Raw genomic sequence first — 144,179 nt, 5'->3', positions numbered from 1 at the left:
TCCCCCAGCTTTTTAACTCCACAGTTTCACACACACACACTGTCCCCCAGCTTTCTAATCCTCCAAACAATTTAGAAAATCCTATCTACTTCATGAAGACTTCATTTTCCTTCTTTCACTATTTCCACTGATTATCTCACAACACATCATTGCCCACTTGCTTTCCCATTGTACAACACTGACTTTACCAGGCTCCTCTGTCCATGGGATTTTCCAGGCAATAGTACTAGAGTGGATTGCCATTTTCTTCTCCAGGGGATCTTCCCAACCCGGGTCTCCCGCACTGTAGACAGACGCTTTACCGTCTAAGCCACCAGGGAAGTCCCTTACCAATATTAGAATTTCGTTACTGACCTACTCACTACAGGTTGAAAGTTGACATATTGCAAGTTCATTCTGGTGATCTGTAAATCCACTGTTGGTCCACAATCTCTAGATATGATTATTTGTAAGATACTGAGACTCTGATATACTTTGTCAGGATTAGTGATCTGTGTGCTTGTAACTATCCATATTCTATACTTTGTCAGCGGCTCTTAATGTTTTGCCCGGTATGGTGGAAAGTTTCTTGGAAAGTGTCTCCCCTGCTGCTTTTCTGATCCATAGTCAGATGCTTTACCACTGAGCTCGACCCCCTGCTTTCCTTATCTGAATATAAAAACGGAGTTTTGCTCAGGTCTTGTTTTCTGTACTATTCTGACTTGCAGCAGGAAACAGATTTCAAAGTCCAGCCTACAGGCTCCTTGTGAGAACTATGACGCTAGAGAACAGCCTACATATGTTTCACTTGATAATTCAGAACACAGAGCCGAGGGCAGGCCGTGCTTCCTAGGTTGCTGATGGAGACCGTGTGCCTGTGCGGCCCTCTGACGCAGGCTCGCCTACTCTGTCTCCCCAGCTGCGGGCACCTTTAGCTGCACCATGAGGTTCACTGTCCGGGACTGCGACCCTGACACGGGGTTCCCCGCTGAAGAGGGCTATGACGACGAGTACGTGGTGAGTCTCCCCTGCACAGAGGGACTCACTGAGCCCTTGCTCCACCGAGTGACTTCTGGCCAGAGAGAACATTTTTCTAGGAACATCTGACGTGAACTTATGGGACTGTATTCTTCTCAAACACACTACAGCTGAGGAGGACCTGAGTTAATCTGTCATGGGAGTGCCTCATGCTGAAGAGAATTGGGATTTACCACTCTATGACTGGTTAATGCAAAACTCACCCTTTCTAATGTCTTTGTAATAGGGATAATTCAGAGATGAAAATAATTACATGATCTTCATTGAGATCAGTTTTATTTTAAAGTATTGAGAATTGGGATTTTTTTATGTTTTGTTCGGCGACTTTTAATTTGCTTATAATATAGCCACATCATGGACGGCAAAGGCTTCAAAGAATTCAGGGAAAGTTTTATTATGGAAAAATCTACCTGTTAGAGAATGCAGAGTTCCGAAGGCCACATACAGCCTGAACTCTGTGGTGATATGTGGGAATGTGGCTGCTCTGTACCTACCCCAGTGCTACAGATGCTGATCTAAATACAGGTCTTGCCAAACCACCTGGTTTTTTGCTTTCCTTTGTCAGGGCCTATGCTGTTTGACTTATCCCCTATGCTATCCAGACTACAGAACTTCAAACTTGTCTGAAGTTTTAGTTGAGTTTGGTAGTTTTTCCTAGGTTCCTGCAAAGGATATAATGCAGGATGATAAAACCAAATGAACTAGTCTCTACTTTGTTCTGAACTGAGAGGATGTTCATTTTCTGACCCCTGCTTGTTAACCTACTAGCTAGAAGATCTTGAAGTGACTGTGTCTGACCACATTCAGAAGGTAATGAAGCCTAACTTTGCTGCTGCCTGGGAGGAGGTTGGCGACACCTTTGAGAAAGAGGAGACCTTTGCCCTCAGTTCTACCAAAACTCTTGAAGGTGAGAACAATTTTCCTTAATAGTGTATTGCCTGATAACTGTCTAACACCTAATAGGCACATTTGTTATTCCAGAAGGACTCCCTTTTCTTTAAATACTTCACCAACTGTTTCACTTAAGAGGCCAGAACCCTGTCTTCCTCATCTAACTGAGTCAGCCCACTTCCAGTCCACTCACCTCCCTGCACACACCACCACCAGTCCCCACCTCTATCGCCCGCCCCCCGAAACTAGTGCAGAGGCAAACCCCTGTGCTGACCTTTTCTGATGCTGCTGCGTCCATCCTCGCAACACAGAAGCTGTCAACAACATCATCACATTTCTGGGCATGCAGCCATGTGAGAGGTCAGACAAAGTGCCTGAGAACAAGAATTCCCATTCCCTCTATCTGGCAGGTAAGAACCTTTATCAGATTTCTCCTTTATTTTGTTGCAGAATTTGATAGGAAGGGATGTGCATGGGCATCTCATGCCCTGCTACTGTCCCATTGTTAGCAGAGTTATAGCTTGAAGCCCCATCAAACTGAATAATCTGTTTTAGCTGTTTAATTTGCCTGCTATTCTTAGCTTGTTCTCTTAAGATGCATTTTTGGCCCAAAGCACTTAAATCTCTCCTATAGCTACCAATGCCCCCACCTTAAGTACTCCATATCAGTATTATTGAATACCTTCTATGTACCTGGTATTATGGGAATATAAAAGAGTATTTAGAATCTGTATGTAGGATTCAGTTTCCACCATAGGCACAAAACTCTAGAAAAACTAAACTAATAGAAAGGAAATGCAGGCAAAGCATGAGAAGTTTCATTATTCAGAGCTTGTTTTGAGTTCTTAACATGGTTTCCTCACTTCTTTTCCTCTCAGGTGTATACAGAGGTGGCTATGATTTATTGGTGAGGTCCAGGCTGGCCTTAGCAGATGGGGTGACCATGCAGGTGACTGTCAGAAGCAAAGAGGGAACACCTGTAGATGTTATCTTGGCTTCTGTTGGATAAGGTTTTACTGGGCAAGTTGAAATTGATGTACCCTTCACTGTTGGTGGGCTTTCAGGCTATTGGCATGAATTTCCCAGAATCATACTTTTAAAAATTAATGACTTCAAAAAAGCAAATTAAATATTTGGCCCTGAGCCAGCAGATCAAGCAAACGTCTGTCCTTGTGCATGTCTTTCTGTTGTTGTTCCTTTTTAATACACTTGGTCAGCTTTGGTATGATAGTACAGCTTTTGGTGAGCTTGAAAATCAAATACTATCCTATACCCCAGCTGCTTAACTTCATTGAATTCTTTAATGTGTATCTGAAAGCTCCTGGCAATGTTGGAAAGCTTTTATCCCAGAGGGGTGGTGGGGGAGGGGGAGCCAGAGTCCACTTTTGTCAAAATTCATTTTTATTAATAGAAAATAAACACTTATTCCAGTTGTTATACTTGAAGTTGCTAATAAAAAAAAAATATAAATCACCACTTAATGATCCTGCTTTAACTACTAAGACAATGAAACTGCGGCTTAAAAAAAAAGTATTCAGCACCATTTGCTCACAGGCCTTTCAGACTTTGTTCTTTAAGTTTCTGGAACTTTCCTGTCTGTAAAGTACAGGAACTGCTGAGCTACATGAGGAACCCTCTCTGGGACAACCAATGAGAAGTTAAGCAGTCAGTATACATTCAGCCCAGTGACTTGGACTATACAACGCTCCCCTCCTCTCCACTAGCTCAGGAGGGACATGCTTCTACACACTGAGGTATGAAAAGTCTGACTGTTATTATTAGCTGGAAGGATCATTTCTAACAGCAAAATAACAGTAAATCTCTGGCACAGAGGCTCCTGTCTTTAATGTCCTGTGATTTTAGGAAATTCTGTAAATAGCTTGGATTTAGTTCAATTTACTCAAATGAAATGTTTAAGGTCTGCTAGAGTGTCTGCTGGTTTAGTATCTTTATATAATAAGTGTAGGGAAATCATAGTCTTGAAATATACTTAGAATACTACATTATTTAAACCAAAGTCTAACAAAATGTCTACAACTAGAAGCAGCTAATGAAACTAAATCCAAAGTTATGACAAGGGAAACTCACTCTCACTTGAAGCTGTGTCACTTAGAGAACTCAAAGCCATTCAAGGCAAGGTGAAGGCAGCACCTTTAGATAATTCCAAACTGGGCCAGAAATCAGCATTTCCAAATACTTCAGAAAAGTCCACAGAAATGTTTCAAAGACTTTTATGCAAACAAATATCTATCTTTCTGCATCCGTGAGTGGTAGTACCCATCATAATTTCCTATGTAACACAAAGACAAAGGCAAGTCCATATACTTGATCAGATGTCAAAGGAATGGGAAGGGGACCATCAGGTCACCTTACAGCTTCTGCTGGCTTTTTACTATGTGCTGTTCACCAGTGTGAGTCAGGTGGACTTTAGTGAGAGAATAGTGTCTGGTGGCCAGGACCTCTTTTGGGCATTTCTTCCTAAGTGGATTACACGACAGATAAGGGAACAGGGGAGGGAGTACAGGGGAGCTACTCTTTCCAGCTCAGAAGGAGTTGATGAAGCCCATATATGCATTCAAGAAGCCCATGGGATCCTCTAGCTGTGGATAGTGGCTAATGTGGTCATCCAGAATCGACACTGTGGACCGCGGCAGCGTTTTCCTAGTGGAAGAGAACAGCATGGAGGTGAACTTGAGGCTGGAGGGAGGGGGAGGGGTGTAAGCCAGTGGGCAGCCCTAGTAAATGCCCCTGCGGACATACCACACTGGAAAGAACCAACAAAGAGCTTATTCACCTTCTACTTTGGAATTGTATCTTTAGGCAGATAAACATGCCAATTCCATTTATAATGTATTCATACTAGTTTTAAATATTCCAACAGACCACAATGTGAAAATACAACACATATGCAACACAGGTCAGAGCAGGATGACTTCCAGCTCCTTAGGGAAATGGCCACTCAGCAACTCACTGTCCGAGTAAAGACAAAAGACCTTGCTTACCCTGAGGAGATGAGAGGGTAGTCTGTTTAAAATCAAATGCAAGCTATTTACTACTGGGTTGTTTCTACTAGGCCATGTGAAGGTATGGAACATTTTTATGTGACATTGTCAATCAAGCACTCATATTCCAACACCTTCCGACTAAGTACCTAGAGAGAACAACAACCTGAGAAGGCACTTTTCCACAGCTCATTCTTCCCACAGAGTCTCCTCAGCTGAGGCCAATGAGTTGGCTTTACAATCAAACTTAAAGCAAACATTTAAAATATATCCACTTCCATGCCTTGGTCCACACAATAGCTTCTTCTTACCTGTACACCTTGGAACTGTAGAGTGATACATGTAGACTGATAACCATGATAGTGAAAACAGACTGTAGAAACCAAGAGAACGTATAACTGAGTTTCTTGATGTTTACACTATGTGAGAGTTAGGATTTCCCCAGCTCATCCTCTATTAAGTGTTTCCTAGATGAATAATATGGCCAGTGAGGTCAGAGACAGGCTAGAGCAACAGCCCTCAACAGGCAATCCTGTTCACCACTATCAGGAAAACAAAGACCCCTGAGGGAGACTCACCTGTACAGCTCCAAAAACTCGGGATAGGGGTTCACCGGATCCAATGGCCCATAGATAAAATGAACTAGGAGAGGGGAGAGGAATGAATTATTAACAGCTTTCACACCATAAAATTATCCCTCAAAAAAAATTTTAATAATTTTTTAATAATAGAAAACCTAGCTTCTTTCAATAAGTAGTTTACAAAACATGAGAATAAGCCTAAAAATTAGTCCATTTGAGACCGTTTCACCTATAAACACCCATTCATTTTCTTCATATCTTCTTTGCCCTGGACCAAAAGGTATAAGCCCCACTTCCAACATTTCCATTTTATAATTCCAGGAGACTGTCTTTAAGTCTCTCTTCACTTATAATTGACCCTTGACATTTGAAATCAACCAGTGATATCTTGAGCACTAATTATTGAGAGACCATGCACTGTTTTTAAATCCATAGGAATGAAAAGACAAATGAGCAGAAACCACCTATAAGCCTCTTGATTAGTAATCTAAACAGTCTGTCGTCCCAGCAATTCAGCACTAAATGTGGCAACTACCGACAGTGCACAGCACAGGAAGTGGTCTAATCGCACTTACAAACACCAATGCCTTCTGCGATAGGAACTCAATGTTCTATATACTTCTCTACAACACATGTCCCTGGTTGCCAGATTAAATAAGGGTGGCCAGTTATATCTGAACTTCAAATAATGAATTTTTTTTTAGTATGTCTCAAATACTGCACAGCATATACTTATCCTAAATACATATCTTTTGTTTATCTGAAATTTATTTTCAAATTTAGCTGGGTATCTTGTATCTTGATTTGCTAGGTCTGGCAATTACTTAAGCCCATGGTCCCTCAGTTTTCCGGCCAGGAAATAACACAGAAATACTCACTGGGAATAGATACAGAGGCAAGGGCTCCCACCCAGCGTCTTCTAAACTTCTTCCTCTGATTGATGTACTGCAATAGACTGTAGGACAGACAAGTCGGCAAGAGTAAAACAAGAAACTTCTATTGCTCTATGGACGCAAAGACCTGACAGGAACCACAAGGAACACAATCTATGTTTTCTTAATCCAGAAGCATCTTGCCATTCCTGGGAATGGCCCACTTAACTTACTCATTTCTCTTAGCCTCTAGAGTTCACTACTATGTAGCTATGGCAGTGATCATGCCTACTATCAATGTTAGAATGAATGGTTCTCTGTGTTTATGGAGCAGGGACTGAGATCTAGTAAGGCTGGAAATTACTCTGGATTAAAAGTGACTAAAGTCTGAGTCTAAAGTTCTGATTTTGGCTCCACCACCTACTAGCTCTGTGACTCAAAAGTTGTTAGTAACCTTTCACCTCAGTTCTCATCTTTAAGAGGACTCAACTACATAATCTGTAAATTGACATCTACTTCTAAAATTCTCAGTGTAAAAGTTCATGAGCACAAAACTTCATCTCCTGCATTATCTACAGATAAAATGGAGGAGGAGCCCTTTCCCTACAGTGTAAGATGTCAGAACTCAAACTCATGTGCTCTAATAACTGTGCCTGGCAATTGTTTTTGTGAACTTAAAACATCACCTTGTAGAAATATTTACTTTCTTGAAAATACAAGTGAATTTTAAAAGAGGCCTTTGTTTTCCAATTTTTTTTATATTAAGATGAATCTTCAAGGATCCCAGGTGAGTTTGAGCTGAGGAGGAGGAATTACTCCTTCGACTGCATAGTTCCCAGGAGAGCCACCAGTTACAACACTGGAAGCCACACTGACCCAGCTGGCAAAGAGGCTGCATCCCAAGAGTTCCAGACACCCTATCTCAAGGTCCCTCTGTGAAAGCATTTGAACCAGAGGATGGGAATTCTTTGTACAAGACAGAGAATCCTCCCTTCTCAGTCCCTGTTGCTATAGAAAGGATACAAAAAAGTAAGAAATCTGTACTTTGAGAGAGGAATTAGGCACCTTTCAGAATTATGATTATACATTTTGAAGCACTTACTATTGACAAAAGGTCCAAAGACAATTTACCAGGCAATCGGCCAGTTACAAACTGAATTAGCACTGGAATTTGCAGCTGTTTTTCCAGACTTTTTGTACCAAATGGCTTAGACTCAGTGGTTACTAGTCTCAATTTCTTTCTTCTTAGAAGGTACAGAGCAGGACTTCTTGGTTTGCCTCATACATCATAAGCACTCTTCTTGAAGTTATGAAAGCAAAGACCAGAACACAATCCCACATCTTTTCCCTACTTCCCCAAAAAAGTGTCTCTGGAAACCAAAACAAAGGTTATTTCTTACCTGTCAATAACCAAGTTCCCATCATTGTTGCGTATCCCTGCCCACATGTCCCACAGCTCACTCTCAGAAGGTCGGGTGTATGGCCCAAAGACGGGGGTGAGACTGAATAAGTCCAAAAAAGCAGAAAGGTTAAGTGTGAGAAGAGCTCAGTACATCAAGTATGATTGGCACTTCAGGTCACGTATGTCCAACCCTTGACTGGTTTTTATGAATTCCTTCTACTACTTGCCTGGTAAGTGGTCAACACCTTTAAAGTATCAAGCCCTAAGATCTGGCCCAGAGCTTTAACGCAGCGACTTTTCACTACACTGTTCACGGGCTGAAGTAAGTCCGTCTTTAACAATAACTTACCCTCGAGAGAATACGAAGAAGTTCATCAGCCGTGTGAGGATGGGTGACAGCATGCCTCCATCTTTGAGAAGCTATAGGTATAAAAGTAAAATTCAGGATTCCAAGGAAAGAAGACAACTAGCCAGGATATAAAATTTTATACTAGGAACTAAAAAAGGACTTTAAACCCACTGGCTTTCAGTTTCTTGATTTGCTTACCCACATTCTTTTCTCATAGATGACAAACCTACTTATAATTTCCTTTAAGATTACATTCTACACTGATATATTCGATTTGAGGATCCCATAATGTTGAAACATCATGCTAATGTCCTAAGTCTTTAGACAGCTGTATTTCTCCAAAAATAGTTATTGATCTCATTTTCAGAAATAAGGCTTTGTTTATCTAGGGTTACTTCTACTGCTTTGCTTTTCTTTATTAAGGACAAAATTAAATTCATTAACATGTAAGTTCAGGAAGAAATAGATTTTTTAACTACAGCTTGTGGCAGCAGGTATGGGCCCTTATAAAGGTCCCAGCATTACATAGGTCAGTATAAATTTGAAAAACTATTAAAGAGCTGGTCGATGGAGTAACCAACCTTTTGTAGGAGGAGGGGACGGTGAGTCTCAGGAAATATACCTGTAGGAGAAGAGACTTACATTACTCATTTACCAACAATTTTAGGCCAAAGAGAGACTCATCATCAGAGACTAGTCACCCTATTAGTCACCTTAGTGGCTTTTACTGCCAAAAACAGAATTACAAATAAAAACTTAGGACTGTCATTTATTAATTCTCCAGGGAATTGTGTTTACCAGGTCAGATTCTATCCCACTAGGATTACTTTCCCCACTGCAGAGAAAAGGGAAAAATATGCCTCAGTCATCCACACTCGCAATGACTAGACTTGCTCCCCTTAGCGATTCCACCCATTCCTTGGAATGCATAGTGTTGTTACTGTTTCAGGCTGCAAAGGAAACCAGAAATTTTTCAGGAAGTGTAGGTCCTTAAACCTAGTTTTCCCATTTCCATTTTTTTCCCCCAGAGTCTGAGAGAAAGCTATGAGCATGACTGATAAAAAGATTCCTCTCCCATCTGCCCTTAAGGTAGTCTAAGGTATTTGAGGGACACCTGGATATATTCATAGATTTACAAGCCAGGCTCCATGGCAGGCAAAGAACAGGAAACATCTCCAAAAGGTCTAATTAAGGGTTCTCTAACTTGCAACTGAAACTTGGCACTGCTGTGAATTGAGTTTCCGACACAAACCACGACAGTGTTAGAAGCACATGTGGCTGCATCTCCACTGTCTGCAGAACCCACTGCAGTTGTTGCAGAGATGGTGAAGCATCATCTGCACTCCCCACTGCTTCTAATCACAGCTGTTACCAGACCCACCATGAGATCTTGCTGGAATATGCATTAAACACATTTAAAAATCTTACTATACCCTATCTTATGATAACACACCTTTTTATTAACTTACATCAAGATAATCAGTTTCCTTTGTAATCTTATTTTCTATATTAAAAAACATTATTCTGAGAAAGGGTAAGTACATCTCTTCAGACTACAAAAGTGGTCCTGGCATAGGAGAGGTAAAGATCCACTCCTTTCTGTGGGTCTGTTTGCAGTACCATCAGACGACCATTTAGACGTCACTGCCGTTTCCAAACATGGCCCTTCTAGGCTACACCTCACTTCCCACCCTCCTCCATGCAATTACCTCCATTTGACAGACACAGACTCTTGATTGTAAGCCGCCCAGATCGATTCTGCTTGAATCTAGAGAAGGGAGGGAAACACACAGCTAACTGAGCCAGTGAAGACGAACTCCCAAGAGGGAAAAGGGCCAGAAAGAATGTACTTCTACCATCTTAGACGAGTGAGACCTGTAGGAAAGTCATGGCCTCACTAACCTGTAGAGCAGCTCCTGAGCCACGGTGTCCCCGTAGTCGTGAGACAACAGGTTGATCCTGCGGCTCTGGAGCCCCAGATGTCGCAGAAGTGCCTCCACGATGCTGGCCTGCTCAAATATGGAATAGTGATGCGGCCTCTAGGGAGAGGAGAGCCCAGACACACAGGATGAAGTTGAAGGTGCAGGTCTGTCTGCCAGGCCAATCCCTTCATCCTCACCTACCCCCAACCCTCAACGTTGTACCATCTAGATGCTGCTTACCGGTTTGTCACTGAAGCCAAAGCCTAGGAAATCAAGGGCAATCACTCGATGAAACCTCAGGGTCAGACCTTCCCAAATCTACAAGAGAGAAAGGGATGGTTTGGTCCTTCTAATCCTGCTCCTCGTCTCCAACCTACAGGAACAAAGGAGTTTCATCCCTATTTCAGCTTAACAAACAGCCTTTGATAAAGGGAAAGTCTCATGAAACCACCACAGGCCCACAAATGATCCTCTCAGAAAGTGCTTTATTCCTAATAATTAATCTCAATTGAGGGAGGAGCTCGAGCACTTTTTAACTTGGCAATGATCCCACCCAGATTGCCAAAGACTTTTTTTTATTCCTTTACAGTAAATGAGAAACTGTTCTACATTTAATCCTATTTTATTAAGCAACTCAGATACATAAAAGCCTTCTGCTGTTGCACAAAAATCCTTGATTTTGGATTTTAAAGGCATAGTAGGACCTAGAAGTCTGATATTATTACCTTGTACCAATCATAGCTGGATGTTGGAAAGCCATGTAACAGCACAACTATCTCTGGACTTCCAACCACACCCACAGAGTCTGGGAAGGAGAGAGAGCAGTTAGGCCAACTCTATAAGAAAATAACTTTGAAGATGTAAAAAAAAATCTAATCTGGTATAAAGGTCAAGAAACCCTGACCAAATTAATGACATTAAAATAATACATTTCTTTTTAAAATGCAAGCTTATTGCTTTAGGTAAGAACAGGCATTTGATAACTATTTTATTTTATCCAGTATATTTAAAAATTATAAATACAGCCAATATTTTATAAAAACTTTAAGTGGAGCATAGTCTATAAAAATACTGAATCACTAATGTTCTACACTGAAACTAATTGTAAATCAACTATACTTCAATTTTTTTAATGTAAATAGCTCACTTTATATGAAAATACTTGATGGCAGACCACTTACTTTCACCTAGGTTTTTAAAATATTTCCCTATTTCTCCCTTTATTCTGTATTATTGTTATGTAAATTGCTTTTCCATAGTAAAGTTTCACAGTTATTAAAAGTACACTCACAATTTACAAACTACAAGTTCTGTGTACCTATTAGTAATGAACAGCCTCACAAAAATTCCCTAAAATATAGTAACTCTTCTTCAACTCAGTGAGCTCAGTTTATGCTGTTTGCCCAACACTATTATTTCCCGCATTGGAGACTCAGTCGAATATTAAAAGCGTAATACTTGACTACTGCAAAATTCTAACAATTATAAAAAAGGTTAATCAACATAATCATTAACATTTTTTAATGTAGAAACATCTTTTATATTAGCCAAGCATTTAAAGAGTAAGTAGCCTTGCTAATAGTATTAGATTAAAACTGATAGATTCATATACCACCACTGGCATGAGAATTTGATAATGAGGTTTATAAAAATAATTTGTTAGAAGCAATTAAAATTTTTATATACTTTAGACGTCTTAGTCTTGAGAATCCACGCAAATAATTTCATTTACAAGTAGTACTGTTTGAAAAAAAATAAGGAAAAAACACATACATGAAGATTTCCCCTCAACATTGACTATTTAAAGCACTGAAAAACTGGAAACAATCTAGGTGACCAACATAAAGAAAATCATATACTTACTTTTTATCGAATACAGCAAATGAGAGGAGGTCAGGAGCAATAATGAAAAACGGTTTAGGACAAACATTTTTCGTTATTGCTCTTGACCCCCGCCCAAAAGTAATCTTTTCCGATCTCATTTCTCATTTTCTCTACCTATAAAATGAGAAGAACAGCACCTACCTCCAAGTACTGTTGTAAAGATTAAATGAAATAATGAGGGTTGAAAACATAATTCAATGTCTACCATAAGATAATTAGCAGTCGATAAGTAGCAGTCATGACAATAATTATTAGCAAGTTAATTTATACAAAGGTATAATATTTAAATCACATTCAGTTATGCATATAAGAAATAATCTTTATAGAAAAATAAACTCCAGGGTGGGGGAGGAACAGAACCACTGGTAGCTGTGTCTGTGAATGCTGTTTATATTACCTGACACTAGGGGCACTCACAAGAGAAAGCCAGGACTGTCTATCAACACAAATCAGACCACAAAGTAAATGAACAAGTCAGTCTGCACACTAGAATCTCAATTCCACCACCCCCTCTCCCTCCCAGCAGTTTCCTGTGAGCTTCCCTGCTGTCAAGGTAATGAGAGAAATTAGTCCATTCCTCCAAATGAACACTGCACAGAAAAAAAGGGGGGGTTTTGCCTCCATCGTGGAGGGGCAACAGAGACCAATGGACGCAAAATGGGACCCGTGGGACCTTTTACATGCAGTGTTCCAAAGAGCCCTGTTCTTACCTTGGTAGAAGATGCGCAGTCCCTTGTAGGTGAAAAATTTGCCTGACGACTTCCATGAGTGAAGAGCAGGGGAAAGCTGCGGGGGCGGGATGTGCAGATAGGCCGCAAGCAGGGGTACCGCCAACAGCCCCACCTGGACCCACCACTCCCGCATCCTGTAGGAAAATCAGAAACCTGGTGTGAGCAGTCCGGTGACACTGTGCATGATCTGCAGGCCCCAGACCGGTCAAGTGGCGGGGGAATTTCTGCGCCGTGTGGTGACTGCCTTGTCCTCCGCGTCAACCACGGCAGAACACGGACTCTGCCTCCTTACGGCCATTGCCATATTTGGTCGTCGTTCTAATTTTAAGGGAAAATAGATTATTTTCATATGTAACTTTCCCCCTCAACTTCTCCCCACTTTACTCTGCAGCCCCTCCCCTTGTGCTGTAGAGGTTTTTATATAAAGTAAAAGGAAGACAAGTTACTTAAGTAACTACATTGGCTTTTATCAAGGCATTCCCTGGGGGGATAGGGGTATTTCCCTCATATTTACTCTAAAAGCTCTACCACCTACCCACTGGCCCCCCACCAGTAAAATGTTTTACATATATGTATTTTTTAACTCATTAAAAAACGTAGACATCACATATCCTTAAGCAGAGAGCTGCTCTTGATTTTCTAATATTTATCAACCCTCTGACTCCAGTGATACTACTATATAGATTTGTGCTGAGAAACTGCTAGGGGTAAAGAGTGTGAAAATAAGAAGATAGGTGCTTTGTACATTCCAACATAAGCAGCTTTGTCATGACCCTGAATATCTAATCTCTTAAGGCAGTGGAGCAGCAGATTTTATTTCTGCTTTTCTTAGCAGACTCTTAAGGAAGCACCCCTATTTATTTATTAGCATGCCCCTTACTCCCCATCTCCCCCCACACCCAAAAGGAGACAGAGAACCTGAGAACTGATTTTGTTTTGGGGAGGAGGGCAGTGATTTACACACCCAACTTTTTCATGCCCACGACTTTGAAGGTCCAGGTCAGTTTATCCACAACGACAAGTGCTAAACAGGAATTAGAAACAGTCCCCTCAGTTTCTAGCTTATAACTCCTGAGGGTCACCAAGGAAAGAATTATCAGTAGCATGGATATTCTCTTAAAAATAGCCAGAATGGAAATACCTGCTAAAACTAAGAATTACCAAGAATACAGAACTATAAACAAGCGGAATTCATTGTGAAAGCCCTGGTGGAAATGGCTTTGTCTGGACACACACCCTTCTACCATATTACCTGTAATCTGGTCACAATCCCTAACAAACTAATATTTATTTTAGAGCTTTTTTTTTTTTAAATAACTTGTGGTTTTAGGTTCACAGAGAATCTCAGCTCCTTTGCCTATTTTAAGGCATGCCAAGGCAGTCTTTCCACCCCCCCCACCCCAAAGTATATGTCCATAAAATAGTCAGTGACTTGGTTCTATCTTTTAAGACAGAAAGATTAAGAAATGATTAGAAAAAGTACCCTGAACATGATCATTATATCACAATATTCACCCCATCACAGTAGTAGGCTGTATCCCATTATCGCCTTAAAAGGTGAGGTGACAAAAGCTATTATTAGATTAGGTCATCATTTCTCCGTGCTGCCCGTCCTGGACATACATTTTCACCTGCGCATTGCATCCTTCCTGATCTCCCCATACTTCTCATTCGTTTACAGGTTCCAGCAGCCGTGTATCTGCAGTGACTCAGCAGAGAGTCAGGGAGGGGATACTAGAGGAGAGGAGCGGGAGGCAGCTTCCCCCTCCATTCCTGGGGTTGGGGGGGGCGCCAGTGGTAGCCCCAGGAATGAACAGACGCTGTTTCTGGGCACCACCATCCGCCACCTCTTCCTTCTCTTTTACTCTAAGAAAGCAAAGAGGCAACCCCTCACGAAGCCATAAATTTAATTACTTCAGTAAAAATGCCCCTAATAATATTTTAGGATTGTTATAATGAAAGCAATCAAGCAGTCAGTAGGTAAAATGGATTAAATATTTTTTGACTAAAATCTCCATTATTTGATGAACCAAGAATTAACAATATAAATTCAGCAAATGCCAGTAACAAACCTTCCAGAAATTAATGAACATTTATGAGCCTTTATCTTGTAAATAGGAAAAATACACACATTTAATACTACCAAACCTGCCCACTTTACAGCATCGCAGGGAGACTATGAGCTACTCTGTGCATGTGTGTGCGTGCTAAGTCGCTCGATCGTGTCCGACTCTTTGTGACATAGACTGTAGCCCACCAGTCTCCTCTGTTCATGGAATTTTTCAAGCAAGAACACTGGAGGGGGGATCTTTCCTTCTCCAGGGGATCTTCCCAACCCAAGGATGGAACCTGCATCTCTCGCGTCTCCTGCATCAAATGGAGGATTCTTTACCACTGCGCCATTTGGGAAGCCCACTACTTTGTAAACCAGTGCAAATAATTCATGTGTAATATTATGACAGTTTGGTCACATCATTCTCACTTGGCTTCCTGTTACTTAAATCTAAAAAATACTTACGCCTTCATGATAACACACTGCCAGTTCTAGTCACACCTATGCGGTAACTCACGCCTCAGCGACCGCAGGGTCTTCAAACCCTAAATCACGCCAAGGCAAAACCCAGGTCTAGAAACCCTAAATCGCGCCAAGGTGATGCCAAGGTCTAAAAATCATAAGTCGCATCAAAGTGAAACCCAGGTCTAGAAACACTCAATTACACCAAGCGGGTACTGGGGTCTAAAAATCGTCAATTGTGCAGGGGTGACGAGGATCTAAAAATCTTCAATCGCACCATGGCCATGCCGGGGTCTAAAAATTCTCAATCATGTCAGGGTGATACTAAGGTCTAAACATTCTAAATTACATCAGAGTAGTACCAGGGTCTAAAAGTCTTAACCCTGGGGCATACCAGGGTCTAGAAACCCTAAATCGCACAGGGTGACGCCCAAGGTCTAGAAATTTTAAATTGCATCAGAGCGATACCGAGGTCTAGAAATCCTAATTCAGGAAGCTCCAGCATTCTGAACATTCTAGGGCATTCGGGCGAGACATCTCCTCCCAAGCAGGTAGAGCGGGCTCAGAGGACAAGAACGCATGCCCCCCGACCTCCCGAGATTTTCCCCTCCACTGCAGGAGTGGTGGTCCAGTAGCCCCAGCTCTGACCGGTAACGTCCTACCCGCTAGCCCGCACCCCATTTGGGGACAGAGGCTCCAACCCAGGCATACATTGCCACCGCCACCCCACCCCTGGAGCCCGCCACGCACCCACCTGCGGAGACGATCTCGGCGCACCATGGTGGTGTCTTAGCCCATGCCGCCTGCTCGCCAGCCCAGAGCAAAGGGCGCGCAGCAGCGCCCGCAGGCGTGCAGGGCTGGCCGGCGGCGGGGCACAGCCCACAGCCCAGGAGGGCGGCGCGGCCGCGGCAGGCAGCCACCGGGGTGGGCGCTGCGGCAATGCGCGAAGGCGCGGTTGCCGCAGAGGAGGCGCCACCCGCCGGGATGCACCGGGAGGTGCTCGTGGCCGCGGCAGCGCCGAGCGAGTGGGCACCGACTTTTAGAGCCCACCCGCGCCCCGCCCCTGGCCCGCCCACCGCGCCGCAGTGCCCCTCCCGCTGAAGCCACCTCCCCTCCTCTCAGCCCTGCTGCTGGCACTAGGAGGGGGCGCCCCTCCTAGAGCAGCTCCTGCGGGGGGGGGGCACTTTCAGGGGTGTTGACTCCACCAGCACCAAACCACAGGTTCTACAAACAAAAACCCTCCTCCGGCGAATTAACAATGCAGGTAGAGACCACAAATTCCTGAGACCCCCAAAAAAACCTCCCCCAGACCACCCATAAGCGCCCCCCCAAGCCCCAAAGGTGGCCACTCGACCTCAAATGCAGTGAGACCCAGGGCTGTGGGCTGCTGCTTTTGCCTGGCGATCCTCGCGGAGGCAAGGGGGACAGTGAAGCTAATGGCACAAGCGCCCGCGGCAAAGCAGCGGTCCGTGAGCTCCCAGCACCTCTAGGTCCCTAATTGTGGGGATTTAAGCCGAGCTGGGCCTACCTCTGAGCTATTCGGCGGATTCATGGGACGGCCGCTCAGAAGCAAAAGAAAAAGGGATGGGGGGACAGCAAAACTTGCGGAAAACCAAGGCTCTCTTTCGCGCGCGGCCACGGCAGCGGGCTTGTCCTCTGCGGCAGCGCGACGTGGTCCGCACGCCCGAGCCCTGCCGCAGCCCTCCCGCGGCACCCACTCCCAGCACCGACCCGACCCGAGCCAGCAGGGGTGATAGGCACAGGAGATGAGACTGAAGCGCCCTTTATTTGTGTAAGACTGAATCACAATGTGAGGGCCCCAATGGTGCCGAAAAGAGGGGAGGATTCCCCCCCCCCTTCATCCACAATCCTTTAAAAGGCATTTATCAAGTACCTTTGAAGAGAAAAGTGTAGAGAATCAGAGTGTCTGTGTTCGGTTTTCTGGCTGTAAATGGAAATCCTGACAAACGTGCGGGCTGCGGTGCCGGCTCCCTCCAGCGGGGGCGCTGCAGGCCTCCCTTCCACTCGCGCCCACCGCGGCCGCTCCGCTGCCCAGAGTGCGGGCGAGCAGAGTCCCGACATCCTGGGCTCGAAAGGCTTGGCCAGCCAAGACCACCGGGCGCCTCACAGGGTGCCAGGGAGCTGACGGGCGCCAGTCGGACACAGGAGAAACCGCTGTGAACGCTGTCACCAAAAACGTGCGGCGCCGTCCAGGGTACACCTCTACTGATGTCGCCTCAGAGGTTCCTGAAACAGTGCTGAGCACCTCCAGAACGCTAAGAGCTAATGGTGCAAAGGCCAAGGAGAAATGGTCCCGTGCACCCCACTAAAGCGAGATGCTGACCATCTGGTAGGGATGACACCCAAGAACTGACAACGGCTTAAAATTTCCCTTTAATTTCCTGGCAACGTTTTGTGACAGGTTGGTCCCCTCCCTTCAACACACAAGTCCCTCAAAGGCCAGCCCAAGTATTATTCACCTTTTGTATCCCTAAGAGCCCGCCAAGGCACTGGCTACAAAGCAGGCCCCTAATAAATACTGCATGAATAAGTGCAAGAATTTGAGGGCGCACAGGGGAGGAAGTAATTAAGGAGAGGGGGGAAAGGGTTGTTTCGAATGATGAATAGACATTTACCAGAGACAAAGGGCATTCTAACCAGAGGGGACGGCATTCGAGAAGCACCGGAGGTGCAGGACCGCATGACCTTTGGGGAAAATTGCAAACCCTTTGGGCTAAGGCGCTGAGAGGCAAAAAATTAGGCTAGAAGGAGTATTTCATCCTAAGGAGTTTACAATTTGTCCTAAAGAATATGAGGAGCCACCGCTGGATTTAAACCCTTTACGGCTTTAATTGGTTACTTAATGAAATTTCAATTACTCCCCTTAACAAGCAGAGGATTACCTGTTTTAACGAACCGCCACCTTTTAAGGACGGAATTAATTACTGAGCAAAATTTAAATCAGTCCTTTCAACAAAATAAAGACTTTCCTATTTTAACTAAGAGAACAATATAAAACAAATTTGGCATTATAGTTTCTCATAGTTATTGTCAATGGAACCTATGAGTCCTACAAACAATTCCCTACTTTTATCCTCACCACACCAGAAGCACCAGCATCCAAGATGAAGGAAATTTTGTATTTAATGGACTGAGAGATCTCACAAAGGATCTTATTCTGAAAGCCAAGGAACATGTCCACCCACGTGGAACAAGTGGGCAGACAGGAGGGGAGACCGCTGGGGTGGGGGAGGGGTGGGGACAAGGGACGTGCTTAAAGACGAGTGAAATTCTGATGCTCTCCACAAACCCTCCCGGACACAGGGCTAGGATAACCTTCCTTGGAGTAGGTTGCGAAGGACTTCAAATCCCTAACTCGTTTAGGTGAAGGAAGCATTCCTGTTTGGAAGAACCTCCCAGCGCACAGGCAAGGAGTCTGAAAAATGCAGAGGGTATCAGGAGAGATCAGCTTGGCTAAAGCCAGGAGAAAATGCTAGAGAATGCCCCAGGAGCCAAACAGTTAATGAGTTTTCTAACTGTGCTCGACTTACAGAGAGACGCTTCCTCCACCAGGGGAGAATCTGGCCCAAAGTATAAAACATTTTAAGTGCCTGAGAAAACATGTAACCGTACATAAATCCAAAGCTTTGGCTGGCTCTCAGTGCACTCTTTCAGTTCTTCGACACAAATACCACACTTGACCGAGATCACAGATAGCAGCATTCCCTCAACCCATAGCTTATCATACATTCTTGTCACATTCCAATTCTCAGACAGTCTCACATAGTAAGACCTCAGATTTGTGCAAAGATGAGGGTAGAAAGTTTGACATTTATTAGCCTGCTGATGGGCAACAGCAGTGTGAGATCAGCAGGGCTGGCACTGTGGGTTCAATAATATTTTTTGAACCCCAGTTTGAGACCCCAGTTTGTCATTACAATGACAAACACAAGGATATTTATGGAGACAACAGGACAGAACTGGGACTGCCACTTTCAAGAATCATAATTATCAATTCATATAAACTAAAGAAGTTCAAGATGAGGGAAACCCGACTGAACAGCAGCACATAAAGAGACTCATGATTTTAGTTGAAAGTGAGTCTGTGATATGTCTCCAAAAACCCCATAGCAGACTGTAGACTGTAATTAGAGAAGCACCCAGGATAAGCTAATCCTGCTCTATTTGCTAGTTAGACCTCACGGAAAGTGTTTTATTTTGTTCTACAGACCAGATATTATTAACAGACACATAAACAGGAATTTGTTCAGAGAAGATTGACTAAAATGCATTGCAAATTATGTCACTGAAGGTGTAACAGCTGTCATATTTTAAACTCCTACTATAGGATGAATCCTTACTCAATTTATCCCTAATTCTCCTAATAACTTGCTAGATGAGTATTTTCATCCACAGTTTTCAGAGAAAGATACAGCAGCTCAGAGCACTGTTAGTATGTGAAGGACTGTGAACTGAACACAGACGCGTTCTGGCTCCAAAGCTGGCGTTCTTTCCACTACCCCACACTGCCTCCCTGTTTAAAATAACCAGGCATATTTAGTTGGAAGAAAAGAAGCCTTGTGGAGTGAGTGGAAGAAGGAAATGTGTTAGCAGTGCTCAAATATTTGTGGAAGCAGCATTAGATGTTTAGACGTTTTATTCTGTATGGCTCCAATGAGTGCAAATTGTAGAGAAACAGATGTCGATTCAACATAAAGAATTTTCCAATAGTCAGGGTTGTCTAGAGAGACTGGGTATCTCAGCCATGTGGAGACGTGACAAGTTTGCCATCTCTAGGAGCTGGGCAGTCCTGTGGCAGGTATGCAAGTTCTGGAAGAATGCATGAATGACCTTTAAGGTCTTGTCCCATCTGATAGAAACTAAGGCTCAGAGAGGTGCTGGAACTTGGCCAGCGTGACCACCCCTCCCTGAAGGGTCAGATCCACAACAAGATCTTTCATGGGTGTCCCTCAGCCCAGAGCGCTTTGTACAACATGATGCTTCAAGTTGGGGGCAAGACAAATTGAAGAAATTATCCATACAGTCATATCAACCTCCCTCTCAATTCAATTTAACCCATATATCCAAAAAGCCACTGGTGTCTTCCCTTCCTCTTCAGGCTCATTTTTGGGGAGAAGCAAGGGAGCTGAATAACCCATTAACCAGATAAGATCAACTTAAGAGACAGATTACAGTACTACTGAGCACCCCTAAAGTATCTTTACACACCCTGTGCATTACTGACACATCCCATAATCCCACATTCAGTCCTGTTCAGCTGTTCCACACCTGGAATACATCTTGTACACACAGATAAATGAGTTTAAGAATTCGATATGAATCCTATCTTGCATTTTTATAGTTCTTTACACTTTCATGTATATTATCTCATCTGATGCTCATCACAGTCCTCTAAGGAAGACAGTTTGTTGTTGTTTTTTCAGTCAGACAAGCAATTTTCTAGCTGCCCAGGGAAGAAAGGGCTACAGCACAGAACTCGCTTTAAAAAAAAAAAAAAAAAAAAAAACATTCCACATTAGATTATTCCTCCAGCCTGGATGAGTCAAACCAGAAGCAGGTGTTTTGCTTTTCCTCGATTGCTATCAACACCTCACACCTTCAGCTGTCCTCCTCCACCAGTCCCTCCAGTGCCCCCACCCCGGCTACTACCGCAGGGCTTTGTCACGAACCTGCGCACCCCCGCACTCAGCTGCTCCAACTCCGAGCGAGAACCACCCACCCGGCGCTGCGCGGGTGCGCCCCCCGTACCCCCCCCCGACATTCGTCCAGGCCCGTGTGGACATCCCAACCACCCAGGATGTCCCACAGCGGGAAGACGCAGCTTCCCGGCAACTCGAGACCCGATTTCCTGGAGGGGTGGTCAAGCAGGCTGAGCCTCGGACGAGGGTTAGGGGACTTTTGTGTTCCGTTCCGACCCTGAGGTTCTAGGATACGATGACTGAGGAGGACCTCGCCCACGTGGCCCTCACACCTCTTGCGGCCACCCACCAACCCCAGCGTAGTGCGGCACGCCTCAGCCGGTCCTCACGGCCTCCCGGGCCATGAACACTCACAGCTTGGCCCCAGGGTTGGTGTGGTCCACGCACACTACTCACTTACCCGAGTGTGCTCATTCCCACTCATCGGGTGGGCTGGGAGGGTAAAGGTGGAGGGACATTTCTTCCCTGCCCGTCTCCTAGCTGATTTAGTTAAGACTTGGGCTACAAGACTCCATGTTTGGGGGACCACGTTGCGCATGCGCCTCCCGTGGTCACCAGTCCTCGGTCTGACCCCGGTCCCAAGGAAGACCCAGCCAAGCCACCGAATACCCGGCTCTGGGCTAGAGCGTCGCCACCTCCGAGCTCGTGCCCATCGCCCCCGACCCAACCTGTGCTGCTGCCTGTCAGGTGTCAGCGCCACCTATTGAGAAGGGTATGAAATGGCAGGCTGTGCCTCGAACAAGAAGAGGCTGAAGAAACGAGTAAACTTTTACAGGGCCCAATTTGCGTACTTTTATGTGATAAAACTGAAGGCCAAGAAGTGATACTTTGATTGGTTATTAACTATGCCGAGATCTTCGGTGAGCCTTCCATATCTCAGCTATTTCCCTATCTTCATAGTTATCCTAAAGACTCCCAAATCTACGTCTCCAGCCCTTCCCTCTATCCCAATCTCTAGATCCATATATTTGATTGCCTTCTGTTCCTCTTCACGTAAATGAAGAGGCCCACTCACGTCTTATAATCCACAAGGGCTAAGTGAAATTCCTTACCCTTTCTGTATCTCCTTCCCACACTACAAACTGATTCCTCCCCCTTCCCCAGAACCTGTGTTACCTTCTGTATTCTCTATCACTGTTAATGGCATCATTAGCCATTCCAATCTCCTCCAATACCTGTGGCCTGATGGAATGGGGCTAAAAGGCAAGCAGCCTTGGGTACAAATCCAAGCAAGTTCCCTCCTTCCTCCTTCTCTTCAACTTCCCTCCAAAGTATCTTGAATTCATCTTGCTTCCTTCCATTTGCAACAAACAGTTCCCCTTGTTCAGGCTTCATTATCTCTCACCTGGACTACTGCCTCCTAATTGGCTTTCCAGGTCTCCACAATCACACCTTTCTAATCCAATATTCACACACCTGCCAAAAGTGACCTTTCTAAAACGCAACTCAGATCACATCTCCTTTCATCTTGAAACTCTTTACTAACTCCTACTTCCAATGCTAAATTCAAGCTCTGTCACTGGTTGTGGAAAACGCTTCAAAAATCTAGTCTTTCCTTTAGTATCTTCTCTCTTACACCCCTACCTCACCTACCTCCCAAAAGTTCGTAATCTGACCAAATGTTGCTAATTGTAGTTCTTCCCTGTGTAGGAACCACACAAAACAGTGTGGTTTCTATTCTCCATGCCTTTACACATGTTCTGTCCCCTACCAAATACATTATTCCCCACTTTGTCTATCTAAAAAGTTCATTCCTGAAAATTCAGTGTCACAACCTCTTGCAAGGCTTCCCCACAAGCTTTCTATAGATAATATTACTCCCTCAGTGCTATCTCTGTCCCTTGTACAAACATTTATTGATCGCTATGTGCCAAACTCTTATGCTAAACTCTTTATGTACATTATATTATTTAATTCTGATGATAATGCTGTCAAGGGACTATTATTATCCTCATTTTATGAATGAGAAAATTGAGGCTTTGAAAGATGAAGGTGCTTGCCCAAGGTTGCAGAGCTAGTAAGTTGTGGAGCCAGGATTTGAACCCAGATATGTCTGCTCCTGTTTATCTATTCATCAAAAAGTTTTGTAGAATTAAAATGATATTTGAAAAAAAATGATATTTGAAAAATCACAGATCACCTTTTAAAAGTATTAATGCTTACAGAATTTCTTTTTAAAAGGAAAAACACACAGCTGTCCTAATCTAGTAGATGGAAATAAGAGTGTTCTAATTTAAACTGATGCTATAGAAGGCCAAATAAATAGCCTTAATGTCTGGAGAAGGAAATGGCAACCCACTCCATCGTTCTTGCCTTGAGGATCCCAGGAACGGGGGAACCTGGTGGGCTGCTGTTTATGGGGTCGCACAGAGTCGGACACGATTGAAGCAGCTTAGCCGCTCTTGGAGAAGGAAGTGGCAACCCACTCTAGTATTCTTGCCTGGAGAATCCTGTGGACAGAGGAGCCTGGTGGGCTGCTGTCCATTGGGTCGCACAGAGTTGGACACAACTGAAGTGACTTAGCATGAATGCATGCATGCATTGGAGAAGGAAATGGCAACCCACTCCAGTATTCCTGCCTAAAGAATCCCAGGAATGGAGGAGCCTGGTTGGCTGCCTTCTATGGGGTCGCACAGAGTCAGACACGACTGAAGCTACTTAGCAGCAGCAGCAGCAGGATAAATAAGAAAACAATTCTGCTATTGTTCTGTATAATTTATTCTTATTATATGAATGTTGTGATTTTATTTATTTATTTATTTTTGGCTAAGGGACTGCTGATTGTAAACCATTAATAAGTAAACTTTTTTTTTTTTCCAAAACTCCTTCTGGATAAGAGCAGAGAGAGAAAGCTAAATTGAACAAGTCATCATACAATGGTCAAAAACTTAGCAGCGATGAGGATACCAACATACCATGAGGGATGTATGATGTCTCAATAAGTTAATATGTTTGAAGAGAAGAGTTTCTAGCACAGAGGAAGCACCATATTATTGCTATCCCTGTTACTGTCCACGCTATTATTAAGAACTTCAGTAGTTCCCAATTCAGTGGTAAAGACAAATACATAAGCTGATGAGTGAATAATATAACTGTGAACAAAACTCTGTGAGAGTTCCCAGAGGAGGAGGGGCCTGAGGATCAGCCAGGAACTAGGAAGTGGGGGCAGAGAACAAGATGGCTCCCAGCAGGGAGCTAGTTGCTAGAACCAGAGCAACACCACCTAACTTCTGCAGAATCATTTTATCTGTTGGTAGATCTTTTACTACTGAAAGCTCTGTTTCTTAGAACCTCTAAAGTTTAACGTTTCCTGACTCTGGGGTCTTGGCCACCCGGCAAAAGAGCAAGACTTTCACCCAGATAACATGAGAGTATGGAGGAAGGGAGAAGATGAGACTGAAGCATGCCATGGGGTGACCCAGTACTCAGGGAAGTCCCAGCCCCACCCACAAGTCCAGCTGGGATAATCAGAACTCCAGGAGGTCCTGGGAAGGGGAAAGCACCTTCCCATCCCCAGGCTCCAGCCCTTCCCTACCAGAGGAGAAACAGATGGGCACAGACTTAGTGCTGTGTGCAATGAGCAGGAGGAAAGGACTGAGGCCACCATCCAGTTTGGCAGCCACTGCCCAAGAAGGCCCACCTTTTTCCGCCAAACCCATGCCAAGTGTCTAGTACACTAACTCAGTGTTTCCCAAGCCAAATGACATGGAAGGCTGCTTAAAAGTCTACATTCTTTACCACAGACCATTAACTTTATATGTAGGCAAAACATATTTATGTTCCTCCTGTTCTTCAATAAACAGAGTAAAGAAACTTTCTGTGGGTAGTTCACTCTGGACCGGTGAAATGAGAGCAGCTATTCTGATGGGAATAACTAATGAGATACATACAGGAAAAAGGAAGTTAAACATGAAACAGAGGAACACTGTTGGTAGAATTGAATAGATACAACTTTTTTGGAGGGCATTTTGGCAATAGCTATTAAAATCGATCTGGCAATTCCACTTTGCCAAATTTATTCTATGTATATACTCCCTGACATATATCCAAGGATGAACAACGCTGCATTATTTGGAAAAATAATCTTTTTAACTGAAGACAGTCTGAGTAGCCATCTATAAGGTGCTGACTATGAGGCTGAAAAACATAAAGTTTTTCAGTTTGCATGAAAAAGCAAGGTTCAAGGTTCAAAACAGTATATGTATTATAATTCTACTTGCATAAAAACACATGTGTACAATATAACTAAATATCTTAAAATTTGCAATATCAATATATTTATATACATATTAGAAATCCCTGGAAAGATCCAGATTTAGCAAAGTGGCAGCTTAGGGACAAATTTGGTCTACAGGGAGATTTATTTATTGTTTTTTCTTTTGTTTTGTTTTAAATTTGAATGTGAATGCCTGTGGGAAAGGGCTCCCATCCCCATAAAGTCCTCTTTACTTTCTAGTCTTATACCCTTCAGTTTTCCCCAGCTGTTACTTGACCTGGCCCCTAAATGCAAGTGAGGATAGATGCAGGCCCTTGTGGGGGTGGCTGGAGGCATGCTTTTAGTATTTACTTTCCACTTCTGTTCTATAAGCAAACATGACATTTATGACTTAACTGAGGGTGGAGTGGAGACTGACGTGTTTTCATGTCAGAGAAAAGAAAGACTAGAGGAAAATAAGGATCCTGAAAGATGAGACACTGATATGGAAGCTATTGCTACAGTCAAGATAAGAAACAAGCAGAGTCTGAACCAGGCAGTAACAGCAAGGATGAATCGTGAAACCCAGATTTGAAACTCCTTTTAAAATCCCTTATCAGCCAGTGCAGTTAAAGGAATGTACAGGCTTCTTTGCTTCCTCCTTCTTTCCTGTCATGAAAAATTGCAGCCTGTGGTTTATCACATGGGCCGTTGGGCACGGCCCTGTTGTGCTCTGCAGGAATCCAGCTCTGTTCTTAGCTCTCCTGGAGAGCCTCATGCTCCTGTACCTGTGAGTTAATTTCTTTCCCTCCACCATGTTGGTACCAATGGGACAGAAAGCAGGAGTCTTTAGCACCAAAGATACAGCAGAAATGAACCTTGGATGTGCCTGTACAGAGTCTACCAGAATGTACTGTCCTGGCCTCTTTCTACCTTGTAGGCTCGTGGCTTCCACAGTTAACATAATATTAGAAACCCTAATAGTCTGAAAATAAGAGTAAAGCTTTACCTTAAAATAAGAACAAGGAAAACTTCCAAATGAAACGTTTCCCTTGTTTTTGGCAGCTGCTAATAGCAGCTGGTATGAGAGTCCTGGATACCATACTTTGCTCTTTGATCTGCTGGAAATTCTTCAGTTGAGTGGAATTATTTGAAAAGGTGTCATTGAATTTAGGCTAGTATTTCATAGACTTTCTCTTCTGTAGTCTGAACAGTGGGGAATGCAGCATGGTGCTAAATTGGGGGGAGATTGGGTCACAAATAAAGTCCAATCCATGAATTACTCTTTTTTTTGCCTGGCTCATTGAAAGAGAGAGGAAACAGAGGTTTTACAACCATAAGAGGGGTTACACTCCATCTATGATTCACGCTACCCCCATTCCCACTGTCTCTGTCCCACAGCATTATGCCTGTCATAGACATTCAGGTACTTCAATGCAAATCCACTGAGTTCACACAAGTATCCCAAATGATCACCAGCTGAAGCATGGATACATAAAATGTGGCATATGCATATAATAGAATATTATTTGGCAACAGAAGGGACTGGAGTACTCATACATGGTATACCATTGATGAACCTTGAAAACATGCTAACTAAAAGTCAGACATGAAAGACCACATATTATATGGTTCTATTTCTACAAAATGTCAAGACTAGGCAAATCTAGAGAGACCTAAAGTGGGTTGGTGGCTGCCTAGGGCTGGGATAGGAAGGGGGGAAGAGAGTCATTGCTAATAGTTACAGGGACTTTGGGGATGGAAGTGGTAAGTATAAAATTAGTAGTAGTAATAGTTATACAATTATATTTTAAATAAGTGAATATGTTATATAAAGTATATCTCAATAAAGTCATTCTTGAAAAATAAAAGGAAGAAAAGATGAGTATAAAATAAAACATTAGTTTAAAAAGCTGAAGTGGCTTATACTATTAAAAAAAGATAAAAAGATTTTGTAACAAGAAACATTCCCATGGATAAAGAAGGATTTCACAGTGAAATGGGAATTAATTTACCCTCCCGCAAAATCCTATATGTGTATACATATGGTAATAGAGCTTCAAAATAAGCAAAAACTGATTATAATTCTATAATTATAATTCTCTGAATTAGAGAAGAAATAGACAAATCCACAGTTATAACTAGGGATTTTTATACTTCTCTCAAAAATTTATAGAGGAAATAGAAAATCAAAATATAAAACACTTGAACAACACTATCAATCAACTAGAACTAATTGCTGCTTAAAGAAAACATACAATGAAAGTAAAACACACAGTATTTTCAACTGAACATGAACTATTCACCAAGATAGATCATACTCAAGATAGATCATATTCTGGACCATATTGGATAGATCTCAATAAATTTAAAAGGACTGAATTCAAATGAACATGTTCTCTAACCACAGTAGAATTAAATGATAAATCAGCAACAGAAAAATATATGGAACTCCTCAAGTATTTGGAAATTAAACAGTAGACTTCTAAATAATAATCCATGGGTCTAAGACAAATCACAAGCAAAACTATTAAACATTTTAACTGAATGGAAATAAAAACACAGTATATCAAAATTTGTGGGATACAGCTAAAGCTTTGCTAAGAAGAAAATTTATAGCAAGGAATACAATAGCCCCTTGGTATCTGAGGGAAGGGATTTGTTCCAGGACCACCACCATACTAAAATTCAAGAATGCTCAAGTCCCTTCTATAACATGGCTGTAGTACAGTTGGCCCTCCTTATCCCTGGGTTCCTCATCCTCTCATTCAACCAACTGGCCATCCTGCAGATAAGGAGGATTGATTGTCTTTAATAAGAACTATTTCAGGTCAAAAACTTAATCTTCTACCTTAAGAAGCTGTAAAAAGTAGAGCAAAATAAACCCAAGTAAATAGAAGGAAGAAATGATAAAGAGCAGAATCAGTGAAACTGAAAATAGAAAAACAATCGAGAAAATTAAAAAAAAATAAAAGCTAATTCTTTGAAAAGATCAAATTAATAAAAACCAGATGAATCAGGGAAAAGAAAAAAATAAGACTTAATGGTGTCAGAAATAAATGAGAAGAGAATAAAGATCCTCAGATATTAAAAGGATGAAAACAGAATATTATGGACAACTTTAGGCCAATAAATTTAACAATTTCAATGAAAGACAAATTCCTTGAAAAATGCAAACTATGAAGATCATTCAAGAAGAAAGAAATGAATACAATATCTCTATATTTACCAACTACATTGGACTCATGGTTAAAAACCTCCCTAAAAAGAAAACTCCAAGCATAGGTGACTTCACTGGTGAATACCACAAAACATTTCAGGAAGGAATAATCCCAATTTTACACAATATTCTAGAAATGGAAGAGGAGAGGACACTTCCCAACTCATTTTATAAGGCCAGCATTATTCTGTTCCAAACCAGACAAAGGCATTACAAGAAGAGAAAACTATAAAACCAATATCCTCATGAACATAGATGCTGAAAACCTTAACAAGTATTTGGCAAATTAAATCCAACAAAATATAAAATGAATGACACATCATGACTAAATGGGATTTATCCAAGAAATGTAAAATTGTTTTAATATTCAAAAATCAATCAGTGTAACTCACCACATTAACAGACTAAAAAAGAAAAACCATCTCAATAGATGCAGAAAGCATTTGACAAAATTCAAATCTAATTTCTAATGAATGCTCAGAAAATTAGGACTAGAAGGACATTTCCTCAACCTAATTAAGGGCATCTATGAAAAACCTATGGCTAACATTATCCTTACTGCCTTCCCTCCTCATATAGGGAAGAATGCAAGGATTTCTACTCACCATATTTCTGTTCAGCATTGTCCTGGAGGCCCTAGACGGTGGAATAATGCAAGAAAAAGAAATAAAATGATACACATTGAAAAAGAATAAGTAAAACCACATCTATTTATATACAACATGATTGTATGTGTTGAAAATCCTAAAGAATCTACAAAAAGCTATTAGAACCAAAAAGTGAGTTTAGTAAGATTTTAGAATACAAAGTTAATATATAATATCAATTGTATGTCTATTTACTAGCAATGCAAATTTAAAAACTGAATTTTAATATAATACCATTCATAGTAACATCTAAAAATATGAACTACTTGGGGATAGATTAAATAAAACATGACAAGATCTGTACACTGAAAACATTACTAAGAAAAATTAGGGAATATCTAAATAAGTGAAGAGTTGTATAATGTTCACGGATTAAAAGGCTCAGTATTATTAAAATAGCAATTCTCCCCAAATTGAGCTACAGATTTGACACAACCACAGTAAAAAGCCAAGCAGGCTTTTTTTGTTAGGAAATAACAAGCTGATTGTAAAGTTTATGTGGAAATGCAAAAAGCCTAGAATAGCCAAAACCATTTTCAAAATAGAGAACAAAGCTAGGAGATTTATATTACCTTATTTAAAGACTTACTATAAAACTATAATAATCAAGACAAGGTGATATGTGTGTAAATATGGACATGTAGTGCAGCGTGACAGAATAGAGTACAGAAATAGACCCACATATGTATGGTAATTTGATTTTCAACAAAGTTGCCAAAGCAATTCAGTAGTGAAAAGATATTTTCAGAAAATAATACTGAAACAAGTGGCCATCCATATGCAAAACACACATACACACAAGTAAGGAGGTATGAACCTGTTACAAAATTTTATCCCACCCCATTTACAAAATTAAATTCAAAATGAATTATAGCCTACATTAAAAATGTATTCAAACTGGATTACATATCTAAACATTATGAGGGCTATAACCATAATAATTCTAAAGGAAAAACATGAGAGAAAAGTCTTAGTGGGCTTTGGTTAGACAACTAGTTCTTAACTAGGATATAAAAATATAAGACATAACAGGAAAAATGATAAATTGGACTTCATCAAAATTAAAATATTTTTATTCTCAATAGACATTGTGATAAAAATGAAAAGAAAAGTGACACACAAAGTATTCACAATACATATAACTTAAAAAGAACTTGTATCCAACATATATAAGAATCCTGCAACTCAATAAAAAGAAAGAAACTTCACCAAAGAAGACATACAAATGGCAAATAAACACATGAAAAGATGCTTAACATCATTCATCAATCAGTTCAGTCGCTCAGTCATGTCCAACTCTTTGCAACCCCATGAATCACAGCATGCCAGGCCTCCCTGTCCATCACCAACTCCCGGAGTTCACTCAGATTCACGTTCATCGAGTCAGTGATGCCATCCAGACATCTCTTCCTCTGTCGTCCCCTTCTCCTCCTGCCCACAATCCCTCCCAGCATCAGAGTCTTTTCCAATGAGTCGAAGTGGCCAAAGTGCTGGAGTTTCAGCTTTAGCATCATTCCTTCCAAAGAAATCCCAGGGCTGATCTCCTTCAGAATGGACTGGTTGGATCTCCTTGCAGTCCAAGGGGCTCTCAAGAGTCTTCTCCAACACCACAGTTCAAAAGCATCAATTCTTCATCGCTCAGCTTCCTGCACAGTCCAACTCTCCCATCCATACATGACCACTGGAAAAACCATAGCCTTGACTAGACGGACCTTTTTGGCAAAGTAATGTCTCTGCTTTTCAATGTGCTATCTAGGTTGGTCATAACTTTTCTTCCAAGGAGTAAGTGTCTTTTAATTTAATGGCTGCAGTCACCATCTGCAGTGATTTTGGAGCCCAAAAAAATAAAGTCAGCCACTGTTTCCACTGTTTCCCCATCTATTTCCCATGAAGTGATGGGACCAGATGCCATGATCTTAGTTTTCTGAATGTTGAGCTTTAAGCCAACTTTTTCACTCTCCTCTTTCACTTTCATCAAGAGGCTTTTTAGTTCTTCACTTTCTGCCATAAGGGTGGTGTCATCTGCATATCTGAGGTTATTGATATTTCTCCCAGCAATCTTGATTCCAGCTTGTGCTTCTTCCAGCCCAGCGTTTCTCATGATTAGGGAACTGCAAACTAAAATCACAGTAAAACATTACTTCAGACACAGTAAAGTGACTAAAATGAAAAATACTAACAATCCAAGTGTTGACAAGGATGTGGAACAATTGAAACTGTCATATATTGTTGATGAGAATGCAAAATTATATAATCTCTTTGGGAAATGGGCTGTTTCTTATGAAGCTAACAATATACTTACTGTATGGACTCAGTTACTCTGATCCTGAGTATATACTGAGAGAAATGAAAATGTATATTTACATAAAGATTTGTTGAATGTTCAGAGCAATTTTATTTATAAGTCAAATCTAGAAAGAACCCAGATGTCCTTCAACTTAGAAATGGAGACATTATACACCATTAACTCAATTGAATAAAAGGGAATAAATTATTGATACATGCAACAATGTGGGTGTTTCTTAAAGGCATTCTAAGTGAAAGAAGCCAGATGCAAAAGGTTATAAAACTGTGTGATTCTATTTACATAAAATTCCTAAATTTTTGTGGATAGCAGAGATGTTCCATATAACATGATTATGAATGTGGTGAAATGTCTATATATAGTAAACAGTTGACTCTTAAACAACATGGGAGTTAAAGGCATCAACTCACCATGCAGTCAAAAGTCCAGGTATAATTCACAGCCAGCTTTCCACATCCTCAGATTTATCCAACCACATATAATGTACTACCATAATACAGATTTGGTGAAAAAAAATCTGCATATACGTGGATCCATGCGATTCAAACCTATGTTGTTCAAGAGTCAACTGTACACTTAAACTTATTAGATTTTATGTATATAAATTATACTTCAATAAAGTTAACTTTTAAAATGATGTAAAATATTTAGTATAAATTTAACAAAAGTCTGGAAGAATGCATATTAAATTATTAACAATGGAGATGAGATTATAAAAGACTTTCACTTTGCTATTTCACTTTGTTAGGTACTCTATAATGTTTCATCTTTTTCCAAAGAGACTTCTATATTAGTCAGGATTCTTATGATTGTTAGTGACAGAAACCCAACTCAAACTAACTCAAGAAAAAGCAGAATGTATTGATTCACATGCCTGTATTGGTTGAGGGGTAGGTTCAGACATAGCTAGATCTAGGTGGTCCACTGAAGTTTTTGAGAATGAGGCTTTCCTCATCTATTGGTTCTTCCTTCCCCTGCATTGGTTTCATTCTCAGACTGTCTTTCTTTCTGTGATGATGACAAAGCAGCCTAGTACCTTAGCAATCCTGGAGCAAAAGACACACCAGGAAAAGTCCTGAACCAACTCTTAGTGACCTGCCTGGGACACATGACCTTTCCTGATCACTGGCACCGTGACGGCCAGACATGGGTCATAGGACCATGCATGGGGCTGAGCAAAGGGCAGGGTGGTCTCAGCCCCATACTGAAGAGTTGTTCTCAAAAGGAGAAAAAAGAAAAGACGGTCTGATATCAGAATAAAGGCAGTTTATCAGACAAAAAATAGCATATGATTATGATAATGTATGGGTCTCCCTGGTGGTTCAACTGGTAAAGAACCTGCCTGCAATGCAGGAGACCCCAGTTTTACTTCTGGGTTGGGACAATCCCCCAGAGAAGGGATTGGCTACCCACTCCAGTATTCTTGGGCTTCTCTGGTGGCTAAGATGGTAAAGAGTCCACCTGCAATTCAGGAGACCTAGGTTTGATCCCTCTTGGGAAGATCCCCTGAAGAGGGAATGGCAACCCAGTATAGTATTTTTGTCTGGAGAACCCCATGGACAGAGGAGCCTGGAACTCCACGGGGCTGCAAAGAGTTGCACACAACTGAGCAACTAAGCACGTACTATAATGTACTGCTTTTGGAATCAGGATAAAGTTATTTTGTTTTTATCTTTAGAATAACACAGCTCAAGGCAATATCCTCTGGTGCTTTTCTAAGACAGCATAACATAAAGCCCACTGTTACTAAGTGAATGTGTGTGTCCCCCCAAAATTCATATGTTGAAACTCTAATCCCCCATGGGACGATATTAGGAGGTTGGGCCTTTGAGAGGTAGTTGGGTTCAGATGAAGTCATGAGGGTGGAGCCTCTGAGGTGGGCTTAGTATCCTTCTAAGAAGAGGGAGAGACTAGAAGTCTCTGTTTCCTCCATGCGAGGATACAGTGAGGAGCTGGCCATCCTCAAGCCAAGAAGCAGATGCTCACAGGACACCGAATCTTCCGGCGCCTTCATCTTGAACTTTCTTACAGCCTCCAGAACTGGAAGAAATAATCCATGTTGTGTAAGTCATTCAGTCTGTGTTAATTGTTACAGTGACCCAAGCCGACTACACGCCCCACATCGCAGCATTCTGTGATGAATTAGAAGTTAAGGAGGATACCATCCAAGGGGAACCCTGTTCTTGCCCAAATAGAGGGTAAATGGCAGAAAGGAGTAGAGATAAGATTGGGCTTGGAGGGGAATGGCAAAGGTGGCTGACTAAAGATGAAAGAGGGACTTCTAAGTTGAGCTGAAGGTGGCCACGTGATACACAACGTGGACATTCTGGGATGTGGGCTGGCTGAAACGATTGTGGAGTTACTGCCATGTGCTACCTAGACTCAAGCTCCAGGATAAGGATATTGAACTTCTGAAGTGTCAGGCCAATTTAGCTTGATGGTAAATAATTTTAAGTACTTTTATATTTGACTTAAAACTCAACGTTCAGAAAAGTAAGATCATGGCTTCTGGTCCCATCACTTCATGACAAATAGATGGGGAAACAGTGGAAACAGTGACAGACTTTACTTTGGGGGGCTCCAAAATCACTACAGAGGGTGACTGCAGCCATGAAATTAAAAGATGCTTGCTCCTTGGAAGAAAAGTTATGACCAACCTAGACAGCATATTAAAAAACAGAGACATTACTTTGCCAACAAAGGTCTGTCTTGTCAAGGCTATGGTTTTTCCAGTAGTCATGTATGGATTTGAGAGTTGGACTATAAAGAAAGCCGAGTGCCAAACAATTGATGCTTTTGAACTGTGGTGTTGGAGAAGACTCTTGAGAGTCCCCTGGACTGCAAGGAGATCCAACCAGTCCATCCTAAAGGAGATCAGTCCTGAATATTCATTGGAAGAACTGATGTTGGAGCTGAAACTCCAATACTTTGGCCACCTGATGCGAAGAACTGACTCATTGGAAAAGACCCTGATGCTGGGAAAGATTGAAGGCGGAAGGAGAAGGGGATGACAGAGGATGAGATGGTTGGATGGCATCACCGACTCAATGGACAAGAGTTTGAGTAAACTCCGAGCTGACAATGGACAGAGAGGCCTGGTGTGCTGCAGTCCATGGGGTTGCAAAGAGCCGGACACAACTGAGTGACTGAACTGAACTGAACTGATATTAATACAAATAAGAATGTACTATGAAGTAGAATGCAAGAAACACATGTGATTTTAAGATAAAATACAAATTTCTTGCTTGCAATAACCCCTTCAGGCTGCCTCTCATTCTCTCCTTCATGTGAATTTAGTTTCCTCTGCCATGCTTTGGTGGAAAATTTTGAGAGCTGTTTCTTTAAGGCATAAGGGATGTGCCTGGGGTTTTCACAGTGTCCAGACACTTTGCTAGAAGAAATCAGGCAAGGGTTCAGAAAGCTTTGGGATTTTGAGGGCAGGGCTAACATCTGGAGAGGTTGGCAGAACCGATGTTAGTATATGCATGAGGGACTGAGGTTCAGGGCCAGTCACGTAAATCCTAAGAGCAGCTGCATTCCTGGGTAACATCTCATGTGGAAAGTATGGGATCCTGCCCTGGCTTGGGGTCTGGATTAGCATCTCTTTGAGGAGTAGGAATCTAGTGTTCTTGGAGAGGCAGATTCATTTCTAGGGTCAAGCGGAGATCATCTCTAAACAACAAGCTCTAGGCAGCAGCTTTTTGCCTCAGAACTGGTGGTGGGGAGAGATGGAGCCCGGAAGGTTTAGCGTTCACAGATTTAATACGATATGATAGATCTACAAAGGGTCATAAAAATAAAAGGACATTCTAACACCACAGAAGTAAGGACAAAATGGAAATGACTATCGTTTCCCAGAAAAGGACCATTAGCTGGCACCTGGCCTTTTTTCCCCATTTTCATCAAAAGGAAAAGAAAGACTTTATCATAGATCCCATCATTCTGCGGGACTGAGGACACTGCAGTGAAGGACAGGACGGGTCCTTTCTTTTATTCATCCTGGGATGGCATGAAAATTGCCCCCCAGGAGGACCTTATTAAAAGGCAGAGGGATGAGCTAACACTACTGGAGTCATCATTTTGCAATATTTAAACGTATCAAACCTACACTTTATACATCTTAAACACTGTGTAATATTATATGTCAATTATATCTCAGTTAGAAAAAACAGGGAAAAAGACAAGCTCCTGGCAATTAGGACATCTACAACCTGACCACAGGATAGCAAAGGGCACTGCTGCTTCAGTCTCTCCTGGGTGAGGACCCTCTGGAAACCTTAATCAATGTGTCTTGGCCAGGATGGCAAATTTTAGAGAACAAGGAACAAGAGGAGGTGGAGAGAAATGAAAGAATTCAACTAGAAATATAGATTCTTAGACTGAGGTGGATGAAGAAATTAAATAATTATAACCCCAAAGGCCAAACAAAAGAAAAAAACAATCAGCCTGCACCCAGAGCATTTGGTTCAAGAAATTCAATTTGCACATAGAGAGTGGAGGGGCCTTTGCTGAGGGCCGGCAGGGGGGCAGGAGCTGAGGCCTCGTTGGTGAGCAGAGGACCGTTGCCCTGGAGACAGTCTTAGCTTAGAAATAGCAAACAGGAAAATAACAGGGGCTTAAGGGAGAAAGAAGAAAAAAAGGCACTGCTTAGGATGGTTGATGTCTTAGAAACCAGAATATACTGCATGAAATAAATGTTCTTAAAAGGATAAATACAGATTTAACTGCTTTGAGAAATGAAGATAGGAAGAAGGAAACTATTTTAGTTGTTTCTGGGTTAGGATGGGTGGTCAGACACTCAAGACATTTAATAGAAAGGAAAAAAAAAAAAAGGAATGTGTTAGGAGCAGAACCTGAGATACACTTACCTACCTTCTAGGCTCTGTTCCAGAATGTACTATTGAAATACGCTTTCAGAAAGCTATCGATAGAGAAATAATATTAAAAATAAATCCAGGGAGCTTGCCTCTTAGTGCCCATGATAATAACTTGAGATGTCAAATTTAACAGAAGGAAGTCCAGAGATATCTAGCATAAAATCCACAGGTATTAATTAGCAATTTTGAAGGCAAGGCAGTGATTGCAGGGAGATGGCTTAGGCAGCTATGGCTAGGAGAATTGTGGGTTAAAATTTGGTCAAAGTGGTTCTGGACACCCCTCTTCAAGGTGGCTAAGGGTTTTGGTACTGAAATATTAACAACTCCCTTGCTAAGAGGCTAGAGCTAGAGAAGGGGCTTTCTGAAGTGCAAAGAACCAGCAAGATGGGCCAAAGGGCTTGGAGTAAGGAACAACTGACAGAACCAAGGATGTGCATGAAAGGCAGATGGGAAGACAGACCAGTAGCCATAACAAAGGAAAGAGGAATAGGGACAGGAGGGTAATATACTGCCTTGGGCAATTGCTGAGAACGGACTACAGCAGCGGTTTCTCAACATGTGGTCCCCTGACTAGCAACATCAGCTTCATCTAGAATTTGGTAAAATGCAAATACTTAGTCCCCCTGAATCAGCAGCCCTGAGGATGGGCTCAGCAATTCGTGTTTTAATAAACCCTTGAAGTGAATGATGGACACTACAGTTTGAGAACAACACTACTGAAGCATTCCTGGCCTCTGAGATGAAGAATCCAGGGAGTGGGACTCACTTAGACCTCTGGGTTGGCCTAATGTGTGAATAGCTGATGAGACTCACTGGAGGGGAGCCACAAGAAGCCATGTGTGGGTTTGACACTGGGATAGGACTGATTTGGGGAGAAGTTTAAAGCAAAACTACCCAGCTCATAGAAAAGAGGAAGACAGGACTAACCTAAGTCATAGAACTTTGGGAAGAATCAGAATTCACTGATAATTTCTCCTATCAGAGAACTAGCTCTGGAAAACTACAGGCCTGTAATAGAATTAGTGAACCCAATAACAGAAAACAAACAAACAAAGGTGACCCTATGATCTGAATATTCATGACTGCCAGATTAGAAGGCCCCCACAGGAAATGGAAAAAGTACATTTTCGGCTTGGGGAGCTCAGGTAGTAAAGCAACAAGAAGCTTTAGACATCAGGAACCAAAAACATGCAGACATAACTGGATGGGGTCAGGGCACTAATGGAGAAGACTGTAAATGACTGTAATTTTCAGAGCTGTGAAGCCATAAATTGCACTGGGAGAACTGCCTGCTATTAGTGTAGCACTCTCTGCTCTCAAGATGAAGCAGCTGGAAGCTATGAAATTGGTTAAAATGATTCCCGGAAACAGAAAGAAAATGGAATATGAAGGAAAAGAGGTCTTCTGCCACCCTCTCAAAAGAGAAAGGGCCCAAAGCCCTGGATGTAGCGGCCTGGACCATCTTCAGAGGTGAAACTGTCTTCAGTTACTGCATTCGAAGGATGCAGTTAGGTTAAGGCTAAATGCTCAAGAGCACTGGAAAGTAAACAGATGGCAACACTTGCTACATTTAAACTTTTGGTTTTATAGAGAGGCAATAGAAGGGCCTCAGCCTATAGGGCCAGGGACCATACAGAGGATGTATAGAGGGAACAAAAATTGTTGCTTTGGAAATGGTCTTAGCTTTGAAAATGACGAGAGCAAACTAGGGATATAAGAGGGGCTTAAGAGAAAGAGTGAAAAGAACCAGTACTCTTCCGAGTTCTAACCCTATAAACTTCTGATGCAGCAAAAGGAAGTAAAAGCTAAGATACAGGGTCAAAATAAGGGAGAACCAAGGTGTTAGGAAGCCCAAGACTGAGCACTAGGCAGAGCCAGAGATGGATAACCACCAGAGACCAAAGGTTTCCTCAGCATTCTCTTTTTTTTTTTTAGGGGTGAGTTTTTAACAGTTTTATTGAGATATAACTGATGTACAACAAATCACATATATTTAAAACAAAATTCACGAATTTTGATATATCGTTATATGCCCCAAATCATCACTGTAATCCAGTTAGTGGTTATGAATATATCTGTCATCCACCCAAATTTCCTCCTGCTCCTTTGTGGTGCACTTATTTCCTTTCCTCAATTCCTATCCACCAACCCCATCCCCAGGCAATCAGTGATCCAGTATCTGTCACGATGGGTTAGTTAGGCGTCTCTAGAATTTTACATTAAAAAATTCTTCGTATGTACTCCTTTTTGGATGACTTCTTTCCCTCAACATAATGATTTTGAGATCTATCCATGTTGTTGTGTGTATCATAACTTTGTTCCTTTTCATTATTAAATAGTATTCCACAGCTACCTGGAATCACCTATCCATTTATCTAGTCATCTGTAGATGAATATTTTGGTTGTTTCCGTTTTGAGATATTACAAGTTTAGCTGCTATGAACATTCATATACAAAGCTTCGTGTGGACATATTCCTCTTAAGTAAATGTAAATGTTGTATTATTTGATTTGGATTTGATTTGCTAAACATTTATGAAAATTTTTGACTATATTCATGAAAGATCCCTGGAGAAGGAAATGACAATCCACTCCAGTATTCTTGCCTGGAGAATTTCATGGACAGAGGAGCCTGGCAGGTTTCGATCCATGGGGTTGCAAAAGAGTCAGACACGACTGTGTGATTAACACTCGTGAAAGACAGTGATATACAGTTTTCTTATAATGTCTTTGCCAACTCTGGTATCAAGGTAACACTGACCTAATAAGACAAATTGGAAAATGTTTCTTCTTCTCTTTTCTGATAAATCTTGTATAGAATTGGTATTTTTCTCCCTTAATTATTGGTAGAATTCATCAGTGAAGCTATCTAGTCCTAGAGGGATTTTTGTTGCTCAGTTTATTTTGGGGCAAAGGGAGATTTTTAAATCTACAAATTCTATTTTTTAAATAGATATGAGACTATTTCAGGTTACCAATTTCTCCTTGAGAAAGCTTTGGCAGTTTGAATCATTGTCAGATTTCTTGGTATACATTTTTTTCGTGTATCTATTGGCATTTCTTGTTTCTTACACTGATTGATTGATGCTTTAGTCTCTCTGGGTCCTTGGTGCAGGGCACAGGCTCTTCACTGGTGGTGCATGGGCTTGCTAGCTGTGGTCTGTGGGCTTAGTTGCCCCAGGTATGTGCGATCTTAATTCCCTGACCAAAGATCAAATCCCTGCATTGGGAGGCAGATGCTTACCACTGGATCACCAGGGAAGCCCCTGTTCTTACCTTTTTAATGTCTGTTGGAGTTGCAGTGATATCCCTTCCTTTATTCCTGATAGTGGTAATTTTGTTCTTTTCTTTATGACCAGTATGCCTAAATATTTACTTACTGTAAACATGCTCCCAAAGAACCAGCTTTTAACAATCTTGAAGAATGAGCTTTAAAGCAAGTTTCTAGAACCTTGAACCATTAACTTATCCCTTATCACAAGAGCATTCTAGACCCATGTCTAAAGGCACCCATTTAACTCAGATTGTCAAGGAATTATGCTAGAACATAAATTCACCATTCATCTCAGTACAAAGATCCTCAGCACTATCAATAGCACTAGCCTTCCTAATACCAAGAAATTACATTTTTCACTGAGAATCAAAAATCTACAGGTGTTCTTAGACCAGTGATTTTCACTGCATACTGATTTTCTGGGCATGTTGTTGCTCTCTGAATGTCCCCTACGTCCCAGTAAGAACCAAATATTAGCACAAATAACCAAAAGAAAAAGAGAGAGAGAAGATAAAAATTACCAATATTAGGAATAAAAGAAGAGAAACCCCACCAACATTCAAAAGATAAGGCAATGTTAAAAACAACTCTAGGGCATACACACCAAGGAAACCAGAATTGTAAGAGACACATGTATCCCAATGTTCATCACAGCACTGTTTACAATAGCCAGGACATGGAAGCAACCTAGATGCCCACTGACAGACAAATGGATAAGAAAGCTGTGGTACATATGCACAATGGAATATTACTCAGCCATTAAAAAGAATGCATTTGAATCAGTTCTAATGAGGTGGATGAAACTGGAACCTATTATACAGAGTAAAGTAAGCCAGAAAGAAAAACACTAATACAGTATACTAACACATATATACAGAATTTAGAAAGATGGTAACGATGACCCTAAATGCGAGACAGCAAAAGAGACACAGATGTAAAAAGCAGTCTTTTGGACTCTGTGGGAGAAGGCGAGGATGGGATGATTTGAGAGCATAGTGATGAAACGTGTGTATTATCACATGTGAAGCGAATCGCCGGTCCAGGTTCGACACATGAGACAGGTGCTCAGGGCTGGTGCACTGGGATGACCCTGGGGGATGGGATGGGGAGCGCGGTGGGAGGGGGGTCCTGGATGGGGAACACATGTTTTTCTGTGGCTGATTCATGTCGATATATGGCAAAAACCACTACAGTATTGTAAAGTAATTAGCCTCCAATTAAAATAAATAAATTGATTTTAAAAATAAATAAAAACAACTCTATGTCTCAAAATTCAAAATCTTTGATAAAATGAACCAATTCCTTGAAAGACACACATTGCCAAAACTTGCCACAGAAGGAATAGATAAGGATAGTTCTGATAACCCTCTTATCTATTAGAGAAAAAAATAAATTTGTAGTTTAAACAACCCCCACAAATAAACCCTGTAAAAGACATTTTCAATGTGAATTCTGCTAAATATTTTAGGGGGAAATAACACTGACTATGCATACTCTCTTATGGAAAATACAAAAGAAGGAAACACTTCCCAACTTATTTTATGAAACTAGAATTATCCTAAATATAAAAATCAAACAAAGCCTGATTTCAAGAAAACTATAGACTAATAATATCTCTCATGAATTAGACACAAAATGCTAGTAAATTGAACCCACCAATGTATAAAAAGGAAAATACATACAACTAAATGAAGTTCATATTAGGGATGCAAGGCTGAATCAGCACTTAGAAATTATCAATATAAAGGTATCTATAATTATTAATACTGCATTATATACTTAAATTTGGTCTTAAATGTTATCACCACAAATACAATTATAATTATGTGACAGGATAGAGATATTAACCAACCTTATTGTGGTATTAATTTTGTAATATGTAGCTAATCATCAGTGTACATCTTAAATTTACACATGTTATTTGTAAATAACATCTCAATAAAGATGAGAAGAAAATAAATTAATATAATCCACATTAATAGACTAAATCATAAAATAATATGACCATATCATGTGGACATTGTGTACCTCCTGATGAGATGTGATGAAAAAGGCACTTCACCTCTGTGATCTTCCTTCCAAAACCCACAACCCATAACTACCAGAGAGAAAAAAAAATCTCCAAATCATAGAACATTAAAAAAAAGACCTAAGTAGTACTCTTCAAACCTCTCAGTGTCATAAAACACAAGGAAAGACTGAGAAACTATCACAGACCCAAAGAATCTGAGGATACAGGAGTACTAAGTGCGATGTGGCTCCCTAGATAAGATGTTGGAATGGAAAGAGGATATTCATGGGAAAAGTTCCAGAATTTAATTAATAAAGATGTACCGTGTTGGTTTCTTAGCTTTGACAAATGTATAATATTAAAAATAGAAGAAATCATGAGGGACTTATGAGAATTCTCTGTTATCTTTGCAACTATTCTATAAATCTAAATTTGTTCCAAAATATAAAGATTATTTTTAATGAAGGTGACATAGAGCCATTCTCAGACAAACACAAAGCTGAAATAATGTGTCTTCAGCACTACATACTGTAAGAAATGTTAATGAAGTTTTTCAATCTGAAGGAAAATGATTACTTCTTAAAGGAAGAAACCTCAGATCTACACACACACACACACACACACACACAGAGGCATCAGAAGTGGCAAGTATGTGGGTTAAAATAAATACATTTTCTTGTTTGTGTAATTCCTTTAAAGTATATTTGACTGTTTAAACTAGAATATTATTGATGTATTGTGGGGTTTATATATGTAGAAGTAAAATATGACAATGAGAACCAAATATGGGGGCTGTATGTAAAAGGTATGGGCTTTCCAGGTGGCACCAGTGGTAAAGAATCTGCCTCCCAATGCAGGAGACATAAGAGACACAAGTTCGATCCCTGGGTCAGGAAGATCCCCTGAAGGAAGAAATGGCAACTGGCTCTAGTATTCTTACCTGGAAAATCTCATGGGTAGAGGAGCCTGGCAGGCTACAGTTCATAGGGTCACAAAGAGTTGGACATTACTGAGCAGCTGAGCACACGTGGAATATATAGTTGCATGCTTCATATTAAATATGATACTATCTGAAGGTGCAGTGTAACACATTAAAGGTGAATATTATAAGACATAGGACAGTCACAAAAATGAAAAAACAAAGAGTCGTAACCAGTAATGCATTAGAGGAAATAAAATGAAACACTAAAATATATGCAGTTAGGGCAAAAGGCGGCAGAAAAGTAGAGAAAGAAAACAAAAATCAGATGAGAGAAATAGAAAAGTGGTAGCAAGATGGTAGACATAAGCCAGACAATATATGTAACTGAATGTAAATAAATGAAAATAATTATAAGGCAGAGCTTGTCTAAGTAAATAACAAAGCAAGGCCCAACTATATGATGGCTATAAGAATCAGACTTGATATACAAAGAAATAGACTAAAATAAAAAGATGGAGAGATATAATATGCAAACACTAGTTATAAGAAATCTGGATCATCTATATAAATATCAGAGAAAGTAGACATTAGAATAAAGTCCACTTTATAGACTTAGAATGTTGCTAAGAGGTAAGGAAGAACCACACTGGTTTCCTGTTGCTGCATAATAAGTTACCACAAGCCTGGCAGCCTAAAACAATACCCATGTATTAGTTCACATTCTGTGCATTAGAAGACTGGCATAGCCTGACAGGTTTCTCTAGTTAAGACGTGACAAGGCTCAAATTAGCCAGGTTGAGTTTTCATCTGGAAACTCGGAGGGTAAAAAGCTGTTTTCAAGTTAGCTACTGTAGTAGGATTCAATTCCTTGTGGTTGTATAACTGAGTTCCCCATTTCTTTGTTGTCAGCTAGGGATCTCACTCAGTTCCTAGGGGTTACCCTCATTCCTTGTGTGGTTCCCTCCATCTTCAAGCCAGCAAAGAGCACTGAATCCTTCTCAAGCTGCAAATTCCTGACTCCTCTTCTGTGACCAGCTGGAGAAATCTTTCTGCTTTCATGTGATTAGGTCAGGCCTCCCCAGATAATCTCTCCAGTCTCAGGTCAATAGTGCCAATACAATATAACCTAATCCAGGTAGTAAAATGTGGAGCTTAGTCAGGTTACATATACCAGAGAGGGAAGGAAATTTTGTGAGTCATTTTAAACTTTTTCCTGTCTTAGAACATTTCAATAATGATAAAATAATCAAATTATCTAAGTATTATATCTTATGGATTTACAATACAATTTTAAAAACCTAAAATATAACATATTGGAATAATCATAAGCCTATATAGCCCATGAACTTTGGTGAGGTTGCTATTTCCCAAGTTAATTTGACCAGGTAGTACAGAATTTATTTGCTTTGCTTTATTTCTTTGTTTGATTTTTATAGTATTAAGGATAATGCTGTATATGACATTATGTCCTCTCTTGGTTTATATTTTGCTAAATATCAACAGAGTTTATGTAGAAAAGCATGGAAAGATTTCCCAATAGATGAATAAAAACTTACCTACAAGAAAAAAAATAACTAAAATAATCAAGTCATTTAGACTTAGTAAGACTAAATACATCTGCATCTAATAACAGAGCTTTAAGATACATGAGAGAAAAACTAGTGTAACTAAAAATATTATACAAATTCACAGTTGTGGTTGTGGATTTCAGCCTTCCTTTCTCAGTGATTAATAGAATAAAAGGACAGAAAATTAGTTAAGATATAGAAGACTTGAACAACCCTATTAATCAAGTTGACCTAATTGACATTTGTAGAGCACCACTTCTAATGATTTAAGAAAGGCTATTCTTTTCAAGTTCATATGATACAGTCACCATGATAAACTATATGTTGGGCCATAAAATAAATTTCGTCAAATGTAAAAGGATGGAAATTATACAGAGTATATTCTCTGACTGCAAAGGCATTAAGTTAGAATGCAAAAAAACAAAAAACAATCCTATGATAGCAACTCCACCATAACATGGAGACGTTCCAACTTTCTATTTGGATGTCAATATGAAAGGGATCCTTTGGGATGATCAAAGAAATATTAATTACTCACATAGTGTGGAAGTTCCAAAGGGAGTGATGAGAGAGCAATTTCCCAGAGGAGAAGTCCAGAACACAGAAAGAGAGTGGATAGTGAATGTGCAACATTTTATAAAGAGAAATACCTGACAGAGTAAAACTTGAAAGAGGTTCCACCCAGCATGAAGAGAGGGAAAGAGGCAGTAAGAAGTCACATGTACTTGTTGGGCTTGGATGCAGGTGAGCTTATTAGGATGCTACAGGAGGCAACAAACACAGGCATGCAATAAGGCTTAAAGATGTCTAACAATAAATCAAATGTCAATGGGAGTTTAAGTTTCTTTCATATGTTCTTCATAATCCCAAACAGAAGGAAAATAAATGAACATAAATGATTCATGGGTTAAAGATGCAATCACAAGGAAAATGAGGAAATATTTTTAACTGAATGACAATGAAAATACAACATATTAAAATTTCTAGGATGCAGCTAAGGCAGTGCTTATAGGAAAACTTTTATCTTATTAAAAAAAGAAAGATCTGAAATCAATGACCTAAGCTTCCTTTAAGAACTGAATTAGAAGAGCAAAGCAAGCCCATGACCATAAAAGGAAAGAAACAATAAAGATAAAAGCAGAAATTAACAAGTGAGAAAAGAGATAGATAATGGAAAAATTATCAAAGTGAAAAAGTACTTCTTGGAAAGGACCAACAAAACTGAGAAACCTTAGCTAGATGATCCAGGAATAAAGACTACAAGTCACCAGTATCAGGAATGAAAAGATGCTAACACCACAGACCCTAAAGACATTAAAAGGGTAATAAAATAATATTTTAAATAATTTTGACCACCAAGATGAAATGAGGAAAGTTCTCAAATAATACAATTTGTAATACTAATTGATGCCCAAAAAGGCAAGTATCCACAACACATATATCAGATAAAGGACTTGTATCCAGAATATATCTATAGATCCACCACAGCTTATTAATAAGAAGACAAACTACCAATTTTAAAATGAGACGAAATTTGAAGAGATCTTTACAAAATAAGACACATAGGCAATAAGTACATGAAAAGATAAATTTATATCAGTCATCAGGGAAATGAAAACTAAAAGTATAATAATTTACAACTACATGCTCACCAGAATGATTACAGTTTTTAAATGCTACCTTTCTAAGTGTTGGAGAAGTTGTGGAGAAATTGGAACTCATATTGTGAGAAGCTAGAATTGTATAACCATTTTGGAAAACAGTTTGGCAATTCCTTATAAAATTAAACATACACTTACCATATAAGCCAACAAGTCCACTCCTGTTTACTGAAGAGACTTGTACATGAATACTGATAGCAGTTTCATTCATAATAAAGTCTAAAACAACTCAAATGTCAATTAACAGGTGAATTGATACACAAATTTTAGTATATCCACTCAGCAAAAAAGAAGAAACCAAGTGTTAATACCTACAGCAACATGGATAAATCTCAAAAATACATGATAATGATCAAGAACCATGCTATATGGTTTCATTTAAATGAACCATGCTATACAATTCCATTTAAATGAAATTCTAGAAAATGCAAATCTAACCTATAACGGTTATCTGAGGAGGCCTTACAAATAGCTGAGAAAAGAAGAGAAGGGAAAGGCAAAGGAGAAAGAGAAAGATATACCCAACTGAATGCAGAGTTTCAGACAATAGCAAGGATAGATAAGCCCTCTTAAGTGAACAATGCAAAGAAATAGAAGAAAACATGGAATGGGAAAGACTTGAGATCGCTTTAAGAAAACTGGGGATAACAAGGGAACATTTCATGAAAAGATAGGCATAATAAAGGACAAAAATGGCAAGGACCTAACATAAGCAGAAGAGATTAAGAAAAGGTGGCACAAATACACAGAAGAACTGTACAAAACAGCTCTTCATGATCCGGATACAATGATGGTGTGGTCACTCACCTAGAGCCAGACATTCTGGAGTGTGAAGTCAAGTGAGCCTTAGGAAGCACTACTATGAACAAAGCTAGTGGAGGTGATGGAATTCTAGCTTAGTTATTCCAAATCCTAAAAGATAATGCTGTGAAAGTGCTGCACTCAATTTGCCAGCAAATTTGGAAAACTCAGCAACAACCACAGGGCTGGAAAATGTCAATTTTTATTCCAATCCCAAAGAAAGATAATGCCAAATAATGCTCAAATTACCATACAATTGCACTCATTTCACATGCCAGCAAGATTATGCTCAAAATTTTCAGCTAGGCTTCAGCAGTACGTGAACCAAGAACTTTGAGATGTAAAAGTTAGATTTAGAGAAAGCAGAAGAACCAGAGAGCAAATTGCCAACATACACTGGATCATAGAAAAACCAAAGGAATGCCGAAAAAAAAAAAAAATCTGCTTCACTGACTATGCTAAAGCCTTTGACTGTGTGGATCACAACAAACTGTGGAATATTCTTAATGAGATGGAAATACCAGACCACATTACTTGTCTCCTGAGAAACCTGTATGTAGGACAAGAAGCAACAGTTAGACCTGGACATGGAACAATGGACTGGTTCAAAACTGGGAAAGGAGTACATCAAGGCTGTATTTTTTCACCCTGGTTATTTAACTTATGTGCAGAGTACATCATGTGAAATGTGAGGCTAGATGAATCAGAAGCTGGAATCAAGATTGCCAGGAGACATATCAACAACCTCAGATATGCTGATGATACCACTTTAATGGCAGAAAGTGAAGAAAAACTAAAGAGCCTCTTGATGAAGGTGAAAGAGGATAGTGAAAAAGCTGGCTTAAAACTCAACATTCAAAAAACTAAGATCATGGCATCTGGTCACATCACTTCATGGCAAGTAGACAGGGAAAATGTGGAAAGAGAGTGTCAGATTTCATTTTCTTCGGCTCCATAATCAATGTGGATGGTGACCGCAGCCATGAAATTAAAAGACGCTTGCTCCTTGGAAGAACAGCTATGACAAACCTAAACACTGTTTTAAAAAGCACAGACATCACTTTGCCAACAAAGGTCCGTATAGTAAAAGCTATGATTTTTCCAGTATTCACATCTCCAGATGCAAGAGTTGGACCATAAAAACAGCTGAGCAACAAAGAAATGTTGCTTTTGAACTGTGCTGGAGAAGACTCTTGAGAGTCTTGAGAAGACTCTCATGGACAGCAAGGAGATCCAAACACTCAATCCTAAAGGAAATCAACCCTGAATATTTATTGGAAGGGCTGGTGCTGAGCTGAAGCTCCAATACTTTGGCCACCTGTGGCAAAGAACTGGCTCACTGGAAAAGACCCTGATGATGGGAAAGACAGGGCAAGAGGAGAAGGGGGCGACAGAGGATGAGATGGTTGGATGGCATCACCGACTCAATGGACAAGAGTTTGAACAAAATCAAGGAGATAGTGAAGGACAGGGAAGCCTGGTGTGCTGCAGTTTATGGGGTTGCAAAGAGTCAGACACAACTGAACAGCAACCTATAGTGATAGAAAGTAGCTCAGTGGTAGCCTAGGATGAGGGGAAAGTATACTGTCTACACAGGGCATGGAGGAACTTATAGAGAGATAACGGGATTACTTGCAGATGCGGTTACCTGAATCGATAACACTTGTTAAAATTCACTGGATTGTGCCTAAAATTAGTGCATGTAAATTATAACTCAGGGTTGAGTATAAAAAATCTTTCCACAAGAAAACCCTAAGCCCGGATAGTTTCACTGGTTTTTATTAAATATTTAGGAAGAAATCATACCAATCTTACACAAGTGCTTTCAGGAAATAGAGGAGGCAACACTTCTCAGCCATTTTATGGGACCAACAGTACCATGATACTGAAACCGAACCCATTACAAAAAAAAACCCTCCAGGTCAATATTCTCCATGAATAGATAAAATATTAATAAACTGGATGCAATAAGATAATACATCATGACCAACAGGGGAGTTTATCCACCAAACAGAAAATAGGCTTAATATTTGAAGATCAATGGATAGAGTCCAGTATGTTAACTAAAGAAAAGAGAAAAAACAATAAATGTGGTAGACAATTTTGTAGGCACTCAAGAATACCTTTAAAAAGATTCTCTCTCCAGCTGAATCTTGTCTAATATGAGTTAATATTGACTCGACTCCACCTGCCAATTTACCCCACACCTAATCACTGGCTGTTTTTTAAAAGAGCTTTGCATTATCAGTACCCCAGGCCCATACCTGCATTGCATGTGAGGGTCGGAACAGGTTTTCAGATGAAGACCTTTGATGAAGGTCTTCAAAAGATGAAGATGAAGTCAGAAATCACCTTTGCTTTCTGACTACTTTGTTGGAAGATTTCGTCTGTAGAAAGGGTTTGCATTGCTATGGCAATCACACTGGATTCTGGGATTTGTTGTGTTTTATTTTTTTGATGAGAAACATCCAGATACTTGCCCCAGACCAGGAGAATTCCTGTCTGATACTCCTCTCCTCCCAAAATCTTAGATGCTAATGAAACATGAGGCACACCAGAGGCATCCAACAGTCACCACAACCAGACTTTGCATTTAACAGCCACCCTGAAATCAGGAACCTGTTCTCAGTAAACGCCAGGCAACACAACTCAGCTTCTGTTCTTCCAAACCTGATTACTTACCTAAGTCCCTGAAGCTAACGTGAGTCTCTCTCTCTGCACTTTTGAAGAAGCTTCAGCAAACCTCCTGGCACCGAGTCAACCATTATAGCAGAATTTCTTTCACCAGATAACTCAGCACCACAAATTCCAACTCGAGGAGCCCAGAGAGGGCCTATCATGAAGCTTCTCTCACCAGTGATAAATCGGAAATGCCTGCAAGAGCCTGGAGTCAGGCCTAAACTACCTGGCTAGCCAAGGCAGGTGGGAGAAGCATCTAGTGATTGCCTTGTAGCAACTCAAAAGGAATCAACCTTAATCAAGAACTCATCCAAGATGGCGATCCAAGAGACGCCTGAGAAATCTCTGTGCATTTGTTAGAGAGTCAGAACTCAGGACTTTCAATTGTTCATCCCCAGGACAATTCTTTGTACGAGAATGGTTTCCTGTGTGTTCTCTTCTTGCAGCAGTCCCTGAGTAATCTCCAGGCTTAGTCACCTCCTGCTGCTGTCAATAACTAGAGTGGCCATAAAATTTATCATCCAAACTGGGACACTTTTGTGAATGTAAAATGGGGTCTATGAAATATTACAGTATGACCCCAGGTATAAGCTGGGACTATCCCAGGAAAACCAGGGCATATGGTCACTCTAATGACGACTGCTCTGGCCAAGGAGTTCTCTTTCTTAAAACTAACTGAAGAATCATGGTCATCACACCATTTTTTTTTTTTTTTGCTGCCCCCACAAAAATGCAGGTAGGCTTTTCATTTTAAGGGCTTTATTTCTAATCATTAGAAGTAAATTGACAATGATAAGTAAAAAAAAAATCAGAGAAAATTAAAAGAATATTAATTTTCTAATTTATGGTCAGTGAATAGCCAAATACACTGAGATGGCAACTAAAATTTCATAGACTTTAGTTTTAGATTTTCTTTTTCTTTATGTAAATGACAACTTATTCTTGCAGACACATCACATGTGTATTGTCAAAAATAAGAAAATGTTGACAAACCAAAACTACAAAACACCTTTACCTAGAAATTACTGCTACTGAGTGATGTCAGCAAAAACAGTGGGCTAAGAACCTCAAAATTCTCTCTTCTGCAAAAACAATGGAAAACTAGCAAAAATAATCAGAATCAATTTTTTTCAGAACTCTGGAAATTAAAGAGTTACAGTAATCCAAAAAGTATTTATTTTTTAAAAAGCTAAATCTCAGTAAGAACTGAGGTTTATATAATAATTTAATTTGCCCTATTCCAATGCATGTCTTTCCAGCTCCACGGTTGTCTTGGAAACCAACAGTTCACAATTACAGTGAAAACCCACCGCCTGGCAGCTACTAGAGGGGCAGAATGGAGTTGGAGCTCCTTCAAAGCTCACTCATAAAGAATTGTCATAATCTGACCTACCTGGTGGGTCCTGGGAGATCTCACTTGCAAGGTTGGTTTTATTTGACTAACTCAGGGTTTATCTAATGCCAAAAACCTTTCCCCCAAGACAATTATCAAAAACAATTAGAGGTACTCGTTAAACTTCACAACTGCCTCATTCATTGGCTAATGGATGGCGCAAATAACAGACTAACCAAAACACTTAACAGGAAAATTTGACAGTGAAACAATATGTAAAAATATTCCTGGATATCTAGAAGGCCACGTATATATATCAGGCTGTGCTCATACCCAGGGCTGTGCATATATTCAGCAAAGACCTTAAGAACTTATTTTTACTGACCCTGAGTCTCTGCAAGCAGGAAGTGAAGTGAAAGTTGCTCAGTTGTGTCTGAGTCTTTGCAACCCATGGACTGTAGTCCATGGAATTCTCCAGGCCAAAATACTAGAGTGAGTAGCCTTTCTCTTCTCCAGGGGATCTTCCCAATTCTGGGACTGAACCCAGGTCTCCCGCATTGCAAGCGGATTCTTTACCAGCTGAGCCACAAGGGAAGTCCAAGAATACTGAAGTGGGTAGCTTCTCCCTTCTCCAGCGGATCTTCCCGACCAGGGAATTGAACTGGGGTCTCCTGCATTGCAGGCAGATTTTTTACCAACTGAACTATCAGGGAAGCCAGAGCAAGCAGGAAGTGAAGGCAAAGGAAGACTTTTCAACTGCCTAGCTGAGTGTTGAAGAAGTGCCCCAACATACACACTGAACTCTTCTGCAAAGACTGGAAGACTTGTTGATTCCTAGAGATGTCTGCCTATTATTAGCTGCAGCAAGCTAAAAAAGCAGACATTTCCACAGTCATACACAGCAAAGAATATATACTTTACAGAATTTGTTCAGAAAAGTCATTAAGCAAACAATAACAAACAGAAACAGCAATGACAAACCCTGCAGAGGGGAGAGAATTTGATTTAAAGATTATATTCCAGATTGCCAATCTGAATTCCGGTTTGCCATATTATATTATTTTAAATGTCCAATTTTCATTAAAAAATTGAGAGAAGAAAATAAATATGAACATAGGGTCAATGTGCAGGGGGAAAAAGCAATCCATAGAAACTCCCTGAGGAAGCCCAGACGTTGGACTGAAAGGACAAAGACTGGCCTGGTGTGCTGCAATTCATGGGTCGCAAAGAGTCAGACACAAGTGACCGACTGAACTGAACCTCTTTATTGATATTTGAATTGCAGCACACCAGGCTTCCCTGTCCATCACATCTCCTGGAATTCACTCAAACCCACGTCCATCGAGTTGGTGATGCCATCCAGCCATCTTATACTCTGTTGTCCCCTTTACCTCCTGCCCCCAACCCCTCCCAGCATCAGAGTCTTTTCCAATAAGTCAACTCTTCGCATGAGGTGGCCAAAGTATTGGAGTTTCAGTTTTAGCATCATTCCTTCCAAAGAACACCCAGGGCTGATCTCCTTCAGAATGGACTGGTTGGATCTCCTTGCAGTCCAAGGGACTCTCAAGAGTCTTCTCCAACACCACAGTTCAAAAACATTAATTCTTCGGCGCTCAGCTTTCTTCACAGTCCAACTCTCGCATTCATACATGACCACAGGAAAAACTATAGTCTTGACTAGATGGACCTTAGTCGGCAAAGTAATGTCTCTGCTTTTGAATATGCTGTCTAGCTTGGTCATAACTTTTCTTCCAAGGAGTAAGCGTCTTTTAATTTCATGGCTGCAGTCAGCATCTGCAGTGATTTTGGAGCCCAGAAAAATAAAGTCTGACACTGTTTCCACCGTTTCCCCATCTATTTCCCATGAAGTGATGGGACCAGATACCATGATCTTTGTTTAAGCCAACTTTTTCACTCTCCTCTTTCACTGTCATCAAGAGGCTTTTTAGTTACTCTTCACTTTCTGCCATAAGGGTGGTGTCATCTGCATATCTGAGGTTATTGATATTTCTCTCGGCAATCTTGATTCCAGCTTGTGCTTCTTCCAGCCCAGCGTTTCTCATGATGTACTCTGCATATAAGTTAAATAAGCAGGGTGACAATATACAGCCTTGACGTACTCCTTTTCCTATTTGGAACCAGTCTGTTGTTCCATGTCCAGTTATAACTGTTGCTTCCTGACCTGCATACAGGTTTCTCAAGAGGCAGGTCAGGTGGTCTGGTATTCCCATCTCTCTCAGAATTTTCCACAGATTATCATGATCCACACAGTCAAAGGCTTTGGCATAGTCAATAAAGCAGAAGTAGATGTTTTTCTGGTATTCTCTTGCTTTTTCCATGATCCAGCGGATGTTGGCAATTTGATCTCTGGTTCCTCTGCCTTTTCTAGAACCAGCTTAAACATCTGGAAGTTCACAGTTCACATATTGCTGAAGCCTGGCTTGGAGAATTTTGAGCATTACTTTACTAGCATGTGAGATGAGTGCAATTGTGTGGCAGTTTGAGCATTCTTTGGCATTGCCTTTCTTTGGGATTGGAATGAAAACTAACCTTTCCAGTCCTGTGGCCACTGTTGAGTTTTCCAAATTTGCTGGCATATTGAGTGCAGCATTTTGACAGCATCATCTTTCAGGATTTGAAATAGCTCAACTGGAATTCTATCACCTCCACTAGCTTTGTTCATAGTGATGCTTTCTAAGGCCCATTTGACTTCACATTCCAGGATGTGTGGCTCTAGGTGAGGGATCACACCATCATGATTATCTGGGTCATGAAAATCTTTTTTGTACAGGTCTTCTGTGTATTCTTGCCACCTCTTCTTAATATTTTCTGCTTCTGTTAGATCCATACCATTTCTGTCCTTTATCGAGCCCATCTTTGCATGAAATGTTCCCTTGGTATCTTTATCTCAGTAAAGAGGTAGACATATTTTTTTTAAAAAAAGAACCAATTAAAAATTCTGCAGTTGGAAAATACTCCTGTATAACAGAAATGAAAAATTCACTAGAGGGGCTCTAGAACAGATTTGAGCAGGCAAATTTAAGGTTTTCAAACTTGGAAATAGTTCAGTTGAGTTATCCAGTGTGAAGAAGAGAAATAAAAAAGAATGAAGAAAGATGAAAAGATTCTTAGAGACCTCTGGACCACATCAGCAATTCAACAATAGTCAGAAATTTAACCCAGTTTCAATAATGTAAAACAGCAAGACAGATTAACAAGGAAACAGAAGACTTCAACAACACCATAAACCAACTGGATCTAACAGACATCTACAGAATACTCCACTCAATGACGTTAGAATACACATCATTCTCAAATGTACATGGAACATTCTCCAGGATAGACCATATGTTAGACCATAAAATCAGTTCAGTTCACTTCAGTCATTCAGTTGTGTCCAACTCTTTGCGCCCCATGAACCGCAGCACACCAGGCCTCCCTGTCCATCACTAACTCCCACAGTTTACCCAAACTAATGTCCATTGAGTCAGTGATGCCATCTAACCATCTCATCCTCTGTCATCCCCTTCTCCTCCTGCCTTCAATCTTTCCCATAAAATAAGTCTTAATAAATTTAAACAGACAGAAATCACATAAAGTATTTTCCCTGACTAAAACAAACTGAAATTAGAAATCACTAACAGAAGGAAATTTGGGGAATTCACAAATATTTGGAAATTAAACAACACACCCCTAAATAGTCACCAGCTCAAGGAAATGTCACAAGGGAAATTAAAAAATACAGCTGACCCTAGAACAGCACAGGATTAGGGGCACAGATCTTCCGTGGAGTCAAAAATCTGTGTATAACTTTACAGTCAACCCTCCATATCCTAAGTTCTGCACCCATGGTTTCAGCAATCTGTAGATTGTATAGTACTGTAGTATATATTTGTTGAAAAAATCCATATATAAGTAGACCTGTGCAATTCAAACTGCATTGTTAAGGGGTTAGCTGCACTTTGATATAAATAAAAATGAAAACACAGCATACCAAACCTCTTGGGATGCAATGAAAGCAGTCCTCATATGCAAGTGTACAATTTAAATTGTTATATTTAAAAGAATAAAGTTTTCTTGACAACAACCTAACCTCCCATATTGAAAAACTAGTAAAAGAGAGCAGTCTAAACCCAAAGCAAACATAAAGATAGAAATAATAAAGCTTGAAAGTGAAAGTCACTCAGTTTTGTCCTGACTCTTTGCAACCCCATGGCCTGCCAGGCTCCTCTGTCATTGGAATTCTCCAGGCCAGAATACTGGAGTGGGTAGCCATTCCCTTCTCCAGCGGATCTTCCCAGCCCAGGGATTGAGCCCAGGTCTCCTGCATTGCATGTGGATTCTTTACCATCTGAGCCACCTGGGAAGCCCAAGAATACTAGAGTGGGTTGTCTATCTCTTTTGAACCAGGGTCTCCAGGTGGATTCTTTACCAGCTAAGCTACCAGGGAAGCCCCTGGTAGATAATAAAGCTGAGACCTGAAATAAATGAAATAGAGAACAGAAAAATAATAGCAATATTCAATGAAACCAAAAGTTGGTTCTTTGAAAAGATCAACAAAATGGACAAAATATTAGCTAGACTGACCAAGAAAGTATGAGGACACTCAAATTACTAAAATCAAGAATGAAAGACAGACAACACTAGTGCCTCACAGAAATAAAAAATGATTATAAAAATTGTTCTATGAATAATTGTATGCCAAAAAATTAGGCAGCCTAGATAAGATGCACAAATTCCTAGAGAGACACAAACTATCAAACTGACTGAAGAAGAAATAGAAATTTTAAATAAACCTATAACAAGTAAAGAGATTGAATTAATAATCAAAAACTTCCAACAAAGAAAAGCCCAGAACCACATGGTTTTAGCAGTGAATTCTATCAAATATGTAAAGAAGAATTAACATCAGTCCTTTACAAACAGTTGCAAAAAATACAAGACGAAGGCATACTTTCCAACTCATTCTATGAAGCCATTGTTAACCTAATACCAAAACCAGACAAAGATTTTAAGAAAACTAAAGATCAGTATCCCTTAAGATCTTAGACACAAAAGTTCTCAATAAATACCAGAAAATTGAATCTTGCCACATGGAAGAAGGCTTATACACTATGACAGAATATGTTTTGGTTCAATGTATGAAAATCAATGTAACACATTATATTAATAGAATGAAGCACAGTACCATATGATCATATGATCATCTCAATAGATACCAGAACAAGCATCTCACAAATGTCAACACTCTTTCATAATAAAAAACACTAAAAAAAAAAGTATAAATAGAAGAGAACTTTCTCAGTCTGATAAAAGGGCATCTACAATACCCTCTCAGAAGACATAGTCAATGGTGAAAGACTGAAAGCTTTTCTCCCTAAGATCAGGAATAAGACAAGGGTGTCTGCTGTCAACACTTCTAATCCACATGGTACTGGAGGTTCTAGCCAGCACAATTAAAAAAAAAAAAAAACACACAGATTGGGAAGGAAAAGGTAAAAATCTATGTCTATTTCTAGATGATATTATTTTGTATATAGTAAATCCTAAAACACAGACAAATGTTAGCACTAATAAAATTTCAACAAGATTATAGGATACAAGATTTAAAAATCAGTTGTATTTCTATGCACTAGTAATGGACAACTGAAAAATAAAATTAAGGAAACAATTCCATTTATGGTAGCATCAAAAAATACTTAGGACTGAATTTAACAAAAGAAGTGTGAGACTTCCTTACACAACAAAACTCAAAATGGATTAAAAACCTAAATGTAAGGCAGGATGCTATAAAACTCTTAGAGGAACGTTTAGGCAGAACACTCTTTGACATAAACTGCAGCAAGGTCTTTTTTGACACACCTCTTATAGAGTAATGAATATAAAAAAATAAGACCTAATTAAAAGCTTTATCACAGGAAATGAAACCATAAACAAGACAAGAAGACAACTCACAGAATAGGAGAAAATATTTGCAAATGAATCACCTGGCAAGGGACTAATCTCCAAAATATACAAACAGCACATGCATCTCAATTAAAAAAAAAAAAAAAAGCCCAATCAAAAAACAGGCAGAAGACCTAAATAGATATTTCTCCAAAGAAAACATACAGATGGCTAACAAACAAATGAAAAACTGCTCAACATCACTAATTATTCAGTTCAGTTTAGTTCAGTCGCTCAGTCCTGTCTGACTCTTTGCAACCCAAGAACCGCAGCACACCAGGCCTCCCTGTCCATCACCAACTCCTGGAGTTAACCTAAACTCATGTCCATTGAGTTGGTGATGCCATCCAACCATCTCATCCTCTGTCGTCCCCTTTTCCTCCTGCCCTCAATCTTTCCCAGCATCAGGGTCTTTTCCAGTGAGTCAGCTCTTCAAATCAGGTGGCCAAAGTATTGGAGGTTCAGCTTCAACATCAGTCCTTCCAATGAACACCCAGGACTGAGCTCCTTCAGAATGGACTGGGTGGATCTCCTTGCAGTCCAAGGGACTCTTCAAGAGTCTTCTCCAACACCACAGTTCAAAAGCATCAATTCTTCTGTGATCAGCTTTCTTCATAGTCCAACTCTCACATCCATATATGACTACTGGGGAAACCATAACTTTGACTTGACGGACTTCTGTTGACAAAGTAATGTGTCTGCTTTTTAATATGCTGTCTAGCTTGGTCATAACTTTCCTTCCAAGGAGTAAGTGTCTTTTAATTTCATAGCTGCAGTCACCATCTGCAGTGATTTTGGAGCCCAGAAAAATAAAGTCTGACACTGTTTCCACTGTTTCCCCATCTATTTCCCATGAAGTGATGGGACCAGATGCCATGATCTTAGTTTTCTGAATGTTGAGCTTTAAGCCAGCTTTTTCACTCTCCTCTTTCAATTTCATCAAGAGGCTATTTAGTTCTTCACTTTCGCCATAAGGGTGCTGTCATCTGCATATCTGGGGATATTGATATTTCTCCCAGCTATCTTGATTCCATCTTGTGCTTCATCCAGCCCAGCGTTTCTCATGATGTACTCTGCATATAAGTTAAATAAGCAGGGTGATAATATACAGCCTTAACGTACTCCTTTTCCTATTTGGAACCAGTGTGTTGTTCCATGTCCAGTTCTAACTGTTGCTTCTTGACCTGCATACAGGTTTCTCAAGAGGCAGGTCAGGTGGTCTGGTATTCCCATCTCTTTCAGAATTTTCCAGTTTATTGTGATCCACACAGTCAAAGGCTTTGGCATAGTCAATAAAGCAGAAGTAGATGTTTTTCTGGAACTCTCTCACTTTTTTGATGATCTGCAACAAATTGCAGATATTGGCAATTTGATCTCTGGTTCCTCTGCCTTTTCTAAACTCAGCTTGAACATCTGGAAGTTCACAGTTCACATATAGCTGAAGCCTGGCTTGGAGAATTTTTAGTATTACTTTGCTAGCATATGAGATGATTGCAATTGTGTGGTAGTTTGAGCATTCTTTGGCATTGCCTTTCTTTGGGATTGGAATGAAAACTGACCTTTTCCAGTCCTGTGGCCACTGCAGGCACAGGAGCAGCGGCTGCGCAGCACAGGTGTGGCCGAGAGGCACTACCCCATGTCCAAGGTCAGGAGCAGCAGCTGTGCTTTGCTGGAGCAGCCAGGAAGAGATACTCTGATCCAAGGTAAGAGAAACCCCAGTATGATGGTAGGTGCTGAGAGAGGGCATCAGAGGGCAGACAGACTGAAACCACAATCATAGACAACTAGCCAATCTGATCACATGGACCACAGCCTTGTCTAACTCAGTGAAACTAAGCCATGCCATGTGGAGTCACTCAAGACAGAGGGGTCATGGTGGGGAGGTCTGACAAAATGTGGTCCACTGGAGTAGGGAATGGCAAACCACTTCAGTATTCTTGCCTTGAGAACCCCATGAACAGTATAAAAGTGAGTGAAGTCGCTCAGTCGTGTCTGACTCTTTGCGACCTCATGGACACCAGGCTCCTCCGTCCATGGGATTTTCTAGGCAAGAGTACTGGAGTGGGTTGCCTTTTCCTTCTCCAGAGAATTTCCTGACCCAGGGATCGAACCCAGGTACTCCCACATTGTAGACAGACGCTTTACTGTCTGAGCCAAAAATGTTAGGATACTGAAAGAGGAACTCCCCAGGTCGGTAGGTGCCCATTATGCTACTGGAGATCATGGAGAAATAACTCCAGAAAGAATGAAGTGATGGAGCCAAAGCAAAAACAACACCCAGTTGTGTATGTGACTGGTGATAGAAGCAAGGTCTGATGCTGTAAAGAGCAATATTGCATAGGAACCTGGAATGTTAAGTCCATGAATCAAGGCAAATTGGAAGTGGTCAAATAGGAGATGGCAAGAGTGAACGTAGACATTCTAGGAATCAGTGAACTAAGATGGAATGGAATGGGTGAATTTAACTCAGATGACCATTATTTCTTCTACTGTGGGCAGGGATCCCTTAGAAGAAATGGAGTAGCCATCATGGTCAACAAGAGAGTCCGAAATGCAGTATTGGATGCAATCTCAAATACGACAGAATGATCTCTGTTCATTTCCCAGGCAAACCATTCAATATCACAGTAATCCAAGTCTATGTCCCAACCAGTGATGCTGAAGAAGCTGAAGTTGAATGGTTCTATGAAGACCTACAAGACCTTCTATAACTAACACCCAAAAAAGATGTCCTTTTCATTATAGGGGACTGGAATGCAAAAGTAGGAAGTCAAGAAACACCTGGAGTAATGGGCAAATTTGGCCTTGGAGTACAGAATGAAGCAGGACAAAGGCTAATAGTTTTGCCAAGAGAATGCACTGGTCATAGCAAACACCCTCTTCCAACAACACAAGAGATGACTCTACACATAGACATCACCAGATGGTCAATACCAAAATCAGATTGAATATATTCTTTGAAGCCAAAGATGGAGAAACTCTATACAGTCAGCAAAAACAAGACTCAAAGCTGACTGTGGCTCAGATCATGAACTCCTTATTGCCAGATTCAGACTTAAATTGAAGAAAGTATGGAAGATCACTAGACCATTCAGGTATGACCTAAATCAAATCCCTTACGATTTTACACTGGAAGTGACAAATAAATTCAAGGGATTAGATCTGATAGACAGAGTGCCTGAAGAACTATGGACAGAGGTTCATGACATTGTACAGGAGACAAGGATCAAGACCATCCCCAAGAAAAAGAAATGCAAAAAGGCTAAATGGCTGTCTGAGGAGGACTTACAAATAGCTGAGAAAAGAAGAGAAGTGAAAGGCAAAGGAGAAAAGGAAAGATATAACCATTTGAATTCAGAGTTCCAAAGAATAGAAAGAAGAGATAAGAAAGCCTTCCTCCGTGCAAAGAAATGGGAGAAAATAATAGACTGGGAAAGACTAGAGATCTCTTCAAGAAAATTAGAGATACCAAGGGAACATTTCATGCAATGATGGGCACAATAAAGGACAGAAATGGTATAGGCCTAACAGAAGCAGAAGCTATTAAGAAGAGGTGGCAAGAATACACAAAAGAATAGTACAAAAAAGATCTTCATGACCCAGATAACCGTGGTGGTGTGATCACTCACCTAGAGCCAGACATCCTGGAATACGAAGTCAAGTGGGCCTTAGGAAGCATCACTATGAACAAAGCTAGTGGAGGTGATGGAATTCCAGTTGAGCTCTTTCAAATCCTGAAAGATGATGCTGTGAAAGTGCTGCACTCAATATGCCAGCAAATGTTGAAAACTCAGCAGTGGCCACAGGACTGGAAAAGGTCAATTTTCATCCCAATCCCAAAGAAAGGCAATGCCAAAGAATGCTCAAACTGCCACACAATTGCATTCATCTCACACGCTAGTAAAGTAATGCTCAAAATTCTCCAAGCCAGGCAGGGCTTCCCTGGTGGCTCAAAGGTTAAAGCGTCTGCCTCCAATGCAGGAGACCCGGGTTTGATCCCTGGGTTGGGAAGATCCCCTGGAGAAGGAAATGGCAATCCACTCCAGTATTCTTGCCTGGAGAATCCCATGGACAGAGAAGCCTAGTAGGTTACAGTCCACAGGGTCGCAAAGAGTCGGACACGACTGAGCGACTTCAACTCACCTCACCTCACCTCAGGCTTCAACAGTACGTGAACCGTGAACTTCCAAATGTTCAAGCTGGTTTTAGAAAAGGCATAGGAACCAGAGTTCAAATTGCCAACATCCAATGGATCATAAAAAAAAGTGAGAGAGTTCCAAAAAAAATCTACTTCTGCTTTATTGACTATGCCAAAGCCTTTGACTATGTGGATCACAACAAGCTGTGGAAAATTCTTAAAGAGATGGGAATACCAGACCACCTGACCTGCCTTCTGAAAAATCTGTATGCAGGTCAAGAAGCAACAGTTAGAACTGGACATGGAACAACACACTGGTTCCAAATAGGAAAAGGAGTACATCAGGCTGTATATATCATCCTGATTATTTAACTTATATGCAGAGTACATCATGAATAATGCTGGACTGGATGAAGCACAAGCTGGAATCAAGATAGCTGGGAGAAATATCAATATCCCCAGATATGCAGATGACAGCACCCTTATTGCGAAAGTGAAGAACTAAAGAGCCTCTTGATGAAAGCGAAAGAGGAGAGTGAAAAAGTTGGCTTAAAACTCAACATTCAGAAAACTAAGATCATGGCATCTGGTCCCATCACTTCATGGGAAATAGATGGGGAAACAGTGACACACTTTATTTTGGGAGGGGGCTCCAAAATCACTGGAGATGGTGACTGCAGCCATGAAATTAAAAGACACTTACTCCTTGGAAGGAAAGTTATGACCAAGCTAGACAGCATATTAAAAAGCAGAGACATTACTTTGCCAACAACCGTCCGTCTAGTCAAAGCTATGGTTTTTCCAGTAGACATGTATGGATGTGAGAATATAAAAAATGCTGAACACCGAAAAATTGTGGTGTTGGAGAAGACTCTTGAGAGTCCCTTGGACTACAAGGAGACCCAACCAGTCCATCCTAAAGGAGATCAGTCCTGGGTGTTCATTGGAAGGACTGATGTTGAAGCTGAAACTCCAATACTTTGGCCACCTGATGCAAAGAGCTGACTCATTGGAAAAGATCCTGATGCTGGGAAAGATTGAGGGCAGGAGGAGAAGGGGATGACAGAGGATGAGATGGTTGGATGGCATCACCAATTCAATGGAGTCGAGTTTGAGTAAGCTCCTGGAGTTGGTGATGGACAGGGAGGCCTGGCGTGCTGCAGTCCATGGAGCTGCAAAGAGTCATACATGACTAAGCGACTGAACTGAACTGAACTGAACTGAACTGAACTGAATGTTTTAACCAAAATGACATATTACTAGATACACTTTTTTGAAGCCTTTTTTTCCAGTCGTCTTGACCTTTGTGTAAGTTTCATTTAATCTAGTATCCAATACAAATTCCAATTTCCCCATTTACACTAGGACTGAGGCCAGGATGAGAGTGATGACAGTCTAACACCTTTGCTGTACCCATTTTTCACCTTACCACTGGAAATCTCTTTGTAGTGTGTTGCTTTGGTGCTATACAGGTATCAGCTCTTCAACATGATTCACCAGTCTTTTAAAATCAATTGACACACCTTGCCTGAAAGAATATTCTTGTTAGAATTTCCCAACTATTGCTTTCCTTATTGTGTAATTCCTTCCACATTTATTTGCTGGCATTCTTTTGTTATCGCTTTGCCTCATTGGCTAGGGCTATTTGCTTACCCTGAAACACAGTTCCTGCTGAAAAGGAAGGATAAATGCTTGAAAGTGAAAGTGTTAGTTGCTCAGTTATGTCTGACTCTTTGTGACCCCGTGGACTGTACCCCATCAGGCTCCTCTGTCCATGGAATTCCCCTGGCAAGAATACTGGAGTGGGTTGTCATTTCCTCCTCTAGGGGATCTTCCTGACCCAGGGATCGAACCTAAGTCTTCTGCATTACATGCGGATTCTTTACCATTTGAGCCACCAGGGAAGCCCTTAGTTACAAATTTTCCCTTAGAGTTCACCAACCCCATCTTCCTTTCCTCTACTTTCTATACAGCTTCTTTTCAGCCTGAATATGTATTCAAGGTCTCTCTCCAGCCTAGTGTAGATCCGTTTGGCATTTCCTCTCAGCAACTCCATTAATTTAGCCCGTAACTTTTTCTAGAACTCAAAACACCCCACGGAACACCCATTAGTTGTGGCCTTAGGCCTATAGAAATTGTCCAAGCATCCATTTCAACAAGAATAACAACCAGATAGAAGCTGGAATCCATTTGTATCTTCCATGCTAATCGTGCCTGAGCTTTACAGGGTAAGTCCTCGCCAGACTCATAGCAATTCTAACCATGTTCTCGTGAAATTATTTTGCCTAATCTCAGGCCTTTGGAAATGATTATTAAGATAAATAAAACACACTGGCAAGGAATCATGGTATGGAAAGATGAGAACTTATCATCAGCAGAGGCCAAACGTTTGAAGAGGAGAGAAAGTCCTGATGAAAGACCCTGAGCAGCAGCTTAAGTTGTGGTTCCAAAAGCCCTTTTCTTCTACAGGGAAGTTGTAAGTCTGAACAAGAAGGGCTCAAACCTGGAGAAGCAGTGGCCGACTTGTGATACTTTGTCCTCAGCTCATGCCAAGGCAGGATGCAAGCAAAGGGGAACAGGACCTCGCAGGCAGTCTCACAAGAGCTTGGAGAATGAGCACCTCTGCAGCCCCCAGGGTGTATGAACTGACTGATGTATAAACCAGAACACCAATGCAATGCGTTCATATACAAAGAGGACGCTCCTTGCCAAAGAGACCAGATGTTCATGCTGACTGGTCAGCGCATTCTCTCCTGTTGGAAAATCTACATGGAAAGCCAAATTATAATCAAGAGGTTGTTTGTGAGCATGAAATCAGAACAAAGGGAGGGAATTGGACGAGCTCTGTGGCATCCATAGGGATACAGAGTGGACTGCATATTTGTGTCAAATGGTCAAAAAACAACTCTTTCCCTTGACAGGGCTGGAGACATCATGACAAATGTTTGTTCCTTGGCTCCACTTTTCAGCACTCCCTACAGACCCCCCTTCTGCTCACATATCCCTTTTTCAGCTGTTGAGGCCGTTGGTGAGGTTACAGCTTTGCTCCACATCCCATCACGCCTTGATTAAATTTCCAGGACCTGCTGCGTCCTGTTTCTTAGGATGACATTTGCAGACATTTACTCACATTCAGTTTGCGTGGATTTCACTAGTTCAACAATCAAATGCTAATATTATTTACCATTTTGGACAATACTTTACAACTGTGCCCTATGTACGGATATATTAGACAACAGAAAAAAAGGTTAAAAATGACCAGTGTGATAAAGGGGAAATTTTCCTATGGTTTGATCTCCCATGTGCCTTCATGAGCACTGTCAGAGAACTTCATTCCTTTGACAAATATTTACTGTGTGCCTACTATATGCCAGGCACCGTATCAAGCACTGGAAATATAAATAACTATATTCCTGCCTTCAAGGAGCTGATAAGGTAGTGAAGGAGGCAGGCATGGAATCATGCATCACAGCATAGCATGAAGAATTCCATGGAAGCATTTTGAAAAACCACTTCCCAGGGACTTCCTGGTGGTCTAGTGGTTAAGACTCCATGCTTCCAAAGCAGGGTGCCCAGGTTCAATCCCAGGTCAGGGAACTAGATCCTACATGCTGCAACTAAGAGTTCCCATGTTACAACTAAAAAAAAGAAAAATGATCCCACATGCTGCCACAAAGATCCTGCATGTCACAACTAAGACCTGGCACAGCCAAACAAATAAATAAAAATGCACTTCCCAATGTCTGAGATGAGGGTAGAAGTTAGTCAGGGAAGCCTGCCAGGAAGAGATGAATTTTATCCTAAAGGGAGAGTGAAGAGTGAAAATAGGGTTTTCCAAACAGAAAGAATAGCCAGCACAAAGACTCAGGGGCAAGAGGCAACATGGCCCACTTAAAGCCATTCTATATGGTAAGAGATTGGGCTGAAATGGTAGGCAGAGAACAGAATTTCAAAGGTCTTATGTGTCATATAAAGAATAAGATCTGGTCATAAGACTGGAAAATCACTGAAGTCTACTTGGTGTAAAATTAATATAGCCAGTCCAACCTGTTGTTTTGTTTTCATTGTGATAAAGTATATATAACAGAAAGCTTACCATTTTAAACTTTTTAAAGTATATATATTATATATATATATTTAGCATATTTTGTTTATTCATCAGTTGATAGAGACTTGGGTTGTTTCTACCTTTTGGCTAATGTGAATAATGCCAATATGAACATTGGTATACAAGTATCTGTTTAGGTCCCGTTTTCAACTCTTTCAGGTATATGCCTAGGGTGGAATTGCTGAGTCATATGGTAATTCTATGTCTATGTTTTTGAAGAACCATCAACTATTTTTTCATAGACTTCCCCAGTGGCTTGGTGGTAAAGAATCCATCTGCAATGCAGGAGACACAGGAGACGTGGGTTTGATCTCTGGGGTTGGGAAGATTCCCCTGGGGGAGGAAATGGCATCCCATTCCATTATTCTTGCCAGGGAAGATTCCATGGACAGGATTCTGGAGTGTTACAATCTATAGGGTCGCAAAGAGCTGGACACGACTGAACCACTGAATCCACACAAAGTATTTTTACATAGGAGATGCATCATTTTATCTTCCCACTAGCAATGCATAAGCATTCCAATCCACATCCTCACCAACACCTGTTTTCCATTTTTTAAATAATCTTAGCCTGGAAGGCTGCAGTCCATGGAGTCGCTGAGGGTCGGACACGACTGAGCGACTTCACTTTCACTTTTCACTTTCATGCATTGGAGAAGGAAATGGCAACCCACTCCAGTGTTCTTGCCTGGAGAATCCCAGGGACAGGGGAGCCTGGTGGGCTGCCATCTGTGGGGTCGCACAGAGTCGGACACGACTGAAGCGACTTAGCAGCAGCAGCAGCAGCAGCCATCCTACTAGTTATCAAGCGGTACCTTATTTTAGTTTTAATTTACTTTTCTCTAATGACTAATGATGTTGAATATATTTTCATATTCTTACTGGTCATTTGAGTATTTTCTTTGCAGAAATGTTTATTTAAGTCTTTGCCCTCTCTAAATTTTGATTGTTTCTTTCTTTTGTTGTTGCTGGTGTTGATTTTTAAGAGTTCTTCATATATTCCAGATATTAATCTGTTATCAGATTCATAATTCTGATTATGCAATAATTTTTTTCCTGTGAATATTTTCTTCCTTTCTGTAGGTTATCTTTTCATTCTGTCTACAGTGTCCTTTAAAGTATAAATGTTTTAATCTTGATGAAGATCAATTAAGTATTTTTTCTTTTGTTGCCTGAGCTCTTGGCTCAGAAATCATCGCCAAGTCCAATGTTATAAAGATTTCTCCCTATGTTTTCTAACAGTTTTATAGTTTTGGCTCTTGTATTTAAATCTTTGATACATTTTGAGATAATTTTTGTATATGGTATAAGGTTTAACTTTGTTATTTTACGTGCGAATATCCAGTTTTCCCAGCACCATTTAAAAATATTATATTAGAATATAGTTGATTTACAGTGTTGTGTTAACTTTAGGTGTGCAGCAAAGTGATTCAGTTATAAATATACACATATCTATTCTTTTTCAGATTCTTTTCCCATACAGGTTATTACAGAGTATTGAGTAGAGTTCCCTGTGCTACAAAGTAGATCCTTATTGGTTACATATATCTACTACATATATATATTATATATATATATCTTCTTTATATATAGTAATGTGTACGTTAACCCCATCCTCCTAATTTATCCCTCCCCACTACGGCACCGTTTGTTGAACAGACTTTCCTTTCCCTCGTTCAGCTTTCCTTTGATCAGTGTTTACATGGTATAGTTTTTTCTATCCATTTACATTTAACCAGTGAGTAGTTTTATATTTAAGTATATTTCTTGTAGATAACAAATAGATGGTTTTCTTTAGTCAATATAACAGTCTTTACCATTTATTGATAATTGGGGTGTTTATAGCAGGGGTTTGTTTGCAAATGTTTTCGGCAAAGGGCCAGATAGTAAGTATTTTAGGTTTGAAAGTGATCCAGTCTCTGTTGCAAATGCTTGACTCTGCCATTATAGTGAGAAGGAAGCCAGAGGGAATGCATAAATTCATGGGCATGACTGTGTTCCAATGAAACTTATTTTACTAAAACAGGCAGCAGGCTAGGCTTGAGCAGAGGGCCATGTTTACTGACTCCTGGTGTAGAATTATTTATATTTGTTTTAACTATTGGTATGCTTGGATTGGGCTTCCTGGGTGGCTCAGTGGTAAAATAATACATCTGCAATGCAGGAGTCGCAGGCGACACAGGTTCGATCCCTGGATCGGGAAGATCCCCTGGAAAGGAAATGCCAGCATATCCCAGTATTCTTGCCTAGAGAAGCCCATGGACAGAGGAGCATGGTGGGCTTCAGTCCATAGGGTCACAGAGAGTTGGGCATGACTGAAGCAACTTAACATGCATGCACACACACATGCTTGGATTGAAACCTAATATCTTGCTCTTTGTATCCTATTTGTTCCATTTATTATTTATTCTTTTTTTTCTGCCTTCTTCGGAGTAGCAGAATTTTTATTAATCCATTTAATCTCCATTATTGGCTTGTTATTTATGACTTTTTAAGTGCTTGCAATATACATCCTAAACTTATTATAGTCTACCTTGAAATAACATACCACTCCATGTTTAGTTTAAGATCATTACAACAGTACATCTCAATTTCCTCTCCTAACTTTTGTGCCATTGTTATTATATATTTTAATTCTGTATGTTATAATTCCCATAATACCTTGTTACTATTTGTACTTAGTAAATTTTCTTTCAAATAGAATAAATATTTAAAAACATCTTTTATATTTATCCTCATTTTGTCATTTCCATTACTCTTCATTTATGTACATCCAAATTTCCACTAGTATCATACTCTTTCTGCCAAAGAACTTTCTTTAACTTTTTGTGTAATACAGGTTTATTAGCAATAGGTTCGTTCAATTTTTCGTGTCTGAAAAAGTCTTATATTCATTTTCAGCAGATATTTACACTGAGCATAGAATTCTGGGCTGACTTTTTCCTTTCTGTGCTTAAAAATGTCTTCCGTTCTGTACAGTTACTGACAAGGAGTTTGCTGTATTATCTTTCTTCTTCTGTGTATAATTTTCCCCCCTTGGTTGCCTTTGAGATTTTCTTCCAGAAAAGAGAAATCTTTAGTTTTTAGCAAATTGACTGTGAGCATATAGGCATTTTTCAGAGATATCATGGTTTCGATTTCAGACCACCACAATCAACTAGTCATGTGCATTTTTTGGTTTCCCAGTGCATATAAAAGTTATGCTTACACTATACTGTAGACTACTAACTGTACAATAGCATTATGTCTAAAACATATATGTATATATATATATATATATGTACCTTAATTTTAAAATCCTGTATTGCTAAAAAAGGCTAACCATCATCTGAGCTTTTCACAAGTTGTAGTAATATCGAAGATCAATGATCACAGATCATCATAACAAATATAATTTGTTTGAAACAAGTTTGAAATATTGTGAGAATTACCAAAATGTGACACAGAAATATGAAGTAAACAAATGCTGTTGGAAAAATTGAAAATACACTTGTTCAATGTAAGGCTGCCACAAAACTTTAGTTTGTAAAAATTGCAGAATTAGTAAAGCACATACAAAATGACGTATGATTGTATCGGTAGATTTGACTTTGTTTTGGTTTGGTTGGGTTTATGAGGAGAAGGCAATGGCAACCCACTCCAGTACTCTTGCCTGGAAAATCCCATGGACGGAGGAGCCTGGTGGGCTGCAGTCCAGGGGGTCACTAAGAGTCGGGCATGACTGAGCGGCTTCATTTTCACTTTTCACTTTCATGCATTGGAGAAGGAAATGGTAATCCCCTCCAGTGTTCTTGCCTGGAGAATCCCAGGGACGGGGGAGCCTGGTGGGCTGCCATCTATGGGGTCGCACAGAGTCGGACACAACTGAAGCGACTTAGCAGCATGCTACTTGAGTTTCTCTGGGGCTCTTGGATCTGTGGTTTGTTGTATTTCATTAATTTTGGAAAATTCTTGGCCATTATATCTTTAAATATTTCTATTGCCCCATTCTCTACCTTCTCCTTGATATTGTCCCACAGTTTCACAGTTTTTTCTTTTTTTTTGCCATTTTGGCCATTTTTTTGTGGGATTAGTTTCCTGACCGGGGACTGAACCCAGGCCCTGGCAGTGAAAGCATCAAGTCCTAATCACTGGACTGCCAGGGAATTTCCTGTTCTACAGTTTTAAAATTCTCACTTTTGTACCCTCTTCCCCAATTTCTTCTCCTTGTGTTTCATTTTGGATAATTTCTAGTGCACTGTCTTCTAGTTGTCTAGTCTGCTGATGATTCTATTACAAGAATTCTTGATCTTTGCTATTGTATTTTTTATCTCTCACATTTACTTTTTAGAGTTTCCATCTAGCTACAAAATTTCCCATATGTTCACTCATGTTTTCTGCCTTTTCTACCAGATCTTTAATGTATTAGTCATAGACATTCAGAAGTTTCTATCTGATAAGCCCTTATTGCTGAGATCTGGTTCTGTTGATAGCTTTATCTCTTGATGATAAACCTTCCGCTCTTTCTCGCTCTCATTTTTCCCTTTTTCTGTTGTCATAATTTGTTATCAAACGCTGGACATTATGTGCAGAAGCCAACAGAGATGGAGGCAAATAGTGTTTATGCCTGGAAAGAGTCATGTTTCTTCTGTTAGGCAATTATGATGGGGCTTGAGTTGAGCTGGGAAAGATTGAGGGCAGGAGGAGAAGGGGACAACAGAGGATAAGATGGTTGGGTGGCATCACCAACTCAATGGACATGGGTTTGGGTGGACTCCGGGAGTTAGTTATGGACAGGGAGGCCTGGCATGCTGCGGTTCATGGGGTTGCAAAGAGTCAGACACTAATGAGAGACTGAACTAAACTGAGTTGATGTAGGCAGTAGTTGCTGCTGCTGCTGCTAAGTCATGTCAGTGGTGTCCGACTCTTAGCGACCCCATGGACTGCAGTCTACCAGGCTCTTCCGTCCATGGGGTTTTCTAGGCAAGAGTACCGGAGTGGGTCGCCCGTGCCCTCTCCGAGGCAGTAGTTGAGCTGGTTTGGATTTAGTTGTCACTATCATTACCCTTGGTGCAGCAGCAAGTACCATTACCTTGTGCTTAGTGTGGAGTGTGGATTGCTGGAGGATTTTCTCTCACAGTCTTGTCTCCACCTCAGCAACAGGCTGCTTGTTACCAGACCGTGCTGGAAGCAGGTGGTGGTCCCTGATTCTCCTGGTCCAGTCTCAGATAAGGCCTGTGCATCTGTGCCTGGGGAGTGGGGCCTTCTTAATGTTCCTACCCTCCTTCCCCACATCTCCCATGATAGCCAAGCTCTGCCTTGTGTCTTTGGTGGGGTTTGAGTGGGAGAGAGGCACGTGTTTCTCTCCCAGTGGGCGTATACCTCTGTTTTATGTTGGTGTAGGTTCTTGGACCTGAGGTTTCTATGATTTCTCCCACCCTCCCTGCACTGTCCCAGGAACAAACAGCTTCTGCTTCTATACTTCCTCCTGAAGCAACAGATGGCCACTCAGCTCCTGTGAATGAGAAATGATTTCCTGCCATCCCCCATCTGCAGATGGTCTTTGCTTCAACCCCTCTCCTGGTGACTCTGGGGGCAGGAGGGTCTACTGCCCCTCCTCTTGTGGCTTAAAGCTTTTTTGCTTTAATAAAGAAGGGTCAGATGATACAGACCCTGGTGGTGGTTTGTGCCTATTCCCAGCAGCAGCCAGTTACCTCTACAAACCTATACCCCCAAGGGGGCTCCCTCAGATCTCCTGTCCTGCCCCCAGTCTTCCTCAGGAGTACCTATTAACCACCCACAGAGAAGATTTTGCAAGTGAACAGAAACTCTCCTTGTGTCTGGGACTCTGTGCTAGTCAGGGTTCTCCAGAGAAACAAAATCAGTATAAATACATATAGATACAAACGCACATTTATATATTTAAATATAAATAAGATTTATTTTCTCTCTCTCAGATATACACGGAGGCTGTCATAATTATGGAGGCTGGCAAGTCCAAAATCTGTTGGGTAGGCTGCCAGGCAAAAGCCCCAGAGGAGAGCTGATTCTATACCTCAAATCTAAAGGTCATTTGCTGACAAAATTCCCATTTCCTTCAGGGACCTCAGTCTTTTAAGATCTTCAACTGATTGGTTATGGCCCACCCACATATCAAGGGCAATCTGCTTTATTCAAAGCCTATTGATTTAAATTGCTATGTTCGTTAAAAAACAAAACCAAACCTTTTCAGAAACATCCAGAATAGTGTTTGGCCAAATATCTGGGTATCACACCTAGTCAAATTGATGCATAAAATTAACAAACATAGGCTCCCAGTTATTTTAAACTGATCTGCTAGGCTAAACTCAGCCTTTAGGAATTAGTGAAGATTGTAGCTGATATTTTTTTACTCACTTCTACGGCCATCACCTTTTCTCCAGTGGTCTGCTAAACATAAAGCAGTCTGTGTGTCCTTCCTCTCCACAGTAGAACTTGTCACTTCTTGAAATTTGGTTATTTGGCTACCTTGTGATCTCAGCTCTCTGAAGGATTTAAGAAAACATGATTTTGTAGATTATTCATTTTTTTCTTATTGTTAAGATGTGAGTGATGTCCTTTGCTGCTTCCTCCATCCTAAATAGAAGCAGGACTTCCACCAATGTTTGTTTGTTTTTACCTTGGGTATGATCTTGATTATTTAAAAACCAAGAAGCACAGGAATTATATTTACAGAGTCTAGCACAGGGGTTGTAAATTAGTGGCCTGTAGATTTCAAATGAGAATCCAGGTTTCTAGATTATTTTGAGAAATGGGACCATATGACACACTTGAGCCACTTTTACTGGACTTTTATGGGGCACAAGCTCTCCAGCTGACCACTGTGCCCAGAGTGACACAGTTAACTCCCAACACTGACTTCTCCTCTATCACCTTGGGGCAGACCATTCTGAGACCCATGTTGGCTGCTGAGTCCACTTGGAACTGGTTCCAAGGCAAAGCATTGTTCTATGCAAATCCCAGAAGCAAAACATGACATATGACAACTAAATGTCCTAGGTTCACAAGTGGTAAAGAAGGTCTTGGATCTCTCTAGGAGGAAACGCTATAGTGTAGTATATAGTGTAAGAGACTCATGTGGCTCTCAGAAGTGGCTGCAAAACTGTATATGTGGGAATGCCAATCCGATCAGGTAAGGAACTAGCATGCCAATTTTTTTTTTGTTTGTTTTGCCAGTGAGCAGTGTAACCAAAGAAATTCTGGGAGGTAGGTATTACTCCCCTGGAAGGGGCTGCATGGATGCTGGAGGTCTTTGGGCCCAGATAAAGTAATTCAACTGTGTCCTAAGCTGGAGAAGGGCAAGGGTCAGCTCTCCAATCAGCGGTTAATGTGCTCTTTCCTCGGCACATTCCACCACCAGGTAGAACAACATCAAATTGTTACCAGAACTGTAGAGACCTCATCCCGGGGGTGGGGGGTGGGTGTGGGGGCAACCTATGGATCGGTGGTTCACTGCCTCGGGGGCAGTTTCATTTCTGGGGGCTCAGGGAAGGAACCCAGGACTGGACTGGATTGGACATCTGAAAGTGCACATCATTTAGGGAATGAAGGTAAATGAAGCCAAGGAAGGGAGGCAAGGCCCAGATCCCAGAAACATTGTCATGAGACAGGTCTGAGGGGAGGATGCTGGGCTCTGAGCAGGAAACTGGGCTGAGAGCTGGAGATGGAGAGCAAGTTGGCATGAGACTGGAGGAGAGGATGGATTTGGCATAAAGGGGTCCAGAAGGTTTTAGCTCAGAGAGGGCCAGTCTACCTGATACCCAAACACCCATCTAGTTGTTGGGGAGAGGAGGCTGGGTAGAGGGGACTGACCAAGGACAGGAGTACCTAAGACATTAAATAGCCCTAAACCAGCAACACTTACCTACCTGGGGCTCACATCGACTCTGTAGAGACCAGAAGCTTTCTAGAACATATACAGGGTTAAAAAGAAGACATCCAACAAATGGAAGTTCACAAGAGCACTTCTAACTTCATGAAAAATAAGTTAATCAGTGAAAGTAGGAACTTCTAAAGAAAAGAATCAGAACTTCTTCTCTTACAAACAAAGCTTGAACCTCTTAGCAATCATGACTCTGATTGCAAGGATCTTACTCAAGTGCCTAGAGAGTCTTTTACTGCCAAGAACGGGAGAGCTGTAGCTCTTCAGAGAGCAGAATTGCGTAGAATTCAGTTTAGCTCTAAATTGGCCCAGACAAAGACCAGAGACAATTTTCAGGCCGAAGTCAGAATCAAGTTTTTTTGTTTCTTATGGACAGGATGGTTTTTATTAAGATATAAAATTAATTCACAGTCCCTGAAGCATATTTGCAAAATGCACAAAGTGTAAGGAATAAAATAAATAACTGTATCCCATAATCTAGAGATGGTTTACATTTTAAATATTTTTTGCTCAGATTTTTTTGTGTATGTGAATACCTATGTTTTTCTCCACACAAATCAGGAGTCTATTAACTAAAAAATTGTTTCCAGCTCTTTCCATTTACTCTATCAGGAACAGTTAGCTCTCCATTGCCTTCATTATTCTCTGAAACATATTTTTTAATGGTTCCATAATATTACTCATTATGGATATGCCATTATTTATTTTAATCATTTTCAAACTAATGATCAATTAGGTTGTTTCAGTTTTTCATCATTTAAAATAAGATTCCAGTAAACATTTGTGGGTGTAATGTTTGTGCAACTCCCTGATTACTTCCTCAGGAAGAATTCTCCCCATATCAAAATTAGAGGGCTTTTTTGATACCCATTCTTGAATTACTTTTCACTTCTTTGTATTTGCACTCACAATGTATGAGCATGCTTGTCTCACAAATCGTTAGCCAACACTTAGCATTTATTATTAAAAAAAGAGAAAACAAAACTTTTTCTATTTGTTAGTCAAAAAATGGGATCTAATTGTTTTATTTTTTCTTTCCCTACTAGTTGGATATTTCTTCACAGTTTATCAAATGCTTTTCTTCTATGAATTACTATGTTGTGTGATTTACCTACTTTTCATATTGTGGATAAGCACCTTGCTTTAATTTTGAAGCAGTTTTGCTATAGCAGGACCCAAAAGAAATCCTAAAGAGAAACTCATGATGTTAAAAACTTTTGATTTATAGCTTTAAGCTTTCCAAAAATTCCACTGAGGCAAAATGGAAGGAAATATTAATAGGAGGCTCTTCTAGTTTCTCAAGGTGTGGCCCTTGGACCCTGTGCATCAGACTCAGGGGTGGGAGTTGGGGAAGACGCATTTCAATTACAAATTCCTACATTTCTACCCCAGACACAAAGAGTCAGCATCTCTGACAATTGGACCTGAGAAGCCACATTTCTGTAATATCTCTGATTGCTTTATATGCAGCCCAAATTTGACAACCACAATGACTGCTGATGCAAAGAAACCTGATATTCCCATTCCCTCTGCAACAAAGGGGAGCCAACCCTACAGACGAGTCCAAACACTGATAAATGGAAGCTGAGCTTCCAACTTGGACCAGCTACTGGGTCTTGTACTTTCTGTTCTTTTGACTTCTTGACTTCTTGACATCGTACTTTAACTTGATTACTGCATTATCACTATTATCTATTCAGTCTCCGAGGTATAAAAATGATAACCATCCTTGATTCCTTCCTATCTCTTGCACTCCTAACCTCTTCTCATGTCTTTAAATCTCTTTTCCTCTTTCTCACAACCCCTTAGTTTAGTCCCTTATTATCTCCCTCTCTGCTTTCCTTTCTCCTGTTTATTCTACCCATAATCTCTATCACCACACCACCCCCCACTCTGCACCAGGTAAACATCTTTCTAAGTTGTAATGTGTCCAGAAGCCTCTGCTTGCTATGCAAAAGATTCTAAATATCCTCCCACCTCCAATGCAGTCTCTAAACTCTTCCTTATTTTAGTGGAGGGGAGAAAAACTAGTAATTGCAAAGAGTGGAAGGATTGGAGATAACAAGGAAGTTAAAACTCAGGAAGCATGAACGTGCCGGAAGACAGCTGTGGCCAGTTTAAGATCCTGGAGATCAAGCAGCACTGAGTAACAATACGACTCAAGATTTGACCGGAAGGGTGGGTTGCTGAGGAGTCTGAAAGGACAAGGGCATGTCACGCCATGTTGTTGAATGGGTCATCTGCCCAGACCCTGAAACAGCTCAGATGTATGCTATTATTCACAAGCAAAGAGCTAGCGAGTATGAACAGTTCAGGGTAACCTTTCTCCATTCCTGGAAAAACAACTTAAAGCAAAGGACAAAGGGTTACTGTGTTGTTCCCCCCATGTAAAAGGAAATAATAATTTTGATGGATTTGGTGGGACATTTTGGAGCCAAGTCAAACTGTGTGTGTGATTGTTTTGTAAAGGTGCTAGGACTTAATTTTCAGATCTGGAATAAGAACAGGTGGTGGCTGATGGCAGGAGTCACAATGGTTTCCATGACAACGAGACTGGGTCTTAGTCATCCTCCCATCCTCCACAAAACCTTCTGCAGCTTTTCTCATAAGGTGCTTATTAAATATTTGTTAAATGAATGAAGAATCACAGAATGATGTGTGTGCTTTGCAATTAAGGCTGCTGTTCTGTTGCTAGTTAAAAGCTTTTAAAGCAACAATAATGCCTGTATTTCCACATGATATTTTGCACAATTTGCATATTAACTTAACCTGAAAATAAACTACAGACTCTCATCCCTGTGAACAACCATGTCCCATAACTATCCTCTATTGTGGAAGAATTATCCAGATCTTTGGCTAAAAGAGCCTTAAAGAGGGGCGACCCTGCACGGTGTTTGTGCTTCCACCTTAGCTAGAAACACTTGCTTTTTCCACGCTCTCGAGCCCCTCCCCCCTCGAGCTCTCCGCAGCCGCCCACGCGCTGTCTGCAGCTTCCCCTCCCCCCGCGTCCCTCATCCCGCGCGGAGGCTGGAGTCTGCAGGCCCCGCCGAGAGCACAAAGAGCCTCGCCAGCCGGCGTCCCGCGTTGCCCTTGGCAACCATTGAGCAGCGTCTCATTCTCCCTTGACCCTGCAATGAGAGAGTAAACAGGGCATCCATTGGCTGGTAGGGGAAAGCAGGCCAATCGGAGAAGAGGTTGTAGGGAGGCGGCTGAGCGGGGGTTGTGGGGGTAGGAAGCTAGGGTTAGAGGCTACCGGTGAGGCTAGAAACCCGAGCGTGGTCGGTTGGAGCAAATATGTCTGTCCGGAGACACATTGGGAATCCTGAGGTGAGGGCCAGGTCCAGATGGGAGAATCGGAGGGGGAGGGCGCACCGGAAAAGGCTCCACATGGGCGGGGAAGAGTAGCCAGCGACTTCCGCCGTCCGGAAGGCGGGAAGCGGCGGTGTGAGGAGGGGTCTGGAGGGGGAGGGAGGCGGGGCGGGTCGGGGGGGATAAAATGCCTGACCCTTATCCTGCGGCCACAGGCCACCATTCCGCACAGGCTCATTATGTTTGTCGCCAAAAGAAGCGAAATGCATGGAGACACAATCCCTTCCCTCAGAGGGCTTACAGTCTAAGAATGGCCCCTAAAAAAATAAGTAACATCAGGATGAAGCCCGAAAACACTAAAGGAACCAAATCAAAAGAGCCATCATTTCTGATTATGGGGATACAGAAAGAGCAGGAATAAGCAGACTAAGCCAATTGGAAAGGATGCAAAATATGACGTAAATTTTACCCCCTCCTCGATTAAGACCTTTTACTTACTTGGCAGTTTCACAACCAGTTGCCCTCTGCATATGGGGTCATTTCACCGCAACAAATGTTTACTGGATTCCTACTGTGCAGGGGGTGCTAGAAATACAAAGAGAGTCAGACAAGGCCTGTTTATTAAGTCTAGTGAGGAAGACTTATAAACAATTTGAGTTAAATGTGGTTGGAGAATAAGATGTTAGGAGAGCAGAGAAGAAAGCTAGGGCTCACCTGAGGGAATGAGAGAAGGGGTCTGGAGATGATCTGAAGTCTCAAATTACTAGGCAGATGAAGAAACATCCCAGGCAGACAGGACAACCGGAGCTAGAGAGGACAGCTGGAGCCAAGTTAAGTAGATGTGAAACACGCAGGTAGACAGCGCCTCATAGAGAGGCAGGGCCTCTGTGCCTTGCCAGTGTAATAAACTGGAGTTGCAGCTTGTTTCATCTCATGATGGATGTCTATGAGCTTTGTTGAGAAAGCTGTACCTTTGTTGAGAAAGGTTGGATTTCGGCTCTGCAGGGGAGTGCCATGATCCATTGTAATGTCTACCATGGATGTACGGGAGGTAGGTGTGAAGAGTAACACTTTGACCAAGGCCTTTTGATTGCTGGTCAGAATTTGAGAAGCTTTGGGGTTTTAAGCAGCCCAGTGCCCTGATCAGTTGCGCATTTTAGGTGATGGTTGTAACCACATTGCAGACAATGGATTTGAGGGGGCCAGGACTGGGGCTAGGGAGATTGGGGTTAGGTGGTTATTATGATACAGACCTCCAGTAAGGCTGTGGAACTAGGGTCAGAAAGAAATTCTTAGGGGATAAAATAATCATGACTTAATGATTAACTTGAGAAATGAGGGTGTGATGGATGACTTTGAGCTTGGGCTACTCACTGGTGCTGATGCCATTAATGAGATCAGAAATATGGGAGAAAGAGGATGAATAGTCTTACGAGTGTAGGGATAGAGGAGCAGGGATACCCTTTATGGTTGCATATTTGTGCCCTGGATAAAGATGTTCAGCTTACTCTCTTGTTTTCATGGAGCACAACTGCATAAGAAATAAATATTTTAAATTTATGTCTACAACATTAGGCATATCTAAAAATTTTATTTTACCTTCATGTTTATATGCCTGAGAGCTTAGTTAGGTATGGAATTCTTGGTTAGAAATCATCAGTCTATTGGAAACATTGCATTGTGGTCTAATAGCACTCACTTTTTGTTGTGGAGACATTCAAAACCATTCTGTTCCTTTGTATGCCACTTGAGTGTTCCTTTCTGGGAGCTCATAGAATCTTCTCTTTGTCACCAGCGTTATGTTTCACAAAGATATTTCTTGATAGATGTTTGTTCTCACTTTTTGAGGGGAGAGGCACCAGAAACTCATGACTTTCTATTCTGTAAACATTTTAAAAAGTTGTTATTGACTCACATCCTCCATTTTTCTCATCCTCTCTTTCTTGAATTCATTATTCTGATGTTGCTTCTATATGACTGGTTCCCTAATTTTCTTAAATTTTATCTCCTATTTTCTACATCTTTGTTTTTTTGTTGTTGTTGTTCTCTTTGGAAGATGTAACTTTATCCTCCAGTCTTTCTATTGAGTTTTTAATTTCTGCCATCATGTTGTTAATTCTTAAAGAACTCTGATTTGGGCTCTAATGGCCTTTAAAAAAAACCTTTATTTTTAAATAAATTCACAGCAAGTTTCCAAAATAGTACAAAGTGACCCCATGTACCGTTTACCCAGTTTCCCTCAATGATTATACTTTATGTAAATATAGTACAATATGAAAAGCAGAAATTTGACATTTGTACAACATGTATGTAGTTTGGAGCTATCTTATCACATGTGTAGATTTAATCTAATCTAATTTAATATAATCAAGATTTGCATGAGTGTTGATTTACAATCAAGATAGAGAACTATTCCATCGCCACAGATCTCTCCCTCAAGCTACTCGTTGCTAGTCACACCCACTTTCCTCCTCACCATCCTAACCCCTGGCAACCATTAATGTGGCCTCTTATTTCTGTAATTTTGAAAATGTTACATAAATGGAAATCGTATAGTTTGTGACCTTTTAAGACTGGCTTTTTTCACGCAAAATAGTATTATTAAGACACATTCACGTTGTTGCCTGTAGCAATAGTTCATTCGTTTTTATTGCTGATTAGTATTCTGTGGTATGGATGTAAAGCAGTTTGTTTAACCATTAAACTATTGTAGGATATTTTGGTTGCTTTCTGTTTGGGCAACAAACAGAGATATGATCTTTGGGGTACAGTTCTTTGTGTGGATGTTAATTTTCATTTCTCTGGGATAGATGCTCAAGAGTGCAGTTGCTAGGTGGTATGGTAAGCTTATATTTAGGTGTGTTTCTTTTTAAAATATGTGGCTGTGCGAGGTCTTCGTTGCAGCATGTGGAATGCAGGATGTTTTAGTTTCGGCATTCAAACTCCTAGCTGCAGTATGTGGAAACTAGTTCCCTGACCAAGGATCAAACCCTGCATTGGGAGCACGGAGTCTTAGCCACTGAAGCACCAGAAATTCCCGTATATTAAGTTTTTTAAGAAACTGCCAAACCAGTTTTCCAGAGCGGGTGTAACATTTTGCATTCCCAGCCCTAGTGTATGAGAAATCCAGTGTTTTTACATTCTTGGCAACATTGACTATTACAAGCATTTTTTATTTTAGTTGTTTTAATAGGTGTGTAGTGATACCTCCTCATGGTCTTAATTTGCATTTTCCTAACTGATACTGGGGCTTCCCAGATGGCTGAGTGGTAAAGAAGTCACCTGCCAATGCTGGAGAGGCAGGTTTAATCCCTGGGTGGGGAAGGTCCCCTGAAGTAGGAATTGGCAACCCTCTCCAGTATTCTTGCTTGGGAAATCCCATGGACAACGGAGCCCGGCAGGCTGCAGTCCACAGGGTCGGAAAAAGCTGGACACAACTTAGCGTCTAAACAACAACAGTATCTTCACAGAGTTCTGCAGTCATCACCAAAACCAATTTCAGAGCATTTTCATCACCCCCAAAAGAAATTTTGTAACCTCTCGCTATCACTCCTTAATCCTCTCCTGTCTATTTCTGTCTCTGTGGATTTGCCTGTTCTCTACATTTCATGTAAATTGAATTATGCAAAATGTCTTATGTGACTGGCATCTTTCATAATGTTTTAAAAGTTCATGAATGTTGTATTATGCTTTGATATTTCATTCCTTTTTATTACTGAGTAATATTCCTTTGCATGGATCTGCCACATTTTTTTCATGCATTCTTTTATTGATGGACATTTTTGTTGTTTCCATTTTCGGGCTATTATGAATGATGCTACTATGTGTATTCATACAGGCATATTTTGTTTTATTGCATTTAGCAGATACTGCATTTTCAGAAATTGAAGGTTTGTGCAATTCTGTATCAAGCAAATCTTTTGGCATCATTTTCCCAACAGCATTTGCTCACTTCATGTCTCTGTGTCACATTTTGGTAATTATCACAATTATTTCAAATAGTTTATTAATGTTTGTTATGATGATCTGTGATCTTTGAGTTACTACTACAACTTGCTTAAAGCTCAGATGATGGTTAGCATATTTTAGCAAAAAAGTATTTTTTAATTAAGATATATACATTTTTTAAGACATAATTCTTTTGTACACTTAATGTTGTTGTTCAGTTGTGTCCAACTCTTTGCAACCCCATGGACTGTAGCCCTCCAGGCTCCTCTGTCTATGGAATTCTACAGGCAAGATTACTGGAGTGGGTAGCCATTCTCTTTTTCCAGGAGATCTTCCCAACCCAGAGATTGAACCTGGTTTTCCTCCATTGCAGACAGATTCTTTACCATCTGAGCCACCAGGGAAGCCTGAGAGTAGAAGCTTAGTTGAGTTGCTGGAGAAATTAAAGTTAGGGGCTAAATTTCAACATGAGTATACACCAGTCACTTAATATCCCCATTTTCAGTAATGATAGCTTTTCCCATGTCTGGAAACTATCCCACCCCAAGTCCTGAAACCCTTTTCAGGAAATAACTCTATGGATAGCTGCTGTGGTGGGGGAAGGGCAGTCACCCAGTGACACAGAGGGAGCAGGTTTTATAGATCCAGTAGCTTCTCATTCAGATTTCAACCAATTTTGCTTATTTCAGCCCTTTTACTTCTGGAGGTGCCTGGAGCTGTCAATTCCTGGGCCTTTTAAGAATTTTTCTTGGCTTTCCCTTCAATTTTCTTGAGTATATCAAGTAATTTTCACTTGTTGATGGGCTTCCTAGACTTCTGAAAACACATGTTATCGTTTCTCCTATACTCGTTCTCTCTTTTGGGGGCTTTATGTCCTTAAAATAGTATCCTTTTAATGAGGTTTTTACTGAGGTTTTGGAAGGAAGTGCATTTGCTCAATATGCTATCTTCACCCAGTAGGTCATGATCTGTAATTATTTTATTTGCTTGTCTATTTCTGGCACATCTACAAGAAAACATAGGAATCTTGTCTGTACTGTGCCACTGCCTGGCACACAATTGTTCTTTAAATATTTGTTAAATGAGTAAATGAATATATCTCAGCTAGGAGAAGAAGTCAAGGCTACTGCTGCTGCTGCTGCTGCTGCTGCTAAGTCGCTTCAATCGTGTCCGACTCTGTGCAACCCCATTGATGGCAGCCCACTGGGCTCCTCCTTCCCTGGGATTCTCCAGGCAAGAACACTGGAGTGGGTTGCCATTTCCTTCTCCAGTACATGAAAGTGAAAAGTTAAAGTGAAGCCGCTCAGTCGTGCCCGACTCTTAGCCACCCCATGGACTGCAGCCTACCAGGCTCCTCCATCCATGGGATTTTCCAGGCAAGAGTACTGGAATGGGTTGCCATTTCCTTCTCTGAGAAGTCAAGGCTAGAGTTCACTATTTGGGAATTAGAAGCATGTAAATAGAATTAAGGCTAAATGGCCCACAGAGAACTTATAGATTAAGAAAATGGAATCTTAGGGAAGACAGTGTTTAAATGGCTAAGAGAAGGATCCATGAGTCATTGGAGAATCAGGAGAGAGAGCTATTATTGAAGTCAAATGAAAACTGAAGAAGGTGGGACTATATAACACTGTGCAGAAAGGTCATGTAAGTTAGAGGCTGAGAAGTAACTGTTATATTTAGCAGTTAGGGGATCTCTGAGATTGGCTAGCTCTTCCAGGAACCATAGTAGAATGATGTGGACAGTGGCCACATTGCAACGGATGGAAGAGTAAGATGCAGTTACTTAGTGTAGTGGTTCCCCCTGCCCCTGCCACCCACAAGGAACATAGCTAGAGGGACTTCCCTGGCAGGCCAGTGGTTAAGATTCTGCACTTCAACTGAAAGGTTCATTCCTGCATTCTGCACAGGTTCAATCCCTGGCCAGGGAATTAAGATCCCACATGCTGCATGGCACAGCCAAAATAAATAAATAAATAAAACAAGGAGGTTAGCTAGAAAGTAAAAAGGGTGAGATGGCGTTCCAATTATATGTTGGTTTGTCATGAGTTTTCTCAATATTTAGTGGCTTAGAACAACAACAAACTGAAGAAGGTAGGATCATGACCTACTGGGTGAAGACCATTGAACAAATGTACTTCCTTCCAAAACCTCAGTAAAAACCTCATTAAAAGGGTACTATTTTAAGGACATAAAGCCCCCAAAAGAGAGGGAGTGTGTAGGAGATGTGATAAATTGACATTATTATTGGTCAAGTTCTAGAGGTTGACGAGGCTCAACTTGGCAATTACTTGGGCTCTCTCGTGGTTTTGCAGACAGATAGAAACTGGGTCTAAAGTTATCTTGAAGGCTTTTTTCACATCAGATTGCTGATAGAGACCTCAGCTGGTGCTGTCAGCCACGCCACCTACAAATGACCTTTTCCATGTGACTTGGCCTTCCCTGTAGTGTGAGCTGGGTCCCAAGAACAAGTGTCTCAAAAGAACCAGGTTGAAGCTGTATTGTCTTTTATGATCCTGCCTCAGAAGTCCTGTGGTATCACCTCCATCAGTCACATGCCCATTCAGATTCAAGGGGAAAGAGCATAGACCCCCACCCCTCACTGGGAGGAGTGTCAACATCACAGCATAAGTGGGTTGGGAAATCCTGTTGTGGCCATCTTGAAAAATACAGTCTGCCACAGGTGGTAGCTGCTGGCAGAGTAAGGGCTGCTGCACATGTAACGTGGGTCAAGGCTGGTGTTTAAGATCAGCAGAATTGGACCAGATTAAAACTCCCATTAAAAAAAAAAATCTTTAAAAATTGATACCTAGTACCTTCATTTTATTGACTTTCTCTTTATGCAAATAAGATAAGTAGAGAAATTCTGAACAAAATATGTAATGGAATGTTTTTTCAGTCCTTAATTGTAAATATACATTGTCATTTTAACGTGAACAACCTTCTGAATTTCATTTGAAAAGAAGTGGGAAGTCAGAAAAGCTTATTCGTTTTTGAGTGACCTGTGATTCAGACAATCTCCCTCATTTTTTTTAGTGATTTTCCTGCAGAAAAACCCAGAGAATGTTGACATCTCATTCTTCTCCCTTCTTCTTCAGCATCCATGTATTCCCAAATACATGGTCTTACCTTGCATGTAATAGTGATCTGCCAAAATACTCCTTTGATTGTGTGGCTCATATTTCAGTGTTTCTGGTATCTTCCATCATCTTCAGGGCCAGTCCAGACCCTCAGACCTTGCTATTATAAATTCAGGGGTTTCCACCTGGTGCTTCTGTATCCATGTCCAACCTTACAGCATAGGATTCTATATACCTGTGGCTCTTAACCATTTGGTGATAGACCCCTTTGAAAATCTGGTGAAAATCAAGGACCCTTCCCCTAGAAAAACGTACATACACTCGAAGTTTTTGCATACAGATTCATGGGACTCATGGACCTCCTAAGTTCCATCCATGGACCCCATATTCAGAACTGCTGCCTGAATGAGGCTGTGCAAGTAGAGTAAGAGTTCAAGCCAGACTGTCCAGTTTAATTCCAGGTTCTATCACTCTTACCAGCTAACCTCAGAAAGTCACTCCACCTCTTTATTCCCATTTCCTAATATGTAGAATAAGGCTAACACTAGAAACAGTGTCAGACTTTTGGGGGGGGGCTCCAAAATCACTGCAGATGATGATTGCAGCCATGAAATTAAAAGACGCTTACTCCTTGGAAGAAAAGTTATGACCAACCTAGATAGCATATTCAAAAGCAGAGACATTACTTTGCCGACTAAGGTCCGTCTAGTCAAGGCTATGGTTTTTCCTGTGGTCATGTATGGATGTGAGAGTTGGACTGTGAAGAAGGCTGAGTGCCGAAGAATTGATGCTTTTGAACTGTGGTGTTGGAGAAGACTCTTGAGAGTCCCTTGGACTGCAAGGAGATCCAACCAGTCCATTCTGAAGGAGATCAGCCCTGGGATTTCTTTGGAAGGAATGATGCTAAAGCTGAAACTCCAGTACTTTGGCCACCTCATGCGAAGAGTTGACTCATTGGAAAAGACTCTGATGCTGGGAGGGATTGGGGGCAGGAGGAGAAGGGGACGACTGAGGATGAGATGGCTGGATGGTATCACGGACTCAATGGACGTGAGTCTGAGTGAACTCCAGGAGATGGTGATGGACAGGGAGGCCTGGCATGCTGCAATTCATGGGGTCGCAAAGAGTCGGACACGACTGAACGACTGAACTGAACTGAACTGAGTATCTACTTTATTGGCGGTTGTGAGGATTAAAGGAGATAATGGAGAGAAATGCTTAGCTGAGTGCCTGACAACACAGTAAGTTCTCAGGAAATGTTAGCAGCGATTACGTTTATTGTTGTTGGGTCTTCTCTAGCACATAGAACACTTTGCTGTTCTTTCAACATGCTTTTGGGGCTTCCCAGGTGGTGCTAGTGGTAAAGAACCCACCTGCCAGTGCAGGAGACATAAGAGACTTGGGTTCGATCCCTGTGTCGGGAAGATCCCCTGGAGGAGGGCATGGCAACCCACTCCAGTATTCTTGCCTGGAGAATCCCATAGACAGAGGTGCCTGGCGTGCTGCAGTCCATAGCGTTGCAAAGATCGGACATGACTGAAGTGACTTAGCACTCATGCAAACATGCTTTTAAAAGTGTCCTTGCTATTATAATTTCTTCTACTCAGAATACTTTTTCCATCCCTTTTCCCCATCTTGTTATCCACAGAAGTTCAGCCCTTGAAACCCAGCTCCATTGCCGTTTCTCCCACGCAGTCTCCCGTATCACCCCCAGTGGGAGAGCTCTCTCTGTTCCAGGTTCCTCCAGCCCTTGATGTCAGTGCTGCCCACAGGGCACTAGCACTCACACTGCGTGTGGCTCAGGTCTCAGGACCATCTCCATGCATCTGGCAGTACTTATTACTCTCACGCTGGTGCAAGGCCCTGTACCGGGTACAGAGGTAGAGCCTCTGTCCCAAGTGCAGGCAGTGCGGGGTGTAAATGGTACAAAGTGCTATGACAGTCTAGGCCGGGAAGAGATTTCTATCTGGCTGCACTCCCCAGAGGAGGAATCTTCCTGGAAGATGTGCTTGTGCTGGGTCTTGAAAGCTGACTAGAAGTTAAAGAGCACAGATAGGCAGGTAGATGGGGAGGGTATTTTCTTTCAACCCTCCCTAAAGATATAAATCCTCAAAGGGCCTCTGACACTTTGGGTTGCTTTCAAAGAGCCTGTACTAATACCACAAACATGAACTTTCTCAACTTTCTCTCTCCTCCCTCCCGTTGAACCTTCATCATGACCACCTATCTTATTTCATTATTTATTGGCCGCACCACACAGCCTGTGGGATCCTTTTTCCCCCAACCAGGGAGCAAACCCATCCCCCAGCATTGAAAGCATGGAGTCTCAACCACTGGACCACCAGGCAAGTCCCCTTATTTCATTATCTTAAACATATTTCCAAAGCTGCACGTTCCGCCTGGGCTCTGGGCCTCATCTTCTCCTACTCCCTCATTTTCATAACTGCTTGCCTCATTTTCAGCCTTTTATTCAGCCCATTTGCTTATAAACATCCTCGAACTTCTCCTTTCTTCAAACAACAAAAACTATTCTTTAGCAACTCTGAAGGAAAAAAAAAAAAAGGACCCAACTGGCTACTATCCTCCCTTCTCATACACTTAACTTGCTTTTTTGCTTTTCTTGGTGTCAGTTTACCATAATGGCATCCACCAGGGTCATCAACCACTGTTGGTTTGTTCAGTCCAAATTCACTTTTCTGTTTTCTCTTCCTTGACCTGCATTCTTTTTCACTTGCTCATATTTGATCTCCTATTCTCTGACTTGACAGCATCAATCACTGTTGACCATTCCCTTCTTCCTGAAACTCTTCTTTAATTCTCATGACCCACTTTCTTGTGGCCTCTTGCAGGTTTCACCCACAGTGCTTTTCTCCACCTGACCATAAACGGAGACTTTTTCCCTCAGCCTGTACATTCTCCAGTGGTGATTCTGTCATTCCCATGGGTTCCCCTGCTGCCTGCATGTCGACAACCCCCAAATCTTGTTTTTTTCTAGTTCAGAAATCTCTCTTGATCTGTAGACCCCCTAGATAATCCAGCTTACCACTTCCATTGTGGATAACCCACAGATACCTCATTTTTAAAATGCCCTAAACAGAATACATGATGTTTTCAATATATGCTTCCTCCTTAAGTTCTCTTTTTGGGAATGGTATCACTGTCCTTTGGGCTTGCCACGTGGCGCAGTAGAGGAGAATCTGGCTGCCACTGCAGGAGACGCAAGAGGCACAGGTTCAATCCCTGAGTCGGGAAGGTCCTTTCAGTTCAGTTCAGTCGCTCATTTGTGCCCAACTCTTTGCGACCCCATGAACCGCAGCACGCCAGGCCTGCCTGTCCATCACCAACTCCCAGAGTCTACCCAAACCCAGGTCCATCGAGTTGGTGATGCCATCCAACCATCTCATCCTCTGTCGTCTCCTTCTCCTCCTGCCCTCAACCTTTCCCAGCATCAGGGTCTTTTCAAATGAATCAGCTCTTTGCATCAGGTGGCCAAAGTATTGGAGTTTCAGCTTCAACATCAGTCCTTCCGATGAACACCCAGGACTGATCTCCTTTAGGGTGGATTGGTTGGGTCACCTTGCAGTCCAAGACAACCCATTCCGGTATTCTTGCCAGGAAAACTCCATGGACAAAGGGAGCCTGGCAGGCTATCATCCATGGGTCACGAGGAGTCAGACACGACTGAGCAACTGAACAACAACGACAATCACTGCCCTTCCCCTGTTATACTGGTCAGTTTTAAAGATTTTATATCTTAAAGACTTTTTAAAACTGTCTGCCTCTCACCTTTACTGCCACTTTCTTAAGACCACAGATTCTCTGAGCACGACCTCTTACCTGACCTTTGTGCCTTCACTCTTGACTATGATCCTATTAGTTCTCCAGGGTGCTGCCAGAGTGATCTTCCTAAAATGGAAATAGGATCCCATCCCTTCTCCCTAAACCTTCTTCAGTCACTCCCATCATCAACACCAGGGATCCTCAGTTTCAGCACAGTCAACATCTGGAGCCAGCTCATTCTTTCTGGGGGTTGGGAGATTCCTCCTGTCATTATAGGATATTTAACAGCGTCCCTGGCCTCTACTTACTAGACATTGGTAACTCACCCACCACCCAGTCCAGACATTGACAAATATCCCTGTGAGCTGGGGGAGCAAAATGGCCCCTTTTGATCTACAGGATCCACCGTGATCTACAGAATAAACTCTAGGTTTCTCAGCATGAGTACGAGGCCCTTTGTGCTCTGCTCCCGCCTGCTCCTCTAGCCCCACTTAACCCCATACTGCCCACATTCCTGCAGGTCTGACAGTTACCAGGAACCCTGCAGCTGCCACCCACTACTAGTTCAGCTTGACTAACTTCCTCAGCCCTCAGGTTTCAGCTCAGAAGTCACTCCTCAGGAAGTAGTTCCAATCTTAACACACACCCCCTGCTTCCCTCTGCTTGTTCATCGTGCAGCGTGACATCTGCTCGCTTGTCTCACGTCCCAGCATCAGCGAGAGCTAGATGGCAAGGACTGTGTTTTGTTACCTCTGTGTCCTCAGCATGGGGGCTTACTCCTAGTAGGCACCCAGTAAATGTCGACTGAATGAATGGTTGGTGCTCAATAAGCCTTTGTCGAATGAATGAATAGTCCTCCTTGAAACAGCTGCTTCTCTCAGCTCTTTCACTTTCCACCATTCCATCCTGTTTATGTAATTGAAAAAAAGAAGCTAGTTGGTCAGTAGGTCAAGAAACAGTCACCCTGAAAGCAAGGATTTTAAGGAAAAAAAAGTCTAGCAGTTCCATAAACTGTATTCTGCGTATGCTAGAACACAAGAGTTTTACGTTACGGTTGGTACCAGAAAGTCAGGAACAAGGATTTGGACCAAAATGGGAAAATGGGCAAGAAACACTACATTTTTGTCCTGTCGCATATGGATTTCTCATTAGTCTATGTAAGGGAAAACCGGGGGCGGGAAGGGCTCAGCCATTGCAGCTGTCCACACTCTCGCCCCCCATCATTCTGCCGCCACCGCACCTGGTCCCCAGAGACACCCTCATTTCTTAGCTATGTTGGCTGAGGTATGGACAAATCCCCCTGGTTCAGCAGAGAGTAGCCTGGAATCTTTCAAAAGAAGCTTTGCTAGGAAACTAGTGGGAAAAACAAAAGTAAAAACAGGAAACAGTATATAGAAACTATAAAAATACAGAGTGTGAAGGAGAGAAAGAAAGGGAAAGACAGAAAAAAGAAAATTCCTTAGCCTGAGATAACTAAATTCGAGTTTTAGCTTTCCTTGACTTAATTTAACTGGCACATATTTTCCCTGGGTTTTTTTGTTGTTTATTTTGTTTTGCCACAGTATCGTCTCCCTCTGGGGAACTCATTCTATAGTCCCTCTTTTCAGTCTTTGAATATTTTCCGTCTCTCACTTAAGAATCTTCTCTGTCTTCATCTTAGAGTCACTTTTTCTTACCGACAGTGGGGTTGCTGATCAGATGGAGCTTTCCAACCTGTCTCAGGATAAAGAAGCTCAGGGGTTCCACCTCTGAGTACCCACGCCAAGTGTCCATGACAAAGGTTTTATTTGCCTGGGGTGAAATGAAAAACACAGAAATATCAATGAGTTTTTTAATAACACTATAGAGCTGATCTTTTTATTCTAGGATTTTTTCTTTCTTTTTAATATTAAAATAGCAGATGGAAATTGTGAGGTTTTACTTTGTTTTTGTTTATGTCCTTGTCAAAATTAAATGTCAATAATTTTCTGTAGGTATCCCAATTTTAAAAACTTCTTCCTGGTTTTCAAAATCAAAAACTCTGACTAATAGATATTCTGTAAGACATATATATATATCCTATTTTTTTATGCTTTGTGAGTCATTTGAAAAAGTATTTTAATATGTAGATTTGTTTTTCAGTCCTCTCAACAGGGCATGCTGTAATTTAACTGTGTTTTCAAGGGCAAATGATACAGGTTTTAAAATCTAATGTTCTCTTCTAAGAAACTAAATAGTTGCTGTAATATAATCCTCACAATAAAGGACAAAAACTGTATGGACCTAACAGAAGCAGAAGATATTAAGAAAAGGTGGCATGAATACACAGAAGAACTATACAAAAAAGCTCTTAATGATCCAGATAACCACAACAGTGTGATCACTCACCTAGAGCCAGTCATCTTGGAGTGCAAAGTCAAGTGTGCCTTAGGAAGCATCACTACAAACAAAACTAGTGGAGGTGATGGAATTCCAACTGAGCTAAAAGATGATGCTGTGAAAGTGCTTCATTCAATATGCCAGCAAATTTGGAAAAGTCAGCAGTGGCCACAGGACTGGAAAAGGTCAGTTTTCATTCCAATCTCAAAGAAGGGCAATGCCAAAGAATGTTCAAACTATCGCACAGTTGCACTCATCTCACATGCTAGCAAAGCAATGCTCAAAATTCTCCAAGCTAGGCTTTAATAGTACATGAACCGTGAACTTCCAGATGTTCAAGCTGGATTTAGAAAAGGCAGAGGAACCATAGATCAAATTGCCAACATCCACTGGATCACTGAAAAAGCAAGAGAGTACCAGAAAAACATCTACTTCTGCTTCATTGACTATGCTAAAGCCACTGACTATGTGGATCACAACAAACTGGAAAATTCTGAAAGAGATGGGAATACCAGACCACCTGACCTGCCTCCTGTGAAACCTGTATGCAGGTCAAGAAGCAACAGTTAGAACTGGATATGGAACAACATACTGGTTCCAAATTGGGAAAAGAGTACATCAAGGCTATATATTGTCACCCTGCTCGTTTAATTTATATGCAGAGTACATTATGAGAAACATCAGGCTGGATGAAGCACAAGCTGGAATCAAGATTGCTGGGAGAAATGTCAACACCTCACATATGGAGATGACACCACCCATATGGCAGAAGGTGAAGAGGAACTAAAGAGCCTCTTGATGAAAGTAAAAGAGGAGAATGAAAAAGCTGGCTTAAAAGTCAGCATTCAAAAAATGAAGACCATGGCATCCGGTCTCATCCCTTCATGGCAAACAGATGGGGAAACAATGGAAACAGTGGCAGACTTTATTTTCTTGGGCTCCAAAATCAGTGCAGATGGTGATTGCAGCCATGAAATTAAAAGACACTTCCTCCTTGGAAGAAAAGCTATGACCAACCTAGACAGTGTATTAAAAAGCAGAGACATTACTTTGCCAACAAAGGTTCATCCAGTCAAAGCTATGGTTTTTCCAGTAGTCATGTATGGATTTGAAATTTGGACCATAAAGAAAGCCAAGCACTGACGAATTGATATTTTTGAACTGTGGTGTTGTAGAAGACTCTTGAGAGTCCCTTGGACTGCAAGGAGATCAACCAGTCAAACCTAAAGGAAATCAGTCCTAAATATTCATTGAAAGGACTGATGCTGGAGCTGAAGCACCAATACTTTGGCCACCTGATTCAAAGAGCCGACTCATTAGAAAAGACCCTGATGCTGGGGAAGATTGAAGGTAGGAGGAGAAGGGAATGGTAAGAGGACGAGATGGTTGGATGGCATCACCAACTCGATGGACATGAGTTTGAGCAAGCTCCAGAAGATGGTGAAGGATAGGGAAGCCTGATGTGCTGCAGTCCATGGGGTCAGAAAGAATCGGACACAAGTGAGTGACTGAACAGCAAACAACAAAATCCTCATTCTAGATATTTATTTATTGGTTGAATATCAGTAAATGTGCCCTCCATGTGCGAGGTCCTGGGTGAAAACAAATTTGAGGAAGTTATCATTCCTACTCTCAAGGAAATCCTAGACTAGAAAAGAAGGTTAAGGTATAAACAATAGTGCAGGGTTCAGTCCTCTAGGAGCCAGAGAGAAAGTAGCTAATTTCACCCTGGACACCTTTATAGAGGAAGTGAAGTTTTACACATGGACAGCTGACAATTTGCTAAGACTGGAAACCTGAGTGAACCTGGTACATTTGGAGAACATTTGGGCAACTTCAACCCAGGAGCATGTGGGAGAGAACAGAAAATGAAGCTGGAGAGATATTACCCAGTTCTAATCTCAGATTCCACTGCTACCTGTCACTGAACATCTGCTTTTCATACTTGTAGGCCAGAAAAAAAGCCTGAGCAAGAAAGTTGTATTTTGTAATGTCTTTATTCATTAGCCTTCCCTCTCTGAATGGCTTTTGAAAATGCCACTGAAATTTAATATGGGGAAATGCCTTGTACTTGAATTCAGATTTACTACCAAAGCACAGGACAGGGGAGACCTGACAGCTTTTTACTGACCATAAACTTTCCCTGAGCCCGTGATACACCCCAGCTGCCGTGAGAGCAGATGCCATCACGGTGACATCTGTGAAGCTTCAACTCAAGGGGAGTTGCAGGAAAGACCTGCCAAACCGGGTCCTGACCTGGCAACATCTGGGCAGCATGCTCAGGTCTGCGTGCCATTTTTTAGGGGTTGCATAGATAAAATCTAGAGGGCATCCAGAGAAGACAGCCTTCAAATCATCATGTAAAGGGGAAAATTAAAAAGGAGAAAAGAGCTGCCTTTAGTTATTTTAATGGCTTGCTTGAGGCAGGGTGGAATGGTTCATTCTAGGTTGTATCAGTGGACTGGGTGGAAATTAGATCAATTTTGGCTCAGTGTCAGAAATCATTTTCAAGAGCTTTTTTCCTAATTGCGTAGTGCTATGAGATTATTTTGACAAAATATGGAAATGTTTTGACAGAACATGATAACCATCTTCACCTGTGGAGAAGCTATAGTGAGGAGCCCTGTTGGACCTCTAGAGCTCCTGCCATCTTTAAATTCAATTAAATTTTAGAATTTGTTCTAATTGTTAAAGTATATTGTCCCTTTCCCAACATTAACCCAATTATTTGTGAATTTTCTTATTTTTTAGTATCTGACCAGAAGGATACCACAAAACCCAAGGTATCAGCATGTCAAGTCAAGACTAGACACTGGTGAGTAAAGATTAGCAAATTAAAACTTAAAAAAAAAATCTTAATAGCTGATTATTGACAAAAAGCAGTATGTCATGCCTGATACAAATCATAGCTAAAAGTTTCTCACTGTCTTGTCTAAAGTCTTTCTGAGTTCAGGACTTATGAAAGCTATTTTTCAGATTATCTTTAAAAACTCCATTATTGAGCTCACTATAAATTGCAAAACTGATTTTAAAAAATTGTTTAAAAAAATTGTTTAATAAGTTACAGGACTGAGGCTAATAAAAATATCAGGACGTCACCTCTATCTTGGAACACCTTTAAGTATATTAAGCAATTTAAGTATATTGCTTAAAACTGGGAGTAATCGATTATACTTTGTGCATGTTTGTTCAATTCCCTATTTGCAGAGTGTAGCTACATGCAAGGTTCTGGGCTATGGGACATGTAAAGATGAGTGTGAACTGTTGATTATTGCAATCAAAGAGCTTAGATTCAAGTGGAGGCAGACAGACTTGAATGAGTAACTAAAATACCAGACAAAATTAAATTAGTGCTGCAATTCAGGTAAAATGAAATTTAAGAGTGCATTACTGCTTATTTCCATGCTGTTGACATTTTTCAGTGTCAGGATGAAAACCACTCCCCAAGCCCCTGGTGGATTTGCAGTCTTGTGAGATTTTGGTTGTTTGTTTAGTTTTTTTCAACCTCTTAAAGTCTGCTGTGGAAAATCCATCCTATTAAGATGGTTTTGCTAGTAGATTGGAGTGCCACATGCCTTTAGCAATACTGAATTTTCTACCACTAACCTCAAGACAACTAAGAAAATAAACTGAGATGTTGACTGTTTAAATCTCATTCATTTTCTTTCTCTTTCTCCTAGTCTTTCTTCAAAATTATTGTCTTCTGTTATGCATTTTTTCCCCGTATAAAATGGACTTAAATGTTTTAAATGAGCCTGCTTTGCAGATACTTTCTTGGGACCTTTCTTTCAAACATTTTTGTGCTGTTCAGTTATCTGTCCTTGCAAATATCCTGTTTTATGGGCGGAGGTAAAAAATGTTATCTCTGTCTTTGAGGAAAAGGAAATCTTAGTCCAGAGATTACGTGATTTACTTAAAGTTCAATAAAGGAGACAGAACTGAGATTTGTGTGCAAGATAAAGAAGTCAGCTTTGGAGACCTGGCCTGAGTTCCTGTGTACTGTGTCTTCGGCCACGCTGTCCCAGTTATTTCCTCCAGCCTCATTTCTTCTACCACCAATGCCCTCAGCTCCTGCATCTCTACCTTTCTCCCCATAATTGCAACTGTGACCCACCCTTCTGGAAAAAGTTATTCTGAGAGGGAAGTACTTTTTATTAAAAATACCATATTTTCTCTGAGAAGTACAGATAATGTTTTAAAGACTGCTTAATGCTTTCTTTTGGAGCCTTCTTAAAATTAAAATTTGTAAGAGCTAAGATGTTTTTCAGCTATATAGATTTATTTATAACGTCCTTTTTTTTTTCCTCCTGGAAATTGAATTGTGTTTTCTGAGTGAAAACCCATTTCTTTCTCTTCAGTTCCTCAACTCATAACCAAAGTTTGACTCAATTATGATATCTGAAAATAATTCAGTTTTTTGGAAATTGAGATATTTGTATCTTCTTTTTACAATACAAAGTAATTGCCTATATCCTTTTATATTCTGAGATTTTTTAATCTAGTGTTTTTGTTAATTAAACTTGTTAGTGTCTATACATAGTGTTAGTCACTAAATTGTATCCAACTCTTTGTGACCCCATGGACAGTAGCCCACCAGGCTCCTCTGTCCATTCTTGCCTGGAATTCTCCAGCAAGAATAACTAGAGTGGGTTGCCCTTCCCTTCTCCAGGGCATCTTCCCAACCCAGGGGTCGAACCCAGGTCTCTTGCATTGCAGGTAGATTCTTCACTGTCTGGGCTTTTGAGGTCATTGTAGATTCACATGGAATGGTAAGAAATAAAACAGAGATTCCATATACTTTACCTAGTTTCCTATAGTAACATCTTGCAAAACGATACTGCACTACCCCAACCATGATATTGACATTGATAGATAGAGTTTGGATACAGAACTTTTCTTCCATGACCACAAGGATGCTTCATATCCACTTTCCACCCTCACCTGCTCCTTAACCCCTGGCTCCCACCAATCTGTTCTTCACTTCTATAATTTTGTCATTTCACAACTTCTATATAGATGGAATCATACAGTATATAATTTTGACTGGATTTTTTTCCTCAGGAAGTTCTCTGGAGATTTAACCAGGTTGTTGCATGTATTAGTAGTTCATCCCTTTTTATTCCTGAGTGGTGGCTCAAATGGTAAAGAGCCTCCCTGCAGTGCAGGAGACCCAGGTTCTATCCCTGGGTTGGGAAGATCCCCTGGAGAAGGAAATGGCAACCCACTCCAGTATTCTTGCCTGGAAAATCCCATGGATGGAGGAGCCTGGCAGGTTACAGTCTGTGGGGTCGTAGAGAGTTGGACACGACTGAGCGACTTCACTTCTTAGGAATATTCCATAGTATGGATGCACCATGGGCTTCACAGGTGGCAGAGTGGTACAGAATCTGCCTGCCAGTGCAGGAGATGCAAGAGACTCAGGTTCAGTCTCCTGGAGGAGGCAATGGCAACCCTCTCCAGTATTCTTGCCTGGGAAGTTCCATGGACAGAGGAGCCTGGTGGGCTACTATCCATGGGATTGCAGAGAGTCGTGAGTTTAATCATCTTCCTAGTGAAGGACATTTGAATTGTTTCCCCTTTTTGACTGTTACAAGTAAATGTGCTATAAACATTTGAATACAGATTTTTGTGTGAAAATAAGCCTTCATTTCTCTGGGATTAGTGCCCAGAAGTACAGTTACTAGGTTGTTTGGCAGTTGCATTTGTAGTGTTTTAAGAAACTGCCAAACTGTTTTCCAGGGTGACTGGGCCATTTTACACTCCCAGGAGCAGTGTGATCCAGTTTCTCCATATCCTTAGCATTTGGTGGTGTTTTAGCCATTCTGATAGATGTGTAGTAGCATATCATTGCCCTTGTGTTTTGCATTTCTCTAATGACTTATGTTGAATATCTCTTTGTGTGCTTATTTGCCGTCTATATATCTGTATTTCATCTTCACTGAAATGTTTGTCTTTTTTGCCTGTGTTCTAATTGGATTGCTTGCTTTTTTAGTTGTTGAGTTTTGAGTGTTCTTTATATATCCTAGCTACTAGTCCTTTGTTGGATACATGGTTTGCAAATAGTTTCTGCCAGTCTGTAGCCTGTCGTTTTTATCCTCCTACAGGGTCTTTCAAACAGCAAAAGTTTTTAATCTGGGTAAAGTCCAGGATATCAGTATTTCCTTTCATGGATCCTGCTTTTGTTGTCAGGCCTAAGAACGCTTTGCCTATCCTAGATCCCAAAGATTTTCTATCATAACTTTTTCTAAAATTATGTATTTTAGGTTTATATGTAAGTCCCTGATACATTTTGAGGTAATTTCTGTATAAGACGTGCAACTTAGATTGAGATTAACTTTTGCTTGCGGATGTCCAATTACTTTACACCATTTGTTTAAAAGGTTGCATTTCTTCCATTGGATTGTATGTTCACCTTTGTCGAAAACCAGTGGGCATATTTATGTGGATCTATTTCTGGTTTCTGTATTCTGTTCCATTGATTTTTTTTTAAAATTAATTTATTTCTTTTACTTTATTATATTGGTTTTGCCATACAATGACTTGAATCCGCCATGGTGTACATGTGTTCCCCATCCCGAACCCCCCTCCCACTTCCCTCCCCATCCCATCCCTCTGGGTCATCCCAGTGCACCAGCCCCGAGCACCTGTATCACGCATCGAACCTGGACTGGCGATTCGTTTCACATATGATAATTCACATGTTTCAATGCCATTCTCCCAAATCATCCCGCCCTTGCCCTCTCCCACAGAGTCCAAAAGACTGTTAATACATCTGTGTCTCTTTTGCTGTCTCACATACAGGGTTATCGTTACATCTTTCTAGATTCCATATATATGCATTGTATAATGTATTGGTGTTTTTCTTTCTGGCTTACTTCACTCTGTATAATAGGCTCCAGTTTCATCCACCTCACTAGAACTGATTCAAATGTATTCTTTTTAATGGCTGAGTAATAGTCCATTGTGTATATGTACCACAGCTTTCTTATCCATTCATCTGCTGATGGACATCTAGGTTGCTTCCATGTTCCATTGATTTCTGTGTCTATCCCTCTGCCAGTACCACAGTCTTGATTACCATAGCTGTATATAGTAAATTGGATATTGGTTAGATGGATTATCCCCACTTTATTTTTCTTTACAAAATTACTTTAGCTACTCTAATTCCTTTGCCTTTCCATGTAAACTGTAGAATAATCTTATTTATACTTTAAAAATATTGATATACATTTGATAGGAATTTCATTCAACCTGTCTTATCAATTTGGGGAAAATTGACATGTTCCTATGTTGAGTCTTACATTCCATTAATATGCTATTTCTCACCATGTACTTGACTCTTTGTTTCTTTCATCAGCATTGTACAGTTTTCTGCATATAAATCCAATACATGTTTTGTTGGATTTATAGATAAGTATTTCTCTTTTTCTGAGCAATTTTAAATGGTATTGTATTTTTAAATTTCAGTGTCCATGTTTTCATTGCTAGCATATAGAAATACAGCTTAATTTTGTGTATTTAACTTGTATCCAGAGATGTTGCTAAAAGTACTTATTAGGTAAGGGAGGAGTTTTTGGTAGATTCCTTGGGCTTTTCTATATAGACAATCATGTCATCTAAAAAAAGAAAGTTTTATTTCTTCCTTTCCAGTCTACATGTGTTTATTTTCTTTTATTACCTTATTGCACTGAAATGGCAACCCACTCCAGTATTCTTGTCTAGAGAATCCCAGGGATGGGGGAGCCTGGTGGGCTGCCGTCTATGGGGTCGCACAGGGTTGAACACGACTGAAGCGATTTAGCCACACACACACACACACACACACACACACACACACACACGTCAGAACTGGCAGAACTATGTTAAATGAGTGATTGGAGCAAACATCCTTATCTTTACCCCAGACTTAGAGGGAAATCATTGTCTTTCATCATTAAGGATAATGTTAGCTGTATCAGGTTGAAGGAGTTTCCTCCTGTTCCTATTTTTCTAAGAGTTTTAATCCCAAATGACAATTGAATTTTATTGAATACTTTTTTACTACCTCAATTGATATAATCATATGTATTTTTTCTTTATCTTGATAATATAGTGGATTACTTTTATTGATTTTTAAATATTGTACTAGTTTTGCATTCATTGAGTAAACCTCACTTAATCATGGTATAATAATTCTTATTATATATTACTGAATTATATTTATTATTTCATTAAAGATTTTTGTGTCTATATTCATGAGGGACATTGGTTTGTAGTTTTGGTTTGTTTTTTGGACTGTCTTTGTCTGGTTTTAGTATTGTTGTAATACTGGTCTCATAAAATGAGTTGGGAAGTATTCCCTCCTGTTCTGTTCTTCTGGAAGAGATTGTGTATTATTAGTGTCAATTCTTTCTTAAATATTTGGTAGAATTCTCCAATAAAACTGTTGTGCCTGGAGACTTCTTTTTTGAGAGTTTTTAAATTTTGAATTTAATGTTTTAATAGGTAAGGGGATATTCAAATTGTTTGTTTCATAGTAGATGAGTTGTGGGTTTGTGTTTTTTGAGGAATTAGTACATTTCATCCAAGGTTTCAAATTTATGTGCATAGAGTTGTTTGTAGCGTTTCCTTGTTATCCTTCTGATATCTGTAATGTCTGAAGTGAAGCCTCTCTTTCATTACTGACATTGGTAATTTGTGTCTTTTTTTTCTTCACTACAGATTTATCCATTTTATTGATCTTTTCAAAGAACCAGCTTTTGGTTTCATCAATTTTCTCTGTGTTTTCTGTTTTAAATTTTATTGGTTTTTCTCTTTATTATTTCCTTTCTTCTGCTTGCTTTGGGTTTATTTTGCTCTTGTTTCTAGATTCTTGAGGTAAGCATTCAGATTATTGATTAAAGATTTTTTCTCTTTTTAATGCATATAGTTAGTAATACAAATTTCTCTCAGCACTGATTAATAGCTGTGTCTCAAAAATTTTTATATGTTGAATTTTCATTTTCATTCACTTCAGTGTATCTTTTTACCTCTCTTAAGACTTCTTTGATCCATGGATTATTTAGAAGTATGTTATTTAGTTACAAGTATTTGGAGATTTTCCTGTTATCTTTCTGTTAATGACTTCTAGTTTAATACCACTGTGGCTAGAGAATGTACTCTGTATATATTATTATTTTTAATGTATTGAAACAGATACCAAGGGTGTATGTTCCATGGGTACTTGAAAAGAGCCCTAGTTTTGCTTAGTGAATTCTTTTTTTTCATGATATTGTGAGATATCTTCTTTTATCTTTTCCTTTCTAAGTAGAGAGCTTCCTTTAACCATTCTTTAGGATAGGTCTACTGGTAACAAAGTCTCTTAATTTTCCTTAATGAGAATGTCTTGATTTCTTTTCTTTCCTAAAGGGTATCTTCTCTTCTATAGGATTCCAGTTGACAGTTCTTTTCTTCCAGCACTTGAAAAATATTGTGCCACTTTCTTCTGGACACCTGATTTTTGATGAGAAATCTCCTGTTCAAACTGGTTTTCCCATATAGGTCAGGTGTCATTTTTCTGTTGCTGCTTTTGAGATTGCTTTCTTTAGTTTTCAGAAGTTTGACTATGATAACATCTTGCTGTGGATTTCTTTGGAGTAAACGCCAAACAGTATTTCCTTTTATTATAAATCTGAAGTTTATGTTACTTGCCAAATTTGATAGTGTTGAAAGTGTTAGTCTCTCAGTCGTGTCTGACTCTGCAACCCCATGGACTGTAGCCTCTGTCCATGGAATTCTCCAGGCAAGAATACTGCAGTAGATTGCCATTCCCTTCTCCAGATCTTCCTAACCCCGGCATCAAACCTGGGTCTCCCAAATTGCAGGCAGATTCTTTACCGTTTGAGCCACCAGGGACTGAAAACAAATTTGAAAAGGTTTCAGCAGTTATATCTTTGAGTGCATTTTCAGCCCCAGCCTCTTTCTCCTCCTTTTTGGTACTCTGATAGCATCTCATCACAGCCCAACAAAGATGAAAATCAAGATTCCCCATCTGGCCTTTGTGGGCAGGTAAGGGTAAGACATAGCTTTTCTGTGGACTGCAACTGGAATAAGGCAGTTACTATCTGATAGTTTTCTGTCTTGCTGTCCTTTTAGGAATTTTTTCATCTGTTGGTGTTTTTGGATTTCTGGCTTCTTCAGCTCCAAGTTGAGGGTAATGAGACAAAAACCAAACACACACACAGCCAGGTAGCTCAACCATTATGTCACTGCTCAGGTCCCAAAGTCCCTAGCCAATCTGCCTTCCTTGTTCCACATATCAGAGTCTTCTTATGTTTGTTTTATATATAGTGTCCAGTATTTTTTTTAATTTTAAGTATAGTTGATTTATAATGTCATGTTAGTTTCTAGTGTATAGCAATGACTCAGTTTTATACATATATGTATATATACATAAAATATATTTTCTTTTTCAGATTCTTTTCCATTATAGGTTATTATAAGCTATTGAATATAGTTGCCTGTGCTATACAGTAGGACCTTGTTTATCTATTTTATATATAGTAATATGTAGCTTCTAATCCCAAACTCTTAATTTACCCCATCCAGGATTTTCTTTTTCTATTCAGTCTTTTTTTCTAACTGGGTATATTTTCTTAAATTCAGACATAATTTACATACCATAAAATTCAACCTTTACAAATGTACAATTCAGACATTTTTAGAACATTCACAAGGTTGTCAAACCATCAATACTATCTAACTGTAGAATATTTCTCTGTGTGTGTGTGCATGCACGCTCAGTCGTGTCTGACTCTTCACAGCCCCATGGAGCCTGCAACTGTAGGCTGCCAGGCTCCTCTGTTCATGAGATTTTCCAGGCAAGAATACTGGAGTGGGTTTCTGTTTGCTTCTCCAGGAGAATCTTCCCAACTCAGGGATCAAACCCGTATCTGTTGCATCTCCTGCATTTGCAGGTGGATTCTTTACCACTAGTGCCCCCCGGATATTTCTGTCATCCCATAAAGAAACCCCATACCCAAAGCAGTAATTTCCTATGCTTTACTTTTACCAGTTCCTGGTAATCACTAATCTATGTTTTGTATCTATGACTTTGCCTCTTCTGAATATTTCATAAAAATGCAGTCATACAACATATGACCTTTGTGTCCGACTTCTTTCACTTAGCATAATGTTTTCAAGGTTCATCATTGTTCTAGCATGTGTCAATACTTTATTTTAATGCTAAACAATATTCTTTTATATAGCTATTCCTGATGTCTCAGATGGTAAAGAATCCACCTGCTGTGCGGGAGACCTGGGTTTGACCCCTGAGGGGAAGATTCCCTGGAGGAGAGCATGGCAGCCCACTCTAGTATTTTTGCCCAGGGAATCCCCATGGACAGAGGAGCCTGGTGCGCCACAGTCCATGGGATCACAAAGAGTTGGACACAACTGAGCGACTAAGCACAGCACCACAGTTGGTGTATCTTCTCATCATTTGATAGATGTTTGATTTATTTATGTTTTTTGACCATAATGCTGCTAAAACATTAGCATACATGTTTTTGTGTGAACTTGTTTTCAGTTCTCTTGGTTATATACCTAGAAGTTGAATTCTTGGTCAGATGTTAAGTCTGTGGTCAGATGTTAACTTTTGAGGAACTGCCAAACTGTGTTCCAAAGCAGCTGCACTTTGCATTCCCATCAGCAGTGTAGGAGGGCTCTTTTTTTCTCCACATCCTCAACAATACTTGTTGTTGTCCATCGTTTTGATTATAGTCATCTTTGTGGGTGTGAAGTGGTATTTTCATTGTGGTTTTGATTTGCATTTTCCTAATGAGTAATGATGTTGAGCACCTTTTAATGTGCTTATTGGCAATTATACATCTCCTGTGGAGAGATGGCTATTCATATCCTTGGCCTGTTTTCTTTTTTTAGTTGGGTTATTTTTCTTTTTATTGTTGAGTTACAAGAATTCTGTTATATACCCTGGATAGTAGACCCTTATCCGAAGGATAATTTGCAGATATTTCCTCCTATTTTGTGGGTCATCTGGGGATTTTCTTGTACTTAGCTGGAGGAGTAGAGAAAAGTATACCCTACCTCATCTTCCTGGAAGCAGAAGTCTAGTTTTATAATACCTTTGGAAGGGCCAAATTATGCTTCATTGCCAGAAACCCAGTGTATTTTAAAGTCAGTATGGAAGAAATGTAATTCTAGTGTTTGATTTTTTGTTTCAGATTTTAAAAATTATGTTAAAGTCAATTTAAGGGAAAGATTTTCATTTTTTCTGTTCATTTTTTGTGTGTGTGACTTACCTCTCTGTATATTCAGTACAGCAGCCTGTGGGTTATGAGCTAGGATACAGATCTCTTTAGCCCTCTGGCTAGCCGTCAGGGCCTGAGATAGCCCAAACCTCGGTGTTGTGTCCAAATGTTATCACTTATGTGTGTCTGCCATAAGGTGAAAAGTGTGAGGAATCCTGGCTGTGAAAACACCAGACTGACTTTAAAGGTCAAGTAAGAGTAAGGAATTCCTGTCTGAGGTATGATTTTAAGCTCTGCAGTCAGAGCAGTAGAAATAGGCACAGGAACAAATGAGCATTTCTTATTTCTAGGCTAAATAGATGGGTCTTCAATCTTTTCTTACCAAACAGTGAGCAACTCAGAGTTAATCCCGAGAAATCAAGAATTTTGTGGCATCTCCAATCTTCACCCAAATCGCCTTCTACTGAGTTCTTCAAAGCCAGATATCTTCTTCCTGGGTAAAGATAATATTTTATTTCTGTCCTTCTGATGCTACTTCTCTTATAAATTCAAACACCATTGTATAGCCATGGCTAGAAATATCAGAATTATTTTGAACTTCAAATATTTCTTTTGTTCCATAGGTGCCTGAGTGTATCTTCCCAGCTCCCCAGCACTGCCAGACTGTGCCCGGAATGGATTATGCTTCCGATGAAATCCCTGCCGGCACTTTGTTCAGTCACCACCGCAGGGTCCTTGTGTATTCTCAAGCACCCTCTCTGGGTTCCTGCTCTGTAGCCCTGCAGGCTGATTAAGGGACAATTTCCAAACCACAGGGCTCTCCCTTTGTTAGTCTCCTAAACGCTTTCATTTCTGGCATTATTCTCTCATTTCAATCTATATTCAATCTAATTTCAAATTTCTTTAGCTCTCTAAAAGTCCATAGACTATCTCTACTCAGTCTTTTCTAGCTATTTTTAATTTTTTAAAAATTCATCTTACTTTTCTTATCTCCATACAAACTAGTCATTTTCTTTTTTTCTTCTTAGTCTTTACTTTTCCTGAATATCTGCTAATAGCCTTGATCCTAAGCACTGAAACTCATTACAGACTAGGTACTCTTCATCTTTACTTGGTATTTAATTCTGTTTCTTATGCCAAAGGAAGAAATGTATGTGAAAGCCTTTTACAAACCAGAAAGCACTATGCGCTCGTGTAACTTATTGAGATTAACAAAGGACCTCTGTGCCTCTTTTCACGCTTTCTGCTCCTTCCGAGCCAAAAGAACTTCTCCATAGAGGAGGGAAATATTGAAGAAAAATAAAGCAGTGGAATTGTCTCTTAGCAACTGAGTTCCTGCCTTATAAATCTTAACCACTTTAGATTACTGCTGCTCAAAATCACTTGCTTTTCTTACTGGCTCAGTACAAATAAGGTTATTACATTAAAGGAAAACAAAGGAAAAACTCTAATGAATGAGCCCCTCAGTTCGTTGATTGTGCTGTATCTTTGCTTAGCAATATCAATATAGTTGAGTTGTCTCTTTCTCTTGATTCCACTTGTAAAACCTTTTTATATATCTTTTTTTTGCAGCTTAAATTATAAACTAAGTAGAGGCTAAATATCACCGTATACATTTCTATTACCTGAGTCCTGAAACAATATATGTCATTTAAGTAGTGTGTAACATGTATGTACTATATATAAATAAAGTTGTGTATAGCTTAGAGAAAATCAGGCATCCAAAAACTCAAAGCAAATTGGGGTATGATTATTTACATTATAATATGATCCATTATAAGGATTCTCCAGCTAGTAGATCTTCATAGTATTTCTCATTTAGCAAATATTTTTGAGTGCCTCCAACACTAGACAGTGGAAAGGATGAAGATATTCTGTGCGTGTGTTTGTCTGTCTGTGTGTGTGTGTAAATAGTTATTTGGGGCTTTCAGTATAATAAGATAGATAAGACTTACACACAAATAAGGCAGTACAATGATAAATGCCTTGTGAGTGGTAAGCTGAGTGCTGTAGAAGTTCAGAGGAGGGAAAGGTCACTTCCAGCTGGGTGAGCTATTATGATTATGTGGGCAGGGTGACATATTAGAGAGCCAAAGACTCACAGAGAGTTTGTCAAGTTTAGTAATTAAGGCAAGATTGAAGAGGTAGGTAAGATGTTGGCGCCTTCAGTAGTAGAGCAAGGAGTTTAAACTTCAGTCAGTAAGCAGTGGGGAGCCACTAACTTTCTTTTTTAATCAAAGTCTTGTCTAGGAAAATTTATCTGGCAGTAATGTGTAATTTCAATTAAAAAAATTATTCTGTTGATAGTCTTTTAGCCTCCTTACTTTTGTATAAAATAAAAATGTGTTTATAAATAAGTCAATTATAGAATTGATTCATTTGTATTCTTTTTAAAAGGTAGTAAAAAAGCTGTTTTCAGATGAAATTAGATCCAGTAAGGTGAGCTGCTTAGTTAAGATACAAGCAGTACATGAAGTGGGGTAAAAATACTACTTTCATACTTTCTAAAATCATTTTTAGGGATTTCTTTTGTGTTGATTAGTCATTTCTCCAATTGAAGCAATGCAGAAATCTTCCATTTTCTTTTATTTCCCCCCTACAGGAGAGAATGAATAGCCATAATGAAAAAAGCTTCTTATCAATAGCACTCCTAGATTTATTCCTAATTTTGCCAAGTGTTTGTACACCTCTGCAAAAGACTTGCTTCTCTGCCTTCTCCTTTAGTGGAAAAAATAATCAGTAGGAATGAAAACATACCTCACAGGGTCATTGTGAGGCTCTGCTGGTACAAAGATGAAGTGCTGTGTAAATATTCTGAAAATGTTGTTAACTGACTGAGAAATGGATTTTAGACACATTGTTAGTAGAAACTGCTATAGACTGGAAATGCAGTGTTTTAATAATAAAGACTATATGATAAGGTTGGCTATTGTTTCCCATGCATAGCATGCCTCAGGGAATTTGAGAGCATGAAATGGTTCCCACCTGCTACTATGAAGAAAGTAACACTTCCTACATATTTACCTCAGAGTGAAATCATGTTTTTAAAACAGCACAGCTAGAGAATCAGTGTGTCTCTATGAGCCATGTTAGAAACCAGGAGGTTGGGAATACTAATCTTGACTTAGTTACTAACTTGCCCTCTCCGGACAAGTCAGTGGACCTTTTTGTACCTCAATTTTTCGACAATTCTGGAAGGAGACCTGAAGCTTCTCCAGCGAAAAGAAACTAACTGCCACGTCAACAGCCTGGCACTGTAAGGGGCCCAGGAACGTGCAACCAGAAGCTCCTATAAAGTCATTTAAGAATAAGACTGTGGGACAGTGAAGAGCATGCCATTTGCCCTGTCTTCTAACCCAAGTGCAGACTTGCACAGGAGAGGCTGTGAGTCTGGGAAGGAGTCACGGTTTCCACTGTGGAGATCTGGTCAACATCTCAGGTTCATTCCAGCCTGAAGAACCTAGAAAAGATTATATTTGATTCCAGCCTTGGTCTGTAGTCCTTTTTGGATCTCTTCTGAGGTGTTCTCAGTGTCTGTCTTGAGAAGCCTCAGGCCTTCTGAGCAGCCCTACTACTGTCACGTCTCTCTGAGCTTTTGGAAGGATACAGTCTGGGTTCAGGATTACACTGAATCAGTCCTGCTCTTCGGTTCTGATCTGGGGACTGTGTGTTGTCAGATGAAAAAAGAATATTCTAACTCAGTGAAATTTTATTCCATGTTGGTATAGATTTAATAATAACAAATGATGTAAGTTGTTTTTTGAAAATGTGCTTTGGGTTTCAGAGAAATAATTTTCTTTCTCTGCTTGTCACCTACACATGAAGAAAAGTTCAGAACAGTGCTTAAAACCATAAGTTCATACCATTAATCGGAAGCATTTCTTTTACCCAAAGTTTGTGACTGAAACTGACTAGTTGCTCTCAAGGCTTAAAAGTTAGAAGCACAGTTTTAGAAATGAAAAATTATTTTTAATGTTTTCCTTTTTTTTGCTATACATGTGAGGTGCCAGATAGAGCTTGCTGTGCTGAATTGAATCAAATTGAAGTATGCTCGGTAAAAAATAATAGCCCCTGGCTTGAGAACCAGACTTTAGTTCATTCGGAAACCATAAGGATCCTGGCCCAGTTTTAATGCATGAAAACTCTCCAAACCACCTTGGCTAGAACCTAGTGTTATAGAACCAGGCCATAAAACATGAGGGTGGGGGACTCCCCACAGTGCTGAGGATCTGCTGTGATTTCTCAGCAAATCAAAGCCATGGTGAATACTGGTGTACATACTGTGTGGTCTAGTTCAGGCTGCAGTATCAGCATGAATAGTGGAAGACCCAAGTTCAGGGAAGAGAAGGAAACCACAAAGATTCAGCGAAGAGGAAAGGGTTACTTGGCTGGGCGCAGCAGCTCATTTTAGACATTCAGAGGTTGTTGCTTTTTTCTCTTCCTCTGCACACCTTCCCCACAAAAAAAGCTTATGGGGTGAATAAATGGAGGATGAAAGGCTTAACTCGGAAAGAAAAGAAATTACATAAAGTGATCATTTGTAGTGCCTGGGGGGACTTCTTAATATTTATTGGGTGTGCGCCTCAGCTTAACACATTTGACCAAAACATTTCCCTGGATTCCTTATCTTTTAATAATGCCGTATAATCCTAAAGACTGTTTACTATGTCTGATCCATTTGTCTACTGCAGTTCTGTAAAAACAGGATGGGAAGGCTCAGACATCATTTTCTTCCATTAAAAGCATATTTAAAATCCTTCTCTTTTTAGGTAACAGTATGACTAAATACATTGAGAAGCTAGAAGAGATCAAAAAAAGTGAGTAACACTATTTATGGTGTGGGGTAATGGAACCCTATAGTGGCTCTGTAAGTTGGTTATTAACAATCCTAGCCATACTCTTCAGGTAACTCGCATCCAAAGCTATGGGAGTCAGGTGAGCACGGCACATGCATTGAAGGATGTGGGAAACTGTACCATCGAGTCCGCTGCTGAGGTGGTGGTCTTTGGGTCTGAGTTCTGCCCGCCTTAAATCCCATGGGAGATATTAACGTTGGACTATGAAATAATCTCTAGTTAAGCAGTGAGAACCCCAGCTTCTAGTTTCATTGTACTGCAGTCTTTATGATCTGTATTCAAGGTACTCAATCTTTCCTATTTTCTTATTTTCTCTGTACCTGAGATAGGAGTAATAATATCTTATTTCATAGCATTCTTTTTAGTATAAATTCGACAGTATTCATGAAAGACTTAGAGGTGTGAGAAAGAGCTTATTCTTAAAGTGGTGTTATGCATTATAAATTCATTGCAGTCAGCTTCCTTTTAATTAAAAATCATATTTCATGCACATCCTTTTAAAAAACTAATCTTTGGCAAAAATATGCTTCTAGTCACTGAGTGCACTGCGCTTGCACAAAATCATAATTTTTCAATCTGTGTCCAAAACAGATGTAAAATGTACACATCATGGCCAGAATCAGAGAAGCAGGGACATCTGTTTTCTAAGATGGATTTGCTCATAGCTTTAGTAGGAGAACCCAATGCTAGGGCAGTATTGAGCTAATGGTGGCAGAGAGGTGCTCTGACTGGTAGCAGTTCAAGACCTGGCTCTGGTAGAATATACCTTCTGGGAAGAAAATATTACAAATCCAGAATTCACCAGAACTTTTGTTTTTACATAGCAGGACTTTTAATTTAAATGATAATGTTCCTGTTCCTTTTGAATTGCTGCAGTATTGAGAAACCCCAGACAATAGACATGGACTCAGGAGCAGCTCCGTGCTGAATCTCTTTTTTGCTACATTCAGCTATAACAACTGATGCTATAGACATTTGTTTTTCAATGTGTAATGTCACAGTATCCTTTTTTCTTATATATTTTATACTTTATACATTTATGCTGTATATTTAAAATGTTATGTATCTGCAAAATATTCCACTTTACATACATACATATGTGTATATTAAATTTTTAAACTATGAAAAAAATCTTGTTTACTCACCTAAACTTTATTGTTGTCATCCTTAATTCATCCACTGTGAGCAAAATTCAACTGGCCTGCTTCTCTTCTGGTTTGTAGCCTTTTTCACCTCCTAAGCATAGGTAGCCGAGTGTAAACTCATCCATCCACACCAAAATTTGTCCCATATAAAAATTGTCCCATTCCACCCAGCTTGCTGAAACCCTGTTTAAAATATTCCTCATAAAAGCACAATGTGGTTTCTGTGATATATAAACTTTAAATGGAGCTTATCTCCCAAAAGAAATACCTGTGGGTTAAAGTCCTTGAAAATGGTACTTCACCTTTCCTCTTCAGAGGTTGTGGGCTTCCTTTTAGTAAGACAGGAGGTTCCACTCACCTGGTTTCACACACTTTGTGCTGATACTCCAGCTAGAATTACTTCAGGTTCTGGTTTGGGATCTACATCTTGGAAAATATTCCCTTCTCTTTTCCCATCTTCTGTTGTAGGTGTTCTTTTGGGTCAGAAGGAGGAGAATGTTGCCTTGTTCTGTGACACCCTAAACCCAACTCTTTTCTCAGATTACCTTAGATGCCAGGTCTTTCTGTGAAATCACAAACCTTGTCCTGTTACTTCCTTTGATTTGTCTTCCACTGTGAGCCCACTTCCCTTTGCTAATAATGGGTTTTAACAGAACCCTGAAAATGCAGAATTCCTTTGTGATCTGAATATTCTTTCAACTCTGCCTGGGGAAAATAGACACCCTATGTCTATGGACCATTCACAAAGCCCATTCTTGGCTTCTGGCGGTTAGATGACACTGGTTGGCCCCGGTGTGAAGCATCCTGGATAGTTAGGTCTCTGTCTTTCCAGTAACTTGAGAGAGACACACTTAGACTCCAGACTTACCGGAGAAGCAAAACTTGATAACATTTCTGAAACTAGGATTGTTTGTCTCCATTATAGAGTCCGGGAGAGGCTACAGTAGCAGAAGCTCCATTCTTAAAGCTCTGTTCGCCCTTGCAAGGACAGACTGACAGAGCTTTCCAAGTTATCCTTTTTATAAAATTTAAGACTTGCTGTACAACGTCTAGCTCAATCTTTTATCTGAGTAATAATGTCAGAAAGTCCTCATGATGGCTGTCCTTCTAAACCAGAACCAGGTATGTAGACTTCAGGTTCAAATGTGCAGCGCCATTTCTAGTGCTTATGAGAGGATGCTGGAAATGCCGACCATTAGAAAACAGCAGTGCCTGTTTTCTTATTTAAGGTGATTTCTATTTAAAGAGGATTTTAATGTGTGTATTTTGTACATAGAATGTGAAGAACTAGAGTAGCATTTCCAACTATGTTAACTATACCAAAAGAATAGCAATGGATAAATGCCACAGTGCAAACTGCTTTGAAAGCTATTGACTATTTTCTTTGGCTGACTTATTGCCACTTTGATTTACATAAATGACTTTGGGTGGGCACGTTGGTGGCAACTGAGAGAAATACTGTAGTTGAGTTGCACTTTGTAAAGCTTCTGCTCAGCTTATTCGGGTCTGCGTCCTGATGTGTTTTAGAAGCTACTTTGCATCTAGGTTTGTTATCTTCTTGTATCTAGAAGAAACTGTTTTAAGAATTTCCTGGAAGAAAGATCAATTTTTAGCCAAATTGCTATCTTAGGACATTTTAGAACAGAGAAGCTTTAGTTCCTCATCAGAAAGAGTCTTGAGGTACTTAGAGAAGGCATGTTTTTAAGATAGTATCATTTCCCAACTCTGAGCCTCAACGTGTTTGGTAAACCATGCTCACATTATCCTCCAAAGTAGCTGTCTGGTCTGTACTGGTTTTTTGGAAAATTCATGGGAATGATTAGTATAACCAAGTAAATAATATTAAGTACCTTTAATCCTTTCCTTTGCTAGGATTCTTTGTTTATGAGACTAAAGTAATTATCCAGCTAACCTTCAGTAATTCTGAAATAATGAGGTAGTATTTAAGGAGTCAAGGATGTCAATATAAACTAGAAGAAGAGTGAAGAGTAGGGGTGGGCAGGAGTTCAATGCTGGAAACTCTTCAGAATTGGCAAGTCTTCTTCAGAAAAGTTTAGGGAGGCCAGCTTTTAACATGCCTCTATGGGACAAATAATAAAGTGAGATTGGCTGTATTTCTTAAAACTGTTTAATATGTGAAGAATTATTAACACAAACAAATGAAAAAGTTTGAGTTATGTCTCAGAATTGTAAAGATAGCACTGAGTAAATATTGATGTTTTTAGTTGATTTTTCTTTTTTTTTCTAATTTTGGTTTTAAAAAAACCCACAATACAAGATTTACCATTATAAATCTTTCATTATAAATTTTTCAGTGTACAGTTCACTACTGTTAAGTATATTTACTTTGTTGTACAATAGATCTCCAGAACTTTTTCCTATTGCAAAACTGCAATAAGTTGATTTTTATTGAAGTAAAGTTGAAGGAAAATTGATATAAGAGATTATCAGAACCAATCATAAGTTTGTGCCCAGTATTGTACTCCAGGAAAAAAAGGTCGTCCTCCGTTTCTAACATAATTATTTGGAATAATTATTCTCTTTCTAGGACAGAGATAAAATAGTAGGGTATAAATGTCTTACCAGCTCTTGACCTAGGGCACTTCAGCTTCTCTGGGTCTCTGTCCTCATTTGTAAAATTCAGATATTTATCCCCTGCTTGTTCTGAGAAGGATTTAAAGGACTTACAAAAATGTATGCAATACAGTGGGGTCAAAGTAGAGACAGCATAGTAAGGATAACTGTAGACCAATAAAAATAAAGGGAAGAGGTCAAATCGCTGGACCCAAAAAGGTAGCTTAGAGTTTCAGCTGGAGGCTTCTCCTGGCCAGACAAAAATGATACAACACCTGCCACATTTAATTCTGAAGCTATCATGAGGATCAAATGAGGTAATGCAAGGAAATACATGTAAATAACTGGAAAAATATACCATTTTTTGGTACATTTCTTGATGAAGTTTCTTGATGACTAGAAAGAATTAATACCTCCAAGAAAGCAAAATAAACCTGGAAAAATATTTGTCCCATTCTGCTTTGCAGATTATAGATACAAAAAAGATGAGCTTTTCAAGAGACTGAAAGTAACAACTTTTGCCCAGCTGGTAAGTTGAATGATCTTCCATTGGAATAAAGACTATCTAATTTGTGCTACTTTCTATATTTCTAAATTCAACTCTGAGTAATGTTTGCAGAGGGTTTTCTTCTTCTTCTTTATATTTCACCTATGGGAAGGCTAATCGGTATGAAACTTTTTTTCTTTGAAAAGAATTTTATACAGTAAAATATAAATTCTACTTTTTAATCATCAAATTTGTAGTTTAAGTTTTACTTTTCCTTGTCAATTTATCTTAATAATGAGAATTTAGAATTCTGGGTTCTTTATTGCTTGGACATATTTCTCTGTGGAAAGCAGGTAATATCCCATCTATGACTGTACTCTTTTTCCAAGTCTTTCTGCCATGGGCTATTTTGTTACTTTAAGAAAGTCACTTTCTTCTTTCATTTGAAAATTATGGACAAAATGTCTCTCTGACCCCCAAACAAGGGTTCCAGTGATGTGCAATTCAAGGTGGATGTTAGTCTGATGAGCTAAGTTGTGAAAAGTGATTTATTTATTTTTTAATTTGAATTCTATGTACTATTTTTTAAACGTTTATTGGAGTATAGTTGATTTATAATGTTGTGTTAGTTTCAGGTATACAGCACAGTGAATCAGTTATTATATGTATATATACTCTTTTTCAGATTCTTTTCTCATATAAGTTATTATAGAATATTGAGTTCCCTGTGCTAGGTCCTTGTTAATTATCTATTTTATATATAGTAGTATGTGCATATTAATCACACTCTCCTAATTTATCACTTCCTACAACAGAAAAGTACTTTAGAAACTATGTATTGGGTGTACAACATTATAATCAATATAGCCATAATTACATTTATTTCTTCATTGAATAATTTCTAATATAATGCTGTTATGCATTTTTTAAGAAATAGCATGTTATATTGAAACTAGAATATACATGAAGGCAGTTTTAAACTCTTATTTATGTTTCTTGTCCAAAATTATCCTTTTGGTCTTTTAAGTTTATCGTGTAATGTTTTAAACAAGTTTTTTCTTCTGGAATAAAGAAAATGTAATTACTACCATCAGAGTAAGAAGACCTGAGATTTAGTCTTCAACTTGGGACACTGACAGTTTCTTAAAACAGGAGATCTTGGATGTTTGATATTTCCTCGTCTTCTGTTAAAAACAGAATTGCCTCTGTTTAAAGACAAACATACATACATCTACACATTTCATTCTGTTTTCTATCAGGTCATCCAGGTTGCGTCCCTATCTGATCAAACACTGGAAGTGACAGCTGAAGAGATTCAAAGGCTAGAAGGTAATGAGAATTGAGGATTTGGGGAAAATGACAAATTGACCATTTGACTGTGGGATCCTGTGCTATTGTGTTCACAGGGACTTTGATGTATCTGTCTGTAATTAGGTTGTGACTCTGAGAAATGTTATCTGGTGCTTTGCTAATTCTTATTTCTTTAAAAAAAAAAAAAAAAAAGCTGTCTGGTTTACCGGTTGTAACATTTTTAGTCTTAAATGTTTTAAATGTGTTTACTATACTAATTAATTTTTTAAACAAATATTTTTACTGCTCTCTGTATATGTACAGGCCACAGAGTTAGGTGCTATGAGACTACAAAGATGAAAAAGACACAGCTCTGCTTACATGGAGTCATATGAGTTTCTGTCATATGAGTAACCTGTCTTTCTGTTATTATTTTCCTCCCCAATACATGTGTGCACGTGCACACCGTACCTTCAGGGCGTGGAATCTCAACAGGTGCAAGTTAAGGGTGAGACTGTCTCAGGCTGAGGAGCAGCCTGAGCAAAGTCACGGAGAAGAAGTCCAAGCGTGTTTGGGGAATCACATAACCCAGTCTGGCTGGGGTCTGAGTGAGGGTTATGAGATAAGGCTAGCAAGATAGGCACCAGATCTCCTTTCTTAAATACCAAGTTGAAAAGAAAGCCTCTTAGGTGTACTATCATGAAAAGAATCCACAGAGCAAAGGTCTTTATTCATCCTGAAGTCCTCAGCTGTCAATGTGTGGCTGCTTGTTGAAGGGGGATGTGTTTTGTTAAGGTTGATGTAGGCCAGGAATTTGACTTCTGATTTCAAGACAAGTTTCTCAGGAAGTCTGAACACCGGGTTTGTACAACTCAACTGTCATTTCCCTGGGCTTGTTTTTGTTAGGGAGGATAAAGAGAATCTGAAAAAGACAGGAATTTCTCTTTTGACGGATGCCTCTCACACTGCAGAGAAATAAGGGCTCTTTGTAATAGAGATAATTGAGTCTCCTCATTCGAGTACTCCCAGTTTTAACCTGGTTATTATAAAGTACCTGGATTTTGTCCTTTAATTCATTGTCGAGATTGCAACACCAGGACATACGGGCACATGCAATTTTCTCTTCCGAGATAAATTTGCAGAGCAAAATAGGCTCTTGTAAAGTAGGACACCATAATGTGTGAGTAATATTAGTGTTTTTAGTGCTCTATACCGAATAATAACTCACTCAGGAATGCCTGTAGAACAGATTGTATCTGTGTACACATTGGCTGTTTTTGAAGGGATAAAAAAACTCCTTTTATAATATTTATTTTTTCCCTGCTTTAAAATTTATTTCTAGAAAATAAGAAACCTGTTAAAAAATATATAAAGAAGACAATTAAAATAACTAATAAACCCTATTAACATTTTGGTCTATTTTCCCCACCCAAACCCATACTCTTCTATATAGTTTTGTATTATGCTGTTTTCATTGAACATTTTATCATGAAAACTTTGCTAAGTCATTAAATAGATTTCAAAAGCTCAATTTGTAAAGGCTGTGTTGTCGTATAATGTCTAGCCTTTAGATATGCCATGATTTATTTAATTATTCTCCTATTGTTGGCCGTTAATGTTTTTCTGATTTTTCATTTTTATGAGAGAATGTTGTAATGTAAATACATAAATTTTTGTATGGTTCTGACTTATTTCCTGAAGATAAACTGCTGCAGATGGTCAAAGGGTGGAACCATTTTAAGATGCTCAGTGCTGATTCCACATTATCTCCAGAAAGATAATGTATTCCCACCAAACAAATAAGAAGACCCATTTCTCCCCATACCAGCCAGTGCTGAACAGTTCTCACTTTTGTAAATGTTTCCCAGTTTGATGGATGAGAAATGGTATATAACAGTTTTATTTTTAATTTATCTGAAAACGAGACTGGGCTTTGGGCATACAAGTCTGTGTTTGTTGGTCGTAGATATTTCTTCTTTTGAGAACATGTCTTTTCTTGCTTTTTTCTAATAGAATGGTCATCTTTTACTTACTGATTTGTAAAATCTTTAAATGATTATGATCTCTTTATTCATTGGAAACCAATATAGCCTTGAAAATAAATGAGGAAAATCTTTACTTGATGTTATTAAGTTAAAAGAAAAAAGTAAACAACAAACCATAATGTAGAGCAGTATGAATAGCTTCTTTCTGGATATGTAAGAAGGGGAGAAATAAATATATATAAAATATGTAGTTGTTTCATTTTTGGAAGGAGACAAATATTTAAAGGTAGTTCCCTTGGGGGAAGGGGCCTGACGGCCTGCAGTTCTGGAGTGCAAAGAAGGCTTCCTTTCCATGTTAACAGTTTTATCTTGATTGCATTTTTATTTTGTGCATACAATCTTTTTTCTACTAAAGAACTAGTTTTAAAATATTAATGAACTAAGTATATTAACCTTTTCTCACTTACATATGTCATGGATTTTTTTTCCCTAATTTGTGATTTTTAATTTTATTTTTGTTGACTTTTGACATATTTGAGGTTTGCATTTTTTCATGATTAAATCTATTAGCCTGTTGTATTTTCATTTTAGTGCTTTAGAGTCATAAAATCCAAAATAAGAAGAGGTTATCTAAGTTTGCTTTTTTTAAAATAGTTGACAGATTGTCCCAGCACTATTTATTTAATAGTTCTCCCTTTATCTACTGGTTTTTGTACCTTTAATATACATTAGATTTATATATATATAATATATATATATATATTATATATATATCTCCTAGGATTTGTTTCTGTGTTCTTTGTAATTTTCCATTGTTCTACTGCATTGTTTTGATCCTTTACCTTTTCAATATATGTGACTTACTTGAAAAGGCAGGTTCTCCAAATTACATATACATATATCTTTTTTCTTCTCATCTTTAAAATCCTTTTAAGCTTTATTTAAAAAAAAAAAAACAGCCGATTGGAATTTGTTTTAAGGCTGAAAATTAAATAGGAAAGGATTAACATCATTTCACTGTAATCACTAAGTCAGGAATATGCACAATATGTCACTCTCTCTTCATCCAGGTCTTCTTTAATGTCCCTAAGTAAAATTTTTATAAGACCTATAAAGCACTTATCAGTTTTCATAGGCCCTTTACATTCTTTAATAGGTTGATTTTCTAGGAGAGTATATTTTGTAACTAGCTGTTATCATAAATGAGATGTTCTTCATGTTATTTTCTTATTGGTATATAGAAAAAATATTTTGATTGTCAGTGTTTATTTATTTTGTAAATAGCTTATTTTTTAATTAACCTTACAATCTAGATTAATTTTAAAATCTAACATATTTATGAATATTTTCCTCATTTTCATAGGATTCTCTTAAAGTTTCTAGGTATATCATATGCAAATTAAAATTTGATATTCCCTTTAATAACTACACTTCTTATTTCTATTTATTCTCTCATTATACTGGTTAGAACAGCAAATTCTCACACCTTTTGGTACTAGTCTTCCTCTACACTTAATTTTTGACGACCTCAAAAAGTTTTGGTTTCTGTGAATTATATCTATTAATACTTGAGATATTAAAATTTTAAATAGAATTTTAAGAATATTTATTTGCTATTTACCTTAAAAATAATAATACTAAACCCATTGCAAACCTAAATAATTTATTTTTATGCAAAATAGCTGTGTCACCAAAACAAAAATATATATGAAGCATAACATTGTTTCACACTTTTTCTAAGTCTTGTTAATATCTGATTTAACAGAAGACAGCTAATATCTCATACCTTCTGCATTCAGTCTGTTGCAGTATGCTCTTTGGGCTGAAGTAACCTGAAGAAACTCTGGCCTCACCCAGATCTGTAATTGAAAAAAGGAAGAACATTTTAATAGCCCTTTCACATAATATGGATATTTTTTTTGACACTACATCAAAACTTGATAGCTGGTACCTTCTTAAAGGTTGGTTGTAGTGTGGAATCTGAAACCATATCAATGAACTTTTCATACCCTGTTACATTGAACCCATCGGTCTGTTTTGAACTCTGAATGTATTTTTTACTCATACATTATTTATAACATCATTCATTGGTCATTTGGAAAATACTGATGAGGGCTTCCCTGATAGCTCAGTTGGTAAAGAATTCGCCTGCAATGCAGGAGACCCCTGGTCCATTCTTGGGTCAGGAAGATCCCCTGGAGAAGGGATAGTCTACCCACTCCAGTATTCTTGGGCTTCCCTTGTGGCTCAGCTGGTAAAGAATCCACCTGCAATGCAGGAGACCTGGGTTCAATCCCTGGGTTGGGAAGATCCCCTGGTAAGGGAAAGGCTACCCACTCTAGTATTCTAGCCTGGAGAATTCCAAGAGGTCCCAAAGAGTTGGACATGACTGAGCGACTTTCATTTTCACTACTTTCACTGAGTGAAGAGTTATCTTCCAAATGTTGACAAATTTCACTACACAATATCAAAAAGTCACATTTATTAACCTCAACACCCATCTTATCAGAAAAGTCATTAAGATGGTAAAGAAGTCAAGCTCTTGGTGGCAAATAGTTTCCAAAATTCTATTTTTGTGTAAAATTTAATCATTGCAACAAATACCATTGGTTGTTTTCCTTAAAATGAGAAATTCACATAGATCATCTTTTAGAAAATATATGCCAAATGCACGAGCCTAAATGACTATAGTTTTCATGTCAGTTTTTCTTCCACATAAAAGTGGAGTTCAAGGCAAAAGCAGCGCAAATCCCACACGTACTTTAAAACACCAATGGGATGTTGGTATGTAGCAAATTCGTTGTGTGTGGATTCCCCCATTTCATCACACAGAATATTTTAAAGGTGTGTTATTTAAGGAGGACATGTAATAAAAATTATGATTACTACTTTATCAGGGACTTTTTAAAAAATGTTACTGCCATGTTTACCCTCAGTGCAAATATCAGCATGATAAAAAAGACAAATAGATTCATGGGGTCGCAAAGAGTCGGACACGACTGAGCGACTGGACTGAACTGAACTGAACATCGTAGTATTATGAAAATAGTTTTCACCTTTCAGGTCCCCTGAAAAAGGGTCTTTGGGACTCCTGGGGTCCACAGACTACAGTGTGAGAATCTGCATGTTAGAACTTAAGAGAACAATTTAATAATGATCATATGAGTTCCTTTTCTCCACCTACTTTCAGTGGAACTATCTAACAAGTAAATACAAATGCTGAGGTTAAATTTATTTATTTATTCATTTGCAAATTTTAGACAATGATTCTGCAACTTCAGAGCCTGATGCTGAAATCACTGCCAAGACCAACGGGAATGGGAGCCCTGGGGAGCAGTCGCCAAGCCCCGTACAGTTCATAAACAGTGAGGGAGCCGGGGATTTTAGCCGCTCGACTCTTCAGAGGTGCTCTTATCAGATTCATGCTTTCACTGCATTTTACCTTCATTAATCTATGTACCATGTCAGTGACTTAATTACCTTAGAAACAGGTTGGCGTCGTGAAATCCCACATTTTCATCCCAGCCATTTGATGTTCTCTCTATATAAATGCCACCTCCTGAATCTTTTCACAGCATTCTTAGTTAATGCAAGCATATATTGATAGGAGAGCATTAATTTTCACTCCTCAACCCCTTTCTTCTGAGCTTTCATATATGCAAGTTTGCTATTAGGACTCAGTTTTACAACCACTGTCTTTTGACTCAGAGAGTATGATTTCCCCCCCTCTCCTTTTCTGTCTGCTGCAGCTTATAATTACCCTGTCTAGAATCAGAAGAAAAATAGCGTGCCACACATAGTGCTCTGATATTAAATAGGTGCAAAGGCGAGTGAAAGCAGCCTTGATGTCAACTCTCAAATGCACGTGGCAGTTTCACGATGCAGTACTTCCTCACCTATATTCACTGTTGGGTATAAGACGGTACTAATTTTCTGCACATATCCATCCCTTCTACTGGTAAAACAGTTCTACCAGACAAGCTAGTTCTACTGGAGACAGTATTGCTATTGTCAATTGCACTACTATTATTTTCATAACTACTTCTGTTCCGGGAACTCTAAAATTGCATTCAAAACAAGATAGACGAACAAGGCTTCCATGAGGATGTAGTTTCATGTGACATAGTTTTTTTCTTCTTTGGTTCAACAAAATATGCACCATATGGCATATAGTTGTAGCTTTTTATCGGATTTAAAGGCAGAATTTAACTTGCTGTGATGGGAGAGGAACTTTTGCTACAGACTAACCAACCTGTGGTTTGGCATGTGTGTCTTCATATTACCAGAAAAATGATCGTCTTCTTATCCCAATGCAGGTATTTCACTGCTTGCCATTTTGCTCATAACACATGTTTTCTCTGACTCATGTTTATGCCACATTTTACCTGTATTAACCTGGCAAGCAATTTTGGTAATTCTATGACTTCAGAAATGGGTCAGAAACAGACCTTCCTCATTTTAATCGTAGTTTTTCCACCGTCTTATCATATGCCACAAAATCTAAAAGCCTCTTCAACCTCAACGTCGTAACCTATAAAAATTTAAGTGACTACAGATAACTATTAAAGACATTGAGGATAAGACATATTGGATAAGTCACAGTATATGAAATCTATTAAAACACCATTGTTCCTTTATGTTACATATAATATACATAGAAATGTCTTCAGTTTTCCTGTCCTGTCAACCTTATTCTTTCCTTTTGCTCTGCTTTCTTACACTCATCAAAATTCCATTGGATTGACTGTTCGCCCCTTTCTTTCTCTGAATGCTGCCCTTGTTGCTGGAGGCAGCATGTGCCCTACAGTTTCTACCCCCTCTGCCATGCTAATGACCTAACATGAACTCTCTGAAGGTGAGTATGGACAGTGGATCCCTTCCTTGGTGTCCAGGGTGATAGAATAAGAATCCATCCATAGTACCTTGCATTCAGAGACAGAACTGAGACACCATATCCATTTTCCTTTTTCTTTGAAGTGTTTTTTGAAAAGACATTGAGCACTCTTGTCGCCATTCTGAAGAAACGCATTTGACCTTTAAGCCACCCAACCCCTGACTAGTGTCTGCCGACCTACTTTTGCACTTGCAGCGTCATCAGTGGTGTTGGGGAACTGGATCTAGACAAAGGGCTTGTGAAGAAAACAGAGCCCAATACCAAAGACAAACCTTATCCCGACTGCCCTTTCCTGCTGCTGGATGTACGAGATAGAGACTCTTACCAGCAGTGCCACATTGTTGGAGGTAAGAGAGAAAGGCTTTTCAGTGTCTCACTCCCAAGAAAGAGCCCGGTCCTGAGCCCAGGCAGGCTCGACCCACACCCCGTGGTCAGCATAGTGCTAACCAGATGGGTTCTGGGAACCTGTGAGTTGGCTCCACCGCATGTTCTAAGAGAGGCCGGGGAAATTCTCAGAGGGATCAGGGGCCCAGGGCTAAATGTCAGAAACAATGAAGCAGTGCTTCCTGTCGTTTACTGTGTCCTGTTCTCTTCTCTTTCACAGAAGTATTTACGTTTATCACGAGTGAGTCTGAAAATATGTTTAACTCTTAGATGTTAAACCAGCTAGGGATTGGGGCCAAGTTGTACTGAGAACTACAAACTTCCTAACCTTTTTCTTCTCTTTGCAGCTTACAGTTACCCAATTGCAACTCTGTCTAGAACAATGAACCCTTACTCAAATGATATTCTTGAGTATGTATCCTTTGTTGCACTTTAAGGAGTTGGGTGGTATAAGGATTGTAAGAAGCAAATTTACTAATATTAATTAGCTAACTTAGCATATTTTAGAATTTGGATCCTTAGCTATTGCTGAGGCTGCTTTCTAGTCTGTCCTGCAGTTGGACAAGAAACGTTAGATTAACAGTTAGGATCTATTGACAGTTAGTCCTAAGACATTTTTTTCCCCAGAAAGCTTTTTTTTTTCCATTTTCCCCAAGTAAAATATAAGGAGTGAATTTTTTCCTTCTATTTTAATTTTTTTCTTCTTAAAATTTTAATTTGCTTTGCTTATAAAAATTGTACAAATAGAAAATTTAAATACTGAAATATATAAAAAAGAAAATTGAAATCCCCGATAACCACACAACTGAATAACAAACTCTTACGGTATCTTTTGTGTATTTTATTCCAGGTGGTCTTCTATGTAGTCTTTTTAACAAAGTGAAAGTCATACTTATATATATAATTTAGTGTTTAGTTGCTTCCCCCACTTCCTATTACAGTGAATTTCCCCACACTAACACAAGCTCTTTATAAACTCTGTTTTTGATGCAGTAAAATATCTTATCTTTAGATTTACTGTAGTTTACTAAATTATTCCTCTCTGGAGGACTGGACTTTTAGGTGGTTCCCGCTTTTTTACTGTTCTAACTAAGGCTGCAGTGGACACATTGGGCACAAAAGTTTTTATGTTTCCTCATCTATAAACCTTAACTCATGTGACTGTTAGAAAAATGCCCATGGCAAGATCATCATCCTGTATGACGACGACGAGAGGCTGGCCAGCCAGGCGGCCACCACCATGTGCGAGCGGGGATTTGAGAACCTCTTCATGCTTTCCGGAGGTGAGGGGCTATGTTCTGCTTAGGACTTAAAAGGCAAATACTTGGACTCACACTCCTTCAGCTTCACTCCTAGAGCTTCCCCCCTTCCCTCCCCTGCAGAGCTCAGAATTCAGTATTCTGGAAAGAGAAAAAAACATGCTGGCGGAAGGGAGTCAGGATATGTGAAACTTCCCTTAGCTCAATCAGCACATGTTTCTAATTCCTGAAAGAATGATGTTGTTGCTTTATGGCTCTGTAAGAAAGCCTTAGTGCTGAAGACTTGAGCAAAGCAATTTCTGGTGGAATTCTCAGAATCCCACATAACAACGGACATTTTCTGGTATAATTTACTTAATGGTGAAGCAATTAAGAAAGATTTCCCGTCCTTGTGTTGAGGAGACACGTGGGCTCCTTTCCAGGTTTGCCTTGGCCTCACCATGCTAACTGCTTTTTCTGATGATCTTCCATACCTAGGTCTAAAAGTCTTAGCTCAGAAATTCCCAGAAGGACTGATTACAGGTTCCCTGCCAGCATCTTGCCAGCAGGCCCTTCCTCCTGGTTCTGCCCGGAAACGATCCAGTCCCAAAGTGCCGCCCCTACCAGCTGAGAATAAATGGAGATTTACCCCGGAAGACCTAAAGAAGATAGAATATTACCTGGAAGAGGACCAGGGTCCTGCAGACAATCCTAGTAAGATATTTTGACCTTTGGAAATAATGTTTCTGTAGAACTTGAGATTTACAGCTTTGAACATCAACCTCATCATATGGGAAGCTTGATCTCTTATATTCAGATTCTTAAAATATTTGCAGGGGGGCGGGAAATATGCAGGTGCTGTGTGAGGAGAGGGGAAATGAGTGAGTGGAGGTGCTCTCAGGTGATGGCAAGAATTAGGCATTGCACACACAACTGAAAGAGAAGTTTTCAGTCAAATAAAGTGGGCATCTTAGGCGGAGCTGAGAGGCCAACCTAAAGCATTCAGATTCCTTCTTGGAATACAAAGCATTCCATCTTTCCCCTCATTATTACCATTGTTTTTGTTGTTTAGTCGATAAGTCATGTCTGACTCTCTTGCCATCCCCGGGACTGTAGCCTGCCAGGCTCCTCTGTCCATGGGATTTTCCAAGCAAGAATACTGGAGTGGGTTGCCACTCCCTTCTCCAAGAAGGTCTTCCCAACCTAGGGACTGAACCCAGGTCTCCTGCATTGGCCAGTGGAGTCTTTACCACTGAGCCACCAGGGAAGCCCTCGATTCCTTCTTGGAAAACTTTGCTTCCTTCTGCTCCTGCTTCTTACACTTCCAGCCTTTCGTTTGGCCCAGTGCTTTCTCTTTCTCCTCTAGTTGTTCCTGTTCCGTCTCTACTGACGAAAGGCGAGGTTGGTTGGGATAATGGAGAGGAAGGAAAGAAGAACAATCTGGGTTTCCTTTCATCCCTACCCTCTTCCCCACCTTCTAATTGATCTCAAGGCTCAAGAGTAGGTTTTAACCTAAAGTAGATGCTGAATAGAACTTCATTAGCTTAAAAGTGGTTTGTAGCATAAGACTTCATTAGTTTAAAAGTATACTTGGCAGATTGTCTCTGCAATCATTTTTGCAGCTCTGCTCCCTGCTTTCTTGCTTCCTCCAGGCCGGCTGAGCCAAGCTAACGCTTCTGGAAGAGATGCCAAGGTTCCAGGCACCCGCAGCGGTCAGAACCTGCCTGCCGGGGGCCCTGCCAGCCACCAGAATCCCCGCTCACTGGGCAGTGGCCACCTGCAAGGCAAACCCTGGAAGTAAAAGACTTTGTCTGCCTTAGTCAAATAAATGTTTTCTCTCCTTTTGGAGCCCCAAGCAGCCCCCAAGTTGGTCATTTCAGAAACTGCTGCAAAAGACCTCAGCATGTGTGTCAGGCCCTCTTCCTGTCTCCAGCTCCTTTCCCACATCCAACTTGGGAAGGATTTTTACAAAAACCAGAGGCATGACAGGCTCTAGTGTCCTCCCTGTTGTTTACAGAATATTTAAGTCTCTGAAACTGAGTAGCAAAAAACAGTCTTAATTTTTTTTAGGCTTTCATTTTTTAAAAAATAAGGTCGAGTTTGTTTTGGTCTGTATCCTGCATTGTTTTGTAACTACTTCAGGCACATCTGTGTGTCCTTCACAGCCAGTTCTTTTTCACTCAGTGTTCTTGGTTTCACAAAGGTTCTCTAGGTAGGCTTTGCAGCCTGAGAAGCTGCCCCTGGGTGTGCGGATGATTCATAGCCGCCACCAGGGTCCCCATCAGGTGTGGACCCGCTTGGCTGAGGAGCTTTTTGTCCAGCACCCACCCGATGCAGGTTCTGTCTTAAGTTTGGAAGCCGATACCTATAAGCATTACAGTTAAGATTTAGTAGCCGCTCTCACGTGTGTGTAAAGCTCCCCCTCACAAGATGTTCTGGGGCCAGCACAGGTGATGCTGTGCGCTCAGCCACCCTCATGGGAAAGCCCTATCCACTGTACAGGGCTGGGTTGAGAGCCATTCGTTGAAGCCCCCTGGAGTCGCCCCTCATTTGTGGTTGGTTTATTAGTTGTAAATTTCCATTATCCAGCTCAGGCATATCCATATTAGATGGGTAGAAATCATGGCCCCTTGAAAACACTGGCTTTGGTTGGGTCACTACCAGCACACAAGGTGAGGACGACTCCACAGCCCTTTGTCAGAGCTGACAACCCCTTAAATCCTTGCTTAAAAATACAGTATTAGTCTAATTGAGTAATTAGTGCAATTTCCTGCTTACTTTTCATTCTCATGACTGAGCTGTGATTAGGAGGTTGTGATTATAGATTCTTGTTTGGCCAGAATTTTGAATCGGCATTAATTGAATTGCTAGATGACTGACATTCATCCCATTTAATTGGGGGAACAAAAGACTTCAGGTAAGGATGAGGAACTCTGAAATCATCAGGAAAAGGAAAAAGAGGCTTGTTAATTTTTATGGTCTGTGATCTGTAGTTGTGATAAGGGACTGAGGAATAAATTGTGCTCTTTGTCATGGCAACCAGCCTCTGAAAAGCCAGCTGAAAATTGCCTATCCTTAGGTGGTTATTGCTGCTGGGTAAGATTTGTCTTAACAGGACTGTTTTTCTCACCACCAAAAAAAAAGATATCACAGTATTTCCAGCATGGGAAGCTGTATTTGTAGGAGAAATAAAGGTAATAAATATCTTATAGAGACATATGGAAAAATAACTTTCAGATTCAGCCCAGTTCTATTTTAGTGTGTTTATTCTTCTCTACTTGATTTCCAAAGTGCAACATTTTCCGATGCTTTAGAAATCAAACAAACCAGGGACATTGTTCAGATGTCAAGCCGTGCCCAATTTTCCATAAGATTCAAGAATCTTGTATAAAATTCAGCCAACGTACACAAAGCTTTAATGAGGAGCCTGTCATGTTTCCCCATAAATTTATTGCCTGAGAACTAAGTTCAGCCTTTTGCTAATGCCAAAATGCTCTGGCTTTTTATTTTCTTTACAGCATAGATTTTTTTAAATGCAAATTTTTCCACATTCAACTTTCCCCTAGCGTGGACAAGATTTTCAGCCATTTTGGACACATATACATTTTTAAGAAAAAAAATTTTTTTTCCCTGTGACAGAATTCTGTTTATTCCATTTTCAAGTTGACTAGCCAGGAGTCTAGATTTCCCCCACTGGATTCAGTTTTACAAGTAAGTGGTAGCCCCTTTTGCTCCTATTCTGCATTCCCATCACCACACAACACTAGAGTGTTTGAAGTGACTGTGTATGTGTGCACAGCCAGTGTACCCGAACCTATTCGAATTGCTGTGCATTTACTGGAGAGATCTGGCAGGTTGGCTATACTGATGTGTGTTTCTCCATAGTGCTTTGCCTGTTGGTAAGGGTTTTAAATAACTACTCCTCAAAGTCCCGTTCTCATTCTGTACTCTGTGTGTTAAATGTCACCCGCAGACAGTTTTTACATGCTCACAGTATTGCTCTGAATGTTCTACATTACTAGTTTCTTCATTAGATTAACTGACATGTATTATTTAAGTGATCTGTGATACTCTGTGCAATTATGAATGTTGACGATTAAAGTACATAGTTGCTAATTTGTTGTTGCTATTAATATGCTGAAGTCTGCCAACTTCTCTGTCCCTCTCTGTTGAAATGATCTGCGGGGCGTCACATGAGACTGGGGTGATTGGAAAGTGTACTTCTTTTTGCTGTATCTCCCAGGAATGCAGATTTTCTTTGTATAAATGAATCAGGAAATCATTCCAGTTAGGGCAGGAAACCTTAGCTCTCTAGTCAGAAGGTCTGGGTTTCTCTCCATGCCCAGCAGGGACTGATGGCCACCTTAAACACAATACCATGGGACTCTCGTCAGTGTTGCAGAGGCTGGTGAGCTGCTCTTGCCTGGGAACTTAGGACCCCCTAGATGGAAAATGCTTCCTCGAAGTACAACTACTCCCCTCTCTGAACGACAGTGATGGTCAAAGTCTAACTAATACGTTCAGTACTCTAAACGGATGTGTATTTAAGAAAGAAAGGAGGGGAGGAAGGAAGGAAGCATGAAAGCAAGAAGTGGAGAGGGAGGAGAAGGCAACATTACTCATTCGAGAACAAAAAGAACATCGCAGGCAGTCATGTCAGGGTTACTGTACTGAAAGACATAGAATGATTTAAATGGCCTAAAAGTAATTTTATTTTTCGCCTTTAGTAGAAAGTCAGAACTAGCACAATCATATTGGACTAGGGTGTAAGTCAGAATTAAAAGAGAACAAATAGTGTTCATTAGTTGCTGAGGGATTCTTCCTGTGGTGCTATTGAGATTATACAAAAATTCATAAGACTTTAGGCTACTCACCAAGAACACAGAACAAAACAAAACCTTCTTTTCTCTAATTCCCTTGTGGAATATAAGTGAAATCAGAGTCCTGGGCTAGAAAGAAATATGTAGGCAATTTTTCTTGTGTTGGTTTTGGTTTCTGTCATGTTATATATTCTTTGTAGATTCTGTCATTTATGTTCTCTGACTTTTTTAGGGGGGATAATTAATTTCTGTCCACCTAGATTTAAATCCATGACTCCCTTCCTGTTCTATCCTGAAGATAATCATTAAGAACCTTTCTCCAGTTCTAAAATGCTCCCAGTATCTATGATGTGCTTTTATTTTTTCACAGTTCTTTCAAAGTTGTAACTCGCATAATACTCTCCTTTTTCTTTTTTCAAGAAACATCAGAAATGTGTATTTTATATCAGCTTATGTGAGCATGATGATATGCTTATCTTCTATTCAATTATTTTTTTTATTAAAATTAATATGTTTTTCCTATAAAAACAATAAATAGGACACATTGTGCTTCCCAAGTGTTCAAAATACATTTGGGTAGTAGTACTTTCCTAAAATTGCAATAATTATTGAAATTGCCATTGCCATGTCCTTAAATTGGCACGCAGGTCAGTTATAGCATGAAATGTGTAATGGTGGCAATTTGTCAGCACTGGATCCTGACAGAACGGGATTCAGTGCATGATTTTATGTGTTTACAGAACTCTACTGCCTCCTTCCCCCACCACCCCGTCCCCTTACAGTCTCACTCTCTGATGCTGATCCTCTTTGTTCCAAATGCAGACTCAGATTCTCTTCACATGCATAACATCCTGAGGCACCTGGTGAAATGTATGGCAACAGAGGTCACTTCACTACGGACTGATTGCCTACATTTTAAAAAATTATTTATTTTGACTCCTAGAAGGTAAAAATCACCAACTATGTGGCAGTGACCCTTAATAAGGATATGTGAATAAATGACCTAAAGAAATCCATCCAGACTGAAGTCTGGGATGTAAAGCCCACTGTGGCGGCCACTCAGCCCTGGTCTGCCATTCTGGAGACCTGGAAAGTTTGTTATCCCTTGTCCCCTTGGACGTCCTGCTTTCGTAGGCGAGGCATTCATAACTCTGAGAATTTTAGATTACCCTCTGCAGGAGGTGCCCGGGAAGCTGTGAGGACCTTTACTGTTACCCTGGCTGTCTACAGTCTGCCTGTTTCCACGGTTCCCTCAGGCTCAGCAGAGCCTTCAGAATTCATCAGCTGTGGGTTATACACCGTCTCCCCATCTGAGAGCAGGTTTTACTTTCTCTTTTGTTTCAAATTTTAAAGATTTCCAGGTATTAATGCTTGTAAACATTTATGGGGCGCCTACTATGTGTTAGGTAGTATTCTTAGAGTCTTCATTTTATGTTTTGACTCATTTGACCATCCCAACATCCCTACAAGGTAGGCGCCCCCATTTCTAGGTGAAGAGACTGAGGGTCGAGTGGAAATTAAGCAACTCGCTCTTGAGTCACTGAGCTGGAAGGCTGAGAAAACCACTCTGCCCTGGGCTTCCCCCTCTGGGTGGGCCCAGCACGCTCTCCCTGGCCATACCTCTGGTTCACCAACAAAAATATAACGTTCCCTTGGCTGTTGGCCTCCCTTCCTTCCCTGTTACCCGAGATTCCACTGAAAGCCTTCCTCCTCTACCTACACGAAGGGCAATGGGAGTTCAGGGACAGAAGCATCTGCTTCTGGGACCATGAATTACCCCGTCCCACCGTTGTCTGTGTCTGGTGACCTATCTTGAAGACAGGTGCCCCAGGGTTTCTGAGATTTGTTTTGGTTCTCAGCGTGTCCCTAATGAGGTATCACTTAGGGAAGGGGAGTTACAAGCTTTTCAACAGATTGTAGGGGGAAAGTAGGCTGTTTTCCTGATGGTTGAACTCTCCAATAAAACCATATTGATATGATTTGTGTCCGATCCTCTCTTTCCTTTGTGGCTATGTTTCTGATGTAGGCTGAAACATAAATTGTGTGAATTGGCTCATGGTCACAGGCCTAGGCTTCACGGGAGGAAGCAGCAGCAAACCTCTGTGCCTCTGTCCATGTGTGAGCAGAGCTCTCATTCCACTGCACTCCTCTAAAAATGTAGCTGAACACACCACTGTGGTTAAACAGAAGACTTAACTTTCTTCTTTTAGTTTGGCAGTAAACATTTGGCCGCTTTGTCTCTGGGGTTGGTAGATGATGCTCACAGTTTGAGTTGCCAAATGGATCCTGAAAGCTTTGGAGAGAATTCATTACCCTTTGACAGTTTTGTTTTGTTTTTTTCAGATTTGACGGGTGTTCTGTGCTTCTTTCTCAGTGCTCTTCCTTAATCTGGCCAGTTTGACTGTTTTGGTTGGTCATATCAGTTTCCTGTAAGGAGCATCTGGGTCTCAGTGTGTTCACAGAATGATGTTTCTGACCCTAGAGTCCTTAGAGCAAGGATCCATCTGCATCTTCAAATCCACCTAGTCCCACATGTCCTTGCGAAATAATCGCTGAGATGATGAACAGCCCTGCACTGGATGAGGGACTGGTGAGGTCATATCTGGATTGTATTCAGTGACATTTCAATTTTAACTTCAGGCCAAAGCTAGACATACATATCTTAGTGTTAATTCAAAAGACCACCCAAAGGATTCTTTTGGACCACCAATGGCTTCACAGGCCACACTGAGAACCATAGCTAAGGATCGAAGAATGGACTAAATGAGTTCATTTTAAAATAAAGATATTTGAAAAGTCCTGGAGAACAGGCATTAGCCTAATCAATTCCCCAGATTGCTGCAGGAACTGAATGTGAGCACCAAGCGCTCCTGGGATTTGTCATCTGCACTACCTCTGGCCCCAACAAGGAGATGTTGGTACCCTGCCCTTGGTAGGGCACGCACTTCTAGCTCTATCTGGAATATAAACTTTTCCAAAAGTAAGACAATTACCTTGTTCAGGGCGACAGCAGAAGAAAGGAGTTTAGACAAATTATGAAAAAGACTCTGGGCACAAATTAAGATGGTCATTTAGATGTTTGATTTTGATAATAAGTTGATATTAGATAACGTTACCCACAGGTGATCTGGTGTGTTTGTAGTAGCTTCTTTCACTGCAAGAAACTCAGAAAAGTGTAAAGAGGAAAAACCATCAACCAGGGTAACCACAATTATTATCATTGGAGAATATCTACTTCCAGGCATAGTGGGTATATGTTTTTCAAACAAAAATGAGATTCATACTCCATATACTATATTATAGCCTGCTTTTTAAAAAACTTTGTGGAAATACAAATCATATGCCATAAAATTCATCCATTTGAAGGATACAGTTCAGTGGAGTTTAGTAAATTTACAGGGTTGAGCAAGCATTACCACAATCCTATTTTAGAATATTTCCATCGTGTGACCAGCTTCTTTCACTCAGTATATTGTGACCATTTTTCCATATCAATCACAGACTATAACGGCTTCCCAATATTCCATTGTGTAAACATGTAATATCCATATTAATACTGGTATCTATCTAGGTTCTTTTCTATTTTATTTAAATTTTTATTATTGCAATGTTGTACCTGTGATTATTTGAACTTCTCAGATAATTTTTATAAAATGAATTCCTCTAAGTGGACTTACTGAGTCAAAGCAGCAATATGTTGAAATGTTTTATTTATATCACCAAATTCCCCCTGGGAAGGTGATATAAATTTATCCTCCCACCAGCAGTATATGACAGGTCTTATTTCTTCAAACTCTTGATAATACTGAATTATCACTCTTTTTATTCTTTATCTGATGGGGAAAAAAATAATATATTTTTCTTTAATGTACAAAAAAAATTGCCCAGAGAATCAGTATCTTTCATTTATCAACTTTTTGTATTTCTTCTTTGAGGAAGAAATCTTCTATTTTTCTTTTGAAATGTTGTCTTTTTTTTAACTCCTTTTACTTATAAAGGCTCTTTTCTTCTCAGGGTTATTAATAATTTTTCATATATGCTGTATTAGTTTCTAAATTTATTGTTTCTCTTTTAGCATTGTTTAATTTAGAAAATAAAAACTTTTAATCCATAGATTTATAAAAATATGTATCTGCAAAGTATAGAGTTAAATTTTTTTTTAAATTAATTTCCATGTCTCCATTTGAGAAGCATTTATTAAGTGCATGATACGTGTCGTGTACTTGGCCAGTCATTAGAAACCAGTGTTGAGCAAAGCAGCACAGTTCCTGGCCCTGTGGCATTTTCATTCTGGTACTGTGCTTCTTGTTTTGTCAGCTTTCTTAATACTTTTACTTGTTCAGAGCATTACTTTCTAAACTGCAGCTCAGGGAAATTCAAAATAACTTGCAAGCCTACACAATACAGACTATAAAAATGAAAAGTTTTCTAGTAAATGTGGAGAACATTTGTTCAACAAATATTTATTGGGTATCTGTATGTCAAGTACTTCTGAGGGTTTTGCAGACTGAATACCAAACCAAGTGGCCTCTGCTATCAGGGAATACAGTTTATTTTAGATTAAGCAATTCCACCATTGATCCCTAAGTAATCCAGTTTTAATAAGAGGATACACTATCTTGCTAACTTAATATTTTTTTCATTTATCAGTCTGTATTAAGCAGTAAGATCAGTTTTTTTGCTCTTGTCCATTTTTTTTTTTTTTTGCTGAGCCATCACAGTGGGTTTCAGCTTATCTACATAAATTGAAGGGAAATGCTTCCCATAAGATAACCTGAAGGAAGGGTTATAAAATCTTTAGATCATCTTTCTGTAAAGACTGAAACACCATTTCACCTTGCCTCATAAACTTATATATGTGTCAGTTTATGTGCACTATATGTATAGTCAGCCTCATCCTTATTTTTCAGCATGTTTGGTAGCAAAAACATATTAAAATAAAAAATGAATGGTGTATAATATATAAAAATTTTTAATCCCTATTTTGCATGCCTGAAACTAATATATATATATTGTAAATCAACTATACCTCAATTTTAGAATATCAAAGATTATTTTAAAAACTCCAAGATGAAAATTCCCTAATGGGCCCTTAAAAAAAGCATTTGAACTTCAGGCTACTGTATGTGAAAAAGACACAAAATTTTAAGTCACTGGAGTTGGAAGCATTGTGGTACTTTGGCTGATACAGGGAAAGGCTGCCATCCTTACCCCAGCTCCCCTGTTTGGGGAGCTACCGAGCCATCTCCCTACCCCAACTTCCCAGTAACTTCTTAGGACTGACTCCCTACTCAACAGTCACACCTTAAGAGATCTGGAAGAAACGAATATAGATTCTTACTTTGAAAAAAAGTTGAGATATATGCTACATGTTTGTGGTGCTAGCCACTAGAGTGATATCACAGACACTAGAATCACCAAGCCAAAGGAGGGAAGCCAGATTCTAGGAGCTGAGGAGGTGATGTATCAAGAGGAGAGTCTTCCGTTTGAGAAATTTTGCAAATGGTAAGGAGCGGCAGTAGGTGGGAGAGGAGAGGGGGCGCAGACAGTGTACTAGGAGATGCTAGAAAGCATGTGGCCATGAGAAGTAAACTACTTCTGTCTCTAAAGGCAAAGTCTTTGCGATAAACTTCAATTAATAAAAATGCCTGGGATTGGTGTTTGTTCTTCATCTTTAAATGATTCCGTTTAATGCAATTGTTTTCTTCCAATTTAGTTCAGGAGTGGGAGACCATATTTTGCTGTATAGAAAGCTTTGCCTGACTGTGACATCCATCTGGGAAAGCAGTGACCACCAGGATTATTCTATTTCATACTCAGGGTTATTGCTTTTGTAGATGAATGGATCCAACTAGCTAGACTATTGTACAAGCTGAATTCCTTACCACGGCAGGGTGCTGGGCATTTGGTTAGCAGCTGTGGCTGCTGCTAGCTCCTAAGGTATGAACAAATCACCCCACTGACGAGCTGAGCTCAGGGTGGTCTCATTAAAACAGATGCCACTTGGATACAACTTCACAGGACCTTGGAATGCAGGGAAGTTTAAGGGTCATCTAGTCCAACCACCCACACATTTCCACTGAGATCTGCAGGAACTAAATTACTTCTGCCCCAGCTTGAAAAGGCAGACATGCCACATGCACCCCAACACGAGAGTCCATTCTGTTCCATGTACTCAGACTTTATTCGGTTGCCTGGGTGGGGCTGAAGAGGAGGAGGAAGAGAGTGCTGGAGGGCTAGGTCAGTAAGGGTTATTCAACGTGTGCTCCATGATGGTCAGAAGCCCCAGCCATGTCTCCTGGGCCGTGGGGATGATCTGGGAGGCTGGCAGCAGGAAGCCATAGCGCCCCGTGTCCCGGAGTTCAAAGGTGAAGGAGTACTTGATGCCTTGGTTGTAGGACCAGTCAATGCTGCCTCCACTGGCTTGGTCTGCGGCAGGAGCAGAACCGGCAGAACCAGGTCACTCGCTTGAAAATATTTGCGTGGGCCAAGCTAACGGTCCCAAGCCGAGAGCCTCATGCAGTGTCGACTGGAGTCAGCCTCTGCTACCTTCCCGCTCTTGACCAAGCAGCCTGGCTTCCTCCCAAGAAGCTCCCCTGAAAGACTGCAGTCCGAGAGGCCCAGAGAGGCAGACCAGCAATGGTTCTCCTCTCACTAGGGCATGCAAGGAAGCTCCCATGATTTTGAAAGCTGCCTCCGTCTAACAGTGGCTTGGGTCAAGCCCCCACATATTCCAGAGTTGCCCACTTGGGTAAGCAGGATTGCCCCCAGGGTCCTGCTCTGCAGGGGGAAAGTGCAAAGGGCCAGAGTCATAGCAGGAGCCCTCAGCTGTCTTTGACAGACAGCTCTGCAGTAGATAAACAAAGCTCCTGGGGAACTGGGCTGGGGAGGAGGAGGCGGCTCCAGATCAGAACTGAACCCCACAACACTCTGAACAAAGCAAAAACCTTTTCATTCAGCGTTGAAACAGTCTCCAAACAAACTTCAAACAGTCCAAAAGCAAGGCCAGCCAGAGGTGAGATTGCAACCCCACTTGCCCCCCAAAACTGGGCAATCAGGGCAGGAAGTCAGAAGTGTGCCCCTGTGCCCTGCTTCTTCAGGACTCTTCCCTGAAGAGTGAACCCCAAATTTGCTGTATCCCCTCAGGGCCCTACGGAATCTCCTCCACCCCACACCTGTCTCTGCTGCAGCCAGTGAGTCTCTGCTCTTCCTGCTGTTCCCAAAGCACACCAAGCCAGAGCACATGGTAGGGACTTTGTTCTAGAAGATTTCTCTTCCTCAAATAGCCTCTTGGCTCCATCCCTCATTTCCTTCAACACTTGCCCAAATTTTGCTCTCACTGAGGCTCATGCTTCAGTCCCACTTCCACCCCCATTACTTGAGTCCCCTCACCCTGTCCTGGGAGTTCTTTTTCTCCTTAGCATCGATCACTTAACACACCATATCATTTCCTTATTCGTGTTTATTGTCTAGAATAAATGGTCTGTCCCTGACTAGAACAGAAGTCTGCTTATTTTATTCCCAACTGTGTCTCAAGCACACAAAACAAGCCCTAGTGTATCGTAGGTATCCAATAAACATTTGTTGACTTAATTCCATTTGATGCATTGCATGGATAAGTAAGCTGAGAAAAGATAAGATATATTCTATAATAGAAGGGCATTGGAGGAGAAGTATTTTTTAAGTTGAATTTCTTGGGGGATCTACAAGGCCAGCAGAACTCTCTACCTGCTCCATGTATGAAGCTGGATTTAACCCCAAGATAAGGGGACAAGAGTTCTCAGAGGAACTGAAGTGTTTGTCTGAAGGAATCAAGGAAGGCAGAGTTCACATCAGGAAAGGGCCCTCTGCCCACCAAGCCAACAGTCAGCCGGGGCCATTCTCCTTGTCCATGCTCCCCACATTGGGGTACCCCTGGCTACTTCCTCTGGGAGAGACACTCCCCTAGGCAGGAAGTCAACTGAGCTTCCTCCCAGGACCACCCACGAGACCGTGCACACTTACAAATTGTTGTGATGATGCTGCCGTACTTATAGCTGGTCCCATACAGAGAGCTCAGGGCCTCAACAGCAGACTTAGCCACCTGATTCTGGAGAAAACGCCAAGCAGGACGACTTGTCACGGCCAGCAACCCCCGATCCCCCCTAACCTAGGGCCAGGGTATCCTGGGGGCTGGCAGGGTGACCCAGGAGCACATGCCCTGCAGAAGCCCAGCGCCAGCAGACAGCATGGAGCCCACTGGGCCTTGCAGGGTCAGTCTCGGGAACTCAGAAGCCCTAGGATTCTGAGCTTGTGGGCTGTCTGGCTGCTACTTCGCCGCCCTTTGGTCATTCTGCAGATCCAAGTGTGAACTTGTGGTACTAGCTCAAAGTCCAGCCCTGCCCTTTGCTCTGTCGTGTGACAAGAGTGACCGAAGCACTCTGTGCCTCAGCTTCCCAGGCGGAGAGTCTGATCGGCCTTGCTGGTCTTCCCAAGCCATCAGGGGTCCATGGGGAAAAGGGGTGCTAGGCACAGTGTAGGCCCTCATTAAGCAGGTTTAATGGGCCTGCCCAAAGCTGCCTTCGGGATGCGAGGACAAGCAGGCATCAGGTACATACCAGCTCATTCTTGTCAGAGACTGATTGTGTTGTGTAGCCATAGGGATAGAGGAGGAGCTGCGAGTAGCTGTGGATGGAGAGGAAGGCCTTGAAGTTCCCATGGTCTTTCACAAAGTCCACGATGGACTTGACCTCCACTTCGGAATTGGCATACTTGCCGTGATAAGTCTCTGAGCAGGGGTTGCTGCTGGCTCCTGCCTCTGTGGGAGGGGAGAGAGGAGAGCTGGCATTCTTTACACCCAAGTAGTTGGTTTCCAGGGGCTTCTGGTCTTTGCATGAGGTGAGATGTACGAGGCCTCACCCCCACCCCAGATAAGGAAAGGGCAGAGAGGCCTTTTATAACCTGGTGGTCCTGGGCCTCCCTCCCCAGCCAAACTTGGACAGAGCTGACGAACACACCCAGAGAGGTAAGAAGGGTCCTTATGTGAGACTGCTCCCTGCAGTGACCACGGAGGGAAGGGGCTGAAGTTATACTAGAAAACCCCTGGATGAGTTTCAGACCTCATATCCATTGGGAAGGACTTTCCTTTTACTGGCAAGAAACAAGCAGGTCTCAGAGGCCACCTTCCTCACTGAGTACCTTGGAGGAGGGGCCCACATTCCCCACATGCCCCCATGGCAGGGGCAGGAATCGGCTGGGGCAACAGGACAAAGGATGGTAAAAAACCATTCTGGGGGTCCCATCCCTGCTCCCCAAACCACACTGGGCCTTACTCCCAAAGCCGGCATCCCAGTTCCGGTTGGCGTCCACCCCAACACAGAGGGAGCTCGTGACAGATCGCGTCTTGCGCCACAATCGATTCTGAGAGAGGAGAATGGTTAGCCACCCCATAGGGGCCACAGTCAACACAGAGCCTGGATGTGGACACAGTAGGGGATCAGAAACCGTTTTCAACTGGTTTTTAGGGAGGAAGTTTGGCAGAGGAGGCTCTTGGCTGAAGGAAGATGGAGGAGATGATAGATGGCACTTGGCAGAGGGTTCTACTGGTGGAAAGTGAAGAAGGTGTGTGGCACTCCCCCAGCCCCATACATAGCTGATTGGTAGCAAGTTGTCCCATAGAAATAAAATAGAACCAGGAAATAATTTCTGGGGAGTGTGTCTCCGCTGGGGACAGTTCTGTCCCCCACAAGCTGGAGATGTTTGCAGTTGTCTCATCTGGGGGCTTGAGGAGGTCAGAAGGATGTTTACACAGGACAGCTCCCGACACACCAAGAATTATCTGCCCAAACCGTCAAGAATGCCAAGGTCAAGAATCCCTAGTCAAGGAGGAAAGGTCTATTTGTCCTTCCCTCAACTTCTGGGGGTTGAGATTAGGGGAGAGTAGCTTGTGGGGCTCAGAGGACAGAGGCTTGCCCTGCTTCCCCCAAGAACAGGAGAAGGGCTATACCTTGCTGTGGGTGAAGACGAAACCATCAGGGTTGGTGACAATCTCCAAGAATATGTCCATGCTGTCAAGAATGGCGGTGAAAGTCGAGTCCTGGCCATAGTCTTCTGTGAACTGAGGTTGGGGGGAGGGCCGTGTTAGGGAGCAGTGGGGCAGAGCAGGCCAGGCATCTGCTGCGCTGGACCAATGGATGCCTGCCCTTAGCCTCCCTCTGTGGTCACTGCTTCTGGATGGGAGGCAGGGGCCAGGGCTCCTGTGGACTGTGGATACCAATGCTCCACCAGGTGAGAGCACCCTCACCTCCCCAGACTCACCTTCTTTGCAAACCAGACCCCAGTGGCCTGGGTGATCCACTCCCTGGAATGGATGCCTAAGTCGATCCAGATGGCTGGACGGTTGCTTCCCCCAGTGCTGAACTGGATGAGAAGAGCAGGAAATCATTCAGCTGGGGCCCCATCTCATCCCCCGGAAAGGGAGTGCACCCTAGGCTGTCTGGTCTCTGTACCCCAGGTTGAAGCAGGTGGGAGGCAGAGGTGGGTCTGGACCGGGACCCTGCAGAGCCTAGCTTGCTGCCCTCAGCTCAAGGGGAAGGGAAAGTCGCTCTGTCATGTCCAGCTCTTTACAACCCCATGGACTGTAGCTCGCCAGGCTCCTTGGTCCATGGAGTTCTCCAGGCCAGTATACTGGAGTGGGTAAGCCATTTCCTTTTCCAGGGGATCTTCCCAACCCAGGGATCAAACCCAGGTCTCCTGCGTTGCAGGTGGATTCTTTACCGTCTGAGCCACCAAGGAAGCCCAAGAATACTGGAGTGGGTAGCATGGGGCAAACATGACTTGGCCAGACTTCCGGGCCCCACCGTGTTCCCAGGCCCACACATAGTCCTGTCAAAGGTCATGAGCATTTTATCTGGACTACCCAACTCTGGGATACTTTGCACAATGTGACACTTGACTGGGAGCAGGGAGTCACCTAAAAGTTTAAATTGTGTGTACAGGTATGTGGACACCTGTGCCACACACAGAGTCTGTATAACAGTGTGTTTTCTGTCACCCTGGGCCCACCCCGGGAGCCCTGTGCACAGATGCGGGGGTCCATTCTTGCGGAAGTGCCCACGTACATGCACTGGCAGGCACCCATTACCTTCAGCACGTAGATGGGACGGCCTTCATAGCTGCTGCCAATCTGGAGCTTGCTGACAAGCTGTGGGTGCTCGGCCACCAGCAGGTCCATGAAGTCGTAGATCTGAAGGGGCAGAGGAGAGAAGGCTGCCTTCGTGGCTTCCAAAGGGAGCCTGGATGCCTCCCTTAGCAGCTCCCTTAGCGAGCCTGCTGTGAGCCCTGAGTGTGGAGGAGCTGCCACCCAGAGCCTCCAGGCAACGTGGAGACGGGGCAGAATCCACACACTTCCAGGCTGGCCCTGACACCATCTGCCAGTCTGACCAAGAGCTTGGCGCTTGTAGCAGCGCCCTCCCGGGGCCCCGCACCTCGTCCAGGGTGTGGTAGGTGGCGTAGTTAAACGAGTCGGTGCTGCGGGCCCGGCTCTGGGAGGCGAACATCTGCTCCTGCTCCTCGTCTAGCAGCGACTGCACGTCCTCGATCATGATCCTGTATCTGATGCCATGGGCTTCCAGGAAGACTTTAACAGCCTGGAGGCTGGGGAAGGGCACTCGGACGTCGATGGGGAAGCCTGGCTGGGCAGGGCCCCTCCAGAAGTCCAACTGGGGAAGACAAGAGCCACTGTCATTGCGGGCTGGGGAAGGGCACCCATGGGAGGGGGTGCTGGCACCAGAATTTCCCGTATAACTGGGGACAGGACGTGAATATGACAGGAAGAGGATGAGGGGAACCCCTGGGCACTGCACAAAGTCCAGTTTGGTCGGGTGACTGGCCCAGGAAGCAGAGTGGAGGGGCTTGGAGGTAGCAAGGGAGAGACAAGAACCAGAAGTTGGGACAGGGGGAGGGTGGGGGAGGCCCTTTTCTCAGATGCACAAACGCAGCAAGATTCCGGAATTGGGAGGTTTAAGTCACATCCTAACAGGGATCATCAGTCCCATAGCTCATTCCTGGGTAGCTGGGGAGAAAGAGCCCAGGTCCCAGGTGGCCCCAGGTGGGTGGAGGTCTGGGGCAAGCCCGTCTGCTCTCAGAGGTGCCCTGGGGCCTTGGGGCTGCTCCCACGTCCTCTGACCTGCAGGTGCTCCAGGTCCTCCAGCTCCTTCACCGTCTGCACCTCGGCCTCATCGGCGGCAGAGATTCGGAGCACCTGGTGCCTGGGCAGAGCAGGAGGGGAGGCTGAGGGCCTGAGCAGCTCCTGCTGGCCATGCACACTCCCCAGGTGGGCGCAGGGGGCGCTGGGCCAAGAAGGGGAAGCACAGGGATCCCAGCAATGGGAGCCCTGGGCTCCCTGGAACCTTCTAGACACTGCTGCCATCACCGCCCCAGCTTAGACTCTCTCTCTCCAAAGACCGCCAGGCTTCCTCCTGCCTCCGCTTTTGAAAATTCCTCTTTAGGGTTCAGATTCTCCAGGGCTCACGAGGCTGTCCTGAGAGACTGGACCCTTTCTCAGTCCTGGTCCCCGGTCAGCCTGCCTTCTGGGATGTGCTAATTTGCTGCCCTCTGGCCATCTTCCCATGTATCTCCCCCAGGTGCTGGCTGGCGGATGAGTGCTCCCCCATCTCTCCTTCGAGCACCCCCTCCTCTCCATGCTCCTACCCCACAAAGTCCTCTTTGCCGAGGGCAGCCCCCAGCAGCACACTCAAAATCAGCAGCCCCTGCATGCTGCAGTCAGTTGGGAAGGTCAGCAGATGCGGAGAAGGTCCTGGGGCCTTTTAAACTCTCCCAGGACAGAGGTCTCCTGGCTGAGCCCAAGAGTAGTCCTTCTGCTCGCACCTGGGCCCTCTCCCACGGGCAGTGGGGAAGGGAGTTCCAGGCTCTGACACTGGCCCACCCTCCATGATAAAGTGGCAGGGAACAGGGCAGCTGGAGAGATAAGCCAGGCCTCAACCTCTGGCCATGAGGGCCCAGCCTGGGCCTGAGGGTCAGCTAGGGCTTGAGGCCTCCCAACTGGAAGCCTGCTTGCCCGCAGCCCTCCAGTCCTATTACTGACCCGGCAATGGAGAAGAAGCCGGGACCCTGTAGCCTGGCTGCACCAGCTGGGACCTTGTGTGGGGTGTCCCCTTCTCCCATGTTCCTGGACGCCAGCTCTTTTGTTCCCACGAGAGAGCAAGCTGGGAGCCAGACTTGCTGGCTCCTCAACCACCCTGGTTTTGTCTAAGGTCGCCTGACCTGTAAGGGCACATCCCTGGGAAGGAAACTTCCCAGCCCCACTCCCACCAGTCTAGGCGGTCTTGTGGGAATCAGGCCACAGCACGGGAACAGAAGTTCCCCTCCCTCGCTGCTGCTCTAGGGCTTTGGGAATCAAGGGTTGCCCTCGGTGGGAGCTGTAATCAGATGTCCTCTGAGCAAAAAGTGTGATGGTGGGAACCAGGGCCAGACCCCTATGGGGACTGCACAGTGTACAGGATGCTGACCTCACTGAAGAGACATCTAACACAAATCCACCCTAATCCACAGGGGTCAAGCGGTTCCCTCGCGGCATCTGGGGGCCCTGCTCTGCGTCAGGGCCTCAGGCTCGGGCACTGATGAAACAGCCAAGGCGGCCCCTTCTGGTTTCCATCTGTTCCTTCTGCCTCTCCAGCCCACCCCCTCCCTACCTGGCCAAACTTCCTAGGCCAAGGCAGAGTGACCCATTGTGTTTATCGACAACTTTCCCGAACATAGCTCTGGGAAGGTGATAAAACGCTGAATTCATCCTCAACAGATGTTGAGCCTCCATGAAGACTGTTCCTTTCTATACTCTGGCACCCTTGCCTGCCCTCCACACCCCAGGGAAATCTTACCTCCTTCCTGAAGCTTCCTCTGGCTTTTCTCCCACCTCTCCGTCCCACCTCTGAATGAACGCTCATCTCTTTGCTCATTCATCCTTCTGGGCCTGATCCTCCGTTCCATCCTGACATGATGCCCGAGACAGATGGGCCCCTGATCTCGTGGAACTTGGTCTGATGGGGCCCACAGAAGTAACCAACTTGGTTGTGTTCTCTCAAGTTTTCCTAGATGCTGTCAGTCACCGAGACAGAATTAAACATGCATGACATTCATGGGGAGACACACCCATGAGAGATAAAGGGGAGGGGGACAAGAGCCTTCAGCTCGCCACAGGACCGACACGTGGCAGGGGAGCAGGGAGAAGGCAGATTGGGTGGGAGGAATTCGGGCAGCAGCACAGTTCTGAGGACATTTCAGCCAGGCTGATGCAGAACCTTGGAGCCAACACGGCAGCTCAGGGAGTCCTGCCTCCGACAGGAACGCTGCTGCCAGGGCAGTGCTATGCTCAGTCACCAGCTGAGAACAGCCCAGGGGACGCGTGGCCTCATCACACCTCAGCGATGGGGCCATCGGGCCCCTAGGCTCCCCAGTGACTTGTTAGGATGCTGACAGAGTTCTAGTGGGAAAGACAGAAATAACCAGCCAACGTGTTTGTTCTGCAATAGGTCTCCAAGAAGCTGTCATCAAGATAGGATGAAACATGCAAGACACTCCTTGGGCCGCTCCCCTTGCTATAGGAGACCTATACGCATTTTCCGTAACGTGGTGTGAGAGACACCGGTAGGGCTGCAGACTCAGAACTGTGGACCCAGCCAAGAGTGTCCAGCAAAGACTTTACCAAGAAAGTGAAATCTGACCTGGGTCTTAATGACTGGATTTTGCCAGGTAGGGCAGGGAAGTGATGTTTATCACACTGTTTGGTGCTTGAACACAAACACACAGTTATTTCTCCTTAATCATTCCTAAAGCGTTATTTCTGTCTCCCCAGTGAGACTATACACTTCCTGAGACCAGGAACCGTGTCTCACCCATCCCTCACAGTCCCCCTCATCTCTTAAGTGTCCTACAGGGCTCTTGAGCTGCTCTAATCAGTGCCCCCCGACCCCAGGAAAGTTTCGTAGGGCCTTTCTTCAGTTTGCATTATGAAAACGTATTTTTCTTTCTAAGTCAAAAGCTGCCCTATAGTTTTTAATGTTTCATGCACACTACCCACGTTGAAGGAGGTGCTGGCTAATTCTTGGTCTTTTGTGAATTCCTTTCAGAAAAGACAAGCCCGTTGGAAAAGGGGGAGCAGAAAGGGAGGGTGCCACAAGCCGAAATTAGGGTCAGCACTGAGCAGCAAGCTGAGAGCACCATGGCAGAGGAACGTGGGTCTCAAGTAGAGGTTAAGCCTAATTTCTGGGGTCCCTCCAAATGCTGAACATTGCCTTTTGGTAAAGAGCAATTTGCTGGACTGGAACCGGGGGCAGAGGGCCACAGCTCTGCCTTTGTACCCACGGGCATGCTTCACATCAGTCCAGAGTAAGGGCAAAGATGAGGGCCACTGGGCTGAAAGCTGGGGGAACAGGCAGAGCACCAAGACCTGGTCGCATGAGAAAGAAAACAGGCTGGCATCTAGATTCAAGGACAAGCCACTGGGCAAGCGCCCGAGTGCAAACAGATGGCCCTGCTGTCACCACATCGACCTATTCAGTGTCCCTCCCTCCCTCCTGCTGCTGAACTGGCTGAGCTAACCCAGAGTATATGCAGGTGCCACCCTTCAGCAAAGTCACCCCATTCCCAGCTTAGGGATAAAGTCTAAGATTGAAAGTGAAATGAAAGTGAAAGTCACTCAGTTGTGTCCGACTCTGCGAATTCTCCAGGCCAGAATACTGGAGTGGGCAGCCTTTGCCTTCTCCAGGGAATCTTCCCAACCCAGGGATAGAACCCAGGTCTCCCACATTGCAGGCAGATTCTTTACCAGCTGAGCCACAAGGGAAGCCCAAATTCTAAGATTGGTCTAAGACAGTCTTCAAAGAATCTCATTCTATTTTGCAAGTGATTGGTTAGAGGTAGGCATGTGACCCAGTATTGTCAATGAGATATGAGGGGAAACCAGCAAGAAAACTTCTAGAAAACATTTCCCTATTCTTGAGAAGGAGATACCTTTCCCTGGACATTGTCCAGTCTGTTGTCCCACCTTTGGACTATATCATATGAAAGAATATACATTTTGTTTTTATTAATTGGGATTTCTGTTGTTCTTGTAAAAAGCATTCTAACTGATGCACTTACTAAGGTAAGCATACAGGTATTTTTAAAGTACCTGTATTGTCAGAAAACAATACATTTTAGCCCAGGAGAGCCTTTATGGGAAATGGAGAAAGACACCCCTCCCGCTCTGGACAGACATCATTCCTTGTCCTAAGCAGAATACCTTTGTGCAGTGCATAAGCTGGACAAACATCCATGGCAGCCCTGTTGCCAGAAAACACCCAAGCATGGCCAATAGGAGCTCTAAGACAGTGCTTAGAGATCCCCACGGCAAAACCTAGAAAATGCGTTGGTAAAGCAGCATAAGGAGATACAGTCCCCACGTCCACATTAGAGATCCAAGGGGGAAAGTGATGAGGGAGATCTCGGAAGAGAAGACAAATGGGTGCAGTCAGAGTGGCTAGATGCAGTAAAGGAATGAGAGACATCAGCTGTCCCGCTTTAGCAGCTGTGTTTAAGGCTGTACGTGCTACGTACAGTGTGCATGGGAAGAGACGTCTATGGGAATCTGGGGCAGCCAAGTGGTGGACTGTAAAGGACATCTCTTATTTGCCCACCCAGTATCCTCCTCCTTCTGATAACAACACTTTCATTTTCTCTTAAGGTCCACCATTCCCAACTCTGAGGCCATGTGACTCAGATGGATGGAGCCACTCTGCCCCCACCCCAGCTTTAGGGACGAGCCAACAAATTCTACTTCTTTCCCACAGGCTTTTTCAGGTTGGTTTTCTGTGACACGTGATTGAAAAATGTATCTAGCTATAAAATAGATAACTAATAAAAACCCACTGTACAGCACAGGGAACTTTACCCAATACTCTGCAATGGTCTGTACTGGAAAAGAGTCTAAAAAGAGTGGAGATGGATATATATATATATTTACTGATTCATTTTTCTGTGAAACTAACACAACATTGTAAATCAACTATACTCCAATAAATTTTGGTTTTAAAAAAGAACCCGCCTAACACAGACACTGCCTAGCTTCAGAAGAGGGAAAAATGGGACAGCAATGCCTTGTACAGTGATTGCCACAAACCCAGCATATGGTTTAGGGCAGCTCCCTGCACATCCCTGGACCTCAGTTTCTTCATCTATGAAATGAGGGAGTTGGTCAAAATGATCTCCACAGTCCCTTACAGCTGTGACCCTTTATGATTCTAGGACATTTATATTTTTACCCTGGGCAGAGTGGAGAGAGGTTTGCCAGGTTTGTGGGAAGGTCAGAATAGAGACAGAGGGGCCCTGGAGTTCTCAATGGGTAAGTACTCCCAGGGCAGTGTAGGTTGAGAGGGACCACGTCCTGCTAAGGTTGTATTAGGGAGGGCGGTCTTGGTGGGGGGCATGGAAGCCAAGGAGAAGAAGGTCCATCAGCAGCCCTCCTTGAGTTCTGCTTTCATAACTGAGTGCCCAGTAGAGACTATTTGTTTGCTTTCAAGTTATGGAGCTGTCACTTTAACATAGCTAGCAGTGTTCATCCTCAGAATGGAGGCAGAAATTTTCTTTGGAAGAAGTCACCTGCAGAAAGAAGCACTCCAGTGGGTTTTTAGGAAAAATCAGAAAAAAAAAAAAAAAGTCAAAATCAGAGCCCAAATCTCAGGACAGAGATGCAGAAGAGAGACAGTGAGCGGGGGTGCCCCATGTACACAAGGGAAAATGTTCCTGACCGAGCCTGAGAGAGAACCTGGGGAGCACTTGGGGGTGCATTCCTACCCTTGGGGCCAGGATGGGCTGCCCCAGCAAAATAGGAACAGGCAGAGGAAACCACCTCTGAACCACCAACTCCAGTGGCAGCAATCTCCAGCATCCAATTTAGGTGTTTTATTTTCTACCTTGCATTTCCCTTCTGTGTTCCCAAGTAAAATTTCGTGAGATGTTACCCCTGGTTTTGACTCTTTCTGAGGGAACTGAGGGAGGTGGGGTCATGGGTAAGGAGGTGAGGTGCAGATGGAGAATCACAGAACTTGGTGAAGCTAGTTAGGACAGAGCAAGAGACCGAGTGCAGACCCTGGGGAGAGGTTAGCAATGGACAAACCAAATGAATAGATTTGCAACTGTGTCATCATTCCCAAGGATAGCTCCAAATCCTGGGGGGTGGACCCTCCAAAGGCAAACAGGCTGGAGTTGTTATTCAGGACACACACCCCACCAGCAAGAGGAACATGGCCTCGCCAGTTTATCAAGCTCTGACAGATCCCACGTCAACTGGGTTCTCCCTCACTTTGTACTGTGTGGCTGCCTGGGCCTTCTTGTTTTCCTAAGGAAGCTTTTTAAATTTTTACTTTATCTTTCAGTAAAGTCATTTTCTCTCTGACCCTGTCGGGGGCATGCAGAGGTGAGAGGGAGGAGGATAGGGGAAGCGGACAGCACCTCCCTGGACTCCCAGGACCCCAGCCATTAGCCCATCACCCTCGGCCCCTGCCGCCTGCCCTGCCCTCACACAGGACTCTTTCACATTCCAAACTGCCTGCCTAGTTTGTTTTTCTAAGAAAGCAATAACCACAGCACATTCACTGTGGTACTTTATAGCTTTCCATATGTATAATCGCTCTTTCTCCCTTCAGTTTTTCCAATGTTTTTTTTCTTTCAAATAAATGCTCATAAATTTTTCTGGTGAAAAGGATGAAAAACATACCAAAAAAGGACAGTCTGTTGGGAGAAAAAAACAAGCAGAATGCAGGGGGGGAAAAAGTCTTGTTTAGTATTATATACCTAAGAAATGGGGCAGGGTGTGGGGGGGTGGAGTTCAAGCTTTATGAAAAAGAGATTATTCTGTAATAGCTCCCAAACTTGCATGTCTAAGTCTTGAGCTTTTACTTGATAAATCTAAACCGCACCCCACCCCACCATCACCCCCAGGGCTTGCTAGAAGAGACCCTTCAGTCCCAGGGGGACGATCCCAGGCTTCTCTCAGCCATTAGGTTTATGTGGAGCCTTGCATAAGTCGGATGATCCAAGGGCCTCCAATCTTTATAACTGCAAAGTGTTGGATTAGAAACTTTCAAAGGACTCCTTAAGCTGGAAAGTTCTACGGCTTTATGATTAAGTCAGTCACTTGATGAGCTAGAGCAAAGAAATGGATTCAGAGGCCCCTGAAAATCCTCTGCCCTCTCAGAGAAGCTGCAACAGAGTCTGCCAGCTGCTTTTCCAATATCCATACTCCCCTTCCTCCTTGCCAGCAGAACTCCAAATCTGGGGGGAGGGTCAGCAATGTCACT

General features: G+C 41.2%; 4 protein-coding genes across 9 annotated transcripts in view; 2 read left to right on the top strand and 2 right to left on the bottom strand.

Annotated features, from left to right (window-relative positions):
* COPG2 (COPI coat complex subunit gamma 2) overlaps positions 1–3,069 on the top strand; it is a 113,634-nt gene extending 110,565 nt beyond the window's left edge. For all 4 annotated transcript variants that reach the window (XM_040259641.1, XM_040259642.1, XM_040259643.1 and 1 more), the window contains 4 exons: positions 899–996; positions 1,786–1,924; positions 2,220–2,318; positions 2,787–3,069. In XM_040259641.1, coding sequence (XP_040115575.1) covers positions 899–996; positions 1,786–1,924; positions 2,220–2,318; positions 2,787–2,917 — 467 coding nt within the window. In that variant the 3' untranslated portion in view covers positions 2,918–3,069. The remainder of the gene's footprint in view (positions 1–898; positions 997–1,785; positions 1,925–2,219; positions 2,319–2,786) is intronic.
* A 229-nt stretch (positions 3,070–3,298) lies between these two features.
* Positions 3,299–16,176, bottom strand: MEST. Its single transcript, XM_040259645.1, has 12 exons — positions 15,921–16,176; positions 12,631–12,785; positions 10,762–10,841; positions 10,277–10,354; positions 10,017–10,153; positions 9,824–9,882; positions 8,696–8,736; positions 8,115–8,185; positions 7,764–7,865; positions 6,370–6,446; positions 5,489–5,552; positions 3,299–4,569 (listed from the first exon to the last, which is right to left on the bottom strand). Exons 1-12 carry the CDS (start codon positions 15,944–15,946, stop codon positions 4,452–4,454), a joined length of 1,008 nt encoding a protein of 335 aa, XP_040115579.1. The 5' UTR covers positions 15,947–16,176; the 3' UTR covers positions 3,299–4,451.
* A 55,830-nt stretch (positions 16,177–72,006) lies between these two features.
* Positions 72,007–124,141, top strand: CEP41 (centrosomal protein 41). 3 transcript variants are annotated; one of them, XM_040259639.1, is made up of 13 exons: positions 72,007–75,797; positions 91,697–91,760; positions 101,562–101,669; positions 101,796–103,611; positions 105,942–105,989; positions 110,215–110,276; positions 111,494–111,563; positions 116,770–116,914; positions 118,599–118,750; positions 119,135–119,202; positions 119,956–120,070; positions 120,524–120,739; positions 121,678–124,141. In XM_040259639.1, exons 5-13 carry the CDS (start codon positions 105,950–105,952, stop codon positions 121,824–121,826), a joined length of 1,017 nt encoding a protein of 338 aa, XP_040115573.1. In that variant the 5' UTR covers positions 72,007–75,797; positions 91,697–91,760; positions 101,562–101,669; positions 101,796–103,611; positions 105,942–105,949; the 3' UTR covers positions 121,827–124,141. The 3 variants fall into 3 exon arrangements, with proteins under 3 accessions (XP_040115573.1, XP_040115571.1, XP_040115572.1); XM_040259638.1 differs by lacking the exons at positions 101,562–101,669; positions 101,796–103,611 and adding an exon at positions 108,099–108,295 and having other exon boundaries at positions 75,740–75,797; XM_040259637.1 differs by lacking the exons at positions 101,562–101,669; positions 101,796–103,611.
* A 6,402-nt stretch (positions 124,142–130,543) lies between these two features.
* On the bottom strand, positions 130,544–137,254 carry LOC120877545 (carboxypeptidase A1-like). Its single transcript, XM_040259892.1, has 9 exons — positions 137,012–137,254; positions 136,311–136,736; positions 135,968–136,069; positions 135,142–135,243; positions 134,831–134,941; positions 134,157–134,244; positions 133,443–133,642; positions 132,850–132,934; positions 130,544–131,274 (listed from the first exon to the last, which is right to left on the bottom strand). Exons 1-9 carry the CDS (start codon positions 137,252–137,254, stop codon positions 131,087–131,089), a joined length of 1,545 nt encoding a protein of 514 aa, XP_040115826.1. The 3' UTR covers positions 130,544–131,086.
* Positions 137,255–144,179: the final 6,925 nt, after the last annotated feature.

Source organism: Oryx dammah, unplaced genomic scaffold (genome assembly GCF_014754425.2).
Source record: "Oryx dammah isolate SB20612 unplaced genomic scaffold, SCBI_Odam_1.1 HiC_scaffold_18, whole genome shotgun sequence".
In the NCBI taxonomy this organism is placed as follows: domain Eukaryota; kingdom Metazoa; phylum Chordata; class Mammalia; order Artiodactyla; family Bovidae; genus Oryx; species Oryx dammah.
The sequence above is the reverse complement of the archived record's forward strand: the minus strand, read 5'-3'. Positions and strand labels throughout refer to the sequence as shown.

Coding starts and splice junctions, on each gene's coding strand:
- CEP41 (XM_040259637.1), top strand. CDS start 75,765: ATGTCTGTCCGGAGACACATTGGGAATCCTGAG. Junction 91,761..105,941: donor CAAGTCAAGACTAGACACTG/GTGAGTAAAGAT, acceptor TTCTCTTTTTAG/GTAACAGTATGACTAAATAC. Junction 110,277..111,493: donor TAACAACTTTTGCCCAGCTG/GTAAGTTGAATG, acceptor GTTTTCTATCAG/GTCATCCAGGTTGCGTCCCT.
- MEST (XM_040259645.1), bottom strand. CDS start 15,946: ATGGTGCGCCGAGATCGTCTCCGCAG. Junction 8,186..8,695: donor GTCCCCTCCTCCTACAAAAG/GTTGGTTACTCC, acceptor TTATACCTATAG/CTTCTCAAAGATGGAGGCAT. Junction 4,570..5,488: donor GAGTTTTTGGAGCTGTACAG/GTGAGTCTCCCT, acceptor CTCTTCCACTAG/GAAAACGCTGCCGCGGTCCA.
- LOC120877545 (XM_040259892.1), bottom strand. CDS start 137,254: ATGGCAGCAGTGTCTAGAAGGTTCCAGGGAGCCCAGGGCTCCCATTGC. Junction 135,244..135,967: donor GTCCCATCTACGTGCTGAAG/GTAATGGGTGCC, acceptor CTTCTCATCCAG/TTCAGCACTGGGGGAAGCAA. Junction 131,275..132,849: donor CAGCATCATCACAACAATTT/GTAAGTGTGCAC, acceptor CTCCTGCCGCAG/ACCAAGCCAGTGGAGGCAGC.